Source organism: Sphaerodactylus townsendi, linkage group LG11 (genome assembly GCF_021028975.2).
Source record: "Sphaerodactylus townsendi isolate TG3544 linkage group LG11, MPM_Stown_v2.3, whole genome shotgun sequence".
NCBI lineage: Eukaryota > Metazoa > Chordata > Lepidosauria > Squamata > Sphaerodactylidae > Sphaerodactylus > Sphaerodactylus townsendi.
The window spans coordinates 56,770,251-56,914,429 of record NC_059435.1 but is presented as its reverse complement, the minus strand read 5'-3'; the positions used below and the strand labels follow the sequence as shown (position 1 = coordinate 56,914,429).

The window sequence follows — 144,179 nt, the reverse complement described above, 5'->3', positions numbered from 1 at the left end:
ATATGGTTTCAAACCAGTCACTATACTCCAGGCTGTCATTCTTTATCAATCACTTGATTTCATTATAGTAAACTGACCTTCCCCTACCTGTGTACATCCTCACGACTATGCCCCCAGCCTGCTGTTCCATGCAATAGGTTAGGGAGGTATGACAGACAGGACTAAGACTAACCCTTGTTCCTAAATTCACCAATCCCCGTTTAGATGATTGTCTATTACTGTGGCCAGAGGCAGCCAATCATGATCCTCAGAACCCTCCAAGGCCCCTTCTGCACATGTAGAATATTCCACTTTCAATGTACTTTGAAGCTGGATTTCACTGTGCAGAATAGCAAAATCCACTGGCAAACAATTGTGAAAGTAGATTGAAATTGCATTATTCTGCATGTGTGCAAGGGGTTCAAGAGAGGCGGGAGGGGGAGGGGGAGGGGGAAAATTCAGGGGTTTAGCTGCCGCTTCTGTAGAGAGAGTTTGACCAACAGGTAAGGTAACGTTTCCTTTCATAGGCTGAATTCAGGAGGAAGCAAACTAGCTTGGGTGTGACTGCCAGGAGGGGCACACAAGCTCTAGAACGGTGGTTCTCAACCTGTGGGTTGGGACCCCTTTGGGGGTCGAACGACCCTTTCAAAGGGGTTGCCTAAGACTCTCTGCATCAGTGTTCTCCACCTGTAAAATGGATAAATGTTAGGGTTGGGGGTCACCACAACATGAGGAACTGTATTAAAGGGTCACGGCACTAGGAAGGTTGAGAACCACTGCTCTAGAATTTAGTTTTCATAGGCAGATGGGACAGATTGAAGTCTGCATGGTATTGACTCCTGAAGAAAAACCTAATTCTATCCTCAAACAGCAGAACGGCAGTTTCTGGCTTTACTATATGAAGTAATATATTTTAAACTGACTCTGTTTCTCTGGTCTATATCCCATATGGTGTTACCAATGTATATCAGTTTCCTCTTTAATATCAAAAACCATTATTTCCTCTTGCAGGGAAATATATAACTTTCTTCCCTTCGTTACCTCTGGATTTCTTCTTGTTTCTCATGAACAAAGTTATTACTGAGGCTGGGGAAAGGTGAAATGTATCTTCACAGTATACCTTTGGAAGGTGGGGTTGTGCTTGTAACCACTGGATTTTGAAATTGCAATAAAACATTATATAAACAAGGAACAAAACAGCCTAAACTTTGTATTGTCGAAGACTTTCACAGCTGGAATCTGAACACATACTAACACAACTGCAATGGCAAATGAAGAAGAAGAAGAGTTGGATTTATATCCCTCTTTCTCTCTTCTAGGAGACTCTAAGGAGCTTACAAACTCCTTTCTCTACCCCCCCTCACAACAAAGACCCTGTGAGGTAGGTAGGGCTGAGAGAGCTCAGAAGAACTGTGACTAGCCCAAGGCCAACCAGCTGGTGTGTGTAAAAGTGTACAGGCTAATCTAAATTCCCCAGATAAGCCTCTACAGCTCAGGTGGCAGAGCGAGGAATCAAACCCCGTTCCTCCAGATTAAAGTACACCTGCTCTTTTTAACAAAAATTTATTGTATCATTTGAATATTCCATTTTATATTAATATTCTTCATTCGTTTTCAAACAGTACATTTCCCCTTTTCCCCTCCCCCCTGTATTTTCTTCATAATTTTATCAAACAAACAGCAGTAAGTTCATTCTTTGTAATCTCTTCTCCCATATCTCCTCATTGACTCCAGCTTCTTTCATCCAGTCTGCATATATTGACCATATCTTCAAAATTTCACTCTTGCCACAGTTTATTTTTTGTTATATTGAAAATGTCCAATGTCACTGTACATCTGCTCTTAACCACTACGCCACTGCTGCTCCTCCACTCAGACACATGCAAATAAAACTCAACTCCCTCCCACCCGTGAGGTGGACAAAACAGATACCCAACCACACAAATCACTTCCCACATCTTACCGTGACATGCCTCTGAAGATGCCAGTCAAATATGTGAGAACTAAAACCACCAGACCATGACCCCACAGCCCAGAAAACCCAGGACAACCAGTTTAAACCTTCTCAGCCATTGACTACAATTTTATGGACTGAAAAGAATGAAAGTGTTATTAAGTGCTCCCTGCTGCTGCCTTTGTTGCTTATATGTTTGCAGAACTCCATGGTTGTATTTCAGTTTCTTTCCTGCATCTTATCTGGTGTGATCCTCCAACATGTTTTGTTCTCAGTGGGAATCCAGTCTAGTCAAGGAAGAGGCCCTCGGCCTATTTTCTTTAAAAGGCTGTGCCCTAAATGGTTAAGTGTCTTACAACAGGCTGTCCTGGGGTTAAAATCAAAATTAATCTCGGTTTTCTGTAGGTTCAGTCTTATTTAGTCTGAACTGAGCCATCAGTTCCTTTTACATAATTGATCTGAGAAAGAAAAGATTAAGAGCGGTGGGCCCTTGAACCAAAACAGGCAAATGTATAAACCAGTTCTTGACTGTTTATGTATTCTTGACAATTCACTGATCAGACATTCTTCCAAGTGAGTTGTTCACCATTTTTCATAAATCTAATTACGTTGTGATAGATTCATCCGTTTCCAGTGGAATTTTTTCCCCCGAGTGAATCGGCTCCTGCTGTGCTTTGGCGTCCAGCTAACTGATCATATGCCTTTTTAATCCACTCATGGGATATTTAACAAATTGTTAGCTATTTCACTGTGCACTGAAGTGTAGCTGTAACTATTCTTCCTCCCTGTCATGCCATGGAGCCATCAAGACAGCTCTCAGTGTGATTTATTTTGTAGAATAAATCTGGAGAGGTTCAAAAACAACTCTACATCATCATCTCTACCCAAACTGTAATAAGGTCAAAGACACGCTCAGGTTTGTGGAAGCAGAACATGAAGGCCTTTGCCGTTGATTTATGGGTTGCGCCTTGTCTTCTATTTTGGGGACGTGGCTCAGCTGCAAAGACAGACATATGTCTTGAAGTAATGGCATGATCATTCATTTTAGTCATCCAGAATGAGCACTGAGAAAAACGTGGTAGGTGTTGGGGGGCACAGCGCTTGGGAGGCTCCCAAGTACGGCAGCCATTCTGCTTGGAAACGGGTCTCACAGCGCCCGGGAGGCTCTCGAGTACGGCAGCACCTTGCTTGGAAAAGGACCCCCCAACACCCAGGGGGGGTGCCCGAGTACAGCAATAAACTGCTTGGAAAAAGGCCTCTCACCTGCAACTGACCTCTCCTTCCAAAGGTGGTTTTGAAGAAACCTGCTGACATTGCAGACTCTCTGGCTCCAATGTGTGCACGTGAAAATGCCAATTCTCCTGCTCAAATCCCCCTGTGCTCTTTGCCCCATCCATTGTGTTGTGCTTCCCCCCTGTTTGTTTTTCCACCTGTAACTGTCAATAAAAGGGCTGGGGAGAAGACACTACGGCAGAGTTGCCCGCGCTTCTCTCACTCGCTGAAACAACATGCTGCCTCCGTTGCTGTAAGACAACAGGTAGGCATGCTTTCCAGATGTTTGATAAGTTCAGCTCATGTGATAAAACAGCTCAATTCTTTTGGAATCTGGCTTCTGTTCAGATTTTGGGGCTTGTCGTGCATAGTTTTGAAACAACTTTTTTTTACACATGGTAGATGATTGTGACAACTGTCTGTGCTTACATGCAAAATTTCAAAAGATATTTCCACACACTCCGAATTTCAGGACTGGGGCACCGCTGGCTCTGTCTTGACAACTGACCCACAGATCACCTAAGGAGAGACTTGACTACTGGTGGAGTGGCAGGAAGAAAACAAACAGATAGATGTAGAGCACATGTCTCCCACACAGAAAGCTCCCATTTGGTCCTTGGTTTCTTAAAGAGTCATGGGGCCTCAACAGATATATTAACCTCATGCAAATGTGGATACCTGAGGGTGGGGTGATGCAGAGCACTGGTGTTGCATGCAGCATTATGTCAGTTCGGGGGGAAACCACAGTGTTTCTAAGAATTCTTATAGTGATGACATCACTTCTGGGATTCCCCCAGAAGTGACATCACGTGGCACTGGCAATTATCTTTCTCCCCACTGCCTAAAGGAGCTGCCGTTGAAAGAAAGGCTTGCTAGCAGGCAGTCTCTTGCCACAATGAGAGATCAAGTGACTCTATGCAAACCAGCTCTTTCCTTGATTCAGGAGCGTAACGAGGCAGCCCTGGGCAAACTGTAGCCCTGGGCAAAACCTGACTTGGATGCCACCCCCCTATGGGCGGCCACTCCACCATGACCAAAAATTTTTTTGCACCAGGACATTGGTGCCTGCAGGGGGTGCAGTTGTAGACATATCAGCACAAAAATTTCAGCATATCATCAGGGGACTGTCCTTATGCTATTCCCCAAGTTTGGAGAGGTTTGGTTCAAGGAGTCCAAAGTTATGGACTCCCAAAGGGTGTGCCCCATCCCACATTGTTTCCAATGGGAGCTAATAGGAGATGGGGGCTACAGTTTTGTGGGTCCATAACTTTGGACCCCCTGAACCAAACTGCACCAAACTTGGGGGGTGCCATCATCTCCAGATGATACCCTGAAATTTTGGTGCTGATACATCCAAAAATGCACCCCCTGCAGGAACATCCTAGAAATTTGCCCAAGAATCTTTGTTCTGCATTGAGTTTTCTGCATTGCTGAAAACTCAATGCAGGCTGTGAGGGGCACATTTCTGAAGGCACAGTCTCAAAACTTTCAGGGTTTCATAAGGATACTGCCCTAATGATACCCCCCAGGTTTGGTGCAATTTGGTTCAGGGGGGCCAAAGTTATGGACCCTCAAAACTGTAGTCCCCATCTCCTATTAGCTCCCATTGGAAACAATGGGGGATGGGGCACCCCCTTTGGGAGTCCATAACTTTGGACTCCCTGAACCAAACCTCACCATACTTGGGGGGGGGGGGGAGCATAAGGACAGTCTCCTGATGATACGCTGAAATTTTGGTGCTGCAAGCCTAAAAACTGCGCCCTCTGCAGGCCAAAAACTGAAAACCACTAAAATACCCAAAAACAAACCCAGCATTTTGATGCCCCCCACAAGGTGATGCCCTGGGCAGCTGCCCACCTTGCCCAATGGGCATTACGCCAGTGCCTTGATTAGGATTACCAGTCTCCAGGTGGGGAATTCTCTCACTGCAAACTGCAAAGATTAGTTTCCCAGAAGAAAACAGTAGCTTTGGAGGGCAGACTCCGTGGCATCATATCGTTGCTGAAATCCCTCCCCTCCCCAAACCCCATCATCCCTGAGCACTGACCCCAAATCTCTAGGTAGCCCTCCCTTGATCCCTACATACCTTTGTGTGTGCAAGTAACAGACAGGCTGCTCTGGACACATTTGCAGTTATCCCCATGTTTGTATGAACATGCTCAAGAGCATGTCTTTGTGGAAGTGCCATGGGATGCCAACACACGTGATTTCTTCCAGTTCGCAACATGGCCTTTGCCTCCTTCAAGACAAGAAGAGTTTGGATTTATACCACCCCTTTCTCTCCTGTAGGAGGCTCAAAGGGGCTTATAATCTCCTTTCTCTCTCCCCATCCCCACAACAGACACCCTGTGATGTGGGTGGGGCTGAGAGAGCTCTGTAGAGCTGAGACTAGCCCAAGGTCAGCCAGCTGGCATGTGTTGGAGTGCACAGGCTAATCTAGTTCCCCTGATAAGCCTCTACAGCTCAAGTGGCAGAGTGGGGAATCAAACCCAGTTCTCCAGATTAGAGAGCACCTGCTCTTAACCACTACGCCGCTGCTGCTCCTTGTTACTTTCGACAACACCAGATGGCCACAAGATGATGTCAGTAATAATGTCCAGTGGTGTATTCGAATGAAATCTTGATTATGTTTTTAACCTGACCTGATATGTTTGAATGTACAGAAAATAATCACATGTAGGCTTGCATGTCTTTAGGTTTGCATACTGGTTGCTAGTGGTAGATCTCATGTCTTGGATGTAGATGTGGTCCATTCCTTGATAACTTTAAGGACCGGTCCTAATGTAATAAATGCTGGGAAAATTTCTTCTCTGCTTGAAACTACAGACAGCTGCTGCCAATCAGGGTAGATGACACTGAGGTAGATACACCAGTGGATTAAGTTGACATATGCCACAACATGTCAGAGTTCTCTCCCCCAACTCCACCCTTGATCCGATGAGAATCCTGATGCCATACAGGAGTGGACAGTGCCCCCCCCCCTAATACTCTGCCTATAGAGTTGCAAATAAAGCAAGTATTTTTAAAAATACCAAAAGATTTCAATGCTCATTCCTCCAAAGGGAACCAATAAATGTTGGTAATTCTCTCTGGTAAGAGATACCTTTGCATTACAAGCAGAGTGCATGGAGGCATAGCACAGGAGAGCATCCCCAGGCATGCGTATGTGTGCTGGTAACAAAGAAAACTCAGAGGCAATTCATAGTTTCTAACTAATAAGAGGAGTCTTTATTAGTGAACTCCATTCTGGATAAGAAAGTGAAGAGACAGGTTCTCTATCCTAATCTATCTATCTAGATCAGTGGCTCTCAACCTGTGGGTCGCGACCCCTTTGGGGGTCGAATGACCCTTTCACAGGGGTCGCCTAAGACTCTCTGCATCAGTGTTCTCCACCTGTAAAATGGATAAATGTTAGGGTTAGGGGTCACCACAACATGAGGAGCTGTATTAAAGGGTCGCAGCATTAGGAAGGTTGAGAACCACTGATCTAGATGGTGGGAGATGCATTCTGCATCCCTCTGCATACATAGTGCACGGTGGAAGATGCTTGTAAGAAGGATGGGGAGAGGAGGAGAAGCAGGAAGGAAGGAAGTCCCCTAAGAGTAGCAATCTACACATCAAAGGGAGAGTGTCAGTGTGATAGAGAAAAGGTGACAGTGTCTTGACCCTCTCAAGCTATCTGACTCACTGATCAGTCCTCCTCTGTCACTGAGGCAGGAAACAGTGTCTTGACCCTCTCTAGCTATCTGACTCACTGATCAGTCCTCCTCTGTCACTGAGGCAGGAAAGTCCTTCACTTCTGACAGTAAACACTGCCCCAGTCCCCCAGAACTTCTCATCACTCTGACAAGTTGAGAGGGTTATTATACTTCTTATTATTTGAATATTATACTTATTATTTGAACCCTGTAATGGTTTTTTTATGACTGGTTAATTTTTTTATAGACAAGTGGAGTAGAAGTAGTCTAAACAAAGTGATAAACATGAATAAAATAAGGAGTCAGTTCAAAGAGCTGTGTTGATTCAACCTCAGAGTCCACTTTTGTGATCTGTGGGGGTTTGGGCAATTGATCCTCATCTACCCTGGAATGCCAATTTGCCATGCTGGCAGGGGCTGATGGAAATCGTAGTCCATGAACATCTGGGGCGCCAAAGTTGGACACCCCTGCCTTAAGAAATTCATGATTTGCAAACCAAAACAGAGCAGCATACTTATAGAATTCTTCCACCATTTCTATTGAATGAGAAAGCCTGACTAAATATCTGATGAAAGCAATCAGCAGTTTGTTGAACTAATACTCTTGAGATTCGCTGCAGTGACCTGTAGTTGGCCATTTGCTTGTCAAAAAAATCATCACATAAAATTTTTATATAAGGTCACATTTATAGTCTGATTTCAATGCGCATCCCTCTTCCGAGGCGGTCAAAACAGGAGTTTTGTTTAATTAAAGAGAGGCCTCCGCATGCTAATGACCATTTGATTGAGCTCAAGACATTTTTACAATCCTGACATTTCTGTTTCGCTAGTAAAAAGTCAATCACAGAGCTGACCTCTTCTAATGCCTGAGCATTCAAAAGAAGCAAACATGTAGAGAACAGTATTCACATTGTTTAAAATGATGACAGTAATTGTTTCAGTTGGTAAAGGAATGAAAAGGAATTGGGGATAAGAAAATATCCACAGGGAGTCTAACATGGCTTTCCTGACAGTAATCTAATGGGAGCTGAATTTATGGCAGAGGACACAAAATGTGAGCTTTATTCATTCATATGGAAGCCTAACAAAAGAGGAGAAATAAAGCAAAGACCTTCATTCTCCTTGAGCCACCACAATGGGTGCAGAATTGCTTCTCTACCAAGGAACTCCTGAGCGTATTCTGCAGAACTCCTGAGAACTACAGAGGATTTTGGGGTGTAGTCCTGGACCTCCTCCCAGTTCGCTGGCCAGACCTGCTTGTCCTTCTCCATCACCTTGCAGAGGTGGGATGCAGCCTATTCGCACCTATTCAGTAGAACCGGTTACTAAAATTTTCTCAGTTCGAAGAACCGGTTATTAATGATTAACTCCACTAGGGACAAGGGGGTAATCTCTGTCCCTGGGTACAACAAATCTCGTCAAGTGGGGGGTACAAAATCGTCCCCCAGGGCCCCCTGCCCTCCATTGCACACACCCCATGTGTGTATGAACTGTATGAAATAATACAATATATAGTAATTCTATTTTTTTTTATTCATTGGTATAAAGGTTGGAAAAGTATTATAGGTAAAGCTTTTTCATTTTCTTTCTTCCCTTGAAATTTATATTGGAAAGAGAGGAGTTTAAACTACTCTTTTCAATTAAGGATTTTGGATCTCTCCCTCTGTTAGTTTTCTTTCAAGTGGAATAGATAAAGTAGTTATAGGAATCTGAAGGGGAAGTAGAAAGTAGGGAGGGAGGGAAATATGGGAAGGAGGGAGGCAATATAGGATGTTTTAGTTGGCGGGGGTTGAGAGAGAGACAATTAGAGATGTTTGTAATATGTTAACAACTGTAAACAGTTTTTGGTTTCTCTCCTTACTTATGTTATTATTTAAAATCAATCAATATAATTATGTAAAAAAGAAATAATACACTACCTTTCGGTATATTGCTTTTTAAATACTTTTAACAGTCATTATTTGAATCTAGAGGCAGGGCAAAGGGGAACTGCACCTGGGGCGCGTGTGCCCTGCGTCCTTGCCAGAGCCCCGCCCAGGAATGCCCCACCCCAGAATGCCTGGCCACGCCCCCGCCATGCCCCGCCCAGTCCCATTGGCGCTACGCCACTGTTTGAATCCCACCACCATCGGAACCTGTTTTTTGAATCCCACCACTGCCTTGCAAACTCAACGCTACTCTGAGATTGTACTTTGTGGCAGGAGACTATTAGTAGGAATAAGCAAATGGTCTTTGTTTTTTTAAGCCTTTGAAACGTTTATATACCACTTTTCCAAAATTAGCTTCCAAGTATTTTGTGTATGTAAAGTGCCATCATGTCGCAGCAAACTTATAGCAGCACATGGTGAGTTTTCAATGGCTATCTTGGGGGGGAGTGTCTCATCAACCAGGTGCCCACCTTGGTCACGTGGGGCAAGTGGTGGCATTCAAATAATTTAACAACCGGTTCCAGGGGTGGGATTAAAATAATTTAACAACTAGTTGTTTACAAGCACCCTTTTAACAACCGGTTCTGTCGAAGTGGTGTGAACCTGCTGAATCCCACCACTGTGTGGGGGGCATATTCATTGACCCCTACCCCCCATGTCCCCACCCACCAGCTTCTGCTCTTCCGCCACCTTGCCGGCCCTGTCTCGCCTGCTGCCTCTCTTCCATGATGTTTGCCATATAAGGTTGGGCCAGTCACTCTCAGTCTAACATGTATCACAGGGTTGTTTTGAGCATAAAAAGAAGAGAAGAGAGTAAACTACCCTGACCTCTTGAAAGAAAAGTGGGATAAAAATGTATTACCAGTAAATGTCAAAAAAAATGCAGGCACTAGATACAATTTTACACAGTTCTTAATTAATGCTGAAGATATAGGTGCAAAGAAGCGCAGAGAGGCAGAAAGACTCAACACACCTTTTATCTTTTGTGGTTTTCTTTGGTTTTCAATTGAGAGAAGAAGAGGAAATTAAAAGGTATTGATTTCTGCATGTTTGCATCTCTACAGACACATATGAAATATTGATGCAAGGTCACTTGTGTCTGAACAGCTCATGAACATCCAGACAAGAATGGTTATATGGGGTTGTTATTTTTCTACACCCACAGTTGAATATGCTTGGGTATTCAGAACAGTCCACTATTGGAGTAACTCCACAGTGTCACAATAAACATGTTTTTTTTCATAATGACAGAGAGCGGGAAATATTTCAAACAATTCCAAAGGTCAGCAGCACATGAACCTTAGAAAGCATATTACGTTGGACAACAATGTTTTATATTTCACAAAAAAATCATATGATGTTGAATATTTGCCAAAATAAAGATTACACAAGGCGCATTAATCATGAAATTCCAAGAAATGAAGGATTCAGCACATTAAAATAGACTTGATTTACAATCCAACCATTTATGCTACCAATACCCAGTGGCTTCCACAATAGGGGTGGTCCTATTTCACTCTAGCTATACTCTCCATTTCTGATCCTGCGAGGTCCTCTTCCTTCTACAACTAACTGCAGTCATTCACATCTGAACAAACATTTTTAGGTAGGAAAAACACCTCTCTGTGTACCATTCCTACAAAGTAATTATAAAGAAAACACACTGGATTTACTGGATTGCTTTCACAGAAAGGCATAACCATAAACTGCTGGGCTGTTTGTAAAATCTGTTCAAAGGCTAAACTCTCAAATGCAGTGCGGTACCCAGTGCGGTACTTTCTCTCTTTCTCACAATACTAGAACCAGGGGGCATTCATTGAAAATACTGGGGGGAAGAATTAGGACTAATAAAAGGAAACACTTTTTCATACAATGTGTGATTGGTGTTTGGAATATGCTGCCACAGGAGGTGGGGTTGGCCACTAACCTGGATAGCTTTAAAAAGGGCTTGGACAGATTTATGGAGGAGAAGTTGATCTATGGCTACCAATCTTGATCCTCCTTGATCTCAGATTGCAAATGCCTTAGCAGACCAGGTGCTCAGGAGCAGCAGCAGCAGAAGGCCATTGCTTTCACATCCTGCATGTGAGCTCCCAAAGGCACCTGGTGGGCCACTGCGAGTAGCAGAGTGCTGGACTAGATGGACTCTGGTCTGATCCAGCAGGCTAGTTCTTATGTTCTTATGTTCTTATGGGTGCAATGATGCCCACTGCTGGGTTTCTTGCTGCCCTTCTGCCTTTCTTACCAAAGCAGATCTGATCCTGGCTTTCTACTACTTCACTTGAGCAGCAGATGCTTCGGGAGACCCCAGCAGGCATCCCCTTTGTGTTTGTAGGGAGAATACTGGACTTAGGGTAGCCCTTCTGTGGCTGCTGTGACACTGATCCCATCGATACATGGTTCACGGTTCAATCCTAAGCAGAACGACATCCTTCTAAGTCCATTTAAGTGAACATGGAAGTTAGTACATTCCAATTATTCTGAAAATTAAAAAGCTTATATAAGCTTAGAGGGAACAGTTTTGTTTTATTAATTTGCTTATATATGGCTGAATAAAAACAGATTTACAGGGCCTAATATGTAAATTAACCAGCTCATATGGCAATAGATGAAAAACATGCCCTAAAATCATGAAGTGTTTTACAAATGCAGTACTAAACAAAGCTGATCCCATGAAGTGGGGTGCTGAGGATAGCTTCTTGTTTGAGGGTCATTTGATCTTGGAGCAGCATGGTGAGTTCAGGAGGGAGGAAAAACATGGGCACAACCAAGAATCTTACCAGAAGGGAATGTACGTTGACTGTGGGGCAGACCACAAGATCAAAAAATGTCCTAAATGTCCTTCTATGGTGGAGTGAGCTATTTCTGAATACCGGTGGTCTCTGTAGCTCCAAAGCTTCTTTCTGGTGCACCTGAAGCACCTCTTCTTCAAATGAGGCAAAGGAAACCCAGGACCAACTCTTTGCTTCAAGATAAAGATATTTTAGGGAAGAAGGAAGTAGACACCAGGAAATACAGCTGTGGTTGCCTTGCCATACACTTTTGGAAGGGTTGTTATGAGGATAAAATGGGAAATAACACATTAGTGACAGAAAGTTTGATATTAGTTAATGGGTCAGTTGATAGGGAAATACATTTCAACTAGAACGAGGTGTATTTTGCTTTTGGCAAAATTATGCTTTAGTTGTTCATAGCGGTGCAGCAGCTGATAACAATAGAAATGGCGAATTAAGCACTGAAGCCCATGTTCAGCATAACGAAGGCTTCTAATCACAGCTGTGCCTTTGAAACGTATCTCCTATCTACATACTGGTGATAATGCTATTTTAATTCTAGCTTTGAAAACTGCCACATTTCAAGAGCAGATCAGCTTTGTAGGCAAGTTTCCAATTACATAGCAAGCCTGAAACTGCACTGGGAATTAAGATGGTTAGTCCTAATGTTGCAATTTCACATCCATATCTAAATTATTAGGAACTGTCATCCCTTGTAAAGTATTCCTTTATAAGATATCCAAGGCCTGACGCTGACAGTGCAAGTGAGCACTGACGAGGTGAAGTTCATAACAAGAGGTTTCTCATGACTGGTAATCTTTATCAGTGTATTGCTTATGCTAGAGCTAAAATCAGCCGTATTTGTCGGACAGAAGATTCAATGTGCACTGGAGAATGTTTTGATGATTGAATAAATCTAGCTATTTAGAAATAACAGTTGGCTGATCAAGCAAAGAAGGAATTTCTTATCTGACTGTCTAGGAAATGCAGCAGAAATAGATTTTGCTTTTTTATTGTTATCCTAACAGGTAAGGCCTGGATCTGCCTGCATTGTTCACAGGGATTAGATCAGGGGGGTGAAGCAAGCTAGGCTGACGTAAATAATGAGAACTCGCGACATGCAGTTCTGCTCTAAATAAACATTTTGCTATCAAGCATACCATTGTGCATGAAAGATAAATTTCATATACATTCACACAACATGAGTAGCTGTGAATCGTGGGGCTAAAAGGCCAAAGAAAATGCAAGAGGTCAAGAATTGTCTGCAAAATAAGGATACATTTCATGCTTCTGAGGAACCCAGTTCCAGAAGCTAACTGTGCAATGCAAAGGTGTGGGCGGGGGCACTGAAGTGGCATTGGAGATGGCAGAAGGGTTGCCCTGGTACCACCAGTGCTGTGCAAAGTGGCATGGACATTGGTACAGAGGAACTTAACTCCATGGCCTGCCGCTGTGGCACCCAAACCCGGATGTTTGGCCGAAGGCTGGTTGTCTCCACCTTGAAAGCCTCCACGACGAGCATGAGCGGTTTTTTCCAGGGGTATTCCCAAGGACAGAGCTGACTTCATTCGGCTCCCAAAGGACTTTCAGCCCAGGAATGCCCCCTATATTGGCAGCCAACTTATGTCACCAAACAGGGTGGCATAAGTTGGAGTTTCCCATGGGATTTTTCAGGCGGCTGGGTATACATTCTGCCAGTTCTGCCTGGTTCACAACTTGGTGGTGGAGGCTTTTGTTGACTGAATCTGGCTGGAGGACTTAGTGTTATTTTACACCTTATGTAATCTTTATGCTGTCTCCAACAGGGGGGGACTTATCAGTGAGTCAGATAGCTAGAGTCAGATAGCTACACTATCCCTTTGACGTGTAGATTGCTACTCTCAGGGAACTTCCTTCCTTCCTGCTTCTCTTCCACTCCTCTCCACTTTTCCTGCTCACACTGCTTTATCTTGCACCAGGTGTGCAGAGAGATGCAGACTGCAACCCTCACCATCCAGCTTGATGGATTAGAATAGAGAACCTGCCTCTCCACATTTCTATCCAGAACTGAATTTACTAATAAAGACTCCTCTTATTAGTTAGAAACTATGAATTGGCTCCGAGTTTCCTTTGTTACCAGCACACATGCATGCCACTGTGTTTTGTCTCCATGTACTCTGCTGTTATGAAAAAAAGGCATCTCTTACCAGGGACAATTGGCAATACTCTGTCAACCCAAACTGGGACAGGGCAGGGAGGGATTGCTGCCATCTTCTGGGACCTCTGACCCTTGAGTAGATTGCCAGTGCAAAATATTGTTGCCATCACTATGTGCAACTCATGTTGGGATCCAGGAACAGACAGGGTATTGTTATGATCGTTGTTTGCCTAGCAGTCCCCTCTCCTCTGTGATCTAATGGAGGTAGATGTTAGGATGATGCCACAGATCTGGAAGTTACAGCTGCTTTCCAAACTACAGAGACTAGTTCTTCTGGAGTAAATGGTCACTTTGGAGGATGGACTATGTCATTATTCCTTCCTGAATTTCCTCCACCACTCAATCCTGCCCTCTCTTGGCTCCATGACCCAGCGACACAGCAGAATTAATAGTACAAGTGTTTCTTCAAGAAAAGCATCACTATGTATAATATTTCATTTTGAATGTGTAGTACAGAGCTAGGTACATAGGTTTTTGCAGTGCTTAGAGTTTCAAACCATTTGTCCCGCTCTTAGCAGCCAAGTTCTGGTTTATTTACTTGTTTATTTTTAAGCTAAAACAATTTTGTGCACTGCTTCAACCATGTTCTAATTAGGACCATAGAAATTATCTACAGTAGTTTTGCATAATTTGCTAATCAAAAAGATGAGCACATTTTGCTAATCAATCATTCAAATTATATTACAGCAGAACAGGATAGAAGACAAGAAATCAAATGAGACATACCTGGAATTCCCAGACTGCACAGCTGAATGCAAATTTTACTCCATGTATTTCATAAGAATAAATGATGAAGGACTAAGGTCAAAAATTAAGTTGCCAATGGCATTAGAACCCCAAGCAAATGATAACACCCCCCAAAACTTGGTGAATGGGCTCAGACTCCATTCTCGGACCCATTCCAGATTAGCATACCTTCCTTGCAGGTTAAAATTGGGAATGCTAGGATACCAAATTCGTTTTGGAAGACTAAAAATAATATAACCAAGAACACTAGGGTATATCATTAGCATATAGCTGTCAGAACATAGGAGCCCTGCCAAAACAGTGTTGCCCTCATCAAAGTACAAATTGAAATATATGGGAATTCTTAATGGGGATAAAAATGGTGACCCCTGGCCCAAAGGACATCCGGCTGACTTCCACAAGGGCCAGGACTTACTCTGTCCTGGTCCCAACCTGGTGGAATGAGCTCCTGAGTAAGATCAAGGACCTGCGGGATCTGAATCAATTCCACAGGGCCTGTCAGACGGAGCTCTTCCGCCAGGCCTTTTCAGGAGGCCAGCTGGGTTAACAGCTGTCATCACTGGCCTCCTGCGAGGGGAACTGGGGTTAAAGTCGCCATCTTTCACCTGTTATGCTTTTTAGAATTATTGCATTTTAGAATTATTATTTATTGCAGTTTTAACTTTTATTGTACTGTACATCTCCCTAAGCCCCTCGGGGATGGGCGGGGTGGAAATTTAAAAATAAAAAATAATAAACATAAATAGTCTGTGTGTATAGTGATCTCAAATCATAGCTGACTTAGCTTTTCATGGCACTGAGGCAAATAGCAGGCTTTCAAGGTGAGAGAGCAAAGATGGCTTGCCATTGGCTGCTTCTGCATAGCAGCCCTCGTCTTCTCTGGTGGTCTCCCACCCAAGAACTAGCCAAAGTCGATCCTGCATAGCTTCCAAGATTCTGACAAGATCAGGCTGATCTGGGCCATCTGGGTGAGGGCAACTGTAGCATAGCACTGCATAAAGAGAATGATCTTCCAAAGCAAAATTCATTTCACCATAAACCAAATCTTTGGTTTCTTGTTCTCTAATTCATATGGATTCATATACCAAGACATTCACAAGTATACTTTTTTATGGGTTATAGGTTAAATTATTCCGGAAAATGCATTAACTTGCACCAAAAAGTTCCGTAATTACAGAAATAACTAGGGGGGAGGAATCTTTCTTTACTATCCTGTATTTAGAATTAGAAATGCAGAGAAAGCACTTCAAACACTAAGAAAATGCGAGGCATGTGAGGTAATTGTAAAAATTACAGGTGTCTGTTTCATGCACATGCAATTAGCATTCACTTCAAAGAAAACCCTGCGCTTTTATCTCATGGCAAATTGGTCTAAATAGGTAAGTAGGAACATGTTATGTAATTAACAGATTTAAAAAGCTTTGCACATCACGCATATCAAAAAAATGATTTGTTTTGCTATAGCTTATGCTGGTAAAGCTCCACATTTTGTGATCCAGTCGTGGTTAAATATCAGCAGCCTAACATACTGTGTGCAGCATTCCATCACAACATATGTTAAGGAATATTAGCAGATGAGTATTTATGAACAAGAAAATATACTTTTTTTGACAGTCTCTACCCTTCCAATGGGGGTGTGAGCAGTTTCAGCTGATTCGTGCTAAGCTGATAGCAGCAATAATGCTTTCTCCCATCTGAAGTGATGGGACTATGGCACAGCAGAGGGAAAACCAACACACCCCTTCCTCTGGCAAGTAAATAAGCTACTTAGGTCCTGCTGCAAGAAGAGTCTCTCTGGCGTCTTATATTTTTGCCCGTCTATTAGCTTCCTGCCCTGCCCTGGCTGGCCCAGGCTAGCCTGATCTTGTCAGATCTCCGAAGTTTAGGATGGTCAGCCCTGATTAGCACTTGGATGGGAGACCACCAAAGAATACCAGGGGCCCCTTCCACACATGCAGAATAACGCATTTTTAATCCACTTCCACGATTGTTTGAAAGTGGATTTTGCTATTCCACATAGTAAAATCCAGCTGCAAAGTGCACTGAAAATGGATTGAAAGTGCATAATTCTGCATGTGCGGAAGGGGCCAGGGTTGTGTCAATCCTGCACTCGGGCAACAAAACGCTTGTGTGGTTCAAAGGATTTTATTGAAGGCAAGTCAGGAACAGCAGAAAGACAGTTCTGGAGAAAGCGTGCCAGAACAGTTGATAATATGGATAGCACGATTCCCCACCCCCACATGGGAACAACAGAGTTAGTAGTGTCCAGCCTGGAGGCTCTTCCCAGCCGCAAACCTCAAGGACAGAACCAGGAGATAATCAGACACCTGCAAAAGCAAAAGCGCTCCCAGAGAATTCCCCCCTCCCAAACATGACAACTTGACAGGTTGCTATAAAGAGGCAGGCAATGACAAACCACACCCGCTAGCTTCTTGCTTTGAAAACCCTACTGGGTTGCCAGAAGTCCACTCCAGCTTGACAGCACTTTACACACATCAGCTTCCTAACCTAGTATCCTTCCAACCATATCTAGCTGAGGGATCTTTCTGGTCCTCCCATCTGGATATATGTGAATCCCTACCAGTGTTGTCATCCTTACATATTCATCCAAATGAGGGACAGGTGTGCAAATTCACTTGACCAGTTTCCTCCTCATCTCCAAATCTCCCTACACACATATCCATATCCTACATACTATGGATATACATACATTCCCAACATTGTCAGGCCTCCTATACCACTATGACAAGCTAGATATTCCACTGAGGGAAACTTTGCACTAAAGCAAATGCTGAAAACTAAATTTATGTCCGTCTAGAGGTAAAACTCAGCTGCAACAGCTATTACAAGCAATTCCATTTCTGTTTTGCAAAACACAGTATGCTTCTATTGACGTAATCTTTATATTCTTTTAATGAACACCATATGCCCCAAAAAACTTTGTTGAAATTAAATGGGAGTTTTATGCTAAACGCTTGGAAACTTTTCATGTTTATGAACTCTAAAAGACTTCTCAAGTTCTATGTCTACACAAAATGTTGGATGTCTTGTGTATGGTTTCTTGGTTTATAGATATATATTGTCAAGTATTAAAGGTGCTACCATTTATCATTCAAAAAGCATGTTTGATTCGTGAACATTTCATAATCTTTACTCCAACACTAGCTCTCCAGACTTGGTAAGTCTTTCACATTTTCGACAGGGCTACTGATGCATCTTTCTCAGACATGGGACTAGAGTTGATGTGATGTACCTCTGGCATCATGTGCATGTTCCAACAGAGTATAGAATCATAAGATTTGGAAGAGACCCCAAGGACCATCAAGTCCAACCCCCTGAAATGCAGGAACACACAATCAAAGCACTCCTGACAGATGGCCATCCAGCCTCTCTTTTAAAACCTCCAAAGAAGGAGACTCCACCACATTCCGAGGCAGTGGTGTAGCACCAACGGGACGGGGTGTGTGTGACAGCCCAGGCGCTGCAGCGGCGGGGCCAGGCCATGTAGGGGGTGGGGTGGGGGCGTTCTGGGACAGGGCAGGGGGCGCCACCGCAGGGGCGCAGGGCACACACATGCCCCAGATGCAGGTCCCCCTTGCTCCACCCCTGCTCCAAGGTAGTGCATTCCACTGTCGAACAGCCCTTACTGTCAGGAAGTTTTTCCTGATGTTTAGCTGGAATCTCTTTTCCTTCACCTTGAACCCATTACTCCTAGTCTCTGGAGCATCAGAAAACAAACTTGCTCCCTCACCAACATGACATCAAGTAGACCTGAGCTTCAGCTTAGATCCATTTAGTGTCCTCCCAATGGACTTCAGTCTGATATGAAATGGATATGAGAGGGGGACTGGGACCCAAATCTACTCAAGAATGTGGTAATCCGAGATTCCTGCAGCATTTTTAGATTTTAATCATTACGGATCAATATATTCATCATCCACCTGGACTTGCCCTTACAAACCATAAAATCATGCCATCTATCCATGGCTGGTTTGTACAAGCACCAGGAGTTTTTTCTGTTTTTTTTCCCCAAGACTGATTCCTCCAGCACAATATCAGCTTCATTTTATGAAGCACATGACTGTTGTTTTCACTTTGCAAAAGGTCCCCAGAATCTGGGTCGTGGCCTGGTCACCTTTTGCCTTCATTCCAGTTTGCAATTTCTGTTGGCAACTCACTTCTGCTCTGATATTGATCCAGTCCACTGAATGTAGCTCTCAAAGGTTAGTTTCCTGTGCAAGTCAAATGTTTACGGGTAATAGCTTTACCATTGTGACTTTGTGGGGGTGGGGAGGAAATTAACAGCTAACATTATTGTTCACTTTGGATCTGGCCTTGGACCTCAACATTGACAGTTATTTCTCAGAGGCTCTCAGCTTTTTTGCTTTGCGTTTAACTTTGCACAGTTTTCAATACTGTGAGACAGGATAGTGGGGCAAGGGGCTGGAAGAGACAGAGAATGCATTTTGTTTCAGCCAGTTTTCTGCTCCAGCCCGAGGTATTAGGGAAAGAACTATGCTTAACAGCAACCTGGAAACAGGTAATTATTTCTTTTCATTTGTATAAAGTGAACATGATTCTAACTTTAATGGCTGAAAATTATAACTCATGCATGGCTTATTGTATGTTTTTATCGCATTGTCTTCTAATTCTGTATTCTGCTTTAATCAGAAAAGTGAACCATAGACAAAGTTAAGTAAGATAATGACACATTCTAAGTGTTGCCTAGGTGTTGCATATAGGGTGTTTTATCTCCTTTTAAGTATCTGTCGCACAAGTTTAAGCTTTCTCACCCACTTGATGAGAAAGCTGAAACTTGTACGACAGATACAATGTCCGATCTTCTCTTTAGCATCCTTCTACCGTAGTTCCATCAAAAGATATGGGATGTACTCTATCATCCCTTGTCATGGTCAAAGAGCATGAGTTTCCTGCCTTGTTCCATCCGTTAGCATCACATCATAATACAAACATTTGGCTCTAAGCATGTCCTTGCTCTCGAATACTGGCTGCAGACAATTGCACTGATCTATTCACAGGATAAAAGGAAGTAAATTATTATTGGTTCTTTTCTCAATATATGTATATTAATGTTGCTAATTTTGAGTTGGCAAATTCTTGGAGATTGGGAGGGGGGAGAAGGAAGGTTGGTTTGGGAAAGACGAAGAAGAAAAGAAGAAGAGTTTTGGATTTATACCCCACCTTTCTCTCCTGTAAAGAGACTCAAGGTAGCTTACAAGCTCCTTTCCCTTCCTCTCCCCACAACAGACACCTTGTGAGGTAGGTGGGGCTGAGAGAGTTCAGAAGAACTGTGACTAGCCCAAGGTCACCCGACAGGAATGTAGGAGTGGGGAAACACATATGGTTCACCAGATAAGCCTCTGCCCCTCAGGTGGATGAGTGGGGAATCAAACCCGGATCTCCAGATTAGAATACACTCGCTCTTAACCACTACACCGCACTGGATTTCTGGAAAGGGAGGAAGATCTGCAAGGTAAGAATGCCATAGAGTCTAGCCTTCAAAGAAGCCATTTTCTCCAGGGGTGCTGAATTCTGGCAAATCACCAGGCCTCTCTTGATCTGCAACACTGTACCTGAGAGCAACAAATATATGGGGGTTGCCGGCACTACGACCGAAAGACACAGCAATGGCTAAGAGTGAGCTGAGGGAGTTAAAGTGCATGATGAGAAGAAGAGACCTTGTGGATGAATGAAGTTACTTTCATAGAAATCAGACAGTATACAGGGGCAGGGCTGAGAATAGGGTTGCCAATTTCAAGGAGGTGACTGGAGATCTCCCAGAAATTATAGTTGATCTCCAGACTAAATAAATCAGTTCCCCTTGGAGAAAGTGTCTGATTTGGAAAGTGGACTCAGTGACATTGCACTCTGCTGAGATGACTCCCATCCTCAAACTCTGCCTTCTCTAGGTTACACTCCCAAAATCTCCATGTGTTTCCCAAATATCTGGTATTTGCACCAGCCCCTATAGTCCCAATAGCTGTTGGGGTTGCCCCCCCCCCCCAGTAAGAGTTGGAAACCCTAAACTTTTTTTAAAAAACCTGGTTCAGGGGTCTGCAACCTGTGGCTCTCCAGATGTTTATGGACTACAAATCCCATCAGCCACTGCCAGCATGGCTGATGGGATTTGTAGTCCCTGAACATCTGGAAAGCTGCAGGTTGCAGACCCCTGGCCTAGTTGCTTTAAAAAACCAAACAAAAAACCCAGAGACGGGCAATTCTGAAAACTGGATTCTATTGTGCATCTAAAGCTATAGACACTCTCAGACGTGACACAGTCCATCAGCCGCAACACAGGCAGCCAAACTGTAACCTGATCATTAAGTAGTGAAGGCTGAAAAAGGACCATAAAAGATAATTGCAGCAGCTCAGTCAAGAAGTGATTAAGACAAGAATATAAAACTCAGTCAAGCCAGAGACAAGATAAGGGTCAATCTTACCCTGGTTTTGGGTGTCAGCTATAGAGGGGAAAAATCCAGACGATTCTAGAATTTCTGCCTGGAAAATAAAGTGGAAGCTGAGAAATTCTGCTGAAACAGAACAGACTATAGTGCTTGCAAGGAAACTTCAAAGAAGCCCTGCACAACTTGGCTATTTTTGTTTTGGAGGCAGGATTGCCAACAACCTGTAGGGGGAAAACTCTCCCAATCCCTTAATAGTAGCTTGATGAGATGCTATTTCCCGTACCTCAATGCCATGAAAAGTTTCAGCTGCTCATTCTCACACATTAAGCCTCAGTTAAAGGGACAAGACATATTTCTATGGTATATCATAGATTCTAGGAGAATTGGGAGTCCTAGAGTGACACCACATCACTGATGATCTTCCTCCCCTCCCCAAACTCTACTCTCCCCCAGATTCCAACACCAAATCTCCAGGAATTTCCCAACCCACCCTTGGCAACTTTAGTTGACAACTCTATCTGAAGGCTCACCCACTTTGGTCTGTTTGGATACATGTCGAGACCAACTTTGAACGAATGCATGCCTCCATTTTTCTTTCTAGTGATGGGTTTCTTTTGTAGGAACTTTCATAGTAAGTCCCAATGCAATAAATTTTTGAAGATGGATTTGGAACACCAAGAGCCAGCATTGTACAGTGGCTGAGAACAGTGGACTCTGATCTGGAGAACTGGGTTCAATTCCCCACCACTCCATATAAGAACATAAGAAAGAGCCTGCTGGATCAGACCAGAGTCCATCAGCACTCTGCTACTTGCAGTGGCCCACCAGATGCCTTTGGGAGCTCACATGCAGGATGTGAAAGCAGTGGCCTTCTGCTGCTGCTGCTCCTGAGCACCTGGTCTGCTAAGGCATTTGCAATCTGAGATCAAGGAGGATCAAGATTGGTAGCCATAGATCAACTTCTCCTCCATAAATCTGTCCAAGCCCCCTTTAAAGCTATGTATATGAAGCCTGCTGGGTGAATTTTGGGCCAGTGATAGTCCTCTCAGCTCAGCCATGTGGAGGCAGGCAATGACAAACCATGGAACATCTCTTGTCTTAAAATCCAACAGGGTCACCATAAGCCAGCTGTGACTCGACAGCACTTTCCACCACCAGCATTTGGAACACAAGGAAATAGAGCAAGACAGTCCAGGGTGATTTTTATAATGCCTATTCTCTGGATTTTGTCTATGGAATAGAATTTAGATTACCATCAGACCTAGCCAAAAAAAGTCTTGCCCCTTTAAGAGAGACTGAAGGCCTAGAAGTGGGCAGGTAAAACTTTTAATGGGCATGGAGGTAAATAGCATTCTCCAGGAAGCTGCCAAGTCTAGCTGGGATTTAAAACGATCCAAAAGAGTTTTCATTCTGTTGGAGAAATATTAATTTTTTTCCCACCACAAGGTGGAAATGTTGAGTCGTGCTTTGCCTGATTGTGGCCATTTCAAACAATCTGTAGAACACCCCATTTACAAATATGATCCCACTTGGCTCCGTTGAGAAGTAGTCATTGAGGTCCATCCAGCCTTTATAATACTAAGCAAGATTTGCATTAACAAACCGAGGCATAGCAATATCCTGAAGCATTCAAGAATGAGTTACGCATCTCCAGAATTATGGCCTGTGTTGTTTCCTTTCAGTTTATAGGGGTATGGATTGACTGTGATCTCTCGAGGCAGTTGTGCTTGCTAATGTGTCTGATCAGGGCATATCTCTGGAAAGTAGCACCTATGGCAAGCATTCCTGCTGGCCACCTGTGCACCTTGTGGCTGGCTCAGAGTGCTGGGACCCTTTCCTCAAAGCTTGGCTTGGTTTGGGGAGGGCATGGGATCACCAGTAACTGAGCAGCACTGAGAAGCTGGACAGCGACAGGTGAGACATAGGAATGGCAGGGCTATGGCAGGAAGGCAGGGATGGCGCCCCCCTTCAAATGGCTCCCAGGGCATGTGCCATGCCTGCCATACCTTAGATACAGCACTGTGTCTGATACCAGCTCCAGAAGCAGAGTCATCTGTAAGGTCTCTCCACACTGCAGCTGAATAGGAGCTAAGAAACTGTTGTTGATGCTCCAAAGAAAAAGAAAGCGGACTGGTTACTGAACAGCTGCTGAAGCATCTGAAGCACAGCTGTTTTAATTAGATGGGCCGCCAGTGGTTCCAACGGAGGCAACACATTTGGAAGGAGCCATTTCCATTCTAAAGAGAAAGAATGCAAGCCTCGCCTACAAATTGCTAATAAACAGGCAGGCTCAGTCTCCCCAAACAGGAGGTGAATCAGACTGCCGGATCTGAGCTGAGGATGGATCCTACACCAGATTGATTAAAGCTGCCGTTCTACCACTCACTCTTACCCAGTCAATGTGCTGGAGAAGGTCACTGGGTGACCTTTGGCCAGCCTGAGCCAGGATAGTGTTGTTTTTAGACTAAATCAGGGAGACAGGTTCCAGTCCCCACTCCGCCATGGAAGCTTGCTGGGTGACCTTGAAGTAGTTACACACTCTCATCCTAACCTACCTCTCAGGATTGTTGTGAGCATAAAATGGAGGTGAGGAAAACGATGGAAGTTGCTTCAAGTCCCCTTTGGGAAGAAAGGCAGGGTATAAACAAAGTAAATACAATTTATTTCAGACCTGCCTCATAGGGCTGTTGATGTGTGGATAAAAGGGAAGAGGAGGGACTTATGTTGTAAACAGCTCTCAGTGTCCACTGGAACGAAATCAGGGTACCAAAAAAAAAGCAGCAACTGCGGAGAAACAGAGAGAGAAAACAAATGACTGTTTCTGGCCTGCGTGGTGTAGTGGTTAAGAGTAGGTGGGTTCTAATCTAATCTGGAGAACCGGGTTTGATCCCCCACACCTCCACCTGAATGGCAGAGGCTTATCTGGTGAACTAGATGTGTTTCCATACTCCTACATTTCTACTGGGTGACCTTGGGCTAGTCACAGTTCTTCTGAACTCTCTCAGCCCCCCCCCCCCCTTACAAGGTGTCTGTTGTGGGGAGAGGAAGGGAAAGGAGCTTGTAAGTCACCTTGAGTCCCCTTACAGGAGAGAAAGGTGGGATATAAATCCAAAACTACTCTTCTTCTTATAAGGTCATCAGCTCTTGCTTACCTACACACCAAGCAGCCCAGTAGATGTTCAGATAAATGTTCAGAGGTGGTTTGCCATTGCTTGTCTGTGCAAAGAGACCCTGCTATTCCTTGGTGGTCTCCCATGTAAGTACTCACCGTGGCTGACCGTGTTTAGCCTTTGAGATGAAATCAGGCTAACCTGGACCTTCCAGGTTGGGGAACAACCAGATTAGTGAATAATCCAACAGGACCACTTTACCTTTTTCTTTTGCAAGCAGGGTTTGGCACAATGCTGGGGGGGGGGGCGGGGAAGCATGCGAGCAACAGCAGAGGTGAAGTCAGTAGAAACTCTTAAGGTTCTATGGAACGACACCTCTTTTTTCATGCAAAGCTGTCTCGTGAGAGCCGTTATGTTTGATACTGTCTACTCTAGCTTCAGCTCTTCAAGTCTTGGGCTTGAATCTGAATCTGAAATTCTTCAACAAGAGATGTTGGGAACTGAACCTAGAACCTTGTGTGTACCACTGAGTCATGGCCTTTCTGGGCAGGGGTCACAACCATTACTCTTCAGCAATGGACTGGCAAATGGCAGAAAAATGGTAATGTGATAGAAAGTAACTGTGGCTTCTAATGTGGGCTTAAGAATTTGGTTACTCTGATGAAAATTGCCGGGAACCATAGACACCCCCCCCCCCCAAAAAAGATTAAAAAGGGAAAATATTTTGATTTATGACTCCCATTTTAAAGAAACCTAAAATTAGCTTCAGTCTATTTTATGTACTAAAATGTATCTTACAGATCATTGAGCCGATCGGTAATTAGCTTTCCATTTTGGATTCAAGAGGATATGTGATAGATTACAGGATTGGCTTTCCACAAAAAGTATGATGATGTCACCCCTGCCAATATCGTGCTCTTTCGAAGCACGGCTTCAAAAGGAAGCAGTTGTTGTGGGTCGCAGACATGGCTGCTCTAACTGTGACTGAGTCCAATAAGCCCATGCCATCAGGAAGTGCCTGAACAGCCCATGGTAAATATATCCCAAAATGGCTGCTCTTGCCAGAACTATAGCAGGTTAAAGCTAGCCAAAAGGGCATCAGTCCCCCCCAGGTGATCACACAGGCTTGTATCATTCCTTGGCATTCAGCTTGCCTGCATTGTGAGGTAAGTGCCAGCAAGTAAGTTGCTTCTATTTTATGGCAAACCAATGAATCGCTGAGTCTTAAAGCAGCTGACAAACTCCTTCCCTTCCTCTCTCCACAACGGACACCTTGTGAGATAGGCGGGGCTGAGAGAGTTCGGACAGAATTGTGACTGACCCAAGGTCACCCAGCAGGATTCATGTGTAGGAATGGGGAATCAAACCCAATTCACCAGCGCAAAGTCTGCCACTTATGTGGAGAAGTGGGGAATGAAACCCTGCTCTTAACCACTACACCCATTCCTTCTTCAGATTTGCTTTGAAGGCATTAAAATTGTGGGAGACCCATGTGCGAGTATTGCGTAGTGGTTAGTATGCTGATGTAGGTTTGGGGAGACCAGCAGCGGCATAGCACCGGAGGGGGGGGGCACACACCAGGCACGAACCAGTGTGGGAGTGTGGTGGGGTGGTCCAGGGCATAGCGGGGACAGCCGAGGGCATGGCAGGGGCGCAGGGTACATGAGTGCCCCGGGCACAGTTTCCCCTCACTCTGGCCCTGGAGACCAGTATACAAATCCCTATTTAGCCATGAAGCTCACTGGAGTTAGTCACAACCTGTCAGCCTAAACTACCCTAAAAGGTTGTTGTGAGGATAACATGGGAAAAAACATGGATGTCACCATATGATCCTTGAAGGAAGGGGCAGACAGATGTGACAATTCATGTCTCAGTTCGCAGAGCTCCCATTATTGTGTCTGGTTTGCCTCTTTCTCGAACAGCTGTGAAAAAATGGTTTAAGGCACTGTCCGGTTGCATTGTGAATCTGTTTTCATTCACCCTACCATTAAGTGTTTCAAAAGCAAACGCGTAGGGGGAAACATACATGCCATTTCTTGGCTTCAGACCCAAATAAAGTTTAATTTTTGGATAGGTTTGCTAACTGTGTTTTATTTATCTTTCCTACAATTTCTTTTTGTTTTAATTTACTGCCATTCCCTGTGTATTTTATTTATCTTGCATTCGCTTTGAGATAGACCTTAGTTAGACACAGAAGAGATCGTTTCAAATGCCTGACTGATTTGTATTGATTTTATGAAAGAAATATAATAATTGCTGTCCCTGAAAAATAACCACCAAACTACAAATAAAACATTGATTTGGCCTGAGCAGGATGTTCAGGGCTAAGCTATATTTCAGTTTGCTTTAGCAAACCATTTTTGTGAGCAACGTTTTTCTATAGCAGTTAACTTTATTTATGGCATTCTGTAGTTTATGGCTTCAGGTCTAACTTTCTATTACAGGTTGCTTCAGAGCAGGGACCAATATTGTACAACAAACCCATCTTTACCTGAATATTACTTATTGACAGACAACATTCTCTGACAGATGCCTGCAGTCAGAGCCATTGCTGCTGTTTTTTCATTTTGCAAGTTCCTTAAAATAGATCTGAGGTAATATTTTCTTCCATTGAAGGAGAATTTACATTTCTGGCTGATTTATAAAAAGTCATGGCTTCTTCGTGATCTCTTTGTAGAAACGCTGCAAATCAGAAGCGACTAAAGTGGCTACATAAGGATGTGGCAAAATCTGTTAAACTTAATCGAGAACATGAAGTGCTACCCTTCTGACACGCATCCACACCACAAAGTTACATCAATTAATACCAGTTTAACTTCTCAAAGGCTTCTCAAAAAGAAACCTGGGAACTACAGTTTGATCAGTGGTCTAAGACTCCTTAATGCATATATTCCCTCAGAATAACTACACTTTTTGTGGTTCTTTGGTTAGAAGGAATTAAGCAATTTAAGGTAGAAAACCTAAGCAAATTCACCAGGGAATAAGTCAGTTTAACTTAATGAGATTTACTTCTGAGTAGGTGTAACCCCTATGATCAGAATGAGTGACCCAGAAAGGGGTGGAGACTCAAAGCAGCAGAGGCTGCAAAGACTGGTGAAGTTGGAGGAAGCAAGGCTACCAGGCTGGGACCTTGATTTAATCCGTTATAAGCTCTTAACACCTTGTTTAAGGTAATTGCAAAGTTGTTGGGAACTAGTGGGAAGGGAGTTGGTTATTTTTGCTATAATTGTAAATGTTAGAATTTATTGTTTCAGGGCTTGCTATGTCTGTAATTGATGGGAGTTCGTTTGGGGACCTTCATCATCTTGGATCCCATTCACCAAGCCTCTGAAGTCTTCATAAGCCAACCACCAGCAGGAAGAATTGGACTTGGCATTTATCAGTAGATTGTCAAGATAAGGACTTGAAATGCAACCTAGAAGGACTGTAAATTGTTAATGTTAAATGTAAATGTTAAAAGTGTTATTTGTTAAGTAAACCATTTTGTTTTAAAATTTAGTTCTTTGCAACTCCTTCCAAGTTCTGCCCCACAGAACCCACAGTTAGAGGTTACATAGGCATGACTGTACATGAGCTGAAACCCTGTATGCGGCTACTCCTGAAAGCAAGGACTTGCCAATCTTATTGAACCTGCAGGTCCTTTCAGGGTTTTGAGACAAGAAGCAGGGATTGCAACCAAATGGCTGCCACAGGGGAGGTCCTAATCACCAAATGCTGGGAAGTTCCACAAAATATTAGAAGGTTCCAAGCTAAGCCTCCTCTGATGATGTAGGCAGCTGTTTCCAAATGCATGTTCCTTGCAGACATCAATGGGATGCTTCCTAGATGCTTTTGAAGAATCTTCTAGTGTAGTCCATCAAAGTAGAGGAGAAGCAGGACTCGCTCTCTACTTTGGGAAAGAAATAACTAAGCACCAGGAAGTGCACAGCAGAGCACCCTGGCACTCATGGGCACTTTGGGGGAATGGTTGCCCTGAGGGTTTTTTCTGCACAAACACTTTTTGTCATGGTAGGAAAAAGCATATTTGTTACTAATTTACCCTCTCCACATGTCTCATCTCAGCATGGCACTGCTGTACTGAAGCTGTTCAGAACAATATTGAACAGGGCGCAGGTGAAAAAAATGAATATATAAATACAAAGTAAAGGAAAAGGCTGTCTTTAAAAGAGGAAATCTCAAGGGAAAGGAAGGGTAAAGGTTTTCCAGAAGCAGAACAAGAAAAGAGAAACTGGACAGGAAAAGGAAGTCAATAGAATAATCAAACCTGATTAGGCCATTTTCTTTTGCCTTGTTTGTTTCAGAAATCTCCAGGAGAGAGATGTGTGCATTCCTCTAGTGCCACCTTCAGTTCTTTTTGGCCTTTTCGATAAGTAAAAGGCTGCAGTTTTTACACATTCTTACCATAAACTAAACTCCCCCCCCCCAACAGTGAAGCTGACTTTTAAGAAAATCGGTATAGTGCCATTCTGCGTAAACAGAATCTTCAAAAATATTCCTGTGTGCAATCTTCATTGAAGCTGTAAAACAGCACAGCGATTCTTTGTTTTCCTTTGGAAATCTTCCTCCTTTCCTATTTATTAGCTTATTGCGGTTGGCGTTCGGTGGATCTTGTTCTGACTGCTTGTGGAGCCTGTATGGCATCTTCAGAGGTATATCACAGAGGGAAGTCTGTTACACACCTCTGAAGATGCCAGCCACAGATGCAGGCAAAATGTCAGGAACAAGATCCATCAGACCACGGCCACACAGCCCGGAAAACCCACCACAACCAGTTGAATCCGGCCATGAAAACTTTCTCCTAGTTTGTTTTCTCCCAGAATCCTTGGCTGTTGTTTCCCCAATGAGCAATACACAGTGTCATTTCTTCACCCGTATTTGCTAGAGCTTCTACTGAAATGGTTGCCATGATCTACCTGGACCTCAGTTTGAGGGATGCTGACATGTACGGGTCATGTGATCACAGGATTATAAGAGCAGACCTTGCACCCAATGTCACTGCCAGGGTGAGATCAACATTATGCAGAGCAATTCTGATGTAAGTGACTATGTAACAAAGTTGTGTAACAGAGCTGATGAAACACTTTTCTACCTTCAAGTATTCAGAGAATGATCTCAGGGCGTTTCCCCACTTGCCACTACCCCTTGTATGCCACGACTTCTGAGAGCAGCATCGCCATTTCTATTGCCACCGGCTTCTTCACCTAATCTCATGACATCAAATGGCACCGTTTGAAGAGTTAACACCAGACAGCGCGCTGAGGGGCGCCGGATAGTTGCAGCCGGGCCACGGCTGTGTTGTCGCTGCCCCTGTAGTGGGGAGTGCCGGGGGACCCCGCGCTACTTGCCTACAGTAGCGCGGGGCAGAAGGTAAGTGGGAACACACCCTCAGATTCTGGGCGGATTGGATATATTGCTTTAAAACTTAGGGTATACTGATGGGGCTACAGAAGTTGTGAAGACGATGACTGGTTAGCACAAAAGCTGTATTTTGGCAGAGCGTAGAAATATTGCATGGCTATATCCATTTACGCACAAGAAGCAGGCATTACAATCGCAAAAAAGCCCAGGGATTAACACTGAGAATAATAAATCACTGGGTGGTAGCTTCCAATCAGCACCTTTAACAAGAATAGATCTGTAATTCCTACACTCTAATACCGTGGTGGCGAACCTTTGGCACTCCAGATGTTATGGACTACAATTCCCATCAGCCCCTGCCAGCATGGCCAATTGGCCATGGCAGGGGCTGATGGGAATTGTAGGGGCTGATGGGAGGGGCTGATGGGAATTGTAGTCCATAACATCTGGAGTGCCAAAGGTTCGCCATCACTGCTAATACATATGGATAAGAAATGCATTTCCCCACTGTGAGTCATTCTAAACTTTAACTCATTCATCATGATTTTTCAGCAGTACAAAACCGGAGATTAAAAATTCTTCCACAAACATTCATTTCATTTGTCATCTTTCTACTATATATTCTACTGGAACATGTGCTGCATTAATACTCATTACAGCTGTAATTAAACATTCTTCATTTTTGCTGTTAATTTTATCAGCATAGAATGTTGTCAAAATTTGTCAATTGTCAGGTATCATTGTTAGGAAGAGAAAGAGAGAAAGAGAAAGAGAAAGAAGAAGAAGAGGAGGAGGAGGAGGAGGAGTAGTAGTTTGAATTTATATCCTCTCTTTCTCTCCTGTAGGAGACTCAAAGGAGCTTACAATCTTCTTGCCCTTCCCCCCTCACAACAAACACCCTGTGAGGTGGGTGGGGCTGAGAGAGCTCCGAGAAGCTGTGACTAATCCAAGGTCACCCAGCTGGCGTGCGTGGGAGTACACAGGTTAATCTGAATTCCCCAGATAAACCTCCACAGCTCAAGCAGCAGAGCGGGGAATCAAACCTGGTTCCTCCAGATTAGAATGCACCTGCTCTTAACCACTATGCCACTGCTGCTCCCAGAGAGAGAGAGAAAGAGAGAGAGAAAGAAGGCAGGCAGGCGGGCAGGCTTGGTGTTCCCAGCCTTCCCCCCTTTAAAAATCACATGTAGGTCCCCCATTCTTGCTGGGACTACATGGGGAGAAAGGAGGTTTGAAACCTTCCCACTAATACCATTTTCCCACTCTGAAACTGCCTTGTGCATCTTCTGTTCGTTCCATGATGGACTCCTGGGTTTCTATGACAGAATTAGCGAAATGGTTAAAAGGCTGGGCTGGATCTGGGAGGCCCAGATTCAAATTGTCTTGGTGCCATGAATTTCTCTGGGTGACCTTGGCGCAGGCACACACTCTCAGCCTGGCCCACCACGCAGGGCTGCTGTGATGATCCCATGGAAGCTGCTGCATGCCACTCTGAGCTCCTTAGAGGAAAGACAGGACAAAACTGTACTAAATAAATTTGAAAATATACTGGACAAACAGACCATAACTGCTTCTGCATGGGCATTTATGGGACTGCAGAGAGAGCTTGAAGAAGAACGAAAAATGTTATAGCCATGTTTAACTTTAAAAAAAATCCTTGATAACCTTTATAAAGACATATTAGGTAGTAAATACCATTTATATAAGACTAGGGCAGGACTCCATCTCCCCTCCCCCCAAAGATCTGCAGTTAGACACAAAAGAACTGGTTTTCAAGAGGAGGCCCAGATGTGTTTTCAAAATCAAGATCATATAACAGATTCCATAATACTATTTTAACTCTTTCAGAAGAGACAGAGGAATGAATGCTATGTTCTGACTGTTCATCAGCATGTCATTAACAAGGTAGCAGGCATAAAGGATTCCTTTGATTCCCAGTTAAGAGGAGTGCTGGAAAAATATGTGATTAGGGTGCAAACAGAAGAAATGAAAAGAAAAAACACACACACAATACTTCCTGCCAGAATGTGAGAACCTGTTGTTGCATAAGAGGTATTACTCGCCCAACAAAGGTATTTTAAGTATTTGATGAAGCAAACCCTGCTGAGATTTGTAAATAAAGCATATAAGCCAAAGAATAATTGGGTGGGGGAACTAAAATAGATAGCAGGGGTTGCAGGACTATGAACACAATGATAAGTTTTCTGTTATTTGTTCTGAAAGCCTGAAGTCCTCCAACATGAGTTTGCCTTCTACATCCCATTGAGGAAAAACAGTGTTACAACCAGCACTTCTCATTAGAAAGGGATATTCCTTGCCCAACAGAGGAATGTGAAGTATTTGATAAAGACCAGAATTCTGGCATGGCCCGTACAGTTCACCACAATTTAAGATCAACTGATAGCAGAGCTGCCATACAGTCTGGTACCGTGAAACCAGCTTCACCTGCAAATGGGGTTGCATTTTGCAGAGATGCCCACTGTTGTATCAGCGCAACCATGGGACTATCAGACCTGCACTACGTAGAGCTGCTTTTGAAAACGCAGAAACTACAACTAAACCCCAGGTGCAGTCGAACTACTGTCAGGAGCTAGCTGCCAGGAAAGCATGTTGCCCATTTTGAAACAGCTACATCGACTGCCAGTCTGTTTCTGAGTTCAATTCAAGGTACTGGTACCTTTAAAGCCCTTCATAACTTGAGACCCCTACATTTGAAGGGCTGCGTTCTCCCTTATGTCCCTGTGCACCAGCTATGACAGTGGTGGCGAACCTTTGGCACTCCAGATGTTATGGACTACAATTCCCATCAGGGCTGATGGGAATTCCCATCAGGGCTGATGGGAATTCCCATCAGGGCTGATGGGAATTGTAGTCCATAACATCTGGAGTGCCAAAGGTTCGCCACCACGGAGCTATGGTCATCAGCCAGCCATCTGTTGGCTTATCCCACCATTTAGGGTGACCATATAGCATCAGCCAGAGCCCAAGACCTAACTCTGTGGAATGGACTCTCTGAAGGGAGCCCGGAGCCCCTGCTTGGAGACCTTCGGGAGGCACTCCAGGCCCTGCCTCTTTGCTAGGGCTTTTGAGAGGGGTTAAATGGCAGGGATGTATTAAGAGGAGGCGGGAAGGAGAGATTTTGGGAAGCTGCTGCCAGTTAGAACAGACAATACAGACCCTGATGAATCAGCTTCATGCAACTCTAGTTTACACCAATTGCTCTTGAGGAACAATCATATACGGTGTGAAGTGTCCCCAAAGACACCCCAAAGGGCATCCTTGATGGTGCACAGAACTACCCCCATGTCAGGAACACGGAAGCGATGGTGGGAAAGGTAGGCAACACCTCCCCTCCCCTCTCCATTCAACACCCTCCCTTTGGAAGGCCACCAGTGAGATGTGACATTTCAGTGAGATGTCCTGTGCCAACCCTGGCTGGAAGCAGGGCCAGCAAACAATTGCAGAGGGGAGGCTACAATCTGAGGACATTCAGAGGGTGAAAACACGAAAGTGAACTCACTCTGCCAAAGAAGGAGAGGTTAAGTTCAGTTCCCGCCATGAGAAAGCAAATATTGAGCATCCCTGTCAGTTTGGCCCAGGAGTAGCTCAAGGTATTTTGACAGTTCAATGTGGAAAGTTCAAATAGCCTTTTCTCCACCACCGCATAACACAGTAATAATGCAGAGGCGCCATTATTACCTCCCCAAGGGGGCGGGGTGCTTTACGCACCTTTACCAGGCGTGTCATGGTGACGGACTTAGCAGTAGGCATTCCAGGGGTGGGTCGGGGGTGTTGCGAGGCAGGAGCAGAGTACGCACCGGTCGCTTTTCCCCCTTGCTACGCCTCTGTTAATAATGTATTTACTTAAATATTTACTTAAAGCATTTCTATGCCGACTTTCCATGCAAATTGGGTTTTCCAACGAAGTTGCAATGTTATACGCTTTAATAAGGCTTTGCTGTTGGAAGCATCCCACCAAACTCTGTAATAGCAGAGGGTCAGTCCTGCTTTGGGTCTTAAGCTGCTTTATGACCATTGAAATAAACAGGGAGAGTTTGGATTCAGTTCAAAGATATTTACTCTGAAAACTTAGTTGTCCCTTTGAAAGTCTCCTTTTGATCATTCAAATAAAAGAAAATGACAGCTATTCTTTCCGTTTAGATAAGCCAGCTTTATTTTGAGTTTTAAAAATCCTGTTTCTCCATTCTCTGAGGAGTCAAGTCTCTCTCCAGAAGAGAGATGCTTGGTTTTCTTCAGCTATTTCTATGGTTTTATGTAGGATGTGTCACCTGTTTTATTTATTCCAGATCAAATAAATGAGTTCATTTACAGAGCCACATTTTTAATTCTATACAAGATGTCTTATTACGTTATTCTTGTCAAGGATTTGGCCAACACACTGGCATGGCAGGCAGAGATTACAGTTTGCAGGATTGAGCCTGAGTATGGGTCCGGATCTGGAAAACAGAATCAAACCAATCAAATTATTCACCAGTGATGTGAAAAGGATTACTACTTTTCAGTTTCCATCTAACCGTCTAATCTTGTTTCACAGAGATATGATCATGGACAGAAAATAGAAAGAAGTATTAAAATATTGGTAAGGATTCTGAATGTACAGCACAGGACTGAATATATGCATGCAGACAAGTTATTTACATTATGGTATTTTCCCTGTCTTAATGTTACCTGCATGCAAGCATTTCAGTGGTTAGCATGTTTGACTAGAACACATTTATGGGCGTAGCACCACAGAACAAAGCTGGATATTGCCTCAGATGCAAAGTTTTCCAAGAGTCAGCTCACGTCCTCAGCAGCCCCGCATCAAGTGTACAATTTTTATCTATTTGCTTAATTTATATCTTGCCTTTCCCCCCAACAACTTAACACCTTGCTCCCGTTCTCCATCTTGTATTCACAACAACCCCGGGAGGTAGGTTAGACTAAGACTGTATGGCTTGACCAAGGTGACTCAGTAAGCTTCCATGGCAGATTAGGGATTTGAACATGGGCTTCCCAACTTCTAGTCCAACACTACAGCTATACTATAAGGGCCTGCTTTAATCATCAATATACTTTATTCTTAAAATGGCCCGTCTGCAGATACTTATATCTGTAGATTGGGGCCACGAAGATGGAAAGAAGACATTTCATTCACCCCCACCCCAAACAAGTCTCACAGGTCCCCACTTATAACCACATAACAAACAAATGTACACAGAAAATGAAGCCTCCTTGAACCAGACAGCTGGTGAGCAGCGGAATGGTGGCAGCAGATGATTTAGAGTTCCTCCACTGTTGCTGTAACACGCTCTGTTCCTAGAGATAGGGATGTAAACCTACCATAAATAAAGGCACTCCATTATCTGAACTGCACCTTCTGCCAGTGATTTATGCTTGGAGATAGCCAAGCAAGGCTAGATAGGTAAAGTGACATCTGTCAAAGCCAGTTTATTTACCAGCAGAATCCTGTGTGCAGCACTTGGTTACAAGTGCTGTTTTTGCTGCTCTTGCGCTCCGTAACATTAGTCCAGGGTTCAGTGAGCAGGGACATGCTGACTTTTTCAAATGGGCGAGCCTGATGTTCCTCGTCTGCCAACGCTTTCTTGCATGCCAAAAAAACTGGATTTCATAATCCCTTTATGAAATTGGCAGCACTTTCCCCACTCACTGTTCAGGCAGCAACCGACTCACCTCTGTGGAGTGGCAACCCAGCTGCTGTACAGTAACACAACCATGTGCTTCTGGATTTGATCAGTGAACACGGACTGTTTACAACAGGATGCACAGGGAATAATAAAACTAACTTATTGAAGTCCTACACAACTTAGTTGTTTCTTGAAGCCTCAAGAGATCAGGGCTTAAAGTGAGGTGTGGGTTTTTTTTGACAGCCAGGTAGGGGGAAGTGGGAAAAGGGAATTTCTAATTGTTGCTTTGAATAGTCCTATAGGAAACACTGGCAATAACCTTCTGACCCTTCACAACCAATCACAGGGCTGTTTTCATTTAATCTTCTAGGGACTGAGTTGGCCCCCTCCAAATAGGAGGAAGAGAAGAATTTGGATTTATATCCCACCTTTCTCTCCTGTAAGGAGACTCAAGATGGCTCACAATCTCCTTTCCCTTCCTCTCCCCACAACAGGTTATCCCCTGTTGTGGCATAATGGTTAAGAGCAGGTGTACTCTAATCTGGAGGAACAGGGTTTGATTCCCAGCTCTGCCGCTTGAGTTGGGGAGGCTTATCTGGGGAATTCAGATTAGCCTGTGCACTCCCACACACACCAGCTGGGTGACCTTGGGCTAGTCACAGCTCTACAGAGCTCTCTCAGCCCCACCCACCTCACAGGGTGTTTGTTGTGAGGGGGGGAAGAGAAAGGAGATTGTTAAGCCCCTTTGAGTCTCCTATAGGAGAGAAAGGGGGGATATAAATCCAAATCTTCTTCTTCCCAACTGGAACTCTCAGCTGTGATGAATGAAATGTTCTAGTTAAGCTAGGCTGAGAACTCATCCTTGAAATAAGCAAGATGGTTGTGAGGGTGAAAGGCACCCTGCACCTGCCAAATCAGTTAGTTAAAGAAGAAGAAGAGTTTGCATTTATATCCCCTTTTCTCTCCTGTAGGAGACTCAAAAGGGGCTTACAATCTCCTTGCCCATCTCCCCTCACAACAAACACCCTGTGACATAAGTGGGGCTGAGAGAGCTCCGAAAATCTGTGACTAGCCGAAGGTCACCCAGCTGGCATGTGTGGGAGTGTACAGGCTAATCTGAATTCCCCAGATAAGCCTCCACAACTCAGGTGGCAGAGCGGGGAATTAAACCCGGTTCCTCCAGATTAGAATGCACCTGCTCTTAACCATTACAGCACTGCTGGAAAATTCCTCCAGGATGGACATTCTCTTGACAATCTTGACAACCTCCCAATTAAAAATGTGGCCACATTTTTAATACCACTTTATGGAGCTTGGTTCAAATGAACAGTCTGATATCGCACACCTTTCTTTTCTCCACGATACTTTGCGCAAAGCTACCAAGAACAATTTGTTTCTTCTATAATCCGATGACAGCACGGCTCACCCAGCTTCTAAGCAGTGTGACTTTGTCCTCTCCCACACTAGTTTCCGATTTGGAAACAATGCAAAACTGGAATGATGGAAATTGGCTGCAATTAAAGTGCGTTTCAAAAACCCAAAGCACTGGCTGATCCAGCAAGCAACAATATGCAATTCAGTACACAAAAATTAATTGCTTTGCTTTTTTAAAAAGTCCCAACAATTATCACATTTTTATTAGTAAGAATTCAGCAGTTTAGTTCAAGCAAATAGACGTATACATGATAAGATCTAGCCTACAAGGTATGTTTACATGCCCAGTTCTGCACATACATCTTCCTCCTTCCCCATCCTATACAAAAGACATTATCAATATTATACATTTTCAACTAGTACAACCCATCTGCTATTGAGGATGGGACTCTGGATGCAAAGTCAGCCTGACCTACTGCAGTGTATTGGCTGCTGGTACAATTCAAGGTGCCAAATTTGCTCGTAATTGTATTTGTTGAAGGCTTTCATGCTAGAATCAGCAGTGTGGCCGTGGTCTGTTAGTTTTTGCTCCTAATGTTTTGCCTGTATCAGAGCTGTCTTAACAGCATTATAGGTCCCCGTGCGTGAGATACGTACACATACATGCACATGTGGTTGCAGAGGGGACACTAAATCGGAGGCGAATGCCAATGTCCACTTGTTATAAAAATTAAGAAGATAAGAGTTTGGATTTATATCCCCCTTTCTCTCCTATAGGAGACCTTCCAAAGGGCTTTCACAATCTTCCTTTGCCCCCCCCCCTCACACAACAAACACCTCTGTGAGGTAGAGTGGTGGCCGAGAGGAGTCTCCGTAGAAGCCTGTGGACTAGCCCAAGGTCACCCAGAGATGGTATTTCGTGGGAGTGCACAGGCTAATCTGAATTCCACGGTGATAAACCTCCATTGAAGCTCTGCCGCAGAACTCGGGGAACTCAAACCCTGTGGTTCCTCTCCAGAGATTAGATACTAATTTTGAGCTCTTTAACCTCCTACGCCAAGTTGCTCCTCTTTAATCCATTAATATTGTTGTTGATGTAGTAATGCACCGCTGACCCAGCAGCACCGCGTGGTCGAAATGCCGCTGGAACAATTCCTACGCCTCCTATCGTCAAGTCTAGTCGCGACCGCACCCCCACCTCATCCCCCCTGGCGAGTCACCGGTCGTGAATCTGTCCGCGTCAGTCAATCGGCGCATGCTTAGGACACTGGTCTTTGCCCCCAGGTGAGGATTAGGCCTCAGACGCTTTACATTCCTCTCCTCAAGACGAAGCCAGGTGAGATCATGCATCAAGCATGATGATCTTCCGTCTCCGGCCTCCGAACTCCCTCCGCTCCTCCCTTCTGCACTACCGATAGAATCATCACAATAAAAGGCGCTGCAGGAACCAGCACGCTGGAGACTTTGCTAGGAACACGGAGCTCCAAGGGCCCCGCTGCTGGCTTATCTCCACCAGATGTTATCTCCGCTGCCTTCGCCTCGCTCTTTACTTGCCACACCACGCGGGTCGAATAGCCAGCTGGTGCTTCGAAACCCTCGAAATCCTCGAACCTCCACCCTGCTCACCGTCACTTCGAAAGGGTCAGCTGATACCCAGTCCGCTGGATCGGCGCATCCAGGGGCCTCCGTTTCGGCACCGCCTGTCCTGTGGATCGGCTCATCTACAGACCCGCGTCCTAGGACACTCTCTCCTCCGACGGAACACCGGTGAGTATGGGAGCTTGCAAAAGCAGGGCCATGACAAGCTAACGCTTTGGATCTAACTTCTGAAAGCTTAGCCGCAACGCGCAGGGTCCCCGTATAGCGCTGAGTTTCGCGCGAAATTGCTGAGGAGATTGAAGCTCACTGGCCATGGTAACCCAGAGGAAGGGATATTGAGATCTTAAGGGATTGGGGAAAGATCGGGCGACTTCTTTCGGCATTACAGAGCCGCCACAAAGCGCCGTCACTTCAGTTACTGACGGAGACACATGTTGCAAGTCGCCATCAAAGCCTGGCAGACCCATGGCACTCCTTTGCTGTAGGTCAGCCTCCTTTCGATCTTTTTCACCTTCAATTTCAACCCCGAATTTCTATCCGCTTAAATTGGACGCTTCTGTCCTCCTTTCTGCCCCTGTCTCTTTCTTCAACATATTTCAATTCTCCCCGCCGCTCAGCCAGCCCCTCCTTCTTTGCTTCCGCTTCTCCATTTTCCGAAGCTACATCAAGACTCCGCCAGCCATTACGTACGCTGGTTTCCGAAAAACCGCAGAGCTGAGATTAGCCAATGCATCGTAAAAGGAAAGCAGAAACCCTGACGGAAGACGCATGCCAATATTCTCGACATTGTGCCCCGGCCCATTTCATCGATACCCAGGGAGATGGTATTGTTCGGCGTAGGTTGTCGGTAATCGCTTCTTTAAGTTAAGTAACATTCCCTCACTGGAGTCTCCAAAGAATATGTCCGCTGACTTTCAGTAAACCACCGCGCCCCTACGCGGAGAGGCATGCTAGAGGCAATCGCGAAAGTAATCAATTTCTAATGGTTCCGACGACTGAACAGCAATGTCCGCGATGCCCCTGCAGTTTCCCGCACAATTTGTGATCTGGGAGAGCGAAGTTCCGCTAGCAATGCTTTATAGGGTAGCCGCTTCTCCGGCGGCGCTTAAGCACCGGCCGCTATTGTGCTTTTACGGGCTTCGGATGCCTTCAGTAACCCCAACAATCAGATTGTCCTGCCTGAGGCCACCTTATACGGTAATGCCTTCTGAGTGCGCTTTAAGGCGCTTTATCAAGGTCCCCAATTACCCTGGCTGGCCAGCTTCCATACAGAGTTCGCTTATACGGTAAAGCCCTAAGAGCTCCTATGCCGAAGTTTAGAACAGGCTCCAGGAAGCTTCTAAGAGGTGGTAGATAGCTTAAGAGGCCCAAAACGAGCCTTCCACATGCTACCGCTATAGAGAACGCTTCCACGGAGTGCCGCGAGAGCAATCACGGGCTCGGGCAAAGATCCCGCTAACTGGTCACGACATGCTTAAGGCTTGCCATAGTAATATCGGATCTTCCCACCGTTAGTTTTCTAGCCCTCCCTCGGGCCGCAGCACTTCTCCGACCGGGCGTGAGGCAGCCCTCAGGATGACTTGCTTCTTAATCCGCGGCAGGTATCCGACACTTCCTCCGGCAGTGTAGGTAGGCCCGGTAGGGCCTATAACCCCGGCGCGGAGGAGGGTCTCCTCCCCAAGAGGAGAAGTCGCCCAAGACCCGTGCCCACGATGCCAGAGAGGCGTTTCCAGTGAGAAGTTGACCACTGCCGGGAAACTGGGCTCGGGCGCCTCCCAGCCCAGGACCATTACACAAGGAGAGAAGAATATTAGAGCAGACCCAGACACCCGCTGCCCACGCCTTCAAACCGCCTCTACGTGGTATCTCAGCCACGGGTACTCCAGCCCATCTCCCCTTCAAGTTCTTCATCGAGGTCCTTTTGTCGCTCAACTCCAGTACGGCTTAATCTCCCATCCCTTACCGGACTATTGGGCTGAGGCTACTCTAAGGCTCTCCCGGCCAGCTGAGCAGGGGAGTGTTCATCATTCCCCGAGAGACCGAATTCCATCGCTAACCAGGGACCTATATCCATCTCCAAATCTGCTGGACGAACATCCCGCAGGAGTGTCTACATCGAACCAAAGGCGTTATCAGTTGATCCTTCCTACCTCACCGCCACTTCGCTGCCGACCTTCAATAAAGCGCTATAAGCTCCCGCAGCCAACATGGCTGGTGCAGCCAGCACCACCATCGCATGTGTGGAACACTCCATCGGAAGCTTCCCGCCCATACCTGGAGCTCGCCATAGAGGGGATGCATGTTTAATGGCCTGGTGGACACCGGGCGCTGATGCGATCAGCCATCAGGGCAGCCGAAGTGGTTTGACCAGTGGGTCAATCGAGGCTTGCCTGCGACATCTAGTGGGGGGAAATACATCACGAGACGGAAGCTCGCCTCGGCCACGTCCATGTGCCCAGGACTGGAGCCGACAACTTCACGGCATCGCCCCATCATTTTGGATGACCCATGCAATCTTTGGGAAGAGACTCATGCGCGAGCCACAGGTCAAAACGACCTTAGTCTGGATACGGATAAATCCATATCACACAGATCACTAATCCCTCGGACAGTCCTCCCAATCGCTCTTCAAACTTCTCGCGAGGGAAATTACTCCCCTTTTTTCTCTTTCCTTCCTCTTGTCTTTTCATCAGTAGAGGCGGGAGGGCACAATTGGCTGATCTGGAATCTCCCTCCTGGTGATAAAAATTCGGGTCTGGGCCCTGGATACCGTATATAATTGCCAGGACAGGCCCCAGGCTTAAAAGGAGTCTCGCCAAGCCCCTTTGCGAATGCTTCATCCATCAAAGTACTCTATGAGCGCGACTTGGGACTCCGCTGCCTAAAACCTCCTGCCGGCGCTTTCTCCCTATTACCAAGAGACTGTCGCGCACGTCACGCGATTTATCTCCGGCTCGCGAAATACGGGACGATGACGGAGGAACCGACTCCGGGCTCATATTCACCGCTCGCCGCTAACTGGAACTTCAAAAATATCGAGCGACGGAGGACATCTCTGCCAGGTACGGGAACATCCTTGCTCCCAAAGGGTTGGTTCTTCCGACTTTATGGGCGAGAACTTTCAACTACATCCCTGCTACCGGCTCTCTGCCGGGATCTCCTTTGTTGCCGCCAGTCGCTTCACCATCGCTCTGCCTCTGTGGCTTCCACCTTAGGAGCCCGGCCGCCGGGGCCGCCGCTTCCAGCTTCTGCTCCCCGACCTCTTGCCGAGCGAGCAAGGGCGTTGCTCTCCTCGCCGTGAGTTCATTCTCGAATCTTCCTAGTGGGAGAGTCCCCGACTGCCTCCTACAACGCAAGAAGACCATTGGCCGGGCTGGCTCGTGCCCCTTGCGGTCCTTTCATCGGCACTTCTACCCCATATTGCTCTGGATGCTCTGGCCTCCCGAAAGCAGCAGGAACTTCAGCCGTTTAATTCCCCAGATAATCGCAGGTCACATTGGATTACTTATATTGGCATCACGCCAAGGTTGTGGGAGAATGTAATAATAATATGTGTTGTTTTAATCTTTCTGATAACCTCCCAATTGATTCATATGAAAAGCGCGGAGTTGCAAAAAAGTTGTATCCAAATCTGGAAATACCATGGCGTATTGCTTCCCATTGCGTGGTCACCGCCTCTGGAGCTGGCTGCCGGGAGATAAGCTGAGTGCTGGCCGTACAGCCCTGCATTGGTTTTTTTTGATTGTGGCGCCTCATCGTCGGGTCTTGTTTTCTTTGTTCAATGTGTACCTAATGTCTGCCTGTAACGGTGTAAGAAGCCCTCGACTTCTGCCCCATGTCTACAAAGTTCTGCTCTTGTCCCAGCAGCCTCGTCAACTCTAATTTCAAACAGCGGAGGAGACAAGCTGCCCTAAATCGCCTCCTTTAGCATTTCGCCTCCCTTTCTAAATGTAAAAGGAGGAGATGTAGTATCGCACCGCTGACCCAGTGAAGACTGCGTGTCGAAAGGCCAAACACTCTATCTTCTACGTCTTCGGTCGCGACCGCACCCCACTCCTCATCCCCTATGAGTCACGGGTCGAACTGTCCGTCGTCATCGGGCACAGGGACAATGGTCTTGCCTCAGGTGAGGATTAGGCCTTTGTGACGCTGCCGCCCTTCCTCTCAAGACGAGCCAGGTGAGATCATCATGCATCACATGATGATCTCCCCGACTCCGCCCGAACTCCTCCGCTCCTCCCTTCTACACTTTGCCGACAGAATCACAATCAAAGGTGCGCCAGGAACTGCGCGGACGCTGGATAATGAGACTCGCTTAGAACACGGAGTCACAGTTTCTCCCGCTGCTGGCGATTCCACTTCAGATTGTTATCTCCGGGCTGCCTCGCTCCTCGCTCTTACTTCGACCACGTGGGTCGACTACAATCTTTGGTAAAATGAACACTAAATATGCATTTTCCAAAAACAGATATTTATGGTTTAGTGCAGTATGGTATTTATTTATTGACAGCAAGTCACAACATACATACATTAGCATGGGGCCCCTATGCTCATGGAGCCTCTGGACAACTGCGCAGTGTGCCCATGCATTACAACGGCCCTGGCCTGCATCTATGGCTGGCATCTTCAGAAGCATTTCACAGTATAACATGTTTCTCTCTGGAGATGCCAGTCATAGATGCAGGCAAAACATTTAGGAGCAAAAGCTACCAGACCATGGCCACACAGCCCGGAAAATCCACAACAGCCGTTTGCTCATGATTCCCTAATCATGAGGTAGATCATGCGCACCTGCAGCTTGGCTTAAAGCAGCAGTCAATAATCTTCCCAGATTCAGGGTTCACCTTGAACTTCAACGTGCCTCACTGGCACCCAAGTGAGCAACCTGGGCCTATGCCCAAAGATAGACGTTTAATCAAGCTGAAATTGAAGCTCCACTGACTTTAACTTAAGACCTCCGTAGTTGCTTTCAGAAAGTCAGGAGGTAGCCTTTGTCAGTCCACAGCCTGTTTTAGCTTTGAAGAGTGATTCACTTCAGGATAGAAGAGCACCAACATTTTAGAAACAGAAATCACAGCATGGTTTGGGCAGAGGGATATGGGTCACTCTTCATGATTCCCTTACACACTGGGTTCACTTCAAGATATTCATTATCACCTACAAAGCCTTTTTATGGTCTTGGGCCCACATACCTGGCAGGAATACATCTGCTATGCTCCATCATGACAGCTTAGATCACCTCAGCAAAGCTTTTTGACAGAGCCATCCTGGCAATTGGTTAAGATAGGCGACGGCCCATTCAAACACATTTTATATTGTGGCACCACCTCCCACCTTGAGGAATGGCCTGCTTGAGAAACTCAGAAAGGTTCTCATGTTTCCATCATTCAACAGAATGTGCAAAGCAGAAATATTTAGGAGATAATTTTATAAAGGGAATAGGGCTGTAGTAAAATGAAAGGAGTGAATTTTTATAAGGGCACAGGATTGTAGGGAACAGGATCCTATAATATGTATATATCATCTTATGAGGGAACAGGATCCTATAATATGTATATATCATCTTATGAGGGAACAGGATCCTATAATATGTATATATCATCTTATGAGGGAACAGGATCCTATAATATGTATATATCATCTTGCTTTTACTGCTTCTACCTCAACAATCCACTTTCCACCTTGTTTATGCCATATCAAGCTGTAAACAGTTTTTTACGTGCATTGTTCCCAATTCTGTAATCCCAATCCTGTTGCTTTACTGACTGGATATTTCATGTTGCTTAATTGCATTTTAAAAAAAAAATTCACAGCACCAGAATACTACAGTTTGAATACTTGGCAATTGCCATATTCCCCCAAAGGAATACATCTGAGTGATGAAATACAAATAGGTATCACTTCTGCTTTTTAAAAAAACAACTCAAAACAGATTACTTGGCAAGGCCCTCAGGAACTTGCTACTGGTATGGTTCCTCTAGCAAGTTATAACAGGTTACTTGGAACTTCCAAAGCCTCTTTCCACCAACAGAGAAAGATGAGATATTCAGTTCTCCATTAAAATTACTTCTCGCTATCATGAACTATGCCATTAGCTTGGCATGTTTGCAGTGTAATTTGCACCACACTCTGCAGTTGGGATTTTCCATTTGTTAGGAGCATAGTTCAGGGCACAAGAGACGCATTTCTGATTTTGCAGTTTTCAATGGACAACTTTTGGGATTAGATTACACGGCCTTTGCAACAATAAAAACAGCAGGGTTATATTAAAAAGCTGTTTGTTGGACCCAATAGCCCCTTCTGTCATCTGGGCTAAGGATACTGTCCCTGCATGCACTCATTCCTATTTGACTGGACCATCTGCACATTTTTGCATGTAAATACCACTTATGGCAGGTGTAGGAAGCTGCTGCAGCTTTTGCAAAAGATCACCAAGAATCTACAGTCGCTCCTGGAAGATGATTGTTCCTTCACTAGTCTGGGAGAGGGCTAGTCTTTGCTTAGAGTTCAGTCCGCCAACCTGATGGAACTACACTCTAGAAACAATAGAGCTCACCCAGGCCAAATAGAAACTAAAGTAGTGCATCAAATCTTAGTGCTAACTGGGCCACTGTATTCCCAAATACCAAAGAATCCTTATCCTTGCATGTTTTGGTGTTCTACTGCCAGCTCTCCTGGAAGGCAGATACTATCGTATTCCTTTCTTCCAATGATCTTGCCTATGCAATACAGGGGAAATGGAGGCTACAGAGCCTGTCCTTCTACACTGCCCGCTCTCTAATGCTGTTCAGTCCCAGTATATAGATCCCATCCTATCAGCCTTACCTGCACAATCCAAAGATTCTTGGTGTTCCTTTTCTGCTTGCAGACTCTTCCCAGGAGATCACGTCGCCAAAATCTGCCTTTCGGCGAGTGAGTCTTGTAAACAGCTGATTGAGACTTAACATTTCTACCATGTAGCCACCATTATTCTGTTATGCTAAAACTCACTCTTCTGATTTTGCTATTTCACCATTATTACCATCCTCACTGATCATATTTTATTTTTGCTACTTTTTAATTTTTTGAGCTGATTTTGTATTGAAATAAACACTGATTGTATTCTCTCAAGGGATGCAGTCCCAGGCCTCAAGGGATCACAAATCAGACAAGCAAAGTGGAATCATTCAGAAACCAACAGGGGGGCATTTTAGGATCCTTGGACTGGTTTTCAGCTATAAATCCGAAAGTTGCCACATTTCAGCAGAAAATGTTTCAAAGGGCTCCAGAGATCTTTGCATTTCAGAATAGACCTGGCACGCTGGAATTTTTACGAGGATTTGAAACTTTCAATCTTCGTCTAAGTTTTGGGAGTGGCTAGATAGATCACTACAGAAAGTACTTGTGTGCCTCTAGGAATTTATGTACTGAACTGCTTGTATCAGCGATTCATCAGCAGTTCAAAACAGTCTACATCCCTTCAGCAGGAGTATTTATTCTCCTGAGTATCTTATTTTTGAATGTGTTCTGTACAGTAACACAATCTATTTATCTTTTGGCCTGACTGACCTGCTGGCATAATTTTGTAATAACAGCTCCCCTTGCTCCTGTTGCTATTATTCTCTACCACTGAGGATTCTTCATGAATCCCATAAAGTGGCCATGACTCAAAAATCTTATGCCACAATACATGCTAGCTTTTAGACACTGCCATTTCGGCGGGGCTGGAAGTAGGGGAAGTGATTATGACAACTGCATGTTGATCAACAGTTGCTCCCACTTTCACAAGGCAACAGAAGTGGTCTCAGAAGTGTTTTCAGACTCATCTCAATAAATCCTCAATAAATCCTTTCTCCAAGGGAAAAAAATTAAAGCTGCAAATCTATACACACTATAACTTTTATGAAGCAGAAAAATGACAATTTGTCCACCTGGGATACTGGCCAAACTCTGCCACCCAAGTACAACCGCAACACTAGCGAATCTAATGAATGGGACAGATTTATATTTCATGGCTTTATAATTTATATATAAAGATGTATATTTTATCAACGCGTAAGATTTATATTTCACCCCACCCCTCATTTTTTAAACAATTGATCTGTCTACTGAAGATCTACTCAAGGCATAAGAGTTCACTCTGGAATAGTTTTGTGGCATTCTAAAGACTAACAAGACTTATTCTTATCTCAACAGATAACAACTACCTCTCTGGAATTATCACCTAGTTCTGGTTAGTGGAAGAGCTAGTCCCAAGCAGTCAGATGTTTGTATGTGCGAATCACTGTCCAGAAAAACCTGAAATTTAACACAAATGGGAAATGCTAGTTTTCCTGTGAATTCTCTTGACATTGTCGCTTTTGAAATCTCCATGGAGTTCTTTGATAAAATGCATTCGAAGCCACCAGTGCAAAATTACTATATGATTATAATTCGTGGGTATGAGAAGAACAGGAAGTTGTTTTTAAATGTGTGTATTTGATATCTGAATCCATCGACAGCCATGCAAGAAGGCTTACAGTCATTTTAGTCATCCTGAGCTTTAAAATGCATATGATTCCTATCTCAAAATACCAAAGAAGCTGCAATTAAAAATGGTATTTCTATAACCTGTTAAGTCATTTTTCAGCTTATGCCGAGAAAGTGAATGTGAATGACTTTCAGTGATAGCCATCATACAGTTAAAAGAAATCTTAACTGATTAGTTGTATGCATTTTCTGAATAAGTTTGCAGTGATACATTTTTAAAATAAAAAATACGTGCCCTTTAAAGAAAAATATGCGCCTGCAGCAGGGATCCTCTTTGAATACACATTTCCCACTACAACACACTGCAACACTTGATCTCAGCTAAAAGGCTGAGATGTGATTTTTCTCTCATCTTATTCAGGAGGGAATACTCTCTGAGGATGCTTTCTCTTTTAAAAAATCAATAAAAACATCACAAACCTACTCTTGAATATTTGAAATGCACCAACTGCTAACGATGATGTGGCAATTATATTTCAATTTCCTCTGAAAATGGCTTCCTCGGAAAACAGCCTGCTTAACAGCAAACAATGCAATTCCCTTTTTAAAGCATCAGGACATTTTTAGAAAGGCAAAAATAGAGAAGTGCTTGTTCACACAGGGGGTTACAGATTGCCACAAGCAGTTGCAGCTAAGTTAATTGGAAGCAATCATGAACATTTTAAATGGAATCTCCATACTGAGAGATCACAACAGAGCATAGGTTCCCAGTGATTCTGTCAACAAATACTGGAATGCCTTTGAATTCATCTATGCAGTTCTTAAAGGCTGCCCAGGATTAAAGTTCAGCAACTACTGTGCCAACCTAAGCAACACTTGCCAGCCAATTAACCCTCAAGCAATATTCTAAAATTATTATTTTTTAATCCTAGGAAAGGGAACGCCTCTTAAAGATATGCTGAAATCACTGCAAAGACCACAGCACAGAAATCAGAGGAACAAATAGAATAACAAAATGTTTTTTGTAAGATATGACTTTCAGTTGGTGTGAACACATGGCATTTAGCAATACTGTTTACTAAACAGAACAGAAATGTCGGATCCAGCTCAGACTTTCGAGTAACCTAAGATTCAGTTTCATATTCTGATTACAGTGACATTTAAGCCAGGGTTCCAAATGCACAGCTTTGGCTCTTCACTAACATTTTCAGCATAAAGAAGCTGAACTTCTGAATGAACTAAGAGAAGTAACAAGAGCCAATGATAGCCCTCAGACCCTCAAGTATCCAACCAGATTGGAGACCAAAGGCATCTCCTGATTATTCCCTCCCACCTTCTTCACAGAGCCAAGCCAGATGGCGAGGGACCAAACTTCACTAAGAGGAAAGAGCTCTCTCTCTCCCCCCACTCAGAAGCCTGGTCAACAAACACAATTTAAAAGGAGCCCAACTGCCAAGAGTTTCGAACCTGTGTTGTCACAGTGCCATCCTCGGCAGAGCTACATGTTTCTAAGCCCAATTAAATGTATGCCTTGTGTGTGTGTTAAGCGCCGGCAAGTCGCTTCCGACTATGGGCTTAAACTAGCTTTGCACTGTGTGTCTCTTCAGTTTCAGACTGCACTGTTCACCACTTGAATTGCTTTATGCTCAAATACTATCCTCTCAAATAAGAACTAAAAATTAAAATTCAAGCAAAACTATACATTTATTTCAGAATAGCTAAGAATATTCCTTTTATACAAATACAGTATAAATTCAAAAAGATCACAAAATAAAAAAGTACAAACTCCATTACTTAATAAATATATCTAGCAATTTCAATTTAACTGGAAATTAAAGAGGGTAGGTAGTATTTACCTCAGAAACTTGGAACGTTTGACCCAGCAAACCATACAAACCCTTAGTATAAATACATTTTTACATAATACCAGAGTAAGCCCATTATTAGTGATTAGAAATAGTGTGTGATAAGATAAATCACAGAATGCAGGCCTGGATCATGTATATCCATTAACAGGAGGGAAAAAAGACCACACATCAAGGCTTTTCTTAAATAGCTATTTCATTATGTCATAACATTCTCAATCAGACTCTGTTTTGTAAGCCAATACTTAAGGGGGAAATGGCACCACCCAGTTGATGAAGTGAAAAGCTAGCTTATTCTAGATAGTAACTGCACACAGAATTGCTTTCTGTACCATCTTTGAAGCAGCTATGTCGTGAGAGCATCTGAAGAAATCCTGATCTGCAGAGTGGTGAATGCATCTTCGAAGTAACCACTTCAAAGTTAACTGCCTATTTTAAATCAAAAGACAAACACAACAGCTGAAATTTACTTCTTTTACTCAGACAAATGAGGGAAACAGTGAGCTACCACACATTTTTTTAAATTTTTTTGTTTGAAAAAATTAAGATGTTAGGTTTCAAGTTGCAGCAAAAAGAAAAAAAATGTTAGGCCACAAGCCATATCAGCACAAAAACCAGTAACTCCCTTATCCACTTATTCCTGGCAGCAGTCTGGAAAAGCCAGGTGCCAAAGAAGGATGTAAGAGACGGAGGTAACAAGTTCAAAAAAGAAAAAAAAACATTGTGCAAAGAAAAGAAACCCCCCTTATAGAAAAAAAGATGCTGGAAAGAGAAGAAACAAACATACAAAAGGAACCGAATGACCAATGAACCAGGATGTGTCCCTATGTACAAGTGCTCTGTTACAAATCTCAGTCATTGTTCCCCTTGAGTTCTTGCAGGGCAGGTTGCGCGGAGAACAAGTAAGGCACCAGACCCCCCACAGCGGCGGCGGCAGCGGAGGGGTCCCACTTCAGGAGCAGCCATTCTGTTCTATGTACATCTTAGACAAAGAGACCGCCATGGACCGAGCCAGCTCCTCGTCCCTCCTGCGCTGCACCTGAGTCTGCCTGCACCACTCCTCGTACTCCGGGTTGGGGCACTGGCGGTCCAGCACGGCGTCGTAATGCCCGTTGCTGAGCCAGCTCAGCCAGATGCTGCGCCGGTTCGGGTCCTCGGGCCCCAGGTAGTGGACCATGGTGGAGACGGTGGGGCTCTCGGGCCTGCCGCCCGTGGTGAGGTGGATGTTGACGTCCAGCATCTGCCCCATGGCCAGGAGCTCCGGGTAGCCGGCCCAGGCGCCGTCCTGGGCGGCGTTGACCAGGAACTCGCCCACGTCGCCTTCGATGATGGGGCTGAAGTGGTCCAGGTGGTCGGCGATGTAGTGCACCGTCTGTTCGCGCAGCTCGCCGTGGAGGCGCTGGTCGCCGTTGACCGCCTTGCAGACGGCGCGGTACAGGCAGTTGCCGTCGGGGATGATGTGGAAGCGGAAGCGGCCCTTGTGGCGCAAGTACTTGTCCTGCTTCTCCACCTCGGCCAAGTACAGGGCCAGCTTCTCGCTGCGCTCCGCGGGGCGCCCCGAGGCCTCCTCCTCCTCCGCGGCCTCCAGTTCAGGTTCGCCCCCGCCGGCCGGCGGAGGCTCCGCGGAGACGGCCGTGGCCGCTTGCAAGGCCTGGCAATGCTCGTTGAAGCGCAGGCCGCGGTTGCTGGGCTCCTCCGGGCGCTGGGCGGCCACCAAGCCTCCTCCGTGGCTCTCCAGCAGCAGCCACGGGTGCGCTTGAGGAAGCGCCGGGCCCGGGCCCAGCTCGCCGGCCACGACCGCGGCCTCCGAGCGCTGCACTAAGCGGATGGGAACGACCCTCTCCAAGGGCCGGCGGCGGCTCATCGGAGCGCCGGAGCCGTAGCATGGCGGCGGCGGCTTCCTCTGCACGGGCCCCGACGGAGGCAGCAGCTCCAGGCAGGAGAAGGCAGGCATGGCGCCGGTCGAAGTTCCTCCTCCGCCACCCGCGTCGCCTTCGACGCCCACCGGGCTTTGACCCGCGGGGTCCGGAGCCGGGGAGACTTTGAAGACGACGCCCGGGCCGCTGGCCGAGGCGCTGCTGGCCGCCGAGGCTGTCGCTGCTGGGTAGTGGGTGACGACGGTGCTGTAGAGCTGCATCCTCGGCCCTTTATGGGCTGCCTGACGAAGGCCGCTGGGGCCGTGCCAGGGAGAGACCGCGGGGGCCGCCGCCGCCCCCCCTCCTCACGGACGGCCAGAAAGGATGAGGCGCCCGAATAAAAATAAACACGGGCATAACCTTCCCCTGCTGCCGCCGCCGCCGCCGCCCTCCTCCTCGCAACGGCCCGGATCCCGCCCTCCTCTTGGCGCCTCCCTCAGGTCGCGCCGGAGCGGGAATTCCTGCTGCGCCACAGCTCGGGTTGGTTCCCGCCTCCCTTTCTGGCCGCTTCTAGGCCAAAGCCTCTGGAAGGTGCTGGAGGCCTGGCGGAAGGAGGGGAGGGGGAGCGAGGGCCGGGCCTTGTTTACTTCCCTCCCTCAGCACGCCGGAGACGGCGCGTTGAAGGCGGAGAGGCTGTGTGACCTCATCGCGGCCCCGCCCGGCGGCCTGCAAGTGCTTTCCGTCCCGCCGCGCCATTTGTTTCCTAGCAGCAGCTGATTAGAGAATTGTGGGGCTGTAGTTTTAAAACCATGTCTCCTATGTGTTCTAGTAATAAAGGTGAACGCCTACATTCTTGTGCACTAGCGCCGAAGAGACCGACAAAGGGGGTGGGGTGGGGGGTTGGTAATGAGCTTTCTGAGTCAAAGTCCCTTCGTTAGATACTAATACAAGTAGTATTAAACAGGAGAATAATAGTAATAAAGAAGAGACGTTGAACACCTAGATTCGGCAATAGCGCCATAGAGACCAACAAGATGGCAGGGCAGGGATGACCTTTCTGAAGTCAAAGTCTTCGTCGGATACTAATACAGGTAGTAATAAACAGAATAGTACAGTGGAACCTTGGTTTTCGTTGGTAATCCGTCCGAAAAGAATTGATAAAAACCGAAACCGATGAAAAACATACCAAAAACACATTTTTGGTGAATAAACATAGTGTTTAATGCTGAAAACTAACAAACAATAACACTAGGACCAGCTTCAGAGCCAGTGGACCAATGTCCAAAGCTGTCCAAAGATGCCTCTTTAAGATTTGTCTGAAATGGGGCAAGACATTGTCATTAAACAAGTTGCAGACACAGCTCGCAACAGCTTTGTCCGGATGATTTTTCTTCACAAACCCCTGTACCTTGCTGCAAATCAATGAAAACCAAGGCAAATCGATGAAAAACGAGACAAGTTTTTCCCTGAAAAAATCGATGAAAACCGTTAAACCAATGAAAACCGAAGGCAATGAAAACAGAGGTTCCACTGTAATAAAGAGAAGTTGAACACCTAGATTCAAACACATAGATAGGGCAATAGAGCTGTAGAGACCAGTACTCTGAAGTTCTTCCAAAGTTTTTTCAAAGTATGGAGAAGTATTCTCCAAAGTTATCAGGCAAAAGACTTTCCCAGCCCCACTGATAGAAGTAATAATAAAGAAAAGAGCATAAAGACAGATAGAACATCCATTAAGGAACACTAATGGCAGTAAAAGCTTAACATAACTATCCAACAAGATACCATAAAGTCAGTAAAAGCTATCTGAACCTACAATGCAATTGGATGCCTTGACCTATTGACCACTGGGCTAGAGATTTATCTGAACTTCAACTCAACATCTGTGACAACACTAGAGTGAAAATAGCTTGAATGCTTAGGTTTCCTTTAGTAATGATTCACAGATGGCTTAGCTGTGTCTGTGTTGCCCATGAATCAAGTTACAACTCTTAACACGCTGATTTATTAATAGACACTTATCTAACGGAAACTGACGCTGTACTTACACTCTGATTATGTTGTGAGGAATTAGCTGGCCTGTAATTTCTTGCTGTCAGTAATATTCGCTGTTGATGCAAACATTTTAATCATATCAGTTCCAGAATTAAAATCACATGTTGGAATATATCAATATTTCTTGAAAGAGAGTGACAGAGTGCTTGAGTCATTCATCACAAATATAGAAGTTTAGAGAACTGAGCGGGAAGATTGAACCTAGAATTAGGAACTCGCCCTTTTCCATCTTTCATAGAACAATCCTACACACATTATTTAGAAGCAAGTCTCATTGAATACACTGATAACAACTGGGGTAGCCATGCTGGTATGTGGAAGCAAAACACAAAGAATTTAGCAGCACCTTAAAGGTTAATGCATCTATTGCAGCACAACTTTTTGTGAGCTAGAGCCCACTTAATCAGAGGCTTGAAATGTTTTATCTTTGTTGTTTAATTGCATGTCCTTATTCATTTACATAAATCATTTATATCCTGCCCTTTGAACCCGAATATGGACCACCTAGGAAGATTATATACTGGCTCATACACACATACAAACATATACATAAACATGTATACACAATATAAATTGTAAAAATTTCCACACATTTATATATTTTCTCCATATGCATCACTATATCTAATAGTAAATTGGATGGCCCCTGATTATTGCCTCAAAACTAGGCCCCTCAGAGACAAGGTAAGGGTCTCAGGATTTCCCAGATATGTAGAAAGCTTGTGTAAATTAACCAGACAAAAAAAAACCCTTCAGAATTGTATAGTGAGGTCTAATACATTGGTGGCAAATCTGTGACATGGGCCTTAAAGGTGACATGCCACAACATTTTGGGTGACACATCAATGTTCACCAACATCCAACTATTCTCTCTGTTTGAGTCATTTTTGTAATTATTTGATGTTTCTTTATATAAAAAGTAGCACCACAAATGAGTGGACTGTACTTTTAAAAATAAACGGATATGTAAAGAATTGTTTCTCTTTTGTTCGAAGGGAGGGGGTGACATGCCTTAGAATCAGTAAGCATTTTCTGAATTTAGACAAGCCGAGCCAAAAGATTTGCCATCAAGACACCCTTTTTCTTTAATTCAATGAGATTCCCAAAAAGTAATCAGACCTGTAGCCAGAAATTTGAAGGTGAGCAGGAATGAGAATATTCTGGGATGGGGTGTGTAAGGATAGAGTGGGCAAGCCTCCAGCATTCCAGACTGTAAGGCTCATGCTGATGACATCATAAAGGGGAACAGGATGATGTCACATTTAATAGCACTGTCAATGGTAATACCTCCACACACCACTAGGTGACTATCACATGAACCTGTGCATGTGTGTTGGCACAATCATGTGGCATGTGTGTAGTCATGAATCATAAAGAAAAGTGCTATTTACCACAACAATGGGCTTATGCACGTGTGTGCCATCAAGTCACATCTGACTTATGACCCCATGGGTTTTCAAGGCAAGAGATGTTCAAAGGTGGTTGCCTGCCTCTGGACTGAGAGAGTTCTGAGAGAAATATGACTAGCCCAAAGTTACCCAGCAGGCGTGTGGAGTCGAACCCAGTTCTCCAGATTAGAATGACTCACTCTTAGCCTCTCAAACAATGGTTTTAGAATAGATTAGAGTGTCTCGGGACAAGATTGCACTGCACAAGAAACTACCTATGCGTGAAATGTAAAAATGATGCTGAATTGTTAGTTCCAAATTATTGTCTCCCATCTCCAGTGTGCCTACACAGTAGTTAGCACAAAAACAGGCACACGTAGCAAAAGATCTTGAATCAGGGCTGGTTTTAGCCCTGAGATTTCAACCTGCTGCTTTAAGAAGGAGCACAGGGAGGAAGAAACTGGAAAATCCTCCCTGCCAACAGGACACCCTCAATGAAGCACTATGCACTCAGGGTAGAAGTTTATCAACATCAGTTCCACCCCTGGGAATGCCCCCGCCACTCCTCTGGTCACGCCAGCCCAGCTGTTTGCAACAGTGGACCTGGGAACAAGCTGTGGCTTGCAGATCAGGAGCTGCAGAGCTGCATGGTATCCAGCTGCTTGGGTAAGTAACCTCCTCACTGGCGCATTTGCCCCTTATGCTGGTGGGGTGGACACCCACATCAGCAAAGCTGTGCCGTCTCTCTCTCTCTCTCTCTCACTCACTCACTCACTCACTCACTCTTTTAAATTCTGGCTGTTTGTGCAGGACCAATATTATAGGGTTACCACTGACTGAATGATATTATATACACAATACTGTCCAATAGCAAAGAGATTCCATCTAAACACTAGGAGAAACTTTCTGACAGTAAGGGCTGTTCAACATTGGAATGCACTGCCTCGGAGTGTGGTGGAGTCTCCTTCTTTGGAGGTTTTTAAACCTCCATCTTTGGAGGTTTTTAAACCTCCAACTGGATAGCCATCTTTCAGGGGTGCTTTGATCGTCTGTTCCTGCATGGCAGGGGATTGGACTTGATGGCCCTTGTGGTCTCTTCCAACTCTATGATTCTATGATCTGATGAAATCATTTTTGCACTTCGTGTGCATAAAGCCACAACTGGAATAATGTTCAATCCTGTGAGACAACAGGCCTCTCAATAGTTAACTACAGTAATGTAGAAGTGGATAAAATTAATATAGTAGTTTACATAGCATGTCTACAGGAATTTTAACAGAAGATGAACTTTGGAATGTGGTTACATAGGTTACCAAATTTCTTTGAGCAAAGGTAAATAATGACTCAGAGAAAGATTGAGAAATTGGAAAATTATTACAAATTCCAATGAGGTAACCCATATTAGTCATGGGGTGGGGGCAAAGGGGGGGACATTCAAGGTACCTTAAAGATTAAGAAATTTATAGAAGCACAATTATTGTGAGTGCACCTGAGGTGAAACATCAGAGCAACATATGCATAGCAGGGGGAAAGAAAACCCTGAAAACTCTACAGGGCCATGATATGCGAGAAGTATAGTTGTGACATTTTTATGAAAAACTAGAAAAAAAACCGCACAATGACCACTCACAAATTTATGATTAGTGCTAACTTAATTTAGTAATGTGAAGCAATTTAAAAATGTACCAGCATTTACATTTTTAGTATTTGTGGTGTTTTAAAAAGTTATCCCCTTATGATGCATTAGATTAATACACTTGTTACATTTATTTATTTATTTATTTATTTATATTTAATTTTTTTTCGATTTATTATACCGCCCCATCCCCGTAGGGGATTCAAAGGGCTCTGATCTGTATGGCTCAACCTAGCCGGATGTCCTCAGATCTCCAAAGCTAAATGGTTATTGCTTAGATAAGAGACCACCAAGAAATACCAGCCTCCCTATGCAGAGGAAGTGCGTAAATCCCTAGACACATCAGAAGGCAATGGCAAATCACCTCTGTTAATCTCTTGCCTCGAAAACTCTACTGGGTTGCCTTAAGTTGGCTGGGAATTGACTTCTCTTTACACACACATGCACAAGGTATTCAAAGTAGTGCTTGGTGTCCTTCACTGAATATGAACCCTGACATTCCATTCCCCTTTGGTTAACATTTTGAATGACTCAGTGCAAAAGTAATCCTCAACCTTCCTCGGTCTCCCGGCAACGACTGTGACTGACTGGCATAGCTGGGAAAGTGATACTTTGAGAATGAGTGGCAATGACATCATAGTACATCAGGAGAAGTGCATAGTACATCAGCCTCATCTTTTAAAGGGGCAGGCTTACGATGCTTGTTTATATCCCCAAGAAGAGCTAGAACAGAAAGTGTGCAGCAGTCATTCTTGTGAGTTGTGCATAAATGCAGCAAGTCTGGGGGAAAAAAGAGAACTCACATCACCTCTGCAGGACAGCGCATGAACCCCTCCCTCCTTCCCACACTTCCCTTGAATGTTACAAAACCACAAAAACAGGAAGTTCAGCTTACCTGTGCTTTCCATTTTTGTGCCTTCTGGCATACACAGAGGCACTCTGTATTTCTCTTTACTATCAGATAATCTCTTACTATCAGCTGAATACTTTCCTTTGTAAATAAAGTGGGAGGGCTGGTGAAGTTCAGTGCAATAGCAGGCCAAAATACTTTGCCAACTGAGTGAAGCCTCCCCACCCCCACCCCCCAAAAAACAAAAAAACAAAACAAAACCCAAATGGTGCTTCTCCTTTTTGGCAAAAAAAAAAAAAAAAATGGCTGGAAACTAAACTCCAGTCAATTTGCTATCCATTAACATTACCCAAGATCTGCAGCCCAGATGCCTTCAGGCTGAAAAGGGTGTTAGAAGTATAGTCCTGGGTTTAAATCCCAGTTTAGTTTCAGAGGAAAGTCTTAGACCAGTGGTTCTCAACCTTCCTAATGCCACGACCCTTTAATACAGTTCCTCATGTTGTGGTGACCCCCGACCCTAACATTTATCCATTTTACCGATGGAGAACACTGATGCAGAGATCTCCTTGATCTGAGATTGCAAATGCCTTAACAGACCAGGTGATCGGGAGCAACAGCCTCAGAAGGCCATTGCGTTCACATCCTACATGTGAGCTCCCAAAGGCACCTGGTGGGCCACTGCGAGTAGCAGAGAGCTGGACTAGATGGACTTTGGTCTGATCCCGCTGGCTTGTTCTTATGTTCTTATGTTCTTAGAGAGTCCCCCAGGTTGAGAACCACTGTCTTAGACTAACCATTGTCTTCCCATCTGCAGCTATATGGGAACAGCAGCCAAACAGTCATTTGTCTAGAGGGCAAATAAGGAAAGATTTAAGAACATTAAAAGCACTATAGAAAAACAAAAGCTGTTCTAAATCAATGGCAGCAGCTATTCTGAATGGGCACAGTTCTTGAAAATTCTACCCACCTCCCTTTCAACATAAGAATAAGCTCACAAGTAAAACTCTTTTCTGTATCATTCATTCCAAGAATAAATTACTAGTGCAAGGTTAGAGGAAGGAGGTATTTTTATTATAACAAAACATCAATTTTAAGGGAGAAAAAGGAAAGGCAGAAATGGGCCTTATGAATTGCTGCTGCTGGTTTTTTTTTTTTAATTCTTTCTTGTCAAATCTTTTTGCCCGTTCAGGTGAGAAGAAGAAGAAGAAGAAGAAGAAGAAGAAGAAGAAGAAGAAGAAGAAGAAGAAGAAGAAGAAGAAGAAGAAGAAGAAGAAGAAGAAGAAGAAGAAGAAGAAGAAGAAGAAGAAGAAGAAGAAGAAGAAGAAGAGGTGTATATCTAATTCTCCTTGAAGTTCCTACAATGGGTGTGTGGGGGAAGGGGGGGGGAAGAGGAAGGCACTCAGTGTCTGCTGTGCCAATGATAAACTACTGCAGTGATAGCGAACCTTTTCGAGGCCGAGAGCCCAAACTGCAACCCAAAACCCACTTATTTATCACAAAGTGCCAACATGGCAATTTATCCTGAATACTGAGATTTTAGTTTAGAAAAAACGGTTGGCTCCGAGGCGTGCGTTACTCGGGAGTGAGTTTGGTGGTAATCAGTGGCTTTGCTTTGAATAGGCTGACCAGATGTCCCGCTTTTGGCGGGACAGTCCCGCCTTCAAACAATTTGTCCCGCGCCTCCGGGTTATTTAAATTGTCCCGATTTTTGGGAGGCTGCCGCACTGCCTTCTGGGGCGCAAGGCAGTGCGGCAGCCTCCCACGTGCGTGGCCGCAGGAGCACGGTCTTCTGGGGCACTGCCGTTTCCCGCCCTGGGACAGGGCGGGAAATGGCAGCGCCCCAGAAGGCAGTGCGCTACTGTGGCTGCGCGTGCACGGCCGCCTACCCCCCGTCCTGGTTCACAAAGGTGACCATCTGGTCACCTTAGCTTTGAAGCAACCGTGCAACTCTTCCAACAGGTGAATCATGACCCTAGGAGGGTTTATTCAGAAGCAAAACCCATTGCCAGCAACCGAGCTTACTCCCAGGTAAAGGATTCGCTTTAGTTCTTTGCATGAAAATCAGTGGGGTTCAACAGCGTTTAACAGGGTTATCTACAGTGCTTCCCCAAAACTAGGTCTTAGGTTTAATGCTAATAGACCCTAGTGGCCCAGGCCAGCCTAGATGTGGGGGGGGGCGACTCTGTTCGTGCGTGCCCACAGAGACGACTCTGAGTGCCACCTCTGGCACCCGTGCCATAGGTTCGCCACCACTGCACTACCGTATTCATGCCAGCAGTTCTGATTGACATTCCAAATGTATTATGATTATCTTTAGAAAAAGCAGAGTTGGTTTTTATACCCGTTTTCCTCTATCTTTAAGGAATCTCAAATCACCTTTTGTCCCCTTCCCACAAGAGACACCTTGTGAGGTAGGTGGGTCTAAGATGGTAATACCTCCACACACCACTAGGTTAAAGTATCACATGAACCTGTGTGTATGTGTAGGCACAATCATGTGGGATGTGTTAGTCATGAATCATAAAGAAATGTGCTACTTAACACAATAGTGGGCTTGTGTGCGCGTGTGCTATCAAGACTTATGACGAACCACATGTTTTTCAAGGCAAGAAACGTTCAGAGGTGGTCTGTCATTGGCTGCCTCTGTTTGGGCTGAGAGAGTTCTGAGAAAACTGTGACTGGCCCAAAGTCACCCAGCCAGCTTTGTGTGGAGGAGTGGGGAATCAACCCCTGTTTTCCAGATTAGAGTCTGCCACTCTTAACCACTATCCCATGCTGGCTCCCAGTATAACCGATGTAATGTCATCCCGTGGCCAGCACAGTGACATAAAAGATGGTATTTTACAGGGTACGAGGTTTTAATTCCTAAAGTGAAGTAAACTTAATTTTCTGTATCATTTAGGAGCATTAAAGAAAGTACAGAAGAAGACCTTAAGATTTCCCATGGATCTTTACGTCGTCTGTCCTTGTAGATCAAAACATCACAGCAAGACGGCTTTAAGCAAAGAGATGTTTATTTTAAAAAATCTGATTTTCTGAGGCATATCTCTTTCTTCCATCTTATAAACTTTAAGCAGAAAGACTGCTTCTCTTCTGTAATATGATAAAGGATGCCTGTTATACATAAGCACAGTCCGTGGCTCTCATAATGAAGAAAACTGGCTCTCACACAGAAAGTTTCCACTGGCATAGCAATCACTGATTACTGAGCACATTCCAGGGAGCGCTCAGATTATACAGGCGACAAACCACAACTGCAAAAAACTAATCTGGCAAAACAATGGTATCCAATGACGTCAGACTGGATGCTCCACTAAGACCTACTTTACTAGATATAAGCTGACAAAATACTGGAGCGGGAACACTTGCAAGAAGAGAAGAGAAGGGATATTTGGCTTTGGTTTTTTTCTGCCCTGTTTCTGATTTTTTGTCAAAATAACTATTCCCTTGCCAATTTTTCTTTAATTTTGTCTGCTCTGTATATGCTCTGATTCAGTGGTGGGATTCAAATAGTTTAACCACTGGTTGTTTACAACCACCATTTTAACAACCGGTTCTGCCAAAGTGGTGCAAACCCGCTGAATCCCACCATTGCTCTGATTGCATTCAGATTAGATCCTGTAGCATACCCTACATGGTGTAGCCCTTAAGAACTGGATGTTCCTGTCAGTTGAAAATGTAGCAAATAAAGCTTGACTATAATTCCCGGGATCAGATTTTGTCAATACCTAAAGAACTACACTGGCTACCAGTAGTTTGTAGGCAGAATTTGAAATGTTGTTTCTCATTTTTCATACCTAACAGTCTGAACCTGGGTACTTTAAGGATCACCCGCTCCTATACAAGGGTGTAGCTACAGAAAATCGCACTGAAATGCCCCCCCCTCCTGACTGTAGTGGGTCAGTCGATTTGCAGGGGGGGCATTTGTGGGGGGGCATCCCTAGGGGGAGAAGAGAGAGAGAGGGGGAAGGGAGAGAAAGGGAAAAACAGAAAGGAGGGAAGAGATAGAAAGGAAGGCATGGTGGCCACGCTGAGGTGGTGATTTGGGGTGGTAGGTTCTGGGGGGAGGGAATCCTCAGAAGCCTGAGGATTCCCCCACCCAGAATCCAGCTCCCCAATGGGGGTCTCCTCAGCCTTTCCTCATCGAGTGAGGAACAGTTGTGGAAGCTGTGGGGGGGGGACACCTTGGGGAAACTGGCAGGGGGTGCAGGAGGAGGAGGTAGCAGGCAGTGCAGTGCTCCTCCAGCTCCTTGCTCTTGGAGGCAGGGAGAGGGCAGCCAGCCAAACGCCCTCGCCATGACTCACAGGAGTGGTGCCCAGGGCTCCCGCCCCCTCTTTTCCCCATGAGCCTATGCTCCTGTACAATAAGGTGACCAGATGGTCACCTTTGTGATCCGGGACGGGGAGGCGGCAAGCCCCAGAAGCCCGTGCACGCGGCCGCAGGAGCGCACGGGCTTCTGGGGCTCGCCGTTTGCCGCCCTGTGACAGAGCGGCAAACGGCAAGCCCCAGAAGGTCATGTGCTCCTGCAGCCGGGCGCACGGGAGGCTGCCGCACTGCCTTGCGCCCCCAAGGCAGTGCAGCAGCCTCCCCAAAATTGGGACAATTTGTAGAACCCGCGGGACGCGGGACAAATTGTCCAAAGGCGTGACGGTCCCGCCAAAAGCGGGACGGCTGGTCAGCCTACTGTACAAGGACCAGGCCTTCGTTAACAATGTCCTTGTAGTTTCTGTACATGTGTGCTCTAGGTGTCCTCTTCTTCAGAAGTTAATCCTATTTCTTAAGCCTCTCCTCTAAAATATCTGAATTCTGCACCTGTCCAATATTATTGGCTTAACTGGCTGTAGAGGCTCCATTCCTGAGCAGCAGTCCACAGAATTATCAGGATTGCCAGGACACCTTGGCCAACAGTGGGCACCAGGGGTGTGGGGCTGCCAGCTCCATGTTGGGAAACTCCTAGAGATCTGCATGGGGAGGACAGGGACCTCAATGGGGTACAATGCCATAGAACACCCCTCCAAAGTGTCCATTTTCTCTAGAGTAGTACGGAGATGAGCTGTAATTCCGGGAGATCCCCAGGCCTCACCTAAGGGCCGGCATCCTTACTACAGACGCTAATTTTCTGATCTCAAGCATTTCCCCTCTGCTCTAATCAAGCTGATTACAATATGAATTGCACCTTTGCACCTTTATAAGCATTCTTTACAACACCTTTTCCACCTTCTGCCTGTGATAAAAAGGCTCAGAGATCTCCATACCTGCTTGTGTTGGGTCTCCAAGGTGCTACTGGATGCAAATCTAGTTGTTCTATTGCAGACTAACATGGCTACCCTCAGAAACAATCCATATTTAGGAGACAATAAGCTTCTTAATACCAGTGCTAGGAGGCAGTAGTGGGTTTCTGTGCCCTGTTTGCCAGCCCCCCAGGGTGACCGGTTGGCCAGCGTGTGAAACAGGATGCTGGACTAGATGAACTAACTAGTCTAATTCAGTAGGGCTCTACTTTATAGTCAGTAAGCCAGAGGTGGGATCCAGCAGATTCTCACAGGTTCCCGAGAGTAGGTTACTAATTATTTGTGTGTGCCGAGGGGGGGTTACTAATTGGTGATTTTTGCCTTAGTTACGCCCCTCCTCTCAGCAGTAGTGCACAGAACTTGAAGCAGTCTAGCAAGAGGTGCACCGGCATGTGTGGCAGCCTGCGCCTGCGTGCATTCGTTTCCCGCCCAAGGACCAGCGCAGCGGCTGCGTCCTTGCCACAGCCCCGCCCAGGAATGCCCCGTCCCCAGAATGCCTGGCCACGTCCCCGTCGTGCCCCGCCCAGCCCCATTGGTGCTATGCCACAGTTTGAATCCCACCACCATGGGAACCTGTTACTAAAATTTTTGGATCCCACCACTGCAGCAAGCCTCAACCAGTATAAAAGGATTCTGTGCCATGCGCATAATGCACAAATGCTGTAACTAGTGGTGATGTTAAGGAAGGCAGAGACTTTGTGACATCAGCAACCCTGAAGGATGATAGGTATGTAAAGAGCCCTTTAAGGACACTTACCGGTTCCTAAGTAACAAGGGCACTAGCAAGAGCCAAGGATTTCAGTAGCCGTAAGTAAATTATGACTTCATTAACAGAAAACAGTTATAAGCCATAATTAAGTATGTCATGTACAAGCTTGCTTCTTCACATCCTTTTATACTTTTAATCACCCATATTTCATCAACATTCCTGCTGACAATCTTTAATAAAGTGTATGTCGCTGCGAGCAAATATAGATATGAGCCAGCCAAAGATATGCTTAAATCACTCCCATTCAATTCAAAAAGTATTTACAAAAAGATTTAACTTTGATTAATTGTGTACATTTTAAAAAACATTTTTTTTAGCTTATGGTAAGAAGGATCTATAACTCATTGAAAGAGCATGTGTCACAGGCCAATCACCCAAGTTCTCTTCCTACTAGGCAGCAAATTGGGAAAGAGGTATAGACTGAGATGTGACATCTGTTGTCAGCCAAAATACGCAATATTGAGCCCAAGGGGTCAATGTCTTAGATCATTACAAAGCTGTTTCGGGTGGGTAGCCATGCTCTGCAGTAGAAGAGGAAAATTCAAGTCCAATTGTATGTTAAAGATGTAGGAGATGAGCATGTAATAGCACGTAGGGTTGGAGCTTTTGAAAGTCAGAGCTCCTGGTATCTGATGAAGGGACCTTTGGCTCTCAAAAGCTTGTACCTGGGAAACATGTTGGCCTTAAGGTCCTGTTGGACTCATTACAAAGCAGTTTCATATGTCCATAAATGCCATCCTAGGATTTCATTTTCATTCTGTCCTAGGATCTAATTTTCATTATTTCAGCCTTCAGGAAACCCATGATTAATCTTATAAAATTATTGTACTGATTCCAAAAATCCTAAATTGGCATACAGCAGCATGCTCCAAATGGTAGTTTACCTGTTTTCTGGTTATAACTAGACTTTAAAATCCATTTAATTGAACGAGCAAAGAGAATCATGTGCTTAAGTTAATTAATTAAGCACAAGAATGACTAGACAGAGTACCGGTAGAGAACAAAACTCCTTGTCTTTTTCCCCCCCGTCAAGTCAAAGCTGACTTATGGGGACCTCATAGGGTTTTTCAAGGCAAAAAGCATTCAGAGATGGTTTGCCATGACCTGCTTCCATGTCATGACCCTGGACTAATTTGGTGGTCTCCCATCCAAATACTTACCAGGAGCAACTCCATTTAACTTTCAAGATCTAATGAGATCAGGTTAGCTGAGCTATCCAGATCAGGGCTGACCTTTGACAGGTACACAGAAGAGGGAACATCAGCTAATACATCTTAGTATATCATGCAACTGCAAGGGAAAGAAGCTGGCCAGACCGAAATTCTGGCCCCTTCCACACACGCAAAATAATGTGTTTTCAAACCACTTTCACAACTGTTTGCAAGTGGATTTTGCTATTCCGCACAGCTTCAAAGAGAACTGAAAGCAGTTTGAAAGTGCATTATTCTGCATTTGTGGAATGAGCCTCTGTTTCAGACAAGGTTACTAAAGACTAACCTCTTAATTCACAAACTTTTCCACGCTTTTTCAATGTGTTTTGTTAAACCAAGATAAATTTACTCAGTTAATTTGGAAAGAAGAAGAATGGGAGCTCTATCTTGTATGGCCTTTCTCCCTCTGCAAACAGTTTTCTTTTCTTAAAGGCAACAACTATATAACTCACTCCTGCTAGGTAACATATTCCAACAAGCTGTGTTTCAAGTATGCCTCCATCAGTCATCAGAGAGGAAATGCACAACATGTTAGCATTTGGCTAGGCCGCTGGAAAGGGTGTGTGAATGACGTTAAGTGGAGAAATTAGCTCATCTATTGTAAAGTCTGACTCCTAAGCATAAATCAGTAAAGCAAAGCTACTTTGCCTTTGAGTTCTGTACAAAATATAAGAGCATAGTGTTGTATCAGGAGAAGCTCAGAGAGGCCAGTCAGATAAACATGGCTTGTAAGCTGCAGAATATACAATGCCTCAGCCAAGAATGGCAGCAGCCGCATCCCTTACAGCACAATCCTATGCAGAGTTATTCTAGTTTAAGCCCCTTGCTTTTAATAGCCTTACAGCCCCATCTGCACAGCTGGATGAATTTGTTACGGCAAAAGAAACTGCCTGCTGTCAGAAAGCCCTCCATGGACTTATGCCGGGAAAAGGTGGCGTAAGTCCAGGAGCCAAGTGCTGGCACTTCTGGCGGCAAAGCTGGAGTAGAAGCTCACTACTGTTGGCTCCGCCCCCAGCCACACCTCCAGAAAGCCATGCAACTCTGGCGCAGGCAACTTGGACATAGGAGCACTGGCATGATGTGCGCCATCGCACCTGGCCATTTTGGCAAGCCACAGCAGCCACCCACCAGCAGATCCATCCCTCCACTGGGGCCTGCACCGCCTCCAATGCCGGATTCCCCCCCTCTTTTTGGATGGGGCCATTAGACTGAAATATTTCTGTGTAGGACTGCATTGTTCCTGGTCAGCAAGAGTTTTCAGGGAGGCTCCCTAAATCACTCGGGCCGTTTCCTCACGGGCAGAAAATGACGGCCTGGAGACGGTAAAAACGCCGTCTCCAGGCCGCCATTCGCCCGGGGGGCGCAGCTGCGGCGCAGCTGCAGCGCAGCCGCGCCGCCCTCGCGCCGCCCGGCTGGCCCGCAGCCGGCGTATTCCCAGAACGCTGGGAAGCGTTCTTTTCGGGAATATGCCGCCGTGAAGCCGCTGCCGAGCGAACGGCAGCGGCTTCACGCCACCTCCCCCACCCGGCACTTACCTATCGAGCAGGCGCGCAGGGCCAGGGGGGCGTGTCCCCAGGCCTCAGCGACGTGCCGGAGGCCCAGGGACACGCCGGGGCGGCGGGGGTCTGCGGCGCCGGCGTCCCGCCTCCTCCCAGGACCGTCCATGCGGACGGTCCCAGCGTCTTCGGGTCGGCGCGGAATGTGCCGACCCAGCCGTTTCCGCCGCCGTGCGGAAACGGCCTCAGTGCGTGCATTGCTAGGAGGCCTGCATAACTAAAATCCTAGATGGGAGAGAATCTCTTCTTATAATGTGTATCGGCGCAACTTTCTATCCAACATGAAAACAAAACGTTTATAATTCGGATGGAAAATTTGCTCCCTGCATTTCATTCCAGTCATTAATCTTTATACCAAGCGTCATCTTTATATATGAGGAATCACTGTAAAGGAGAGGCAGAATGAGATATGTGTTGCATTAGCTAGTTTTGTTAAGGCGTCACAATTCACACAAGAATTAAATATTACGCATAGCACATAATACACAGCAAATGTTACAGCTTAGCTGAATCCTCCCACTGCCTCTGACTTTGCATTGCAGGTGGGAAAACAATGATGCAAAAACACGTGGCATCTACAGAGGTTCCTGAATGTGCCAGATGGCAGAAGAGGTGGATATACGCTCCCTCAAGGTGTAGTAACTCAGTACTTTTTTCTTATTACAAGCTGCTGGGTTTAACATTAGATCTGCCCTCTCAGCTTCCTGTGCCAGCAGCATACACTGTTGGAGCTGGTCGTACTCATCTGCAAGGATTACCCCGCAATACTATGGAAGAAAATAAGAAAAGCCAAGCTGGATCAGAGCAAGGCACATCAAGTTCAGTAGTCGGTTCACAGTGGCCAACCTGGCTGGTGCCTCTAGGAAACCCAAAATCAAGATGCCTGCAGCAGCATTATCTTGCCTGTGTTCCACAGCAACTTATATAACAGCCATGTTCTTCTGATACTGAAGAGAATAGGTATGCATCATGATTAGCATCCATTATGACAAGTGGCCATGAATAACCCTGGCTTCCATGAACATGTCCACTCCCCTCTTAAGTTGACAGCCATCAGCACATCCAGGGTCAGGGATTTCCACAATTTAAATATATGATGTAAAGAAACATCTCCTTTTTGATGTTGTGGGTTTTCCAGGTTGTATGGCCAGCTACAGATGCAGGCAAAACATCAGGTCAAAATACTATAGGAACACGGCCAAACAACCTGGAAAAGAAGAAGAAGAAAAGTTTGGATTTATATCCCCCTTTCTCTCCTGTAGGAGACTCAAAGGGGCTTAATCTCCTTGCCTTTCCCCCCTCACAACAAACACCCTGTGAGGTAGGTGGGGCTGAGAGAGCCGTGAGAAGCTGTGACTAGCCCAAGGTCACCCAGCTGGCGTGTGTGGGAGTGTACAGGCTAGTCTGAATTCTCCAGATAAGCCTTCACAGCTCAGGCGGCAGAGCTGGGACTCAAACCCGGTTCCTCCAGATTAGATACACTAGCTCTTAACCTCCTACGCCACTGCTGCTCCACAACATCCTAGTGATTCCAGCTGTGAAAGCCTTCCACAATACAATACAATATCTCCTTTTGTCTGTTATGAATCTCTCACCCTTCAGCTTCAGCAGAAAACTCCATGTTTTAATATTATGAAAGAGGGAGAAAAGCTTCTCCCTGTCTACTCTTTCCATACCATGCATAATTATATAGACCTCTGTCACGTCTCCCCTTGCCTGCTTTTTCCTCAGTTAAACAACCCAAACAGCTGCACCCAAAAAGGGGGGCCAAATCTGCTGGTGGGAGCAGTGTGGGGCTGCGCGAGCGGATTTGCCTTCCCCAGCGGAGGGGTGCTGTGCTGGATGCTGTGCCAGTGTCCCTGTGTCCCTGCCGCCAGCGTAGCAGGGGTGGACTTGGGGCGTGGTCAGGGAAGGAGTTGACGTTAGTAAGTTTCCTCCTGGCTATTGCCCCCATTGCGCCTGTGGCAGGGACTTTGGACTTGCAGTTCTGAAAGGGTGGCGCAAGTCCATTAAGTCCAATGGGAGCTTCCTGGCAGCAGGAGGCTTTTTTGCATTTTAAGTCTTCCCACATGGCCAGGAAGCCTCATTGGGGCTGTGGGCTAGCATGGCTGCGGTGCTGTAGCCCCTGGCCTGCTGGATGGACAGTATGTGTTTCCACTGCTCCTCATAGGGGAGTCACTCTAACACCCTGATAACTTTGTTGCTCTTCTTTGCACCTTCTGAAGTTCTGCAATATTTTTGGGGTGGTAACCAGAACTGTATACAGTATTCCAGATGTGGTCTCACCATGGAGAGTTGCTCCAGTCTAAGTCCAATGAAATCAGTGGGTACAAGATCCGATCAATGTTCACCCTCTGGCTCCATCACAACCTGGCATAGTGAGGTTGGCTGAAAATCTGTCAGTCTGCACTAGAAAAAGAAAAGTTCCTCTTTGGGGCATATAAAATTATGACCTTTCCAAATAAGGATCTATAAGGTTTTTAAAAGTCAGTTTCTACCATTATGTTCTCACATACACCTACACCAGGAATGATTACCTATTACAGCTGCTGCTGGCTTTGCGTTTGCCTGTGTGGCATATCTTCTTTGTGAGAAACACAAAAATAACAATGGCATTTGGGTGAATCACTTGCTCCCACAGAACAAAATTAAATGTTTTTCTGGAAATATCATATTTTACATCAGTGCAAACCAAGAGAACACATCACATCATTAATTCTATTTTTCCATCTCCAAGCTCAGACATGCATATCCTATTATGCATTCCAAATGGAGAGCCTCATACTGACTTACCTCAAACTATGAAAATATTACAGCAAGGGGCAGATCATCAAAGTCAAACTCAAATAGTTTTTTTTTCTTTTTAAAGAAGGGGTTGCTATTCAAGCATGGTGTAAGAATGCCTCATGTGGACTTCACTCTTTCCTATGCCTCACCCTTCACCCACTACAACCGGCCCTTGACATCCAAAATTGTACTTATTTAAAACATTTTTATGCCACCTTTCCACCCAATCAGGGTCCTCAAGGTGTCAAACATAAATACATTTGATCAATTTAAGAGAGCATTTAAAATGGTAAAATAATTCAGAATTCCATAGGATTATAACATAATTCAACAAAAATGTGTTCAATGCCATGAAGTTGCTTCTGATTTATGGTGTTCTTATGAATTAATGACCTTCATGCTATTCATGCTAATTACAATTGGCTTTCCCAAGCAAATTAACCTTGCATCTAAACTATCTTTTAGCTAGCAGCCGGATGAAGATTACTTTATCCTCTTTTTCTTTTAGCAAAATCTAGTTATTAGATAGGATCATAGAGTTGGAAGAGACCACAAGGCCCCTCAAGTCCAATCCCCTGCCATGCAGGAACACACAATCAACGCACTCCTGACATACTAATCCTTTGGGACTGCATTACCCCATATGTCCCTACTAGGCCTCTACGTTCAGCGGAGGCCAATTTGCTGGTAGTCCCTGGCCCCTCAATGATGCGGCTGGCCTCCACGCAGGCCAGGACTTTTACAGCCCTGGCCCCTGCCTGGTGGAACACTCTTCCTCCAGCTGTCCGGGACCCCTCTTGGGATCTTGGTGAGTTCCATAGAGGGGACACTCTGCAAGGCGGAGTTACATTCCACTGCGAGGCCTTTGGAGTGTCCAGCCGCTGATATAAGTGCCCCCCGCCTCCTCCTACATTTTGGGCCCATTAACATCTATGGGCCCACTCTTTTTCTCCCCTTCTGGGAGAGTTTAACAGGGATTGTTGCGGGCATTGCTGTTATTAGTCGTTCTTAATTGCTGCATTTTAACTTAAATTATTTACAGTCTATTATGTAACTGTTATTTTATGTTGTTCACCGCCCAGAGCCCTTCGGGGGTTGGGCGGTCTATAAGACTGAGAAATAAATAAATAAAATAATATGATCATCCAGCCTCTGTTTAAAAACCTCCAAAGGAGACTCACTCCACCACTCTCTCTAAGATTTCATTGCTATGCCATGGGTGCTGCTGGTTTTATTGCAGCTGCAGTTTTTAACCTTGCCCCCTCTTTTTTGAGGGAGGGTGTCAAACTGTTTTGGTGTCCCTGTGCTGAAAAGCAGGAAAGAATTTGCTTAAATAAGTTTAAAAAGAAAAAAATCTATACAATGATGTTTGTTGTTTATATTACTGTTGTTCGCCGCCTCACGGGGGAGGGCGGGTTATAAGTCGAATAATGAAAAGGAATGAATTAAAGCATAATGTATACGCCCGCGAGAATAAGCGGAGGCACAACTTAGCCCCGTCCCTAGGAGAATAAATGAGGAAAGCGCAGGGAAGGGGGGAGCCGAGCAGGACTTGTTATGACTGCTTCTTCCTCCAATGAGGAGCAGCATCCGTGCTTCGGGGGCGGGCCGCTTGTTGCCATGGTGCTGCACGCTCGGTTCCTCGCCAGCTATGTCCTCGAGACTCAGGAAGAGGAGCAATATGGCGGGCGTCGACTCCCTCCATGGAGAGCAAGAGAGGAGCTTCACGGAGCGAGTTCAGGCCATACTGGTCACGGGCAGACTCAGCATCTCCCCCCACATCCTAGAGCTGCTGGCGTTGCCCACTTTAGAGGACTTGGAGGCTGATTACCGGTAACGCCATAAGCTACCTGTAGAGGGAGATAGAGGGACCTATAAAGAGAGTGAAAGCGAAAGCGGGGTGGGGGTGGGAGTACGCATGCGGGCACGTTGGCTTGGCGTGAGTTTTCAGATAAATGCACACACCCCTCTTCCAATTCACACATGCAGGTGTATCATTTGATCGTTGTACCATCAAAGCCCCATTAATTGTAGCTTGTGCAGGCTTCATTCATTCAGCGTGAACATGTACCTAAGAAGAACCCTGCTGGATCAGACTAGTCTAATTCAGCATCCTGTCTCACATAATGGCCAAGCTGGAGGTCCAACAAGGCTTTCCTGTGATGTCGACCCCTGGCGCTGGTATTCACAAGTTTACTGCTGCTGAATGTGGAGGTTCTATTTAGGCACCACGGTCAGTAGCCACTGGTGATAGTCTACTAACCTATCCTGCATGAACCTGTCTTTTAAGGCTATCTATGCCTTATAGCCATCACTATATCCTTTTATCTGTCCTGTATCTACTGCCCATCAGCTTCCGTAGATGGCCTTGAGTTCTAGAATGATGGGAGAAAAACATTTTCTTTGTCAAGTCTTTCCACCCCATCCATAATTTTATAAACCTCATGTTCCCCCATAAGCCTCTTCCGCACATTCAGAATAATGCACTTTCAATCCACTTTCAATCCACTTTGCAGCTGTGTGGAATAGCAAAATCCACTTGCAAACAATTGTAAAAGTGGATTGAAAGTGCATTATTCTGCATGTGCGGAAGGGGCCTAAGTTAGTTGTCTCTTTTCAAAAACTGAGTTGTCTCGACAGTCTCACTCTTTAACTTTTCTCATAAGGAAAGTACTCCAATCCCCTAATCATCTTGTTTTCCTCCTTCTGGACTTTTTCTAGCTTTTCAATGTCCTTTTTGACATACAGAAACCAGAACTGCATGCGGTATTCCAAATATGTGCTGCCTGTGTCCTTGCTTGTGTCCTCTACTTGTGGAATGGAAGGTCTGAGCAGGGCTGAATAAGTGTGTAGGCTCTTCTTCTGCATGTTTGGGGATGCAGTTCCCACTTGCCTAGAACAGTCTGTGTACACTTGTTTGCACATAGGTCTATGTTCAGATGTACCACTGAATGGAACAAATGAAATGCCGTTCTAATAATGTGCATAACACACACCTATTTCATAAATATTTGTAGACTTCCTTTCAAAGTTTAATTCCCTCCTTGGACAGCTCTTGTGCCTACATCAGATTGCATCAATACCCACATAGGAAATATATTTATTTATATATTTCTGTCTTGGCTATCTCCACAGTGAGCACCCAAAGTGATTAGGACGTCATTCTTCCCACCTTCATTTTTTCCTCATAGCAATTGTACCCCCTCAAGTAGATTAGGCTGAGTGTGTGTGACTGTCCCAAGGTCCACCACCCAGCTTCCATGGCAGAATGAAGATTTGAACCTGGGTCTTCCAATCACAAATGGGGCCTGGGAACCTGCAATTACAACTGCCCTCTTGTACAGAGATTAGTTCCTCTGGGATAAATGGCAATTTCAGAGGGCAAATGCTGAGCTCCCTTCTCAGACTCCACCCTTAATCTCCAGGAATGTTGCACTCCGAAGTTGGCAACCCTGGATGCACTAGTATATGGGTGTCCAACTCTGGTGCCCCTGATGTTCATGGATTACAATTCCCATTAGCCCCTGCCAGCATGGCCAGTTGGCCATGCTGGCAGGGGCTGATGGGAACCATAGTCCATTAACATCTGGGGCACCAGAGTTGGACACCCCTGCACTAGAATTAAATTTCTTACAATCTTTTATTTCTGTCTTCACTTCAGTGCTTGCTTACGCTCAGGATTTGTGCAACCAAGTCACTGCATTGAGTGGAGGCTGGATTAAAATGGAAATGCATCTTTAAGCTGTTTATGGAACCAGGAAATGCCCCTAAAACTGTAGCTATGGGTGTTAAAATGTTCCACGTTGCTATTTAAAGGCCTTTCAGATGTGACAGGACGAACATCTGAGAGCATTCCTGTATGTGAAGAACAATCTGGGAAATGGTTATGGGAGATGTTAACGTAGAAGGCTATTTAAAGGCCTTCTGGCATTTGTTCCAGACTTGTCTTCTCAGAGTTCTCGCAACAAGAGTTCCCTCTGTGAAAAAGCTAAGTTTAGTTGATGGCGTAAATGTTGACTCAGTCTTATCCCACAGCTGAAGGCCTGAGCAGTTGCCATTTGCACCTGTTCGCTGGAGTAAGAAAATCAAATCAAATTTAGAATAGCATGTTACGAGCTATGAGTTCACCCACACAACATTTTGGGTGATGTATAAACAGGTCTTCTCAAATGATATAACAGCAGGAATCAAAGGGGGGAAGACTAAGAATACAATTAGCAACTGCCTGGATAACAAAAATCCTGTCCCTTTAATATAAGCTTAATGGGATATTATTTACTAGGTGATGTTGTTTACTGTCATTCTGTGAAAACCTTCAGCTATCCATTTCCAAACAATAAGTCTCTATTCAACGGGCGCAACATTTTTCTCCAGGTCTGTTGGCAACCTCACACAAATTTATGTTCCATGTTGCAGCTATGTCCATATATTGAGCTATTTGTGTTCAGGCGGGTTCCTCAGAAATGCTTTATGATGCTGTTTGTGTTACATTTCTAAATTTAAGCAGGTTCACAAGGAAGAAGGGAAAAAAGAAAAAAGAGGGAGGGAGGAGAGGGGAAAGAAGGAGAGGTAGAAATAAGGAAAAGAATGGAGAAAGGGAGGTCAGCTGATCTGTATAACTGTCAATGTCCTCAGCCATATGCCTGGCAGAATATCTCTATCTCATAGGCCCGGCAGAACTGAACTAAGTCTCACAGGACATGAGTCCCACTTCACAGAGAGTTCCACCAGGCTGGGGCCAGTGCTGAAAAGACCCTGTCCCTGGTCAAGGAGAGCTGGATGGTTCTGGGGCCAGAGAACTCTAAAAGGTTGCTCCCAGCAGGGCATAATGCCTTCAGGGGGTAAAGAGGGATTGGCGGTCCTGTAAATACAATGATCCCAAACCCTTTCAGGCTTTGAAGATAAGTACCAAAACCTTGAATCTGTTGTAGTGCTCAATCTGGAGCCAGTTCAGCACGCAGTTAAAGAGCGTCAGCTGGTAAATAACACCGTAGTAAGCCTCTAATACAGGGGTAGGGAACCTGTGGCTCGAGAGCCGCCTGCGGCTCTTCTGCCCTTGCACTGCGGCTCCACGAGCCGAGCCGCTGGCCCCATCCTTGCTTGCCCTGCAGGCAGCAGGGTGTGCGCACCAACTGCCCGCGGCTGGCTGGGCCGCACCGCGGGCTTCCCCTCTCGCCTGCCCCATTGGAGCAGGGCGGGTGCTTTCCTGGCAGCCAGCGAGGCCAAGCCGCTGGCCCCATCCTTGCCCGCCCTGCAGGCAGCAGGGCGGACGCATCCATGCGCTTCTCAGAATGAGCGGAGTAAAAGGTAAAAAACCCCAATATATACAGTGTTATCTTTATTTTAAATGTCAAAAATTATTTGCGGCTCCAAGTGTTTTCTTTTCCCATGGAAAACGGGTCCAAATGGCTCTTTGAGTGTTAAAGGTTCCCTACCCCTGCTCTAATAAAAGGGACAGGACATTTTTTGCTTTGGGTGTTTGTCAAACTTATGTCCCCCATTTTTGCTTTTGGGAACAAGGCTGTTCCAAACAGGAAGAGATTAATGTATCTCCTAAATCAAACCTAGGAACATCTGTTAGTCTAGTATTTCTGTCTTTCGGTTGATTTCCAGGCACTACATTCTAACTCTGCTCTTCAAGGCCACATCTTGGTGGTAGCCAGTAGGTGCGAACCCTGCTAACATCTCCTAAGCCCCCACTAATTCCATTTATGTGTTGTTGTTTTTTGGTAAGCCACAATGCAGCAGGAAACTTTCTGATCCACCATCTATTTAAGCAGACATCTAACGCAGGGCCCCTCAACCTCCTGCCTGAGGGAGCCGTGGCATCCTCTTTCCTGGCGCCTGCCAAGTGTTATAAGAAGTGGGAGGGGGCAGGTGGAGTACTTGACTAGCATGTCTTTGTATTAAGTACTGGAGATTTGATTGGCTCTCAAAAGTTGCCAGGTCCCCTCTGGCCACCAGCAGGGAATGGGAAGGGGTAGGGTTGCCCCAGATGCAAACTGGGAAACTCCTGGAGATTTGGGAATGGAGCCTAGGGAGAATAGTGGGATACCATGCCACAGAGTTCATCCTCCAAGGCATCCAAACTAATCTCTGTAGTCTGGGGATGAGGTGTAATTCTGTTTCTGTTTCTGTATGTGTGTGTGTGTTTGTGGGTCCTCAGGCCCCACCTAGAAGCTGGCATCCCTATTGGCTACAACAGCCCAAAGGTCTTCACTGTGTGATTGAAAGTCAGCTGTGGCCGCCATTTTGTGGCTGGCTCCATCTCCAGCGGCACTGTACCCTTCCTCTGGCTTCACCCTCTACACCACAGGCGTTAAACTCGCGGCCCTCCAGATGTTATGGACTACAGCTCCCATCATCCCCTGCCAGCATTATTCTGGCAGGGGATGATGGGAACTGTAGTCCATAACATCTGGAGGGCCGCGAGTTTGACACCTGTGCTCTACACTATGTCACAATTCCAAATGTACCTGCAAGCTCAAAAAAGGTGGGGACCCCTGCCCTAACCCAGCTGGTTCTCTTGATCCAGATCGTGCAGGGGTCTGCAACCTGCGGCTCTCCAGATGTTCATGGACTACAATTCCCATCAGCCCCTGCCAGCATTGCCAATTGGCCATGATGGCAAGGGTTGATGGGAATTGTAGTCCATGAACATCTGGAGAGCCGCACGTTGCAGACCCCTAGACACTGCAGACACATACAAATACCATTTACATTAACAAAAAACTAGGAAACAGTATCTTCTGGGCAATGCCCATATTTCTTCAAGGAAGCAAACCTCACAGTTTGAAACACATGGATCTCAAATGCTCAGGGGATATTTTCTTCAGTTTTTTAGACACATTTATAAAAATGAATATGGCAAGCATTTTGGAAGAAACATATAACATATGGAGTGGGCCTGATTGGCTGCAGCTCTATGCTGTGCGATAGCAAATAGCTAGATTTGAGTCCAGTAACACTGTAAACACCAACAATATTATCAGGATATTAGTTGAGAATGAAAGTTCCCTTTGTCAGATAGTAAACATGTGCTTGTTGCCTTGTGATCAAGGGACACTGCCGTCTTTAATGATATAAGTTTAATTTTAACTGTGGGACAGTGTTATCTTTGATTTTGAAGGAACTATGAATGTAGATTTTGTGTTGATAATCTGCATTAGATTTTGTGTTGATAATCTGCATTAGAGCAAGAGCTGGCTATTACATAAATAGCTCAGAAACAAAGGGTAATGTGCACACTTACGTAGAAGTAAATTCCGTTGCAGTTAATGGGGTTTCCAAGTAAATGTATTTCAGATTAAAGTTTATGCAGTAAAAAAAGAAATGGGTGATTGGCTGACTAGCTATTTTAACCTTAACATCTGATTAATGCATATTATGCCTACTGTTTTGAGTAGCTAATTTTCTAAGTAACTTGTTTTTTGTAGGCCTAGAATTTCAGATGACCTAAAAATAGGTTATGCTATCTCAGACCGTGCCACTCAAACTGATGGAAGTGAAATAACAGATCTGAAAGAGTTTATAGTGACAACAAAGACTTTGATAGAGGTAAGCTGTTTTCCATAGTCATTCATGCAGAGCTTTATTCCAATACTTACAAGAGAATGGGCTTTTAGGATGGTGGCCCCTCCCCTTTGGAATGCTGTTCCCCTTGAGGCTTGTGCCTACCTTAGTATCTTTTAGGTGTCAGACCAAAACATTTATCTTTCTGTAGGCTTTTAACTAAGGGGGGTTCCTTCATTTTAATAATCTGTTTCCAGTCTGTGGATTGTTTATCAACACTACTGCAGATAAGCACTTTTATACTCCAGCTTGCTTTTATTGGATGTTTTATTGGAATGTTTCAATTGGCTTTTTACTTACTGAAAATGTATACCCAGCCTTTCCACTCTTCTCAGAGCCTCCAAGGCAGCTAACAAATTAAAAACATACGTAATGAAAACACCATAAGACATTAAAACCAAACTGTGAAGCCCCCAGGGCCAGGGGACACATCCCTCTGAAGAAGTGATATGTTTTGCCCACATTGCCAAGGACGAGTCAACATAAGAGAAATATGAAGCTTGTACTTTGAAGGGTTACTTCTATGTTGCCAACTCCAGAACCCTTGTGGCCTGGCTACCTCATTACTTCTTACCTTTACCTGTTCACCCTTCACTGCTATGGCTACCCTCCCTACCTGGGTCTTTCTCCCAAGCCCTTAAGCTTCTGTCCTGGTTGCTGTACCCTTACTGTGGGGTTAAGGGGCTGAGCATCAGTCCCTCAGCAACACCTTCTGAAACCTACCCTCCAGCTGGGAGCAGAACAACCACAAAACGGTGCCTCCCAGCCCAGCGACGTGGTGTAGAGGAACACCATGATTAATGTTATCAGAACCCTCTGAGAAGTCAAGGAGCCTGAACAGAGTCATGCTCTGTGATGTTTATGGGTTCCAAAATGGAGACCAGAAGAATGAGGAGTAGTTCAAACAGTTTAATCCAGGGGTCCCTAAACTTTTTAAACAGGGGGCCAGTTCACTGTCCCTCAGACTGTTGGAGGGCCAGACTAAAAAAAGTATGAACAAATTCCTATGCACAAATGATTGTAAAATGTTTGATTTCACCTTTCAATCTTTCTGTCATGGTCTATTTTTAGAACAGTGACCAAAGTATGTCAAGTACAGGGTGGGCTCCAAATATTGTTGGGGAGGCTGTGGAATACCTTCCCCTGTAAAAAAAAAAGCAGAACTTTCCCAATGAAGCATTCCATCTAACCCAGGATTAGGTATCTTCCTGGGTTCTTCCTCCCTAGCAGCCAGCTTGTTTATTCTCCACCAGTCTGGCTGATGCCAATGGAGAAAGCAGCTCAGGAAAAGCCTGGGAGCAACACATGGAGTAGCCTAGCGAGAGGGAAGAGGCGGAGCAGGAGCTGCTAATGCAGTAAGGTTTCCAACTCTGGGTCAGAAAATTCATGGAGATTTGGGGGTGCCATCATGTAATTGCAATCAACAGCCGTTGGGACCGGTTCCCTCGAGTCCTCACTGCACATGAATGGAGCCATCGCCGCCATGCCTGGCGGGCCGGATAAATGCCTTCAGGGGGCCACATTTGGCCCCCGGGCCGTAGTTTGGGGACCCCTGGTTTAATCTAAGGAGCAACTCCAAGTTTGTACAAGTACTCTCAACTAGCTGAACTGCCTACTACAGTGATAGCGAACCTTTTCGAGACTGAGTGCCCAAATTGCAACCCAAAACCCACTTATTTATCACAAAGTGCCAACACGGCAATTTAACCTGAATACTGAGGTTTTAGTTTAGGAAAAACGGTTGGCTCGGAGGCGTGCGTTACTCGGGAGTAAGCTGGGTGGTAGTCAGTGGCTTTGCTTTGAAGCAACCGTGCAACGTTTCCAACGGGTGAATCACAACCCTAGGAGGGTTTGCTCAGAAGCAAGCCTCATTGCCAGCAATCGAGCTTACTCCCAGGTAAAGATCACGCTTTAGTTCTTCCCATGAAAATCAGAGGGGCTTAACAGCACTTAACAGGGTTACTTACACTGCTTCCCCAAAACTAGGTCTTAGGTTTAATGCTAATAATCGAGCCCAGCGGCCCAGGCCAGCCTAGATGTGTGGGGGGCACTCTGTTTGTGCGTGCCCACAGAGAAGGCTCTGAGTGCCACCTCTGGAACCTTTGCCATAGGTTCGCCACCACTGGCCTACTAGAACATGTGACCTTAGGGAAGGTCTTCAGATTAACACACTAGACTAATAAAAGGGAATATCTTGAAATAATAAATTCTGTAACAACATGCTCTATCTCTTGGCACAGGTCCTCCATTGGGAGGACTAAGCTTGTTTCAATCCCATAATCAGGCCAAAAATCAGACTGGAAAGGATCCATTGATTTTGTTGATTTTGTTTTTATTTGTTGTTATGATTTTTAAAAAATAGTTTTTACCGTTTTACTGATGTGTGGCCTCAAGGAGGTCTGGAGAGATGATGTACAATTTGTTTTAAAATGTGTGTGTTAAGTACTGTCAAGTCGCTTCTGACTCATGGCGAACTTGTGAATCAACGTCCTCCACATCATCTTGTCATTAACAGTCCTGCTCAGATCTCACAGATCTCCAGATGTTATGGACTACAGTTCCCATCATCCCCTGCCAGCATCATGCTGGCAGGGGATGGTGGGAACTGTAGTCCATAACATCTGGAGGGCTGCGAGCTTGACACCTGCGCTTTACAGAGTCAATCCATCTCTTTTTGGGCTGCTTTCAACTTTTCCTAGCATTATTGTCTTTTCAGTAATAATAAATAAATCACTGTGGTCATTTATTTATTTATTTATTAGATTTTTATACCGCCCTATCCCCGAGGGGCTCCGGGCGGTGTACAACAATAAACATAATATAACATAAAATGGCTAAATCTTTAAAAAGATCTTTAAAACTATGTGAGTGCCTAATAGTGCAATCCTATGCAGAGTTACACCTTTTAAATCCATTAAAGTTTATGTACTTCTATTCAGGAGTCCACTGTAATTCTCACGAAGGTGTTGTGTGCTAGTTACTTTCGTTTAGCATCTGAACTCTTTTCCCTTTGGAAGTCATCCATTTGCTGACTCCAGAAAACATGATTAATAGTTTCATTGGTCTTTATTGTTGAATTCCCTGTTTTCGATTTTATTATCAAGCTCCAGTTCACATACAAGTGAAAAAAATGCTGCTAAGAGAACGACTGTACACATGTTATCAGCCATGTGCATTCTTTGTGCTTTGTGGAAGGGCCTTGAGCCCGGATCTCACAGGAGCTACTCCAACTCTCCACTACACCACACTGCCTTCCTATAGTAGCCAATTGTAAAGTATCACTGACTATTTGTTACTAGTGGACTGGCTGGGACTAACACCTCCCCTGTCTGGCTTATATGAATTTCTGGATAGCAGCATCAGAGCAGTCTTCCACTAGAAATGTATCTGCCCAAGCTGTTCTGTGGAATATGAGTAACATAAGTCTTTTTGCATTTTCAGTTCACAAACTCAGTGTACGATGACTTCATGAGGTATAAAAGTTTCCTTAATGCACAATATGAAGAAAAAATAAAGGATCACGCATTCAACCTCTGGGAAGAAATGAACGACAGACTTGAATACATTGAGAAGGTTTATAAGGAGGTACAGGATCCCCTTCTGAATTCCTCTTGAGCATCCACATACTATTTTGAATGTTGATATAAAATCGTTATAGGGGTGAGTTTTCTATAAACATATGTGGATTTTATATCCTAGGACAGGGGTCTGCAACTTGCCACTCTCCAGATGTTCATGGACTACAATTCCCATCAGCCCCTTCACAGCTCAAGTGTGAGAGCAGGGAATGAAACCCGGTTCTCCAGATTAGAATCCACCTGCTCTTAACCACTACACCATGCTGGCTCTAGTCGCCATGTAATGCTAGCAGTGTATATATACAGTACTGGCTATACACCTCAGTGTTAGTGTTTGTCCTCATGTTACACTGACCCCCAATTGTTTCTTGCTGTGGTAGGCCAGAGGAAAGGACAACATCTCATGGCTCTTAAATACAAGTTTTTGGAATTTCTCTGACCAGTCATGGCATCATCACTGGTAGTTTCAAGACTGGTTGGACGGTACACCCTTCATGCGCTTGGGGTTTCTGGGGGTTGTGTGTGCTGGGAGAGGTGATGCAACTGAGCCATTGGTAAATTGTGCCCTAATCCTTTGTTTTAAACAACAAACAAAAAGCAGAAGAATAAACTATCATGATCTCAGAACCAAAATAATGATATTGTTTGGATGATTACCATTTTTTTCAGCTACTAACATATCTGTATTTTTCGCAGTTTCTAAAAAAAGTAAACTCCCCCCTCCATTGTAATTACAGAAGGAAGTCAAAATGAGATACAGCTACCAGAAGCAATTGTGTGATGCGCTTGCCATCCTCCAAATATGCTATGCAGTGAGTGTTATGTTTATGTATTGATTGGAAGATTTCTATCCCACCTTCCCTCTTGGTTCGAGGCAGCTTACAATAATAGTTAACTAAGACTAAAAATGCAAAACTATCAGATTAAGAATAAAAAAGCAAGCCCTGAGTCATTCTTCCTCCCCTTAAAACATGCTGGCCAATTCAGACTCCCTAAGAAATCCTAGCAAACAGACTTTGAAGAACTTTCTGAAAATCTCCAGGGAGGGGGCCCTCTCTCATGTCTTCAGCGAGCCCATTCCACAGAGCTATGATGGAAAAGGCCTGGGGCTCTTCTCAATGTAGATGGGTCACCCTACGTAAGTGGTGGCGAACCTATGGCACGGGTGCCAGAGGTGGCACTCAGAGCCCTTTCTGTGGGCGGAATGGCAGAGTTGCCCCCACAATAATAATAATAATATCTAGGCTGGCCCGGGCCACTGGGCTTGATTATTAGCATTAAACTTAAGACCTAGTTTTGGGGAAGCAGTGTAAGTAACCCTGTTAAGCGCTGTTAAACCCCACTGATTTTGATGGGAAGAACTAAAGCGTGATCTTTACCTGGGAGTAAGCTCGATTGCTGGCAATGGGGCTCGCTTCTGAGTAAACCCTCCTAGGGTCGTGATTCACCCATTGGAAGAGTTGCACGGTTGCTTCAAAGCAAAGCCACTGACTACCACCAAGCTTACTCCCAAGCACCACTTTGAGCCAACCGCTTTTTTCTACACTAAAACCTCAGTATTCAGGTTAAATTGCTGTGTTGGCACTTTGCGATAAATATGTGGGTTTTGGGTTGCAATTTGGGCACTTGGTCTCGAAAAGGTTCGCCATCACTGCCCTACGTGATGGGTTAGCCAACAGATGGCTGGCTAGTGACCACAGTTACAGCACAGGAAGGAGATGGCTCTTCAAATATGTAGGTCCCATGTTATGAATGGCTTTAAAGGTCATAACCAGCACCTTGAATTGAACTGGAAACAGACTACCACCAATGTGACTGTATCAAAATGGACAAGACATGTTCTGAACCCTGTTATAGTTTCTGGATTGTTTTCAGCACGTAGAGCCACGTAGAGCCAGCGTGGTGCAGTGGTTAAGAGTTATGCAGCGGGTGAAGCCACCAATGGGGACATCCGGGCGCTGTCCCGCTTCTGCCAGGTCACGCGGGGGGCTTAAAACGCAGCAATGCCCTCCCCCCTTCCCCTCACCGGGCAGCTCGCCACGGCCACAGCATCCCTCACGGGCGGGCAGCAGACAGACTGCAGCAGCCAGGACTGCCCGTGAAATGCTAAAACAAAAGGAGGGGGCCTGAGGAGGATTTCCTCTGCCCCTCCCTTCACAGAGAGACGCAGCCAGCCAGCCACAGCTAGCCAGGAGAGCCGAGCAGGACTGGGGGCGGGTCAGGAGCCTGGAGGGCACTCAATCAGATGAAGCAGAGGGGGTGGGGTAACAGGGCTGGAGCTGATAGTGGGAAAGCATGAGCAGAGAGAGGAAATAAGGCCAAGATGCGTTGAATGAGAACAAACGCAGCAGAGGAGAGACTGAGAGAAGCTGACAAGGAAAAAGACAAGGTAAGGCTTAAGGGGAGCAGCATAGGACAGAGGCACCCTAAACACTTCTTAAATAGGGGCCCCTAGTCGTACAGCACAGTCAGCTGGCTGCAGTGCTCTGCAGACTGAAACCTGGGAATGGATCACCCCTTGACTCACTCAGGATGCTGCTGTATTCCAAGGAAGAAAAAACAGGGTCTCCCCCCCTTTCTTGGCAGCATCTCTAGGATTTCAAGCTTGCTAGCTTCAAGCCTTCAGTTTCAGTGGGTCAGAGGCAGCCAGGGACCCTGCGTCCACTGAAGTTTGTTCCCTCCCCTCTGGGATGCAAACAAATCCTCCATTTCTCTCTCTGCCCTTCTGTCTGCAAACAGACTTTGGCTGTAGTGAGGGGAGGGCAGCCATGGGTGGCTTAAAACCCAGATTTAGCACCGGCCTCCATGTTCCTAGTTAATGCCTCTCTGAAGGTAACCCAGCAGGGTTCTTCGTGAGCATCGAGCCTAAGTCTCTCTGATCCTGGTCTGACACCTGAGTCTAGCCACTACTTCATGCTGGCAGGAAGTCCAGAGAATGTCCTTTCTCCTCTCTGTTGGTCCTTTCTGAGGTTAAACATGAGTAGCAGTGCCATTTGGGGAGAGAGACTATAGGTTCCTTATCCCTTCTGGCAGGGACACAGTCTGATGGATATAGTGACAAACATGCTGGACTAGGACTGGACTAAGACTGGAGTAATCCATTTGATTCATCACTTGGCGCATACAAAACTCACCTCGGCCAAAGTTGTTCAGTGAGAGAGCACCTGCCCTGGCATTTAGGACCACTCAATTCCCAAAGTGGGGCCTGGTCTTCTTGCAGAGACTCAGTTCCCTGGCAGAAATGGTATAGACCCCATGATATACCATAAAAGTATAGGATAAACAAAATCCCACAGTGACATATTATTGGCACTGAGCTTATTCTCCTCCCCACCCTCCCAAGGCACCCCACCAAATCTCCAGGAATTTTGTGTTTCTCAGAGATGGCAACCCTGTTTGCCTGAATGCAGGCTCAGTTCCTGGCACCTCCAATGAAAGCATCTCAGTTAGTAGGCATTGGGACAAGTTCTTTCTTTGCCTGAGACCCTGGAAAGATAGTACTGAGCTAGGTGGGCCAATGAGTGAAGTAAAATGTATTGTGAATAGTTCACAGCACAGTCCTGTACAGAGTTACTCCAGTCCCAGCCCATTGATTTCATTCGGCTTCCGCTGAGGTAACTCTGCATAGGATTGCAGTTTATGTCCACTCTCATTATTTATTCATTCATTTAGTGCATGTTTAGCCTGACATTCTTGGTTATATTGCAAAAAAAGCAGAATGATTTGCAAGCATCTGGGGACAAAAAAAGAAGCATATATCAGGCAGAGAAAGTTTGTTTTACAAGACAGTCAGTTCTGACTGAGGCTGCATAAGATGCTAAAATGCTTGGAGTACTAGTGGGTGTGGCCTCAAGGAGGAGATCTGGGTTCAAATCCCTTCTGCTTGGCCCCAAAGTGCAGAGTGTGACTTTTGGCTAGCCATGGATGTCTCTGCCTCGCCTGCTCTCTAGTTTAAACAACATTAAAAGTAATGCTGTTTCAGGGTGGATTCCCCCCTTCAAAAAATAGCATCACTTTCAATGTTGTTTAAACTAGGCAGCCCTGGACGTGTTCAGATTTGTGTGTTGGGGCATGTTCTATAATGTGATGGTGACTTTGAGATGACATGGTCCAAAAAATGTTGTTTGGTCGTGGGGGGGCGGGGGCGCAAAACTCAGATTTTGTCCCGGGCTCCATTTTCCCTAGCTACACCTCTGGAGCAGGTGGATTCTAATCTGAAGAACTGGGTTTGATTCCCCACTCCTTCGCCTGAGGGACAGAGGCTTATCTGGTGAATGTGTTTCCGCACTCCTACATTCCTGCTGGGTGGCCTTGGGTTAGTCACAGTTCTTCGGAACTCTCTCAGCCCCACCTACCTCACAAGGTGTCTTTTGTGGGGAGAGGAAAGGAAAGGAGCTTGTAAGCCACCTTGAGTCTCCTTGCAGGAGAGAAAGGTAGGATATAAATTCAAACTCTTCTTCTTCTAGTGTGTTGCAATGATCCAATTCAGGGAAGTGTAACAGAGGGAAGTTTTAACACAGTGTGTAACAGGCTTCCCTCTGTGATACACCTCTGAAGTTGCCAGCCACAGATGCAGGCAAAACGTTAGGAACAAGATCCACCAGACCACAGCCACACAGCCTGGAAAACCCACCACAACCAAGCAGGCATTTCTTTGCTGCATTTTGCTCCCCGAGGAACTTAGAGCAAGGAATATAGTTTTCCCCTTTTCCATATTATCATTGCAACAGCCTTATGAGGTAGATTAGGCTGACAGTGTGACCAGCCCAAGGTTACCTGGTTAGCTGCACAGTTGGGGTGAGGATTTGGTCTCCCCTCTTCTCAGTCTTAGTCCAACGCTCTATGCACTAAGCTATGCTAGGTTTCTTGGCAGGTCACAGCCAGGAACTATTTTGCTTCAGCTGCAGAACTGGTCGTTTTTAACACAGCCATGTAATCTGGGTTGGGGGAAAAGATTCAGTGATCAAGAGCTGTTTCTGCCTTAACCACTGTGAAGATCTCTCACTTGGAACAACTTTGCTTCAACAGAAGTATATCTCTGTCAGCAAAGGTCTGTCTGGAGAAGAGGAGGAATCGTTAGCTGAAAGGTTTCAGAAAATGGGACAGAGCCTTGAAGAGAAGGATGTTATAATTGCTGGTTTAGAAGAAGAAATAGTAGCTTATAAAGCAAAGGAAAGTAAGAAGGTAGGTTGTCCATACGTTCATTGTGTCAAAATACTACAATGAGAACAGGCCGAAGCCTGTGTAGGATTCATCTGACACTGAGGGCTGCTTTGTGTGCATGATTTTGTCCTTCACAAACTATTCAGATGCATTCACCTATTGACCTTGCTATCTTCATGGTGACTCACATGCTACAGACTTCATTGTTACTCACATGCCAAGCTACTTCTATTCAGATGGCCTCACCTATTGACCTCACAGTATATATACTCCACTTGCTTTCCTTTCCTACATCAGATCCTCTGAAGATGCCAGCCACAGATGCAGGCGAAATGTCAGGAGATAATGCTGCTAGAACACGGCCATACAGCCCGAAAACCACACAGCACTCCAAATCCAGTTCACCAGATAAGAGTCTGCCACTCATGTGGCGAAGTGGAGAATCAAACCCGGTTCTTCAGATTAGAGTCCCTCACTCTTAGCCATTACACCACACTGGAGGGGAGTAATGTGTAAATGCGCCCTAAGTATAATAGCTTTCATAACAATCTGGAATACAGAGAAAGTGTTCAGGCCTTTCTACAAAACATACCATTCACAGTTTGGATCATATTACTTGCATCAAAGATTATCTTTTCACCATCATTGTGACTGAGCAAAATGAAGCTTTTAAAAAACCCAATTAACTGAAATGAATATCCTTCTCTTGCAGTATTTGCTCACTTCTTTTTTAACAACAGTTTGTACAAGTGCCCCCTCTTGTGGATTTAGATCACAGAGATAAATTCAGTATTTAGAGGGCTGATTTCCAGGCAGCTGTTTTGCATCTTTAAAGTACATATGGAACCAGGGACTTATCTACCTAAAACAGCACCCAGGGCAAACCTTGGTGCCCCACCCCCACCAGGTGTAGTTGAAAGCCAGTGAGTGGGGCTCACCCCTGTTTGCAATCTCCACATGGAGACTGCAAACAGGGCAAGCCGGCTCACACCCAACTTCCACATGGAGGGCGAAACAGTAGGAGACAGGGACGGAGCGAGGGGGAAGTGCGCACACGTGCCACGCACCCCTCCAAGCCCCTGGAACGCCCCATCCAGCTCCCAGAAAGCTCTGTTCTGCCACTCCACTCCATGCCCCTGCCACGCCTTCACAGGGGTGCCCGCCCAGTGTGTCAGCCCCCCATCCTTCCCCCCCCCCTCGCCCCCTTGGCTCTATGCCTCTAGCAGGAGCCTTTTTAAGCATGGCTGGGGCCAGGCTAGGTTCCACCTTTAAGCTGCAGGCTTAGAGCTGGATCCAAGCCTGGTCCCAGCCATGCTCAGACTGAAGCTTGCTGCTCTGGAGCCTCAAGCTTTATACTGTTGTCTCTGCCGCCGCCACCCCCCCCCCCCCCGGGCCAGCTTCACCTCTGGTCAGGCTGCAAGATAGAGCTGGGTCCAAGCCTGGCCATAATCAGGCTCAAATGGGCCCCTGCTGCTCCCAGCCCCACATGTGTGACACATCCAACCACCACATGGAGATTGAGGCAGGCTAGATTGCGAATGGGGTGACCCCCCCCCCCCCCGCCTTCAACTGTGCTCCCAAATGGGGAATTTCTACAGGGCCCAGTTGGGGGGGGGAGGCCGCAGCTGCCTAATGTGCCCCCCATAAATGGCATCTGGGGCCTGAGACCCCCTTGCCCTCTTAGATATGCTACTCTATAGGACTGTAAAAGCAAGATGGGTTTTGCTGGAAAGATTAATCAGAGCAGGCAGCAGTCGGAGCCTGATGTGCATATCTTTCCAACTGGATTTTATATTGTGATATGGTTTCATACACAGATATTCCTTTAGGGAAAACGCCACTGTCATAATTAGAGGCTAGGTTCAGATGCTGTGATAAACTGCAATTTTTTTTGAACTCCTGTTTGTATAACAAATTCTGAGGGAGCAAGCTTGTTTTCTGCCACTCCGGAGACTAGGATCAGGAGTAATGAATTCAAGGTGAAGGAAAAGAGATTCAACCTAAACGTCAGGAAAAACTTCCTGACGGTAAGGGCTGTTCAACAGTGGAATACACTGCCTCAGAGTGAGGTGGAGTCTCCTTCTTTGAGGTTTTTAAAGAGTGACTGAATGGCCATCTGTCAGGAGTGCTTTGTTTATGTGTTCCTGCATTGCAGGGGGTTGGACTTGATGACCCTTGTGGTCTCTTCCAACTCTATGATTCTGCCTAGACTATAGACGCAGAAACAAATCCCAGAAAAAGTTGGGAAGAATCTGATGCCCTTCTTGTTCGCTTGCCCCTGGGCTAGTTTTCCCTTTCAAATTATTGTTATATTTGTGGGTTTTCCGGGTTGTATGGCCGTGGTTTGGTAGATCTTGTTTCTAATATTTTGTCTGCATCTGTTCCTAGCATTTCACCACACTGTGTAACAGACTTCTCTCTGTGATACACCTCTGAAGATGCCAGCCACAGATGCAGGCAAAACGTTAGGAACAAGATCTACCAGACCATGGCCACGCAGCCCGGAAAACCCACCACAACCAGTTGAATCTGGCCGTGATAGCCTTCGACAATATATTATTATAGTGTCTGGCTTCCATAAAAAGAAACAGATCTCTTAAAAAGATAGCTTAAATACATATAACATGTAACCCCACCCTAATTTAGATTTAATGGGATCAAGTAAGCGTGTATAGGATCATGCTCCAAATTGAAGCTTGTCCGCTGGGAGGTTATCTTGTGGGTTGTTGTACATTAAATAATATACTTTCCTCCTGTCAGCTCAGCCCACCAATTCTGCATTGACATATCTGCATGGGATGTCAACAGGGGTGGAGCCATTTCATTTGGACTAGTTTTCTCTCAGTTGCATTCCAAAAAGAGAAATCTGTAAAAGAAAATTGCACATATGCCTGACATTCAAAGGATACCACAATTCATATCTTCAAAATAAAACGTAAGCACTAGAAGTTGGATCTAGAATGAATTTTCCTCTGATTTGTATGTTTTTGTATTTACATTGTGAGCCACTTTGAGCCAACTTGGAAGAGCGGCATATAAATTAAATACATAAATAAACAATGGAACAGAGGAGAGGTTTCAGCTGGTTTACTCCCTTCCCACAGAAGATACATTTCATGTGGCTTCTTAGGATCTCTTGTCCTCTAGGACAGTGGTGGAATTCAGCAAGTTCGCACCACTTCAGCAGAACCGGTTGTTAAAATGGTGCTTGTAAACAACCAGTTGTTAAATTATTGGAATCCCACCATTGCTCTAGGCCCAGCATTTTTGGGAGATTGGTGGTCTGCAGTTGGGAGTCACGGAGACAGGAAAGTTAGATTCCACTGATGGAAAATTTCAGTGTAGCTCCAACCCCAAGTCACATCAAATATTTGCTAAGTGGTTAGTTGCAGACTGAAACTGGCAAGTCAGTAATTACGCTGAGTGACTGAGCATTACGCCTTCTAAAGATTATTAACTGCATTTTGATTGCCTCCCATTTTCTGCAATTGCTGTTTAAGTCACCTGGGACAGCAAGCCCAACTATTTCCTGTGGATAAAGGGTTGCAAGAACCCTGCTGCAAAACCTGCCACTGTAACAGATGACTGCTGCTGCAGAATACCATCTCTTTATTAATCTTGCTCACTGACTCTCGAGAGCAAGCAGTTCATTATTCTGTCTGCAATTCTTGGTTTATAACAGATGGTGGAGCCAAAGGTTAACCATGCAAGAAACCACATCATATGAATTGATGCAGGGGAAGCCTATTAGATATTGGTGCTGGGTTTTTTTTAAAGAGCAATCTGTATTTTAAGCCTCTAGTTTGAAAAATGTTAGCCTTCCATTCACTTGATTAGTTCCTTTTATTTTTTTTATTGTGATGGGTGCTACACCCTGTTCAGGAAAAAGATGACAAAAATTGTGAATTCATCTGTCATTTCCTGGACCATCTTTGTTCTAGAATGCTCCCCTTGGATCCTACTGCCTTGGGGACAGAACTAGGTAGGTGTTAGGACCCAAACAGAACATTCTAGAACAAAGATGGTTGAGGAAATAGCGGATGAATTCACAAATTTCCCATCATTTTTATCCTGAACAGTGTATATAACACAGTGAGCTATCGATAACAACTTCCTGAGCACAGAAACTGTCCTTAAGCCTATTAAGGTCAGAAACAGCTCTTTAAACCATCCTTTGAAAATGCGGATTTGTTCTGTAGTCATGTAGAGTTGAACAATATCACAGGAGAATATTGATTAATCACTTCTTTGTACTGTTTGATATTTTCAACCCCCTCCGGCAGGTCTTTATTGGAGACTTCCTAGAGGATTTTCAGGATTTTGATCTTTTTTTTTTTTGTGGCACGGGGCAGGGGGAGGGGGGGAAGGATTAAGTATTTATGTCTAATCCAACCAAATAACTAGTAAGAATACATAATGAGTTTTACACATGGGAAAGGTTGCTTTGAAACGTCTGTTACTGGGCACGGGAAATTTGAAGGATTGTAATTTAATTGTAATCGTTTACAGTAGTTTATTTTTTCCAGATAACTGCTGCATATAATTCACTAAAGAATGAAAGCTTTGCATCTATACTGTGCATAGCTGATCATATCATGATATCCTTGATTCCCACAGATGTGAATGAGTGTTTGGATACAAACATCAAGCTCATCATTTCCAGTGCTCTTACCCAGAAGCACTTTCTTTGACTTCGCTGGGATTTATTCAGGAGTAATGTTTTTAGGAGCTGTGTGGCCTAGTGGTTAAGTGCTTGCACTGCCACTCACTTGGTCAGGAGTTCGAGCCCCCTGTGGGTCAGATATCCTGGCAGCTGGCTCATGGTCAACTCAGCCAGCCATCCATTCCTTGGTCAGTAATTGAGTACCTAGCACATAGCTAGGGGGTAAAGAATAGCCGGGAAAAGCAATGGCAAGCTACTCCACAAAAACGGCTTGCCTATGAAATCACTGCTTGCTGTGGTACCTCAGGGTCGGACATGACTGAAGGGGAAACTTTACCTTTAATGTTTCATTTGTGTGTATGTCCCACTCTGGCCCCTTCCGCACATTCAGAATAATGCACTTTCAATCCACTTTCAATGCACTTTGCACCTGAATTTTACTGTGCGGAAGCGGAATGAAAGTGCACTATTCTGCATGTGCGGAAGGGGCCTAACAGGCTTCACTTTAAAATGTTTTACTTGGAAATAAATCTTGCCAAGTTTACTTATTCAGATCAAAGCTGGCTTACATGGCACAGGACTGCAGGCATGCTACACAAATCTATCTGAGAATCATAAAGTATTCATGGAGATGTCACACATGGAGGGGTCTATGTTCTGTTTTGACAGGGGTATCTGTTTGTGCGCATGTGGAGTTTACCTCTCCCCCTAAAATTGAACTGAATGGGATGGTCACTCATATTCCAACTCTATGTATGGAATTTTATATTGGGGTAGTAATTCATTATGATGAATTAGAGTTTAAATTGAGTGGGTGTCACCATTAACAAATTAAAGCGTGCACAAGCAACATCTGTGTAACCTGTGCATGTTCATTGAATTGCAGGATGGCAGACTTTTTTAAAAAAATCACTGAGGTGGTTTCACTGACCCAAAATATCTGAGACCATTCACGCAACTGCCTCAGCCTATGTAGACTTCCAGCCACCCTGTCGTGGTCTGCGCCATTCCCATACCCGCTGACACCATATGACACCATACCCGCTGAACGTTGTATAAACTTGTGGCATCCAGTCATGTGTCTAATTCATCATGGATTCAACCGGCTGCATCTGCTAGACCAGGGGTCTGCAACATGCGGCTCTCCAGATGGGCATGGACTACAAATCCCATCAGCCCCTGCCAGCATGGCCAATTGGGCATCCTACCCAATCCAATGGGATACCTTCTCTTGTTAGGGTCACTGCCCCGATTACCTAGCTGCAGTCTAATCGATAGGCTTCCAGCCACACCCTAGCCACCAGCTTAATCCTTTCCCAATCCTTTCCCAATTGGCCATGCTGGCTGGGGCTGATGGGAATTGTAGTCCATGATCATCTGGAGAGCCGCAGGTTGCAGACCCCTGTGCTAGACTAACTGAAAGCTATGGCTGCTCCAGGCTGAAACAGACACATGCAAAAGGCCCTAAACAGTTTTAAAGCCAAGTGTCTGTTGATGTAAAGTTATCAGCCATGGCACTGAGATGCAGCCCAAGGGTCTTCATTCAAGGAGTAGCCCACCACCTTCCACAGTGCCAGAAAATGAGCCCCCTCACAGCTCCGATACGTGTTAAGAAGCAAAATCTAAGAGCATTGCAGGAGCTTTGCCATTAATGGCCTGTGGAGGAGGAGGAGGAGAAGAGTTGGTTGCTATACTCTGCTTTTCTCTACCGTGAGGAGTCTCAAAGTGGCTGACGTTCACCTTCCCTCTCCCCTCCCTCAACAGGCATCTTGTGAGGTAGGTGGGTCAGAGAGAGTTTTGAGAGAACCGTGACTGTCCCAACATCACCCAGTTGTCTTCCTGTGGAGGAGTGGGGAATCAAACTCAGTTCTCCAGATTAGAGTAGGTTTCTTGTAACCACCACACCCATACTGACCATTGTGGATCTGTGACTTGCACAGCAGACCTTGAGAGCAAGTGTATGCATGTTTCACCAGATCCAGCATTCTAGGAGTGTAAATGGGGTACATCTGGCTAGTTTTGCCCCACTGGCCTAAGATAGGAAAGATGTCCAGGCATGAAAGTTCAAAGATAGGATAGTCCAAGCAAGAATCATAGAGTTGGAAGAGACACAAGGGCCATCAAGTCCAACCCCCTGAAATGCAGGAACACATAATCAAAGCACTCCTGACAGGTGGCCATCCTGTCTCTCTGTAAAAACCTCCAAAGAAGGAGACTTCACCGCACTCTGAGGAAACTGCATTCCACCGTTGAACAGCCCTTACTGTCAGGCAGGGACGTAGGTATAGATTTTTTATGGGGGGGATTTGGGGGTGGGGCCACACCCCCACCCACCCCTAGGGCATGGCCACGCCTCCACAAGCCCCGCCCCTGGCCTAGCGCTTATAAAAGCAGCTCTCCGAGGTTGGGGATTGCAGACTCCCCTGCCCTGCCCTGCCCTGCCCCTCCCCTCTGGGAAGAGGCATAGAGGGAAAATGGAGCCTGGTGCAAAATCTGAGCGCCCCCCCCCCCCCCGGCAGCCACTGTGATGCTGGAATCCACCCACAAACAGCATCACTTTCAATGGTGTTTAAACTAGAGAGCCCAAATTCTCCTTTTAAATCCACCTTAAAGGGAGAATCTGGGGTCCCTAGTTAAACAACATTGAAAGTGATGCTGTTTTGGGGTGGATTATCCCCCACCCTGAAACAGCATCACTTTCAATGTGGCGTAGTGGTTAAGAGCAGGTGCATTCTAATCTGGAGGAACCGGGTTTGATTCCCTGCTCTGCCACTTGAGCTGTGGAGGCTTATCTGGGGAATTCAGGTTAGCCTGTGCACTCCCACACATGCCAGCTGGGTGACCTTGGGCTAGTCACAGCTTTTTTGGAGCTCTCTCAGCCCCACCCACCTCACAGGGTGTTTGTTGTGAGGGAGCAAGGGCAAGGAGATTGTAAGCCCCTCTGAGTCTCCTACAGGAGAGAAAGGGGGGATATAAATCCAAACTCTTCTTCTTCTTCTAAACTGAGGACCTCAGATTCTCCTTTTAAATCCATGCCGAAGGGGGTGGATTTAAAAGGAGAATCTGGGGAAATGTGGGGGGTGTCTGCTGTCAGGGGTGCAATTGTTAAGCTAGAAGCACCAAACTTTCAGGGTATCTTTAGGAGTCTCTCCTAATGATATCACCCAGGTTTGGTGAAGTTTGGTTCAGGGGGTCCAAAGTTATGGACCCTCAAAGGTGTAGCCCCCATCTTCTATTAGATCCCATTGGAAACAATGGAGGATGGGGGAACCCCCTTTGGGAGTCCATAACTTTGGACCCCCTGAACCAAACCTCACCAAACCCGGGTAGTATCATCAGGAAAGTCCCCCAAACAATCCCTGAAAGTTTGGTGCTGCTAGCCCAAACAATGCGCCCCCTGCAGGCCAAAAACCAAAAAAGCACTAAAATGTTTTTAAAACCTACAAACGGAGGGACGGAGCTTCGGACATGAATTGGGTTTTTTTCAAACCCGAGAACCCTCCCCTTACCTACGTCCATGCTGTCAGGAAGTTTTTCCTGACGTTTAGGTGGAATCTCTTTTCCTTCACCTTGAGCCCATTACTCCTGGTCCTAGTCTCTGGAGCAGCAGAAAACAAGCACGCTCCCTCACCAACATGACATCCCTTCAAATATCTAAACATGGCTATCATGTCTTCTCTTCACCAAACTGAACATACCCAGCTCCCTAAGTCTCTCCTCGTAGGGCATCGATTCCAGACCTTTTACCATTTTACAAGGGTCAACTCTTATACAGCAGAAATAGCTTCCAAGGGTCAGAAGCAGAAGATCAACAAGCCAAGGCCCTGCCAATGAGACCTTGCTAGGACAGAAGAGCCAAGCCAACAGGAGAGCTTTTGTAGTCCCACCCCCTGTTCTTATTGGCTCTCTAAGTCCCATGCCACTTCTGGGCTGGCACATACTGTAGCTCCTATTATGGTCTCTTGGAAGATGGCACTATGACTCCCTTCAGGCTCAGACAGAGTGGCTTTCATGTGGCTGCAGTGGTATAGGGAATCAGGTGCTAGCTCCTGGCCCCAGCATCCTGGGTTTGAGGCCCCTGAGGCCTTACAGGTGGTAGCCATGATGGAGAGAGACTCTGCATTTGAATGTCACACCAAACCTTGGTTTGACTGCAGTTGCGCTTGAACAATCCTTCCACCTCTTCCCCTTGTCTGCAGAGATCTGCTGAATGCTTTGGGAAGCTGTGAATCAAGCTCCAGATGCAAGGTCTTGTCCAAATGATGGCGTGGAGGGCTCACTGCGGGGCTCGGCTTGAACTCCAGCCAGCCGTATAAAGCTGGGCCCAGCCAAGCCGAGGCCATCATTGAATGGTGCACCCCACCTCCAGACTTCATGTGGAGTTCAGGGATGGGGCACATTTAAATGCTGGACCCAGCCAGGCCAATCCAGTTGAACCCCTGGCTGGGATCATCATACAGGCGGCACCTAAGTGACTGGGGGGTGGGGCGGGGTTAAGACGGCAGCCCAGAACTGCTAGAAAAATCACACTTACTTGGATCCCTTTTATTGCTGCTTTTTTTTCCAAGAGAAAAACTCCTCCCAAAACACAACAGGTTGTTTTGGGTGATTTTTTTTGGTTGAATGCCCACCCCTAGTTGTGTAGATTGATCGTCTTGTTAACAATTAATTTTGTTAATTGATCATTCGAGGCAGCAGCTGTAGGGCTGGACTTAAGGGGTAAAGGGGATGTGGGCTTCAGAAAAGCACAAAGGTATTTATCCTTTGGCATGGCATTTATCACTTTTCCCCTTGCCCTTTCCAAGGCATGTAGGCAAATGGGATTGGCAATATGTAAGAAAAGTCTTACTGGATCAGGTCAAGGTCCATCCGCATCTAGAAATCACACAATTGCGAGGTTAAAGGCAACAGCCCAGAGGCATGAGGGGGGATGACGCCCAGGGCAACACCTGCTCTGGGCGCCCACCCCCCATCCGTGCCCCACTTACCTTAGCTGGTGGGAGCCTGCCACGGGTTGCCCCTCAGCCTGGTCCTGCCAGGCTGCTCCTTCAGCCAGTGGAGGCTTCACCAGGGCCAAAAGGAGAGGTGTGTGGGGTGATACTTTACCCTCCCCACGTGACCAGCTAGTGTGCGCCCGAGGACATGTGACCCCACATGTCCCTGTGAGCACTCTGCCCCTGCAACAACCTTCCCTTAAAGCATTTCTTCTGTAGTTGATGCTCAGAGGTTGATGCCTGGAAACTCTGTTTTGTTGACATGGATACTACTTCATGAGCTTGTCTAACTTCCTTTTAAAGCACTATGTATTGATGATGATTCAGTGTATTTTGTGCTGGTGAATTTCATTTGTACATGATGTGAAGAATACTACCAACACCATCTGGACTGGACTGCTGGTCAGTCTGCCCTTTATTATTATGGCCCACAGACCATTCATAAATGCAGCAAAACGTGGTATTATTGTAACAGAAATCAAAGTGACAGTCCCAAATAATCATAGTCCACTCCAGAGTATAGCCATATGTGGTAATACATATTATTGAATGCCCAGTTAGGCCTATTAGTAATGTTGATGGGATAATTCAGACTTAACAGGCTGTGCTACTTTCATTACCTTCATTTTAAGGCTCAAATATGTTTTGTGGCTCCAGTTTTTTTTTCCTGAAAGGGTGTGTGTGTGTGTGCCAAAATGGCTCTTTAGAAAGTAAAGGTTTCAGGTCCTGTTCTTGGGGGGGATTGTGTTCCTTGTTACGTATCAGTATCATTTTTTCCATTTAAAATAACTTATTACCTGCTATAACTTCAGCTATAAGCAGGTGCAAAAGCCATAGAATTATACAGCAAAACAACACAACATTCAAAGCAATTGGGATGAATTACATTTTAGTTGGATACAGGTGCCAAGACAACTCTAGGTATAAGTGTACTAAAAACCAGATTTCAATTTCAAGATTTTTATTATGTTATCTTCAGATGATCTAGAATGGAAAGCCCATTTTCAAATGCTAAATAAATCTTATAATATTGCTTTATTTTCTTGAAATAATTGTTTGAATGACTAAATGGTAATGTTATTAGATTTTTTTAATGGTATTTCAGAATCTAGTGTGATGTTATGGGGTCATTGCAAAGTTGTGTCCCAACTTTCTGCCGAGAAGGTTCTGAGATTGTTTTAAAAGAAATATGCCGCAGTAAAATCTCGACAGCCATTTGACAATCTATGCAAATTCCTTCAATAGCTTTGAAGCAGAGAAGAAAGAATAGCTCTCCAAATAAGCTTGGGTGCATACGAAAGTCTTTTCCATAATGAACGTGGCAAGATTTTAACAAAGGGCATGCATAATAAAAATGTAAATGAGTTTGCTTTACTAAAAGTATAACTTTAAAGTCTTTTGTTGCTTGCTGTCCTGGAACTTTCCTACAAGGTTATCACTGTTTTGCATGGAGATTTAAACCAGAGTCTTCAATGGTGTTTTTTTTAGAAAGGCCCTGAACAGGCTATGTGTGATGTGCATGCAAAGCTATCTTGATGCTCAGAATATGAATTGCCTCTGGGTGGCTCCGACACCAAGCAGAAAACCAACTGTGTTGATATCAGGCAGCCTGATGGACTCCATGCGGCTCCCAGCCTGAAAATTTCACTGCTTTTGACATGCGATGTGCTCCTCGTAGCAACATCAGTGCGGTAGCTGAGCAAGCGACACAAAGGTGACGAGTCCCCCTTCTCCTGAGCCGTGCTCTTTGCAACCCCCTGGAGTTGGCCTGCCCGTGGGTTTCTCCTGCCCGCCTAGTTACTGAGAACACTTCATGAACACGGAGGCCAGCGTGGGTAGATAGGCCCCAGCTGCCTTCCTGGATGTAGCTGCCACAATACATTGGCCTGAAAGATGAGGCCAAACAAACCGTGCAATATGCATTATTCCTGTCAATAACCCATCCCCATGTGTTACGGGCTTTCTGCTTAGTGTGCTGCTGCCTTTCTTCCGTCAGCTTCCATTTAGCTTCCCAGTTTCCCCTCCATTCATATTGTAACTAATATGACAGGATTCAGAAAAAGTATATGATTGCTGGTATTGTATTATTATTGTGCGCCTGGGCAGCCATATCTACTCCTTATGCATTAGAAACAGGCTTCTTCTTGACTGGTTTTTTTTCCAGTTTTTGTATGTGGAAGACGATGAATTTGAAAAAGAATTGCTCCAGCAAGAAAACAAGGAGATGCGGGCAGAACTTGTTTCCCTGAACGGAAAACTTGCGCGCCTTCAAGAAGCGATGAAACAAAAAGAGAAAGATTATGCTGAAATGGGTAAACTTTTTCATGGGACAAAAAACTGAATGACTATATAGCCATAATATTAGAAAAGTCTAAAATCCACAACCAAATTGTGTGGCATAGAATCTTGTAAAAAATTTTACTCAGAAGGAAATCCCAGTGTGTTAATGGCAGCTTTTCCCAAAGAAAGTGTGGACAGACTTACATCATTTTCCTTGAATTTTGTCATTTGCTTCCATACTTTGAGATGGTCCTGAGCTTTTCACATTTTGTAGGGTATAACCTTATTTTACACTCTATTTTCATTGCATTTGCTGCTGAGTAAATAAAGTTTGTTATCCTCTGGATTTCTAAGACTTTAAATGTATTTTAGAGAGTTAAAAGTGAGGGTGCGCAGCCCTCCCAAATTCTTCCCAAGCCCATGTGGTATTACAATTTAATACTAATGACAAAGTGGCAACTCATCAGCTTTTAGATATTGGTCAGTTGATGAAGAAATATAGCAAAGAAAGAATGTAAATTAAGTACAAGACTATATAATCTGCTTTGCGACCCAGTGAGAGGGGAGTACTATAAATAGCATAAATAAATAAGATGTGTCTGCTGAAGGAAGACATGCAGTATTTTGAAGATGTGTAAGGTATCTAGAGGGTCAAATGCATTCAAGAAGCTTAATTCTGAATATATGTTATTGATTTTTCATTTTAAAATGCTGCTGTTTATGGTATCTGCAAACAGGTGTGCAGTGATGTCAAATCCTAACATTTTCAGACAAATATGTCTAAGGCTGAAATCCTATTCTCACTTAGCTGGGAGTAGATCCCATTAAATTTAGTGGGACTTGCTTCTGTATGCATTGGATTGTGCTGTTGGATCAATTATTGTGTAAAATATTCATAGCTTTCCACAATGGCCAAGGTAATGTAAGTTATCCCAAAATTTTGTAATAACAAAAAGCCAGAAATGTGCCGTTACAGCAAATTTCTACCTCCATAAATCTTTTAGTGTTTTTTTTTGTTGCTATTTTAATCCTACTTTCTGGTCCTTTAGATGCACCCTTGAGGCAGCTTATACAAGTTTTACCTCAAGAAAACCCCCATCGAACTATTTAATTGCTGAAAGCTTTGAAACAAAGTTGTAATAGCTACTTTCCTGAGCATTACAAACCAGCTATGAAGTCGTCCTAGCTCTGTAGGAACAAGATTGATGGGGGAGGGGGGTTATGCCAAAACAATAATTTTGCAAAAGAATATGAATTTAACATGAAGCCAGAATTATATGGAGGCTGTTTTATCACCTCGTGCAGTGGTGTCCGCCCCACCCCCACCCCCAGAGGAACATCAGAAACTTGGTGTGATGGCCATAAAGAACCACCTGCTAAAAGACTTTGTATTAACTGTGACTAAAGAGCAAAGATGTCCAAGGCCAGCATTAATGAAAAGCTCAGGATGCTCGGACACACTTGGCTCTTGAACTTATTTCTTAATCTCCCTCTCTCTGACCAGCCAGCTGAACAGCGGGAAGAAGGCTGTGAATGTCAAGGGCAGTTGTGAAGGTCACCAGTCTGCCACAGCCTCCATCCCCTGTGCATACCAGTGGGTTTACAGACGGGCCTGTAGCGCACAATATGAATCTATTTAAATAGCCGTGTAATTTCATGGTCTGCTTCTTCCTCCTCCCCTTCTTCCCCTTCTTTTAGATGCTGAAATTAGACAATTGCAGGACAAAAGAGAAAGAGATCTGAAGACAATTGAAAAGGTACTGTATTTTTCCCCCTGACAGTGATGAATTACTAAACCAAAAGGCACAAAGCCTTGATGTTAGCGCCCTGTAATCAAAAGCTGACCAGCCTTCTAGGTGTTCAAGCCTTTAAGTTTGATATAACCCAGTATCCTTGGAAACATAGAGCTGGAAGGGACCTCAGGGGTCATCTAGTTCAACCCACTGCACAATGCAGGAAAGTCACAACTGCTTCTTCTCCCACTCCCCCGAAGACCCCTGCTCTATGCTCAGAGGAAGGCAAAAAGCCTCCAGGTTCACTGGCCAATCTGGCCTGGACGAAAATTTCTTCCTCACCCCAAAATGGAAGTTAGTATTACTCTGAGCATGCAAGAGGGGACCACAAGAGCCGAGCACTGACTCATCCCTTCCTCCCTTTCCTCTCATGATCGGTCTGAATTCACAAGAACAGCCTTGCTGTCAGATGGCCTTCTAGCCTCTGTTTAAAAACTTCCAAAGAAGGACAGCCCACCACCACCTAAGGAGGCCTGTTCCACTGAGGAACACCCCATAACTTTCAGGATGTCCTTCCTAATGTTAAGGCGAAAACTCTTCTGATTTAATTTCAACCTGTTGGTTCTGGTCCTGACCTTCTGGAGCAAACAAAAACCAACTCTGCTCCATCCTGTATATGACAGTCTTTCAAATACTTGAAGATGGATATCATATCACTTCTCAGTAGTTCCCTCTCTAGCTCCTTCAACCTTTCTTCATAGTCCCAACTGTTGGAATTTGGTTGAATATGGATCAGCCCAGGCCTGTGTGTGAGTGCAGTAAAGAAGCTCTTCCAAACAAATATATGCAAAAAGGAAAACTTGCATTTGATTCAAGTAACTTCGGATCACAAGCATTGTTCCAGGTGAAAAGTAGATAGATAAAAAAACCTTCGTCTAAAGCAGTGTTTTCCAACCTTTTCAACATCATGGTACCCTTGAACTCACTCTTCATATCTCATGGTACCCCTGCCATCCTCCCCCCCACCTTCCCCTCCCAGTTCCCCTGCTTGCCACCCCCTACCTTCCCCTACCAGGGTGAAGGTAAGCATGGAGGTGGGGGGTAGGAAGTGGCTGCTGACCTTGTGGAAGGCCCTGCCCCCTGGGCCAGCTCCATATCCTTGCCGGTGCCGGTGGGGGACACCACCAAAGCAAGGGGGGCCGGTAGGATTGCCGCGGTACCCCTGGGACATGCTCACGGCACCCCAGGGTACCATGGAATCCTGGTTGGGAATTGTTGGTCTAAAGAGATACCTATCACAAGCGGGCATTTTAACACGCCATCACGTATGTGCAAGTGTGAACTGCTTTTGTGGGAAAGCCCATCAGGAGCAGGTAGCCTTTACATGTGCTCGGTGCAAAGGAGAAGAAGAAAGAAAATGGCTGCAGGGTGAAGAAGGAGGAGTTGGTGGGTGGAGCCTAGACATGTAGAGCAAACATTAGAACAGCTTAGAGTTACATAGCACCCCCCATTGTCCAGGCATGCAGAAGTCACTTATTCCAACACAAACAAGCTAGCATTCTTAACAACAAATAGTCAGGCTACTGATTAAGGGGAGGGGCATTAATGGGGAATGTTGAGGGAAACTCAGCAATAGAGCAAACGCTTTGCAGGTAGCTGATCTCAGGCTCAGTGTCTGGGGTCACCAGTTTAAAAGATCAAGTAGTAAGTAATGTGGAAGACCTTAACATGGGTCACTAGAGACCTATCACCGATCACAGTAAACAGAGCTGAACTTGCCAGGTAACACAGTATCAAGCAGCTTCATGTGTCCATGTATATGAGGCCATGGCTTACTCAAAAAGTATAAAACATCCATCTCAGCAGTTGACAGGCAGTTTGAAGCTTCTGAGTTCTGTAGGCCTGCTATAACAATAATAAGATTCTGCTATTTTCTTGACCTACAGAACATGTTTCTAGATATGGTAGATGGTAGTGCTTTGTCAGTGGCACTGGCTCCCAGTTGAGCACCAGATCAGGATCAAGATTTTGGTATTGTCCTTTAAAGTCCTAAGTGGCCTGGGACTGTTATATCTATGAAGACATCTCTCTCAATATGCCCCCCAAAGGAAAGTTCCTTATAGGCTATTGCCTTGGAGGACCACTGGTGGCCAGGAGCAAGCAGAGCCAAATGACCCTGTGATGCTGGTAACACAACAAAGTCTGCTTAGCTTGAATGTGGCCCACAGTGACAATGACATGGGTTGGAATTGTCACCAGCTGACCTGGTTACCACTGACAAAGCACTACCATCTACCATATCTAGAAACATGTTCTGTAGGTCAAGAAACTGCCTTCTCCAGAACCAGCATGGTGTAGTAGTTATAGACCTGGGTCTTGGAGATTACAGCTTCAATATTGTCCTTGGGATTTTAAATGTTGATGCCTTGGCACAATAGCATCTATCCAGATAACTTCAGACACATTTTGATTAAAAAACAAACAGAACTACTGAAAAAACCTCTGCCACAACTTTCCTTTCTGATAATATTCTTTCACATTTTAGCTAATGAACACGCAGGAGATACTAAAGCTGGAAGTTGAAAGAGAGCAGCAGAGAGTTCTGTCGAAAGCTCGGGTGAGTTACAGTCATATTAACTTTAAAGTGTTGAGTCTGTGCTAAAGAGTTAACAGCATCTCAGATGTGACCTTGCAGTATATTTTACATCTTCTCTTTCCCCTCTTCACATAAAATAGGTGCGGGGTTTCAGCTGATGTAAAAATCGAAGTGGGGAAAAACATGGCAGTGTTTGTATTGCTTAAAGAAGTTGTGGAGGGCCCTGAATTGAATTGGGCCCATGGCGCTGTGTGCAAAGGGGTTAACTTTTTCAAAACAGTGTATCTCTGCTGGGGGTGGGGGTGGGGGGTGGGGAAGCACGGTGCTGCCTCATTTTGGAGGTGGCAGCCATGCAAACTGCGCCCAAGGATCAGTGTTTTTACTGTGCCAAGGATGCTGTGTTTGGCCCGTGCGGAGTGGGCCTCAATCAGTCAGTCAATCACTCACTCTTTGTCTGTCTCTGTCTGTCTGTCTGTGTGTCTCTCATATATATATAGAACTCTCAAGCATATATATATATGTATAACCCTTGTGGTGGTGGCATTGAGCTGGCATTTAAACATGTGTTGTGAATGTGCATACCAAATTTCACTCAAAGGAGGTACTGCATAACAACTGATTTTGCCGCTTTCTCCAGTCCCTTGAAAACAGATGCAAGAATCAGGTTTGAGTTCAAACTTGAAGAAAAGAATGACATGAACATGCATTTTGGAAAAGCTGTCCCTTACTATGGAAGTCATTTCTATATATAGCTCTGTTGTATAAACTGAACAGCCAGTTTGATCAACATTTCAGGCAACCACACTGATAACAATATGGCACGCACTTCTATTAGTGGGACCAATTGAAATGTCACAGTACTTGAAACTCTTGCTCACTACTGGGTGATGTTTTAGGTTAGTCATAATGCAAGGATTACCCTACTGTTACTTTTCGCTTTGGCCAAACCAGTCCAGACTTAATTCTGGACATTCCATAGTGTAGAACTCTCAAGCATAAGGGGCATGTGTGGGACCCCACTTTAGACTGGAACCATAGCTTGGGAGAAGATAGATTTAAACCTTTCCTCTCTGTGCTGTTTACCTTACTGAAATGACCCCACATAAATGCTGTTGGCTCCCAGTGAAGCAAACATGTCGGATATAGGACAAGGCCTACATGTGAGATGAATGGCCGCTCTGTGTGACTGTTTCAAATTGGGAAAATGGCGTAGAAGGCAAGCCTTAAAACTCTGGAGAACCAGGTTTGATTCCCCCCACCTCCACTCAAGTTGTGGACACTTATCTGATGATCTGGATTTGTTTCCGTGCTCCTCCACATGAAGCCTGTTGAGTGACCTTGGCCCAGTTACAGTTCTCTCAGAACTCTCTCAGCTCCACCTAACCTCACAAGCAGAGGTGGGATCCAACCAGTTCTCACCACTTCTCTAGAAGTGGTTACTAATTTTTTCTGAGTGCCGAGAAGGGCTTACTAAAGCAACCTCCCTGCCCAACAGGGACTGGAGGTGCATGTGTGCAGCAGCGCCACTGTTTGAATCCCACCACCATCAGAACCTGTTATTAAAATTTTTGGATCCCACCACTGCTCACAAGGTGTCTGTTGTGGGAAGAGGGAGGGAAGACAATCGAAAGCCACTTTGAGACTCCTTACCGGAATAATACCCTCTTGCTTATCAGGAGGGAGGAGCTCAAATGAACTTTGAGACTCCTTACAGAAGAGAAAGACGGGGTATAAATCAAAACTCCTCTTCGTCCTTGTGCCATGGCCCAACCAAAACTGGGGATGTGTCTCTGCTATTAAAAAAAAGCCTTTGGAGTTCTGTATGCAAAACTCCCAGTCTCTCCTCTGATTTGGCTCAGCCACTGGGAGTTTTGATTTATGGAGATTTTGCTGCTGCCACTGACAACAGGTTCATAAAGGACCCCTGTATTGGATGTTTGAGCATTCTATATGGATCTCATAAAAGCGATGGGCACAATCCACCATCATTTCATAAAGGCATCTATAAGAAACGTTCCCAGTGGCCTTTTGAAAGGATGCAAGGACTTTCCAGATGGCTGCTCTTTTATTTTATCATTTGATTCTTGGGGAGGGAAGGGGAGGGGCGGCTTGGTTTCACACTGGCCACCACCAGTAGGTTTTTGTTACAGTAAACTGAGTGGGTTTATTATATAAAAAAAAATAAAACACAGCTTGACTGGCTTTTTCTAAATGCGCCGGAGAAGAATGATGCAGTTCAGAAGAGAAAGGGTTGTGAATAGCAAATCAATACCACTCGAGCTGTTTAAATATTCACTTTTTTTTTGCAGCATGTCACAGTTTGTGCCAAGTTATAGCTGCTCTGCTTATTTTGTTTTGTTAGTCTCAGCACCACGCATCACGCGTCCTCGCACAGAGGGTCATATCCTGGGGGCTCTTCAACCAGCTTCGTAGCAAGTAATGAAAACAGGACTGGGTCAACAGAAGCAGCAAACTCAGCAGGGTGGCTGAAAACTTCAGCCTAAATAAAATTTGGTTATATTTTTTTAAAACTGGGGCCAGAACTTTTCAGCTGCTGCCCTGTAACGCTGTAGTCTTTACCAAATAGGCTAACTTTGAAACCAGAAGCACAGAATAACAGGACATCCATGGTTACTCATAAGATAATTCCTCGGCTGTGGTCCTGTACAGAGCACAACTTACTGAAATATTTTGGACATACCTTTGAGTATATCAGAGGTGTCCAACTCTGGCGCTTCAGATGTTCATGGACTACAATTCCCATCAGCCCCTGCCAGTTGGACACCCCCAGAGTATATTGTACGTTTCAATCCTTCTCTTTCCATAAGGAGCTTAGCAAGATTCTCCATTCTACCATGTTATCCTCAGCGCTTGTACCCTGAGTTTGTAATTAGGAGACAGCCTTTTGTCACTGCTTGTCTCCACATCACGACCCTGACACTCCCATCCAAAATCCTAACCAGAGCCAACCCTGCTTAGCTTCAGAGATCTGACAAGACCAGATTAACCTGGGGCTATCCAGGTTAGGATATGAATAAACTATAAACTAGCTAGTAAAAAGTAAGGGAAGGCAGTCTCCATACTACATGAGTAGCTGAGGCAACAGAAAGAGACTTTTAAGAGGAAGGAGGATTTTGCCCTGACAATATCAGCCTGGAGGCAGACAAGAGATGACAAATGAAAAGGAAGGAAGGTCCTGTCTTCACTATGTTGTCTAACTGCCCACTTGGCTGCCTGCTGTAGGGTCCTCTTCTCATATTTGTCTTTTCCAGCACCGCTTAAAGCTGTTTTTAATGCCCAGTTACACACCTAAGTTTCAGTCCCACAACTGTATGTGTAGTGAAGGGTTCCATTTTTTGAAGCTGTTCCATTCTTTCAAGCTAATTTATCAATTTTTTGCAGCCTGCTCAATGTTTGTTGTATATCTGTATTGGCTGGTTTTGTTTTGTTTTATTGTTGGGAATGTGAGCCATGTTGAGCAGGTCTCTAGAGAGGAAACGTACAAATTTTCTAAACAAATAAGTATAATTTCTCCCCACAGGCAGGGCCACATGACTCATGTCCAAAATTTATATCTGCCAAAATTCATATGCTGTCTGTCAGATTTGAGATATCTTACCTCCTTTTCCTTTTTTTAAAAATCTGGTTCATTTCATGTTATGAGTGAAGTAGAACAGAAATCAAGTGGCATTTTTAAGACAAGCCAGGTAAATTCCAGCATAAGGTTCCGTTTATCAGAGCTGCCTTCATCAGATGTGCATAATAGTCGCAGGAAAAGTATCTTGCCTTTTAGAAGAGGCTTAATCTGTGGGAATGAGCAGTCATAGTTTGTTATGGCATGGAGATGAATAAAATCCAGGGGGGGTTGGGGCTGAAGCTGCATTCGAAGTTGTGGAAAGCTTGTGCCAGCGTCTGTGCCGCCACCACCACCACCACGAAGAATGGCATGGATGCCGGTGCCAAGGGACTTACCCTGGCAGCCAGCTGCTGCAGTACCCAAACCTAGAAGGTGGGTTCTGCGGCAGCATTCCAGGGGCATGCCAAGGACGTTTCTGGAGGCAGAACCAACTTTTGTCAGCTCCCAATGCAATTTTGACCCAGAACACCCCTTTCCAGTGGTGCATGCAAAAAGCATGGCATAAGTCATTCAGCATGAGCTGAATAAGTCATGAGCTACCTGGGAAGAAGTGAGTCTTTTCTCCTCTCCTCTGGTGCACCAAGGCACTATCCGTGGTCTCTGCTGTACTTCCTCTCCCCACCTTTGTATTGGGCTGCCTATATCATTCCCATAAGCTTTTATTCAATGCATAAATGCAGCGCTAAGAAGGCTTTCCTGGGAGTAAGCCGCATTGAACAGACCTGAGTAAGATTCTAAGTAGGCCCACTTAGGATTTCTCTGTTAATTAATGGAGGTGACTTCCAATCCAAGGCTTTGTATCCATATTTTTTTTCCTCATACTTATGGTGAATTTTCATTGTATTGGTTTTAAGGAAGTCAAAGAAGCACAGGACGCTTTGGCAAGATTAACTGAAAGTATCGCAAAATCAGAAGTGGAAGCTGCAGTTGCAGCAAAGGTGAGTTAGTCTCTGCTCTTTGGTTGGTTGGGTGGCCTGACCGTAGGGATGCCTGCAGCTGTTCGGAAGTGAAGTGGCAAAGCTTTTCATGGTACAGAGGCAAATAATATCACCGAGTAAATAACATCTACTAAAGGCACTGGCTGTTGGCAATCTTCCTGATCTTATGGCCAGTGCGTGATACTCCTTATATTGTATTTAGCAATTTATTTTAGGTTCCACTTGCAGAGTATTTTGCACAACTTAATCGGAACACAATAGCCCAGCCAGTGACATTGTATATCTGAAGACATCCTCATATGATGCTTGCAACCAGTGATAAGTTGAAAATACTCTCCAATTTCTGAAACGCTGCTTTATTTTATTGCTAATTATATATATTACAATATTTATTGGGGGATCCCTTCCCCCTCTTAGCTTATTTTACCCCCTTAAATGACTGCCAGACCTCCCACAACTCCTGCCTCCCCCCTTCATTGCCACCATCAGTGAGCCCAGTGCAGCCCAGTGTGGCACCCCCCCCCCCGCCCACCTCACATGGCTGTCTGACCTCCCCAATTGCTGCTGCTGAGCCTGGCACAGCTCCAAACCTCCACTACGTGGCTGCTGCGGTTCCCTGCTCCCTCCTTCCTGCCACTGTCACCAAGGGGGATAGGTTTCTTGTCTGCACATGTGCAAGCTGGGCTAATGTGTTTGGAGAAAATGTATTTTTAAACATTTTCAAAAGAATGAGTTATATGTCAGCATGGGCCCAGTCTGTAGATTTAAGTATCCGCAGATGGATCCACAATTGACTACTAGTTATATGATATTGCCTTCATTGAATTGTTGGAATTGCTTAATCTTTCTTCAGTGAGAAAGGCAGACTAAAATGGAAATAAGTAAATAAGTAAGAAGAGCCTCACTGAATCTGACCAGATATTTGCCTAACCCAATATACTATTTCCCACAGTGGTGAGCAAGATGCTTCCTCAATACCCACAAGCAGAAACAATCTTCCTCTATTAGTACCAAGGATTTGACATTCAGGTATAAACGGCCTGAGAATGTGGAGGTTCCAATCAACTATCATAGTGAATAGTTAAATTTGAGGGGGGGGGAAAGCATTTGGAAATAATAAATATTCATTAGGACCCTGAACAAGGAATAAAAAAGAGCAAGCTGTTGTTCCTAGACTTACAGCATAGAAAACAAACGGCTATGAGAACCAACATGTTATAATGGATAAGGCAGCAGACTCCAGTCTGGAGATCGGGGTTCGATTTTCCACATGAAGCTTGCTAGGTGACCTTGGGCCAGTCCTCTCAGAACTGTCTCAGCCCACATGAAGGCAAGCAGTGGCAAGCTGCCTCCAAATGTCTCTTGCTTTGAAAACCCTACTGAGTCACCATAGTGGCTTGACAGCACTTTCCGCCACCACCATTATCAGTATTGATTAAAAACCTGTAAGTCCTGTTTAACTAGAGTAGAAAACATCTGTATATATTATGGGTAGTGAAATATTTCTCAGGCCACTCTCAGTAGTCTTAATAATTGTCTGCTTCCAACCTCATTTTCAGCTGATTAATAGCCTGGATTGTTCAGCTTCCCAAAATTGACTTTAGCGAGACCTCCAAAATTTGACACATTTCTTTCTCAAACATTTCCAGGAAGCAGGGCTGGAGCGAGAGGGAACTGCGCCCGGGGCATGCATGGGCCCTACGCCCCTGCCACACATCCGCCCCGGAATGCCCCAACCACACCCCCGTACCAGCGCACACCTGGTGCATTGCGCGCCCCCATTCCCTTTGGCACTACACCACTGCCAGGAAGTCATGAAACTCAGCATTCTTACACATTGCAGCTCATTCCCTTTTTATTTCTGGCCCTCCCCTCCCCCACCACCAGAAACACACTATTTTGACAAAACTGAGTGCCAAAATAATACATAAGAACATAAGAACAAGCCAGCTGGATCAGACCAGAGTCCATCTAGTCCAGCTCTCTGCTACTCGCAGTGGCCCACCAGGTGCCTTTGGGAGCTCACATGCAAGATGTGAAAGCAATGGCCTTCTGCGGCTGTTGCTCCCGAGCACCTGGTCTGTTAAGGCATTTGCAATCTCAGATCAAAGAGGATCAAGATTGGTAGCCATAAATCGACTTCTCCTCCATAAATCTATCCGAGCCCCTTTTAAAGCTATCCAGGTTAGTGGCCATCACCACCTCCTGTGGCAGCATATTCCAAACACCAATCACATGTTGCGTGAAGAAGTGTTTCCTTTTATTAGTTCTAATTCTTCCCCCCATCATTTTCAATGTATGCCCCCTGGTTCAGTATTGTGAGAAAGAGAGAAAAATTCTCTCTTGCATAATTTTATAGACTTCAATCATATCCCCCCTCAGACGTCTCCTCTCCAAACTAAAGAGTCCCAAACGCTGCAGCCTCTCCTCATAAGGAAGGTGCTCCAGTCCCTCAATCATCCTCGTTGCTTTTGTATGCCTTTCCAAAGATAGAGTGATTAACATGGCTAAAGGTCACTCTTTTCCTACATCTTCCTGCAACTTCAAATAATGGCATACGACAAGCCAGTACTCCAAAGTTAAAAAGACTAAATTCATGCCCAACTCTCCTTGACTCTTTGAAGTTGAATTGCTTACAACAGGTATTTGACGTTATTAATCAAGCATATTTGGAAAACAGTGGCATTCGGTGAGAATGCAACATATGCTGAGATTAGTACTATTCCAGAAGAAGGGCATAAATGGGACCAGTTAATTATAATGGGTAAATAGTTTCCAAATATTTGTAGTTTGTACCGAGATACTAAATGCAATCTGTTATCGAGATGCTGGTGTTTACTACACTTTAAAGAGGCGATCTAATAACCAATATATCACTGTCAATGAGGTGCAGTGGCTATATAATCTTGCAGTAGAACCTGGGAGAACCAGGTTCGAATCCCTACTCTGCTGTGGAAACCTGTTGGATGACCTTGGGCCCATCACATTCTCACGGCCTTAACTACCTCATGAGGTTGTTGTAAGGATCAAATGGAGGAGAAGAGAACAATATCTATATATATAAAAATCTATCAGTGCGTTTTCTGCTGACAGGTAATCTCCCAAACTACTGGACCGGTTGCTTTGAAATTTTCACACAACGTCGCATTCGCGTGCGGCCAGGTTTCCATACTGTTTCCACACCTCCTGTTGTGTACATGTCACAACTGTGCCAGTTATTGTGTACATGCCACACGTGTTGGAACCGCAGTTCTGTTCCGCAACAGCGCCATCTGCTGGCCGTCAAAGCAACACCCTCTGATACAAGGGAAACAACCATGTCTTCCTTGAAAACCGCTACCATTTGGAGTGAAAAAGATGGGGCCCGCCATCTGGACATGGCCCACCCACCCTAGCGGAGGAAGGGGAAAGTGAGGGAGGGTCCGGGGGGTTGCTGGACCAAACGCTCTGAAATTTGAACACAACGTAGCTCATGCCTCCCAGGGTGTTTTACGCTAGGTAATTCACCTGCAAGGGAAGGGAGTGAAAGGGACAGGACCAGCCACCCTAGCAGAGGAAGGGGAACGCTAGGGAGGAACAGGGTGGGGTGCCATGCAAGGGAACGGCAGAGAGGGAGGGGAGTGAGGGCCCCCTTGCCCTTCCCCTCCCTTGAAAGCATTGTGCAATGACACATGTTCAAACCGTTCGCTTCCCCTTTTCTTTCTTTTCTACTTTACCAGATTGAGCCACAGCAACGTGTGGCCGGGCCCGCTAGTATATATATATAAACCTTTATTAGGCATAGAATCCATTTAACAGCCAACATTGTCCAAACACATATCCCATACATGAGAACCATCGCAGGTAATCATTTCAAAGTTTCTATAAGGAACCTAGCTACAAAAGTTAAAATCTCGGAGGCGGAATTGTTTAGTAGAAACGTAATCTTCCCCACAGTAGAGTATTCATTAAAGATTACAGGACAAAGAGCAAAAAGTCTGGTCCTAGATCCCTCGTATTTGGGGCAGTCGAGCAATATATATTCCATGGTTTGAATCGCTGTGGTACAATGGGGACATTTCCGCTCTTGCAGGTCAATTTTTCAGAACCTTCCTTGTAGCATAGAGCAAGGGAAGGAGTTACATCGAGCCCTAGTGATTATCCATCTATGCTTGGGCTCCTGAAGTAAATTCAAATAATCTGCCATGTGATTGATTTTAAATTTGATATTAAAAAAGAGGGGGGAGCAATTGCTTCTCGCCTTGTCCTGCAAAACTTGAAACGAAGAGAACAATATAAGCCACTTTGGGTCTCTAATGGGAAGAAAAGTGGCGTATGAATTACAACAATAATTGCTTAAAACTGATCCTTACATAGATGAAAGTCTCAAAATGGTTATAACTGTGGATCCTGATTGAGAGAAGGTCATGAATGGGAAGCATCACCAAATTAAAATGGAGTGAAGTCAAAGTTGCTTAGGAGTGAAGTCAAAGTGTTTTTGCAGAATTTTCCAAATTTCAAATTGCCGTAGTATTGTCAGAATTACATATGAATGTAAATGATATTAGAGTTATATCTGAACGAATTGGGCTTCATAGATCCGCTGCTTTCTCACCCTTGTACCCACTTACCTGCCAAGTGTGTCCAAAGCAACTTTCCACTTTATGTAAATCAGTCGGTAAACAGAAATATCTGAGTATTTGGAGCTGGTATTCAGAGGCTTATGAGAGGGTATACAGTGGGGTTCATAAAGCAGACAGAAAAGAAAATAGAATGTGATTGCTGTTAGATACATATGCACCCTGTACTTTGTTGAACTGTTATCTTTTAACACTGCTTGGGTGAAGTAGCTTGTAGATACAGTGGTGGACACCTGCAGCCATTTCAAAAGATTTCCAGAGCCTTATATTTGTATATATCTGAGCTGTGTTTGCATAAGATTTCTTTCCCCATCATGAAGATATAAAACAAAACAGGATTCCTGTGTTTCAGTGAAACCCCAGCCAGGTCTCATGAATATCATGTTTTTCACTTGCTAATGAAATTAGATATAAATTTAGTTAATATATACATGAAAAAGATTGTTTAAAATTAATAATGGTTGTGAAATGTCATTCTTTTGTAACCTTATTATTGCCCTTCCTTATAATTATAAACCACACCATTCTGCCTAACCCACCGTACAGAAGAAATTAACAATCAGATCTGACTAAATCATACATTTATTACAACATATAAAGAGATCATCCTGTACATGCCATTAATATTTAGTAGCCTGGAAAAAACATGGAATTGCATTCGGAAGATGAGTTATTGATATATCGTAATGCATCCATCAATTACTAAAAATTGATATGTATCTTTTACAATTTGGGCAACGTCAAACATGTTCTGACTTTCCTCATTTAAAGAAGAAGAGGAGGAGTTTGGATTTATACCCCACCTTTCTCTCCTGAAGGAGACTCAGGGGCTTACAAACTCCTTCCCCTTCCCCGCTCACAACAAACACCCTGTGAGGTAGGTGCTGGGGCTGAGAGAGCTCAGAAGAACTGTGACTAGCCCAAGGTCACCCAGCAGGAATGTATTTGGTTCTGTACTGGGCCATATTTGCCTCTGGAATCATAAGCTGCAGAACACTGAGATATAGGATAGTTTTCATGGCCCTCCTGACAATTCTCTGATTTTCCCTCTGGACCTACAAGTATTTGTGCGAGAACTCAATGCTGGTCAGTACTACATCTCAGGGTCCCTGAAATGCCCTGAGCCTGGCTTGTCCGGGGGGAGGGTAGGTATAAATAAAATTTATAATTGTCGTCATCATCATCATCATCATCATCATCATCATCATCATCATCATCATCATCATCATCATCATGAGGTAAGCAGTTGAGAGTTCAAAATCCAGCAAGCAGAAGATACCAGAAACTAGGTCAATACAGAGCCTTCATGTTACTCGTCAGTGGTAAAAAGTGATGCTGTGTGCCTCAGCACCTCTTGTGCCTCAGCCTAACCCATGAGGCTGACTTTCTCCTGGTGTCAGACCCTGTTCAGTCTCCAGGATCCCTGATTGTTTGGCTCATTGCGTCTGACTCCATTTCCAGTTTATTTTTTGCCTTCCCTGTCACTTTACCTTCAGGCCTTCGGCTTACAATAAGCCTGCTTTTGTGTTTCCTAAAGAGCACTGGTTGTGTTTCCCCACCCCCCGCCCCTAGGTGCAAGCATTCCAACAACAGAAAGAAAAGAAGATGGCCAAAGATCGGAGAGAAGCAGAGGCGAGAGAAGCAGAGGCGAGAGAAGCAGCAAGAGAAGCAAAAAAGGAAACAGCAGCAGCAGCAGCGAGCAAACCGTCAGAAGAAAGAGAAGCTGCAGGAATAGAAATTTCGTTTGACTCTCCGCAGGAAATGCTCTCCGCTCTCTATGGCAGCAACAAGGTATGAGGTCTTTCTTCCATGCCCACAGGGTCTTTGTGGATAAAAGTGTCATACTGGTTGTGGTGGGTTTTCCGGGCTGTGTGGCCGTGGTCTGGTAGGTCTTGTTTCACAGATAAACGAAGACCCACCCTTTCTGTCCAGCATTTGGCGCCAAATATATCTGTTGCAAAGTTATGCATTTAGCAGAGAGCGATGAATAATGGATGGTTCTGTTTTGTAACACCTGCTTCACTTGTAAAGGAGGCTGCGAGCAAAGCATTGCTAAGTGAAGTGGCACGGCTGAAGAAATCTGAACGGGAAGCACGGGAGCGAGCAAAGAGGTACGTGCGCAAGAATTTGCCAGATATGCAAGGATTGCTTCACGACTGCTGAATCATGGCACTGATGCTGTTTTCCCTTTTAGTCTCGAACTGGAAATACATCACCTGAGTGAAGCCTGGGAGCTGAAGTTTCAGATTCTGAAGAGGAGGTATGACATTACTTTCAAAAGGGGTGCCCCCATCCCCCATTTGTTTCCAATGGGAGCTAATAGAAGATGGGGGCTACACGTTTGAGGGTCCATAACTTTGGACCCCCTGAACCAAACTTCACCAAACCTGGGTGGTATCATTAGGAGAGTCTCCTAAAGATACCCTGAAAGTTTGGTGCTGCTAACTTAACAATTGCACCCCTGACTTCAGGCACCTCCCCAAATTTCCCCAGAGTCCCCAGATTCTCCTTTTAAATCCACCCTTCCGCATGGATTTAAAGGGAGAATCTGAGGTCCCCAGTTTAAACATTAAAAGTGATGCTGTTTCAGGGTGGAGGATAATCCACCCCAAAACAGCATCACTTTCAATGTTGTTTTAACTGGGGAACCCAGATTCTCTCTTTAGGGTGGATTTAAAAGGAGAATTTGGGCTCTCTAGTTTAAACACCATTGAAAGTGATGCTGTTTGGGGGGTGGATTCCAGCATCACAGTGGCCGCCCATGTGGGTGGGTGGGGCAAAACTCAGATTTTGCACCAGGCCCCATTTCCCCTAGCTACGCCTCTGCCCAGAGGAGAGGGCAGAAGGAGCTGCTGGCTGGGAGCCTAGTTGGGGGGGGCAAGGTAGTTTGCTGGCCTCGGCCTTGAAGAACTGTTTTTATAAACACTGAGGCTTGGGGAGGCATGGCCACGCCCCCAGGGGCGGGTGGGGACGGGGCCCCACCCCCGAACCCCCCCATAATAAATCTATACCCACGTCCCTGGCAGGTGCACTCTAATCTGGAGAACCGGGTTTGATTCCCTGCTCTGCCACTTGAGCTGTGGAGGCTTATCTGGTGAACCAGATTAGCTTGTGCACTCCAACACAAGCCAGCTGGGTGACCTTGGACTAGTTATAGTTTTTCGGAGTTCTCTTAGCCCCACCCACCTCACAGGGTGTTTGTTGTGGGCGGGGGGAAGGAAAGGAGACTGTAATGCACATGATTACCGGAGAGAAAGGGAAGATATAAATCCAAATTCCTCCTCCTCCTCCTCTTCTTCTTAAGTACATATCTTCTGAAGGTCAAGCAAAAAGTGACTCCAGTTTGAATCCAAAAGGAGAAAGAGAGAGAGATGTACTCTAGATATTAACAGTTTAGAGAAATCTGGTGTGCCCCAGTGAACATAATATGGATGGATAATAATTTAGCATCACTGGAATTCTTTAGATGTAGCCAACAGGTATAATTTGAGCCATTTCATATTTATTAAGAAAGTTCTTTGAACACTGAAGATAGCATGGCAATAAAGGCTTCTCTCCTACCATTTCCCCTTAAATCAGCTATTACCAGTATTCTGCATTTATTCACAATCCTAAGTAGAGTTACACACTTCTAAGTCCATATGCTCAGAAAGGTTCAGCTGTCTTTAGGATTACATGGTAAAAATACCACTGAATTTGTTTTGCTCTGAATGTAGGGACACGTGATAGAAAATAGGAGCATTGGCAACATGCAGTACAAATGAACAGCCCGTAAATATTCCTAAACTGATTATTCTTCCAGCTTCTGCTTGTCAGCCCGAATTTCTTTTGGAAATGCAAACATTTGATCTTTAGAAATCAATAAAGCTAATAAAAACTAAGGAATAAAAAAGCAATATAGAATTAATGGTCTGTAATTTTCTGCCAACGAACTGGATCTTTCAGCTTTATTGGTTAATACATCCCTTTCAGCAACAGCCAAAACTTTCATTAGCTGCTGCTTGGTGGCTGGAATCACAGGATCCAATAGGACCCCTATTTTGTAGCAGCCAAATGAAAGGCTACTTACGAGATGCCAGGCTACACTGAGAACTCTTCCATCCAGGAGGTTCAGCCACTGATTCTACTCCATGCATATTTTTGTTTAGCTTTCCTTACTGATAAAAAATGTTGAATCGTTTTGTGTAATAGGCGGTTTGTTATATTTTCAGGGCAAGGGTATTATCGAGCAGTTGCCTTTCACGTGAATTCTGCTGTTCTTTATCCCTCGTGCACAATGTTTGTGTTTAAGGGAAATTGGGAAGAGCCCTCTTGTGGCCAGCATCTGATACATTTTCAAAAACAGGAACTTCAAAACGGTGGATTGAACCCTGCCAGCTGCAGTCTTCTCTTCCCCTTTGCCTTCCTGCACCAGCTTCCTTTGACCCCTGGAAAAGGCTGCAATGAGTATCTAGGGACCTGCATGGATTTAAAAAGGCCATGCAGGATGGGGGGGGGGGGGCTGTAGAGAGTGGGGAAATCAGGTTGGATTGCCCCTGTTTCTCTTATGCCAGTGTAACCTCTATTTGTGGGTTCTGTGGGGCAGAACTTGGAATGAGTTTGCAACAAATTTTAAAAACAAAATGGTTTATTTTCTTAACATATAACATATAACATCAACATTTAACATCACACTTCAAGGTCCTGTTCAGGTTGCATTTTCAAGTCCTTATATTTACAGTCTACTGATACTGCCAAGTCCAATTCTTCTTTGCCAAGTGGAGGTTTGGGCTCCTGCAAGGGACTCCAAGGGCTTGATGAACAGGATTCAACATGATGAAGGTTTCCAGGAGAACTCTCACCCATTACAAACATTTAAAACCCTGAAACAATAAACTCCAACATTTACAACATAGCAAAAACAAACAACTACCTTCCCAGTAGTTCCCAACAACATTGCAGTTACCTTAACAAGGTGTTAAGGGCTTATACAAACCAAGGTCCGAGTCTGGTAGCCTTGTTTCCTCCAAACTACATGAGCTCTGCAGCCTTCTGTTGCTTTGAGTCTCCACCCCTTTCTGGGTCAACCCATTCTGAGCATGGGGGTTACACCAGCAGGAAGCTTGAAGGAGCCAGCCCTTTTTTCTAAGTGTGTAATGCCTTCCAGAAAGTTGGAACAATATAATATTTCTAGACATCCCCACTGCTGTCCCAGCCAGTGACCACCATGGAATCTGACTTTATTTATTTAGGAAAATCAAATGCCTTTAGTTCAAATTTTTAATAAGTTTGCACATTAGACCAGGGGTTGTCAAACAGCAGTTCCATCACGCTTTGCTCTCCTGCATGTCTCATACCACACTGCTTTTGGAAACTGTGAGGAGTCACAAAATTAGCAAAGGGGGTGGGGGTGGTGTCAGCCATTTAACAACATAATCCCAACTCCCACCAGGCACATGATCTCAGCCGCATGCTTTTAAAATACAGGCTAAAGAAATCGGCCAATTACACAGGACTGAGAATCGAATTTAACTGTGTCCATTTTTTTCCCCAGTTTACATGCCATTAAGGATGAGATGTTTCTTAGGCAATCGTTGCACAAGGCAGCTAAATTTAAACGTTCGTCGCTCAGCGATAGGGTACGTACAGATAAGAAACTCTTTGCTGAATACATTAACCAGGGGAGCAAACTTTTTTTTTTTGCACAAACCTGCAGATTAATGAGATTTTTAATAGGCAAACGGAGAGGACAGAACTGGTCTTATTTGACATGGCTGCAAGCAGATCACAGGGAAACCCTGCTTCTAGGCCTCTGTACCAACTCAGATGGCATTCACTGGGCCTGGGATTTTAGGTGCCAATAGTTACACAGCATCGGGATTGTGTGTGTGTGTGTTTGCCACTGGTACTGGTTCTTTACTTTTGCAGAAATTAGTTAAAACAACTTGAGTCCAAAGGCAAACAAATCAGGGGAGGACCAAATTCTGTAATCTGCCTTTTATCTTACTCTGTCTTGCCTCCCTGAATGAAGACTCCCAATGAGATGTTCTCCACTATAAATTCTAGACTTTTTGAATTAGAACATCAGGAATTGATGGCTCATGTAAAAAAAGTTCTGCTCTCCCCTCTCCCTTGGCATCCCGTACGGCCGCCTAGGCGTGGCCAGATATTTGTTCGCTCTCTTCAGTCCGGAGCACTGATGTGCCATCTCTTTGGCCAGATGCAATGTGCTTCCTTCTGCTTGGAGGGAAGGAAGAGGCTCCGAAACACCTCACAGCAAGTGTTTTTGCATCTGCACGTTGAAAACTGCAGAACCTGTACATCATGTTCTACTATACTATTGCCCCCTTCATAATGAGGCCAGAACAAAGTTTCTCTCACCCTTATTGATGTACAGGGGAGGGGAAACTCTGCTCGGGGCTGTGCGCACGCACTGCGTCCCTGCCACGGGGTCGCAGTGATGAAGAATACCAGAGAGAACACAAATGGTGGCAAAAGAGAAGCAAGTTAGCTGTAAGGGAGGCAAAAAAGGATTATGAGGAACGCATGGCTGCGAACATCAAGACTAGCAACAAACAGTTCTTCAAGTACATCAAAAGCAGGAAGCCAGCTAGGGAAGCGGTAGGCCCGTTAGATGAGATGAAGAAGGAACAAAAGGTGTGCTAAAAGATGACAGGGAGATTGCGGAGAAGCTGAATGAATTCTTTGCATCTGTCTTCACCCAAGAGGAGGTGAGGAAAATTCCTGCACCTGAACCAAGCTTCTTAGGAGGTGAATCCGAGGAACTAGCGAAGATAGTGGTAGACAAGGAAGAAGTTCTGGCAGCCATTGATAAACTAAATGCTACCAAATCCCCTGGCCCAGATTGCATTCATCCAAGAGTTCTTAAAGAGCTCAAGCATGAAATTGCTGATGTTCTCACATTAATTTGCAACTTATCCCCGAAATCAGGCTCCATCCCTGAAGACTGGGAGATGGCCAATGTCACACCAGTTTTTAAGAAAGGGTCTAGGGGAGACCCAGGAAATTACAGGCCAGTCAGTTTGACATCTGTTCCTGGTAAATTAGTAGAATCTATCATTAAAGATGAAATTATAAAACATGTAGAAAAGCAAGACCTGCTGAGGAAGAGTCAGCATGGCTTTTGTAGAGGTAAGTCCTGTCTTACAAACTTACTAGAGTTCTTTGAGGGTGTAAACAGACATGTGGATAAGGGGGAACCAGTGGACATTGGTTCTACTTGGATTTCCAAAAGGCTTTTTTGACAAAAGTTCCTCACCAGAGACTGTTGAGAAAACTCAGCAATGAAGGAAAGGAAGAGGGGAAGTCCTCCTATGGATTAAAAAACTGGTTGAGGAACAGAGAGGAAACAAAAGGGTGGAGTATAAAATGGGAAGTTCTCACAATGTGGAGAGAGATGTCAGGAGTGGTGGTGTCCCAAGAGATCCGTTTTGGGACCACAGTGCTCTTTAACTTATTCATAAAATGACCTGGAAGTAGGGGTGGGTAGTGTAGTGGCCAAGTTTGCAGATGATACCAAATTATGTAGAGGGTGGTGAGAACCACAAAGGATTGCGAAGAGCTCCAAAGGACCTTGATAGCGGACCTTGATAAATTAGGTGAGTGGGCTAAGCAATGGCAAATGCAGTTCAATGTAGCAAAATGTAAAGTGATGCCCATAGGGCAAAAAAAAAAAAAATCCAAACTTCACATTAACACGCTACAGGGGTCAGTGCTATCAGTCACAGACCAGGAAAGGGATTTTAAGGCGTCTTAGTTGATAGTTCCTAATGAGAGATGTCAACTCAATGCATGGCAGCTGTGAAAAAAGGCAAACTCTATGCTGCCAGGGATCTCATTAGGAAAGGAGTTGATAATAAAACTGCAAAAAGGATTGTCATGCTTACTTATATAGCTAAGCTAAAAGCAGTGGTGCGACCGCACTTGGAGTACTGTGTCCAGTTCTGGTCGCCCCCCCCCCCACCCCCCCCCCCCCCCCCCCCCCCCCCCCCCCCCCCCCCCCCCCCCCCACCCCCCCCCCCCCCCCCCCCCCCCCCCCCCCCCCCCCCCCCCCCCCGCCCCCCCCCCCCCCCCACCCCACCCCCCCGCCCCGACCCCCCCCCCCCCCCCCCCCCCCCCCCCGACCCCACCCGCCCCCCCCCCCCGCCCCACCCCCCGCTCTCCCCCCGCCGCCCTACCCCCCCCCCCCCCCATCCCCCCCCCCCCCCACCCCCCCCCCCCCCCACCCCCCCCCCCCCCCACCCCCCCCCCCCCCCACCCCCCCCCCCCCCCCCCCCCCCCCCCCCCCACCCCCCCCCCCCCCCACCCCCCCCCCCCCCCACCCCCCCCCCCCCCCACCCCCCCCCCCCCCCACCCCCCCCCCCCCCCACCCCCCCCCCCCCCCACCCCCCCCCCCCCCCACCCCCCCCCCCCCCCACCCCCCCCCCCCCCCACCCCCCCCCCCCCCCACCCCCCCCCCCCCCCACCCCCCCCCCCCCCCACCCCCCCCCCCCCCCACCCCCCCCCCCCCCCACCCCCCCCCCCCCCCACCCCCCCCCCCCCCCACCCCCCCCCCCCCCCACCCCCCCCCCCCCCCACCCCCCCCCCCCCCCACCCCCCCCCCCCCCCACCCCCCCCCCCCCCCACCCCCCCCCCCCCCCACCCCCCCCCCCCCCCACCCCCCCCCCCCCCCACCCCCCCCCCCCCCCACCCCCCCCCCCCCCCACCCCCCCCCCCCCCCACCCCCCCCCCCCCCCACCCCCCCCCCCCCCCACCCCCCCCCCCCCCCACCCCCCCCCCCCCCCACCCCCCCCCCCCCCCACCCCCCCCCCCCCCCACCCCCCCCCCCCCCCACCCCCCCCCCCCCCCACCCCCCCCCCCCCCCACCCCCCCCCCCCCCCACCCCCCCCCCCCCCCACCCCCCCCCCCCCCCACCCCCCCCCCCCCCCACCCCCCCCCCCCCCCACCCCCCCCCCCCCCCACCCCCCCCCCCCCCCACCCCCCCCCCCCCCCACCCCCCCCCCCCCCCACCCCCCCCCCCCCCCACCCCCCCCCCCCCCCACCCCCCCCCCCCCCCACCCCCCCCCCCCCCCACCCCCCCCCCCCCCCACCCCCCCCCCCCCCCACCCCCCCCCCCCCCCACCCCCCCCCCCCCCCACCCCCCCCCCCCCCCACCCCCCCCCCCCCCCACCCCCCCCCCCCCCCACCCCCCCCCCCCCCCACCCCCCCCCCCCCCCACCCCCCCCCCCCCCCACCCCCCCCCCCCCCCACCCCCCCCCCCCCCCACCCCCCCCCCCCCCCACCCCCCCCCCCCCCCACCCCCCCCCCCCCCCACCCCCCCCCCCCCCCACCCCCCCCCCCCCCCACCCCCCCCCCCCCCCACCCCCCCCCCCCCCCACCCCCCCCCCCCCCCACCCCCCCCCCCCCCCACCCCCCCCCCCCCCCACCCCCCCCCCCCCCCACCCCCCCCCCCCCCCACCCCCCCCCCCCCCCACCCCCCCCCCCCCCCACCCCCCCCCCCCCCCACCCCCCCCCCCCCCCACCCCCCCCCCCCCCCACCCCCCCCCCCCCCCACCCCCCCCCCCCCCCACCCCCCCCCCCCCCCACCCCCCCCCCCCCCCACCCCCCCCCCCCCCCACCCCCCCCCCCCCCCACCCCCCCCCCCCCCCACCCCCCCCCCCCCCCACCCCCCCCCCCCCCCACCCCCCCCCCCCCCCACCCCCCCCCCCCCCCACCCCCCCCCCCCCCCACCCCCCCCCCCCCCCACCCCCCCCCCCCCCCACCCCCCCCCCCCCCCACCCCCCCCCCCCCCCACCCCCCCCCCCCCCCACCCCCCCCCCCCCCCACCCCCCCCCCCCCCCACCCCCCCCCCCCCCCACCCCCCCCCCCCCCCACCCCCCCCCCCCCCCACCCCCCCCCCCCCCCACCCCCCCCCCCCCCCACCCCCCCCCCCCCCCACCCCCCCCCCCCCCCACCCCCCCCCCCCCCCACCCCCCCCCCCCCCCACCCCCCCCCCCCCCCACCCCCCCCCCCCCCCACCCCCCCCCCCCCCCACCCCCCCCCCCCCCCACCCCCCCCCCCCCCCACCCCCCCCCCCCCCCACCCCCCCCCCCCCCCACCCCCCCCCCCCCCCACCCCCCCCCCCCCCCACCCCCCCCCCCCCCCACCCCCCCCCCCCCCCACCCCCCCCCCCCCCCACCCCCCCCCCCCCCCACCCCCCCCCCCCCCCACCCCCCCCCCCCCCCACCCCCCCCCCCCCCCACCCCCCCCCCCCCCCACCCCCCCCCCCCCCCACCCCCCCCCCCCCCCACCCCCCCCCCCCCCCACCCCCCCCCCCCCCCACCCCCCCCCCCCCCCACCCCCCCCCCCCCCCACCCCCCCCCCCCCCCACCCCCCCCCCCCCCCACCCCCCCCCCCCCCCACCCCCCCCCCCCCCCACCCCCCCCCCCCCCCACCCCCCCCCCCCCCCACCCCCCCCCCCCCCCACCCCCCCCCCCCCCCACCCCCCCCCCCCCCCACCCCCCCCCCCCCCCACCCCCCCCCCCCCCCACCCCCCCCCCCCCCCACCCCCCCCCCCCCCCACCCCCCCCCCCCCCCACCCCCCCCCCCCCCCACCCCCCCCCCCCCCCACCCCCCCCCCCCCCCACCCCCCCCCCCCCCCACCCCCCCCCCCCCCCACCCCCCCCCCCCCCCACCCCCCCCCCCCCCCACCCCCCCCCCCCCCCACCCCCCCCCCCCCCCACCCCCCCCCCCCCCCACCCCCCCCCCCCCCCACCCCCCCCCCCCCCCACCCCCCCCCCCCCCCACCCCCCCCCCCCCCCACCCCCCCCCCCCCCCACCCCCCCCCCCCCCCACCCCCCCCCCCCCCCACCCCCCCCCCCCCCCACCCCCCCCCCCCCCCACCCCCCCCCCCCCCCACCCCCCCCCCCCCCCACCCCCCCCCCCCCCCACCCCCCCCCCCCCCCACCCCCCCCCCCCCCCACCCCCCCCCCCCCCCACCCCCCCCCCCCCCCACCCCCCCCCCCCCCCACCCCCCCCCCCCCCCACCCCCCCCCCCCCCCACCCCCCCCCCCCCCCACCCCCCCCCCCCCCCACCCCCCCCCCCCCCCACCCCCCCCCCCCCCCACCCCCCCCCCCCCCCACCCCCCCCCCCCCCCACCCCCCCCCCCCCCCACCCCCCCCCCCCCCCACCCCCCCCCCCCCCCACCCCCCCCCCCCCCCACCCCCCCCCCCCCCCACCCCCCCCCCCCCCCACCCCCCCCCCCCCCCACCCCCCCCCCCCCCCACCCCCCCCCCCCCCCACCCCCCCCCCCCCCCACCCCCCCCCCCCCCCACCCCCCCCCCCCCCCACCCCCCCCCCCCCCCACCCCCCCCCCCCCCCACCCCCCCCCCCCCCCACCCCCCCCCCCCCCCACCCCCCCCCCCCCCCACCCCCCCCCCCCCCCACCCCCCCCCCCCCCCACCCCCCCCCCCCCCCACCCCCCCCCCCCCCCACCCCCCCCCCCCCCCACCCCCCCCCCCCCCCACCCCCCCCCCCCCCCACCCCCCCCCCCCCCCACCCCCCCCCCCCCCCACCCCCCCCCCCCCCCACCCCCCCCCCCCCCCACCCCCCCCCCCCCCCACCCCCCCCCCCCCCCACCCCCCCCCCCCCCCACCCCCCCCCCCCCCCACCCCCCCCCCCCCCCACCCCCCCCCCCCCCCACCCCCCCCCCCCCCCACCCCCCCCCCCCCCCACCCCCCCCCCCCCCCACCCCCCCCCCCCCCCACCCCCCCCCCCCCCCACCCCCCCCCCCCCCCACCCCCCCCCCCCCCCACCCCCCCCCCCCCCCACCCCCCCCCCCCCCCACCCCCCCCCCCCCCCACCCCCCCCCCCCCCCACCCCCCCCCCCCCCCACCCCCCCCCCCCCCCACCCCCCCCCCCCCCCACCCCCCCCCCCCCCCACCCCCCCCCCCCCCCACCCCCCCCCCCCCCCACCCCCCCCCCCCCCCACCCCCCCCCCCCCCCACCCCCCCCCCCCCCCACCCCCCCCCCCCCCCACCCCCCCCCCCCCCCACCCCCCCCCCCCCCCACCCCCCCCCCCCCCCACCCCCCCCCCCCCCCACCCCCCCCCCCCCCCACCCCCCCCCCCCCCCACCCCCCCCCCCCCCCACCCCCCCCCCCCCCCACCCCCCCCCCCCCCCACCCCCCCCCCCCCCCACCCCCCCCCCCCCCCACCCCCCCCCCCCCCCACCCCCCCCCCCCCCCACCCCCCCCCCCCCCCACCCCCCCCCCCCCCCACCCCCCCCCCCCCCCACCCCCCCCCCCCCCCACCCCCCCCCCCCCCCACCCCCCCCCCCCCCCACCCCCCCCCCCCCCCACCCCCCCCCCCCCCCACCCCCCCCCCCCCCCACCCCCCCCCCCCCCCACCCCCCCCCCCCCCCACCCCCCCCCCCCCCCACCCCCCCCCCCCCCCACCCCCCCCCCCCCCCACCCCCCCCCCCCCCCACCCCCCCCCCCCCCCACCCCCCCCCCCCCCCACCCCCCCCCCCCCCCACCCCCCCCCCCCCCCACCCCCCCCCCCCCCCACCCCCCCCCCCCCCCACCCCCCCCCCCCCCCACCCCCCCCCCCCCCCACCCCCCCCCCCCCCCACCCCCCCCCCCCCCCACCCCCCCCCCCCCCCACCCCCCCCCCCCCCCACCCCCCCCCCCCCCCACCCCCCCCCGCCCCCCACCCCCACCCCCCCCCACCCCACCACCCCCCCCCCCCCCCCCACCCCCACCACCCCCCCCCCCCCACCCCCCCACCACCCCCACCCCCCCCCCCCCCCACCCCCACCCCCCCCCCACCCCCCCCCACCCCCCCACCACCCCCCACCCACCCACCCACCCCCCCCCCCCACCCACCCCCCCCCCCAACCCCTCCCCCCCCCCCCACCCCCCCCCCCCCCACCCCCCCCCCCCCCCCCCCCCCCCCCCACCCACCATCCCCCCTCCCTCCACCCCCCCCCCCCCAACATCTGGAGGGCCACGAGTTTGACACCTGTGATTATTGTTTTCCATCAATGTGAGGAGCCTTTTCCCATCACAAGGTGCTTTTCCAACCCATATAAGTTCTATTTTTTAAAATCTACATTATGTATAGGCGCCTTTCTTGCTGGAACTCAAAGAGGATTGCACAGTGTAAGACAATGCAGTCCACAGAATGGGACAGCCAATCCTTATCCATAATTTCCTAAGGGATGGAATGTTTGATAACAAACCCCCAGCCAATGGGTGTGCAGGACTCAAGGCATTCCATCCCGTCTCCGCCCTTATGGGCTGCTCTCCTGGAGGGAAGAGGGGGGGTCATCTGCCCTCCCCCCCTTCTTGAACCCATTTCATTTTAATTTAAAATGGACTTTAGTTCCAGTAAGTAACATAAAAGGATTAGGATTACACAAATCTGAAATCAAGCAGAAATCTGAAACAAAGCTGAAACAAGGCATAAGTGTTAACACAACATATTAAGTGATGCAGAAACTGCACAGTAGAATAATATATACAACTGATAGTATGTACTATTTTTTTCAAGCAAGCTTTTATTGGCATAGGCAACAGTACAACGATAGTAAAAAACTGATTAAAAACATATACAGTACAGGAAATAAATGTTAAGTGGAGGGAAATCTACTGGCATTTAGTAATTTCCAAACTGATGAGCTCAGTTATAGTATGTACTATAACTATGCCGTCCCTTTCCCTACTTTAAAGCATCTTTCTAGAACTTTTCCATTATAGTAAGAGCCCTAATACCTGTATAAAACGGCCCTCTCGGATTATTACATTTGACATAGTTTGTGAAAAGCCAGGAGATGGGAGCCTTTGAAACCTCATCAGACAGGTGGGAACCACAGCAGAGAATGCTTGTATAAGAGCAGCTGTTATTTTTGCACTTTTGCTTGGTGGAACCTGCAGAAAACCCTGCACAGATGAGCACCTCTCGTGACAGAGTGTATGAGGAGAGGCACTCATGAAGATACAAGGGTCCAAGGCTATGAAGGCCTTTGTATGCAGTAGCCAGTATTTGAATTGAACCTGGTAGCTAATTGAAGCCAGGTGAGTGACTGTAGAATGGGAATGGTATGCATGCTCTGCTTAGCATTCTATAATATGCGAGCTATGCCATTCTGTACCAACTGGAGTTTCCAAGTTGACTTCAAGGGAGTATTTTACAGTAGCCAAGTTTTGATGTAATCATGGCATGGATCCAGGTGTCCAGATCAGCCAAAACATCTTCCAAACTAAACATCATCTTCCAAACTAAACTAAGATGGGAAAGGAATGACTTTCGTATCTTCATTGATTTGCTTTTCTGATAATAATGCTGGGTCCAGCATAACACCAAGCTCTTAACTGAGTCAGCAAGGGATATCTGAACCCCACTGAAGGTGGGGACTGTAGTGTCCTTCAAGACTTCTGCCTTCCCCCCCCCCATTAATTCCTCTTCACTTATTTAAAATATGTCTAACCTGCCTTTTCATGAGTAGTACAGAAGCATGCACAGAAACATTTTAGCAATTCACAAACAGGTCAAAAACGCTGAGGGGAAAACGCTATATTAAGGCTGCAAGCCCCACTGAATTCAGTGGGATTTTCTCCTAATTAAGCATGCATAAAATCAGGCCGCAGCAGATTTGAAAACTCATCAGAATATTAGTTAATAGGTTACGAATAAGATAAAATTAAAATCATGCAATAAGCAGGAGAGGAACAGTGAAAGCAGTTCTCCGAGTTTGCCAAGCTGGGTAGAGACCAATCTGTAAAGCAAACCCCAATTCCTGATGACCTCTAAAGGCCTCTGAAGTGAAGAAGACAGTTCTAACTCAGACTGACCCTACTTGTAACCAACAAGCTAGCTTAACAGTCGCGTATGGCAGCTGGCCTGGGATTCCACAGACAGGCTGTTTTGCTGTGTGTATAGGAATACAGAAAAAAACACCTGGCAACAAACTGAATAGCCCAGCTTAGCCTGAGCTCATCAGACCTGGGAAGCTAAGCAGGGTTGGGCACAGTAGATGGGAGACTGCCAAGGATGAATGGCGTTGCCATGCAGAGGAAGGCAAACCACCACTCGCAATCTCTTCTGGAGTTACCGTGAGTTGGCTGAGACTTGATGGCCCGGACTCATTCAGACACCCAGCAAATCAGAGTGCACAGCTAACAGGGTCATCTGCTAACAGCTTTGTCCTATGCATGTCAATCTCACTTATCTTTGATGGGCTTGTGCCCAAGTAAGTGTGTCTGGAATTACAGTAGCAGCTATAGAGACAGGATCAATGGACGTAATCATGGTTTGCTCCCTTCCTAGCTGGGCCTTCTTTAGCATTATCGCTGAACGAGCAGTGATAAAACAGGATGGTTGAGAGAGCATCTAAGCCTTTCATTGTGTGACGGAAGCCACAGTTTCATTCTATGTACTCAAGAGGACTTTTCTCACAGTCCGCCCAGCAAGGCGTTATTTGCACTGTAATCTTTAGAGACAGTCTTAATGAGCAAGAAAGACATGGATCCCTTAGATAAAAGTACTGAACAACAGTGACTCTTTACGGCAGCTGGTCAATAAGAGAAAGCACAAACAGAAGTATCTGATGCACAGAAACAACACTAATTATTCTGCCAGATTACTCTGTTTCTATTGCAAATAACTTTGTCAGCCCAAGAAGAAGGGGTTAAGAGGAAGGTCAGATCTGATAGACAGTTCCAAGTCACGACAAGGAAGTTTTAATAAATTTGAAATCCATATCCCTCTCATTACTGTTAGCCTCTTTGAAGCATGAAGCTTAGAAGCATCATGCATCTGATTTAGCCATTGATCTTCTCCTTGGATCCATAGAAGGTTTTGTTGGAAAAGAAAACAAAATTGCATTTATCAGATTGGGGGAAAGAACACCCTAGATGCACGTTCATGCCAACGTTAACAGGTTTTAAATCTCAGTGACGTCTGCTTGGGGGTCTTAACGCTTTCCTATTGGAATCAATGAGACTTCAAAGTGGCTGGATCGTGATCTGGACAGGAGGAGGGGTTTTGCTACGTTTTGCAAGGCTGCTAGGCCGTTGTGAACCAGCTGTGCCCCTTGAACTCCTGTCGAAGCAGATATTGTACGGTGACGGGGGCTCATCAGTGGTGACCTCTTTCCTCAGGGCTGTCCCCAGCAGCCAAGTTCTTTCAGATTCAAATTTTTTATAATTTTTTAAAATAGGAATGGGTGTGAATCAGGGTGGACCGGTAGATAAGAAAGGGAAAGGACTGGTGACTTGTATGAACAAAAGAGAAACTTACTTTCCACTGGCTTAAGCGTGGAACAATACAAAATTAAGTGCTGCTTTTCCTTTCCTCACCCCTGCATTATTTTTTTCTCTCTGCTGGACACGGCTGCAGGTCATGGGGGTTTGGAAGCATTTGGGGTCTGTTCTGTGCAGCTCATCTAGTTTTGTGTCATCTGTCCTGAAACCTGGAGGTGCTTCCAGTCCACAAACTTTTGCATCTCTTTGATGGGGGTTTCTGAGTTTCTTAAAGTAGGAAAGTTCATGGATTCCAGTAGTTGGTGGACATCTGACTATGGTCTCTTTCTGTCCCTCATTTTTATTCTCTTCTTTCACTTCATTCTCACTTGCAGTTTCTTTATTCCTTTCCTTCCTTCCTGCTCTTTGCTGTAACTTTCTTCTTAACTTTGGGGAGAACGTTGTAGGGCAAGGTGGTTGAGATTTTGCTTCTGTTTATATTGTGAACTTGTGTTCAGATGAAAAGCAGTAACAAAACTGTGACGATAAAAGAGCATTTGTTTGGAGAAGTAACTTCCCAATGGCGTTTTCCCCACGGTCCAAATATCCCGGGGTAGTCCCTTTGATTGTACAAACTGGATCTATTTTATCCCAGTTTCTCCCTCCGCACGGCTTCCCGCTTCTTCCCAGGAGCCGAGGTAGTATCGGGACATAATACTCTAGTTAGTTCCACATGGCTGAGTGGGAACAGCTTTCCCTCCCCCCCTCCGCCCCCCAGTTTTCCCCTTCCTACCTGATCATGATCCATGCCTCAGGGTAGTCCCAACATGCTTCTGTGAACTTTTTATTTATTTATTTGTCTGCATTATGTATAGTCTGCCTTCCTCACAGGGATTCGGGGCAGATTATACAGAGTCAGTACAATCAACAGAATGGGACATTCAATAAACGATGCACTGGGACTGTAGAAGCTTGAAACCAACCTGAAAGGACTGAAGCAAAGCATGAGTATTGACATGGCACATTTAGCAGTGCAAAAATTACATAATAGGATCCTACTTGCAGTAAGTTATACACAGCAGTACAGACCACCGTCTCTAATAACTGATCCAAGCAAGTCTGTAAACCGTAGGGTACAGTGCAACCCTATTACTGCACAAATAGGCCCCTGGAGAAAATGGATGCTTTGAAGGGTAGACTCTGTGGCATGTTACCTCACTGAGGACCTTGTCTTCCCTAACCCCTCTCCCCAGATCTGCAGAAATTCCCCAACCTGAATCTGGCCACCTTTTCTTTTTGCATAGTTTACAAAAAAAAAACAACCTATCAGTTTTCAGAGTCAACTCATGAAAATGTACCAGCAAACCGAAAGATGACTGTATTTGTGTTTAGTCTGTCAGAATAAGCCCTTAAACATCTCCCAGAGTCCATAAAGGTTGGTTATTTCCATTCAACACTGTAACCATTGTTTAGGGTTTTTTTTTAATGAAACGAGAAGTTCACTTCACATCTAATTAGTAAAGTCTCAGATAGCTGCAATTAAATTTCAGCAGAGTCGGCCACTCCTGACATGACAGCACCATCAAGACAGCAGGATTTATGGACCTTTGGCTTCCAATTATTCTTCCCCAGAGCTCATTTATTAAGTAAACCAGTCTCCAGTTCTGCTTCCAGCAGAAGGCACAGGAATGCCCCATCTGAGACCTGCCGTGACAGTATCTTATTGAAACATTACAGTGATAGCTTTATCAGCGGCATGAGACACGAGGTGCCACGAAGTTGCTTCACGGGTCTTGATCTGAGGTGTCCACAGCCGTTTCAGATAAATCGTTTGTTTGTTTTGAGAGGAATGCCAGCGTTCCATTGGGGCTTCTATCTTCTTCGTTCTTGGATTTCACTTTTAAATATAACCTGTTTCCCAGTGTTTTGAATTTGCTGGGAGCTAAATGGCCAAACTTCCACATTAACATGAGTAGTGACACTTTAAATAGAATTTTTCATTCAGACTTTGACATTAAACTAGAAAGGCCCTTTGGCTGTGACCATACAAGCATAAAAAATTGTGTATGTTTGCGATGCTGAATGAATCTGGCCCATATGCTGCGCGGCAAGGCTACATGAATGAAGCATTTACCAAATCAGGCCCACCACATTAAACAGAAAAAACAATCTTTATTCATGGTAACTTATCAGTTTCAATTAATCAACCTCAACAATGGAAATTCTGATGTGTTCAAGCAACTTGAAAGCAATAGGTCATCTCCAGGGCAGCCATGTTGCGTCTTTGTGCTGACGCCTTCAAACAAAGCAACATCTCCAATAAATGTCCACACACAATTCCATATTACTGGCCTGGCCACTTTTAAACATCTGAGCGCACCTCATCTCTAATGTGTCCCGGTCTACAGATCTGTCTGGCGTCTACTTGCGGTTTTGCTATCCCAGATAGAATTGTTTGCTAGTATTTTTGGAGCTCTGTTAAGTTCAAACAAAGGAAAAGACATTTCCATTGGATGGCCATCCTTTCAGTTTCTCTGCTGCTATGTGAATAAGCATTGTGCAGACCATTCCAATGGCTTTGAAAGGGGGTAACCATTGGCTTGATTTGGTTACACGGTTTCCTAAAGCGCTCCCTCCCACTGCCTTAGGGTCTGTGAAAGGTCCGTGACCTGTTTAGAACTGCCAAGTGAAATGTCATGTCGCCCCTCCCAAATGGGAGTATCTGCATTCATTTGATCAGTATAAAAAATGATTGGGGACGGCGAGATCAGTGCTTTTGAATTGCAATTTATAGCAGTTTACAAAAATGCACATTGTTGGAAAAGAAAACATGGAAGTGTTGCTTTCTAAATTGCATTACCTGTGAAATGTCATTAGTCTTTTTAGGATATTTGCATCCAATTTTTGCTATGAAACTGAAGAAAGGCTTGACTGGAAGCAACTGCCTTTTTTCATTGTGTTAAATCTTACTGTCATCGTCGTTATTCTGTATTTTGGCATCAGAGTATCCAGGGAGTTAAAGTTTCGCCTTCTTTTACAGATTTCAGCTCAATTAGGACATTTTCTTTTTAAAAAAAGACAATTGCATGGCAGTAACCTCTCCGGAATGATATGATGATTTCATTTTCCTGCTTTAAGATTTCGTGTGAAGTTATTTTAAATACATTTCCCCTTTGGATCTCTTGCATATATTTCTGTAGGGGTGAATTTGTTGTATATGCCTAAGATTCATCTTTTGCACAGCTCAGCCCTCTCCATCCTCCCCTCCCCCCCTTTTAAAACTTTTTTAAAAAAGCAATATTTTGCATTGGGATCTCTGAGCAATGTCTCATTTATAAATGGAGATATAGTGACTGAGATCACATGTGGGGCAGTTTAGGGACATTCCTTCAATTCATCCTTGATCTGAAACTATGCATTACATAATGAGTTGTGTACATTCACTTCATCTGTGACTTTTCCTAAACCGGGGGTGGGGGGGTGGGGTAGGCTGACCTTGCAGATGTGGAGGCAACCAGCAAGTTTCAAATGGGCTAGCTGAGGCCGTTCAGCAGGGGGGGGGAGGTCTGTTGCTTGTCGCTAGCCTTTTCCTGCTGAAGAATGAGCAGGGTGCTTGTCCCACCTCCCAGCTGAGGTTATTTATAGGGATTCCCTCGGGGACACTGTGGGCACCTGCCTCCCAAACCCTGGAAGCTTCAAAGTAGGACCGCAGTATTTCATGAACTGCTGCATTGGCATCTTCACCTGATTAACTGCTGAGCCTGAAGACCTCACTTGCCGCACAGACAGCGATGTGCAGAGAACAATGGGAAGTTTGCACAGCAGCTGGAATAGGAACCAGCATGTAAATGAACGCCGTATGTGAAAGGAGAACATCAGGCCCCTTTCTACGGTGGTCCCCTCTGCCTGAGAATTTTAAGCTGGATCCACAATAGACTTGCTGGTTGTTGTTTTTTTCCGGACCAAAGTTTCTGTGCCTTTTCATAGCTGCATCTGGCAGAAATGTAACTTTTCCCAGCATGGAGTGCAGAGGTGGGGGGGGGGCTGCACCTGCTGAATTTCTGCCCATCATATAGATTTTTTAAAAGCAGGCTGTCACTGCATCTGTTAAAACTGTCTTCCAGCTGTCCTGCTTTAAAGACTTTTTCACTTACTGCAAAATTCTGACACAGAAATGTTTCATTTGGCGAAGAGAGGGTTAAGGGGTGACATGATAGCCATGTTTAGATATTTGAAGGGATGTCATGTTGGTGAGGGAGCAAGCTTGTTTTCTGCTGTTCCAGAGACTAGGACCAGGAGTTATGGGTTCAAGGTGAAGGAAAAGAGATTCCACCTAAACACCAGGAAAACCTTCCTGACAGTAAGGACTGCTTGACAGTGGAATGCACTACCTTAGAGTGTGGTGGAGTCTCCTTCTTTGGAGGTTTTTACAGAGACGCTGGATGGCCATCTGTCAGGAGTGTTTTGATTATGTGTTCCTGCATTGCAAGGGGTTGGACTTGATGCCCCTTGGGGTCTCTTCCAACTCTATGATTCTATGAAATCCCTTCCCTGAGCTGGGCTCCCTTGTTGCAAGATACCCTTTCTTGCATCAAAAGAATGCACCTTTTGGAGGTGGAATGCATTTGCAGGAGTAGAATGATTCTGTCACTCCAACCCTACGTAAGGATATTCTACTAAGTGAACTTCCTTCCAGTCTACTGATATTCATTCCGGGGCACGCACGCGTGTGTGTATGACTGTTTTAGTCTGTTCCTGCAAAGGTAAACATGGGTCTTTTGGCACCCTGAAGACTAGCAAAATGTTATTCAAGAATAAACCTGTTCAGAAGCTGTGAATGGATGTTCACTGAGATGCTCCCTATACTGGGGACATGGGATACTCCATGTCCCCATTAGCGGTACACCACTAGCTAAGGGCTAGCTCACATGGGGCAGACTCCTGGACTGTCAGCTCAATGTGTACTGGAAGTGCCCCACTCAGAACTTAATTGGCAGATATACATCAGCACAATTCAGATTGGGACCACAGCCAATGGGGAGAGAGGACTTAAGCCCCATGCCATATTTACAACCCAAAACTGCTCTGCAAAGCCACTATTTGCCCTATTTTGAAAACATACATGTATTGAGTGCTACATGTATGCTTCCTCAAAGAGGTAAATACTGGGTTGCTGACTAGTCTGGAGAAAAATGTCCTGCCCCTGAAGAAGAAGAAGAAGAAGAAGAAGAAGAAGAAGAAGAAGAAGAAGAAGAAGAAGAAGAAGAAGAAGAAGAAGAAGAAGAAGAAGAAGAAGAAGAAGAAGAAGAAGAAGAAGAAGAAGAAGAAGAAGATGATGATGATGATGATGATGATGATGATGATGAAGATGATGAAGATGATGAAGATGATGAAGATGATGATGAAGAAGAAGAAGAAGAAGAAGATGAAGAAGATGATGATGATGAAGATGAAGAAGAAGAAGAAGAAGATGATGATGATCCCCCTTTCTCTCCTGTAAGGAGACTCAAAGGAGCTTACAATCTCCTTTCCCTCACCCCCCCCCAAAAAAACCAAAACTCTGTGAGGTGGGTGGGGCTGAGAGAGCTCTGAAGAATTGTGACTAGTCCAAGGTTGCCCAGCTAACATGTGTTGGAGTGCACAAGCTTATCTGGTTCACCAGATAAGCCTCCACAGCTCAAGTGACAGAGTGGGGAATCAAAACTGGTCTCCAGATTACAGTGCACCTGCTCTTAACCACTACGCCACAGCTGACTCTCTAGACGTTGAATGTGTGGAAATGGGCAGCTGAGCCACTTGATGGCATTAACATAAATAACATAATCTGGTAAATAATATTCTGTGAAGTCTCTGTTAAAGGGACAGGACACTTTTTTCTCCAGGCCTGTTGGCAACCCTAGTTTGGCAGCAGACGCAAGAGCGGATGTGCTTGATGAGAGCCTGTCAAACCAGTAGGCAGAAAAAAATGCCACTGGGGAACCTGAAGATGCATTGGGGAACCATCAATTATCAGCGCTGAACAGGAAACACCTAAATACAAAAGACTTGGCCCCCTTCCCACATGCAGAATAATGCACTTTCAATCCACTTTGAAGAGGAATTTTATTGTGCGAAATAGCAAAACCCACTTTCAAACAATTGTGAAAGTGGATTGAATGTGCATTATTCTGCATGTGTGGAAGGGGCCGAAGACATTTACACCCTGACCTGGATTGGCCCAGGCTTGCCTGATCACATCAGATCTCAGAAGCTAAGCAGGGTCAACCCTGGCTAGTATTTGGACGGGAGACCTCCAAGGATCACCAGAGGTGGAAGGAGGAGGAGGCAGGCAATGGCAAATCACTTCTGAACGTCTCTTGTCTTGAAAACCCCACCAGGGTGCGCCATGAATCAGCTGTGACTTGATAGCATTTAATACGCGCACAATATGTTTCAACTAAATATGTTTTCCCATTGTTTTCAATAGAACACAACTGCCAAATAGGAAGCAATAAAATAATGCAGTTATAACCACTGGAATAGAACTACAACTATCATTGGCAAGGGATATAAATCCTGCCTCCCCTCCCTTCATAAACATACGGTAGATCTCTCTGCCAGTAAAAGGGCTAGTTATGGGCAAGCTGATCTCATGTGTGTTTTCTTGAAAGCAAGTTTCCCTGCGCTTAGTAGGCATTATTCCTAAGTAAGCACAACTATGGTGTAGATTGTGCAAAGATATTCTTTTTTCTCAAGGAAAGGGAGGCACAAATAAAACAAAACACCCAGGAAAAAAATACAAAAGAAATAAATGCAAGGAATGGGGTCAAAACAGACATACCTGTAGCTGCTGTGAAAAGGACAACGGAGAGCAGAGTGAAGTATTGTGTCCAGAGACAATTCTTCTGTTCAAATTATCTTTCTGTTAGGATTATCTTTGTCCTTCTGCCATGGCACAGCACACGAGGTACAGCTCTTTGCCATGTTACTTTCACAACAGCCATGTCACATAGCTTAGGCTGAGAGACAGGTTGAGCCAAAGTCAGTGAACTTTGCGAACTTCGTGGCTGCGTGAGGGTTTCCGCCCTGGTCTTCTGCACTCCACTATAACCACTCAACCACACGAGCTCTCAAACCACTGGAATGACCTTGCTGGTCCTGCTCAGTAGCGCTGGATTTGTGCCTCAGTCAGTCTGCGGGTGTTGCTAACTTTCCTAGGCAGTGATGTACCGCTAATGGGGGCATGGGGTATCCCATGTCCCTGAGTGTACTCCATTTAATCACATCGGGGGGTGCCAGGTAATGAAATGGTGTGCACGGGGGCCACCGAGTCCCGCCCCCTCTCTGCCTCCCTACAGGTCAGCTCTTGCCCTCCCCAGGCCCTGGGAGGGTAGAAGCAGGCCTGCAGAGAAGGCAGGGCGCCATGGGGCCCCCAAGCCTAGCCCTCCCTTGGCTTCCCTGCTGGCTCCTGTAAGTGGGGCACAGGGAGCCAGGGGGCGTAGGGAGGCAGTCATGCCCCTGGGCACCATTTAGACCTGGCACACCACTGTTCCTGTGTAATGAACTCCCTTTGTCCCAGGTTCAATGAAAGGGGAGCGTGCAGTGCTTTTTGTCATGTCATTGAACTACCAGATCCTCTACTCCAGGAATACTCGATATTAAACCCAAGGCTTGCTTTCTTTTGTTTTCCTCAGCTTCAGAGTCAGAGGAGGAAATGGAGGAACCGCCTTCCCTGCCGCCATTTTCTTCACCCCAATAGTAGGGCAGAGCCACGAAAGAGAGAAGATGTTGGGTGGACTTATAGGATCTACCTTGACATTGGGTCTCCCACAGAGGGTCTTCTTCCTGGCTAGGAAGCCTGGATACTTTTGTTCTCTGGCTGATCTCTAGAGCCATCGGCTGCGTAGGAAACTGGCCCTCCTATGTATGCCCTTTCCCGATGAAGCTTTCAAATGATGGGGGGATAGATGGTCAAGATCCCCTTTTTTTGCTAGCAGTTTGTCTGTTTGCATCAGAGAAATAGCTTCCAGACACATTTGTAATGTCATGTGATGGTCCTGAATAAAGAGGTTGACCAATCATCCATCCACCTTGTATCTCCGGGTTATTGTGAAACATCTGGGATTTGGAGCCTGGCCTGCCAGAATTCAGGAAAATGTTCCCTCTGGTCCCTCTCCACACTACCCAAGCCCAAGAAATTTCAACTTGCTGTTCATACAGGGTTGGTTCTTTCTGCAAATGCCCTTTGTTTACCCCACGCTTCATGTTTATATTGTACCTCTTCCTTCAAGGAGCTCAAGGCAGTGCACGGCCTATCTGGGTTTTCTGGACTGTGTGCCTGAGGTCTGGTAATTTTAGCTTCTAACGTTTCACCCACATCTACAGCTGGTATCTTCAGAGACACATCAAGGTGAGATGTGTTTCTCTGCATGGCACATTTAACCATGGCATGCCTCTGAAAATGCCAGCCATAGGTGCGGGTGAAACGTTAGAAGCTAAAACTGCCAGACCACAGCCACACAGCCCAGAAAATCCACAACATCCAGTTAATCCTAGCTGTGAAAACCTTCAACAATACAATTCATGTTGGATGACTTCATTATTTATGGTGGATGGGATTTGGCAATATTAAAAAGTATATTTGGCTGATTCCGGACAGGAGAGCTTATCTCCTCTCTGCCCCGCTGTGGCATCAGGTGCGTGCCTGAAGTACTCTTGCTTTTCCGTGGGGACAAGAAAGAGCAGCAGGTATACAACAGCTTCCTTGTACACTGGTACAAGGAAGTTTGCCATGCACCACTTCTGCTCCCTGTGCGTGGCAACTTCCTTGTCACTGATGTACAAGGAAGTTTGCCACAACAGGGTTCAATTGCCAGTGGGCTACAGGGGCCTCCTGTGTAATTGGCTCTTGTGTACTATCTTAGCAATCACTTAAAAATGGCTGATTTCAATGTATTTTCAACTTCAAGTGTTATTTCCAGCAAGGGCTTCCATTACTCCAGAGTTTAACTTCAAAACGTCTGCCCAATGTAAATTTTTGTTCATAGGTCATACAAAGTGATCATGAAGAGTTTAGCTGAACCTGTGCACCGTGACTTTCCTTGACTACTGACGAAGATTGCAGGTAGCCTGATTGTTTCAAATAACGTTCCCAAACTAGCAATGATATAAATGGCTTTTCATGAGGTTTAGGCTACGTGACACAAAATTACAAGCTTCTAAGTTCCATGGAACTTTTCAGCAAGCTGGATGTTCAGTATAAAAACTGAATAGCCGTCAAGCGGGAGATGTTCCCAGGATGATAAAGAAATCAATGTAGAATACAAGGATCGTTGTTGATTTACAGTGCAAACCCAGGTATACTTTCCTCAGAGTCAGCCTCATTGAATAGACTTGAGCGGAGTCTAAGCAGACTGCATAGATTTGCTCCCTTATAGACCAATCACCAGTAGGGTAGTGCTCAATTGCCTGGAGAAAAATGTCCTGTCTCTTTAGTAGAGTTTCAATGTGTGCAAATGGACAGGCAGAGCTTCTCCTGCCATGGAGGTAAATGGAGTGACCTAGTAAATAACATCCAGGTCAGTATTTGTTAAAGCAGCTGTTCTCAACCTGTGGGTTGCGACCCCTTTCGGGGTCAAATGACCCTTTCACAGGGGTCGCCTAAAACTCTCTGCAACGGTGTTCTCCATCTGTGAAAAGGATAAATGTTAGGGTTGGGGGCCACCAAAACATGAGGAACTGTATTAAAGGGTCGCGGCATCAGGAAGGTTGAGAACCACTGTGTTAAAGGCACAGGATATCTCCCTCACAACTGTCAAGCATCTCTACGGTTGCCAGCAGAACTGGGGAAAGCTTCCTGTCACTAACTGAATATTTACGGCATACTATTTAAAAGAAGAAGAGGAGTTTGGATTTATATCCTCCTTTCTCTACTGTAAGGAGACTCAAAGGGGCTTACAATCGCCTTTCCCTTCCACCCCCCTCAGCAAACACCCTGTGAGGTGGGTGGGGCTGGGAGAGCTCCAAAGAACTGTGACAAGCCCAAGATCACCCAGCTGGCATGTGTTGGAGTGCGCAAGCTAATCTGGTTCACCAGATAAGCCTCCACAGCTCAAGTGGCAAAGCGGGGAATCAAACCCAGTTCTCCAGATTAGAGCGCATCTGCTGTTAACCACTACACCACCTGCTGTTACTTAACCTGCATGCCATTAAAAGTGTCAGCTGCCTGTTTCCACACACTGAGCCTTCATTAAAGTGACAAGACATTTCCCCACACACATATATAATGTTGGCAACCCAAAGGAATATTCTATAATGTGTTCCTCCACCTGCAGTGCCTTCTATCACCTCAGATCTCTGTCGCTTCTCTGTTCCCTCATCGCCTTGCCTATGTAAACTTGGCCTCAGTGGAATAAAAGGTTGTTTGGCGCACAACAGGTTTCAAATGCACTGAGGATCTCTGAGACAATCCAACAAAAAAGTAGCCTTTGAGAACAGAAAAGCTGATCAGTATTTAGTGAACCACAACTTTCTCCCCAACACCTGTGGGAAGTGGAATATGGACTTGCAGGCAAAACTCAGGTACCTCCAATTTTAGAACTGAGGTATTCAGTCCCTTTTTAAAATCAGATCTCCACTTCGATTCGATTGTGTCTGATCATGGGAGCTTTGCCTCTGGAAAGCTTACGCCCTGAAATTCTTGTTGGCCTGTAAGGTGCTGCTGAACTCAAATCTAACATTTAAAAATCTATTTTGCACAACGTTAAAAATGTCCCCTTCCCTCTGCCGTCCAGTAATTATGATTAACCCAAGGGAGAAGTGATGGGCTTAAAGCATGAGAGTTGCCAATAACCTGAGGGGAGGGTGGATCCCATGTCCTTGATAGAAGTTTGGTGGGATCCTATTTACTTCCTTGTCATGTAAGACTTTAGATGACCCTTTCTAAATATGAATCCTATTAAAGGGACAGGATACTTTCCCCCCTCCAGGCTGTTGGCAACCCGACAAGGCACTAAGTCCTGAGCTGTAAAGCCAGGAAATGCTCAGAGGGCTGCGTTTGGGAGACGCAGCGCCCCCCCCCCCCCCCCCACGCCTATCCACACAATGGTCTGCTGTAACACTGCCATTCTTCAACCAACAACTCCCGCTCTGTGTGCCACCGGCCCTTCCAAAGGATTGTTGCCCTAGAAACTTGGTTTCAATCTCCTGCTATATATCAACAACCTTGTTTTAGTCGTCCCCGGACTGAATCACAGTTACACAGTTTGGCGCTTCTTTCAAATTTCCTCCCAGCACTTGGGCCAAAGAAAGGAATTTTTCTCCTTTAGAAATGAATTGGCTTAATTAGTAAGTAGATTAATGGCCGTGGCTGGTGAGTTGGTTTCCAGCAGAGTTTCACCAGAGAGGGTTAATCGGAGTCAGGGCTGGAATCTTTCCCAGAACTGGCGGCCAGCCATTTTCCACCAACCAATCAAGCCCAGAAACAAACGCCCTTCGCAAGACCTACCAGAGAAATAGAGCTGATGGGTTTTCTTGGAGAAACACCAGCAAAAGCTGCCCAAACAAGTGGCTGATGCTCTGCAGGGCTATTGAAGTGATGCCTAGAATCTTTTAACACGTGGTGTCAAACCAGGGCCCAACACAGGACATAAATGTGACTTGGTCAGGCTGGGGCCTGGGAGGAGGGTGACTGCCAGGATTGGGGAGTCCACACATGCAGAGTCGCTAGTCCAAGCAGTCATGCCTCTTCCACAGGGGCTGGCTCGACCAAGTCACATATATGTCCTATCCAGCCCTTGTAATAAAGGAGTTTGCATCCCTGGTCTAACATGGAGCCAATCCCTAGAAAACTGGGCATGGAACTGGGTTCAAAATTCTGTTCATCAGGGTGCCTTGAGCAGGTAATTTTTTCTTCTCTTGTTGTGCACTTCTTATCCTTTTGTAAAAAGAGGTAGGAATGATCTATCCCCCGCAGGGCATTGTGAAGGCTGGTGATGGCCCTGACTTAAATAGAATTTAGGCTACATGCATCCAAAGATTGCAACACTTCTGTTCAAAGGGCATTCCTTCAGCATCTTCTCATATGCTGGAGTCAAAGTCCCAGTTACACAGAAGAAACATACAGACTGGTTCACGCATGCATGTCAATCAGAGGTTGTCCTGCTCCGAGTTGCTTTAATCAGTGCTCTCTATGTGAATTCTCCCAATCAACAAATGTTGCATTCAAAGTGGCATTCAGCTGATATAAAAGTTCCTTTGCCTGGTTTGAGCTTTGTGATCCTGCATGATTTGTTCCACAGGTGTAAACCATCCATCATGCATATCCATGCGTGTATGCTCAGCCTTATTTTCATGCAATCATGTTCGCATATTTACTCCGCTATAGAGGCTTGAAAACTGCAGCCCAAGTGTAAGGAATTGTGGCTAAGCAGTAGAGAAAAAAAACTAGGTACTGGCTTTAGTCAAGTCAAACTTTTCATATGGCCCTGGCTTGCTAAATCAGTGTGTTTTTACATCAGAGAAAGGCAAAACCACACCAATATTCAGAAGCTCCAAGTTCTGACAAATAAATAGTGGGATGTAGGGTATTTTTTTTAATCAGATTTTTAAACTAGACTGCAAACAAGACTCCAATTTCCCTTGGAATAAGAACTTTTGAACAAGAGCATCCACAACAGCAACATTGCTTGTTGTTGTTTTTTCCCCATAGTGATAAAAAACGCATTCATAGTTTCACTAGCAGCTGCAAAAAAAGAAAAAAGAAAAGTCTTGCAAAATAATCCCTGCTGAGAAATGCATATAATAGGAAAAACAGATCGCCTGGACAAGCGGCGTAATTAATGCCAGAAAAGGCCAAACCGGTTTCATAGTTTGCCTTTTGAGGATATCAAAACGAGACCTCGTGAAAAATGACGCATGCTTTTTGCACTGCTGAAAGCTGGCAACTGGCAGAGGCTCTCCCCCCTCCCCAACCGCACCCCCCCCCCCGCACCCCGCCCGGTCTTCTCTCTTTAACTTTTCTGCCTCTGAACAAAGGGGTCGGCAGAACTAGCTAGGTTGTAATGAGTTCTGTGTCCCCAGCCCATTAAGGGCATCATGGAAACATATTGTATCGAAATCGTTTGGAGGAGAATACTGGGGATGAAAGAGAATGGGTGCTTTGATCAGCTCTCGGGGGTCCTGAGCGCGCACAGACTGGCTTGCAAGGCCGCATTCAGCTCCAGCGAGACACACTTACGAGACCATGCAATGCAATTTGCATATCTGTAATTTATCACATTTGGGTCCCCAAACATTCCCCCCACCCCACCCCGCAAGGTAAATAAAAGTTGTCCTGAATAACAAGTATCCATCATCTCGGAGCCAGAGGAAAAACAGTCTCTGGAGAAGTCTGCAGAGTGCAAAAGAAAATGCAATGCAGGCCAGTGAAGGAAAGTTCAAAGAGTTCCTTTAGACAGCAGGTTCAAGGCTAGTAAAAAAAACACCAAGCCGGGCTTTGGCAGCAGCAGTCGCCATCCGTCGCTGTCCCGCCGCAAACAAGCGTTTGGGAATCCAACTCGTAAAAAGAAATCGCCCCGAGGCACGTGGGGAGAGCAAAGAAACTGTGAGAGGGAGCATCTTGTGTGTGTGCCAAGCGAAAGATACACTTTGGCACCTCGCACGAGGGAAAGCCCCGGCCTTTTGGCACAGTCTTTTTATTTTATGTATTGTTGAAGACTTTCACCCCCCCCCCCAATTTAATTGGATGTTGTGGGTTTCCCCAGGCTGTGTGGCCGTGGTCTGGTAGATCTTGTTCCGAACGTTTCGCCTGCATCTGTGGCTGGCATCTTCAGAGGTGTATCATCTTCGGAGTGTAACACACTTCTCTCTGTGATACACCTCTGAAGATGCCAGCCACAGATGCAGGCGAAACGTTAGGAACAAGATCCACCAGACCACGGCCACACAGCCCGGGGAAATCCACAACAACCATTTTTTATATTTTATCTTAGGCTCCTCGGATCTTCCTTAATTTCAGCCATTCTTGGGGTACTGCACTGTCCCTTCTTTCTGAAGAGCGGGGGAGGAGATAAAAATCGCCTCCCCTCCTCTCCATCCCCAGAGAGGAAAAAGCTTTTTGGGGAGTCCAGCCCAGAACAAGAGGCCCCTTAACACGCCGCCATTGTTCGAGCCTGGAACAAACTTCACTTAAACAGCAAACAAGACTCTTCAACTTGACCTTGGAAAAGGGCTCCGACCCTGCAGCTCATCTATCAAGCCACCCCCCGTGACAATGATGCATTTCCAACTATTGTCAGATCATGAAAAGATTGATAAATTCGCCTCCGCACACTCGGAGGGAGCGCTCCTTTTGGAGAGAAGCTCGCTGGATAAAGTGCGCCGTCTCATCCCCAGGTCTTGGGGGGGCGGGGAGGAGAAGGGGGGGAGGCGGCGGCGAAGAGAAACGAGCCGTCTTAAATCAGAGCGGTCATATTTCTTGGAGGGGCACGAGAAAGCTGGGGACAATCCCTCTCGTATTAAACGCAATATTTCTGGGCTTTGGCGCGGAACAAAAGTCATAGCAAGACGTCTTTGTGACTAATTCAGTCAAAGGGCCGGCTCTGGTTCCCCCTGCAGAAAGGTCACTGTCGTTGTGTATGGTCCACCAAGGGGGGGTTTTCACAAGGCAAACGGAGCCAGCTGTCCCTGTCACACTCTCCGCTCTGGGGGAGCCCACACTGGGCATGGTTGTTAACTTCATTCTACACCTGCAAAATCTACCCATTTCCAAGACTTTTCAAGGGCTGTTTTTTTCCCCTGAACCCCCTCTTTTTTGCCCCTTCTCCTCCTCCACTTTGACAACGACTATTCAAGTCTGCCTTGAAAGCGGCGGCAAGAAAGGGGGCCGCTTTCCACGCTTCGGGTGGGGGCCCATTGAGCGCTTCGCCAAAGGCGCTGCCTGCCACAAAACGCCGTTTGACAAAGTCCCAAATACTTTGCGCCAACGTGGAAACGGCCTGTTGCTAACGGAAGTGCCCTTTCGCCGAAGCCCGGTCGCCAGGCGAAGGGACGCTGGCCAGGCAGGCAGGCACGCAGGCAGGCCGCCTCCTTCCCTTGGCCAGGGCCTTTCCTCCTGCTTGGTCTGCTTGGAGCTCTTCCCCTCCTGGCCGGAGGCACACAAGGCGGCTCCCTCTCTCTCTCTGTCTCCACCACCCCTTCCTGCCTCCTCTCCGTCCTTGGAAGGCGTCGGCCCAGTCCCAGCGCCAGCAGCCTCAGGCACGGGCGACGGAGCGATTCAGAGGCTAAAGCCTGAACTGGAAGGGACTCGAATGCCCTGCCCACGGGCCACTTGGACTCTGGCCCTGGGCGCCTGGCCCAAGCCCACGGGGGACCTTGGCGAGGGACGGGCGCCCAACGTTGGCGCGGGGAGGCTCCCCAAGAACGAAGGGTGGCCTTGGCGCCTGCCCCCTCGCCAGGGTCCGGCTCCCCCTCCCAGGGGGCTTAGAAATACCCTCCGCAATCCCCAGGGCCCAGCCAGCCAGCCAGCCAGCCAGCCGCTTGGAGCAGAGGCCTGGCGCAGCAGCCGAGGCCCGCTGGCTCGCCTGTGCCCCAAGGCGAGCCAGGGCCCTTCAGAACGGAGGGAGAGGGGTCGCCCCACCACTCTGGCCCGGCCCAGGCGGCCTGCTTGGGGTTCTCGGCCGCGCCTCGCCAACATGGCCCGCCTCAGCCGCGCTCGGCCAGGGGAAGCCAGTGTCGGCCCGGAGGCGCGCCAGGCGCCCGGCGCAACAAGTTGCCGCAAAGCAGGTGCGCCGGAAGGCGAGGGGAAGGCCCTGGTGGCGCGGTCGGCTAAGGAAGCCGGGGGCTCGGGGGGCTCCTGGGTCTGGGCTAAGGTCAAGGAGGAGCGGCCGTCCGTGGGGGCGCATCGCCGGCGAGCCCATTGACCTCGGGGCAGACCTGGGCGCAGAGGCGGCGCAGAGCGCCCGCGGCACCGTTCCAGGCAGGGACAGCCGGCTCTCCTCCCTCCAGGAGCCGGCCGGGGGGCGAATCCTGGGGGCAGGCGAGGTTCTCCCCTCTTGCCGTGCCTTCCAGGTGCCCGCAGCCGCCGGCCCGCCTTTCTCCCCGCGCGCCCAGGCCTCGGGCCGGGCCGCCTTGGCGGGACCCCTCTTGGAGACGTCGATGCGTAACGAGGCCTGGCCAGGCGGAGAGCCTTTCTCGGCGGCCCCCTTCGCAGCCTCTCACACCCGCGAGGCCGGCCCGAGGGGGACCGAGGGTCCACCAGGGGCCCCTCCCTGCTCCGGGGTCCTTTGGCCGGGCTCCTCGCTGGCTGCCTCGAGCCCGGGGAGGGGAGGGGAGAGGCGAGGGCCGTGCGCGCCTCCACCCGGGGTCCCTGGCCAGGCGCTCGCGCCAGAGTTTGGGGACACTTTGGCCAAGCTGGCCGGAGAGCCGCTTCCCTCTCGAGCGCCGGCTCGCAAGCGCTCGGCAGCCTGGCTGAGGCCTCCGGGGGGCTCCCTGGACCAGGCTGAGGGCGGCCTGAAGCCGGGGGGCGGCCGAGGGGGGGCGGCGACCGCGGCCGAGAGGCGCCCGGGGAGGCCCCTGTGCGCCAGGCTGGCGGCGCGCTGGGCCGAGGCAGGCCGCTCTCTCTCCGGCAGCCGCGCGCGCCAGGCCCGCCGCTCCAGCCGCTCAGCCTCCCCCGCCGCCGCCCCTTTGTTCGCCTTAAAAGTGATGCTGCGAATTAAAAGCCCGGACAGCGTTCCCCCCCCCTGCTCGCAAGGCCCCGAGAAGGGCCCTTGAGCTTGGCAAAAATCAGGCGAATCATTCAGCGTGCCACCCCGCACCTGTGATCTTGGCATTGAAAAACCCCGCGGACCCCGTCCCTATTAAACTTAATTATTCCCCCCGGCCACACAATGCTTGAAATGGAGCAGGTTGGAGTCTGTTTATTGGTCGTAAATGTTTTTCTGAAGATCTTCTGAATCTCATTGTTAGCTCGTTGTTTGAGGCTGCCCTCTTTCTTTCAGCCGAGAGTAGCCTTGGACTTTTCAATTTTCAATCGTAACATCTGCTTAATCGTACGGATCAAAATATGGAGACACAAAACATATGTAATGGTGGATTTGTTAAATCCTGGTAATGAGTTATTAACAAGGGAAAACAATAGGCCAGGATGGTGAGAGCCGTATGGTAACAGAGTCACTTCATGCAACGCTTGACGTTCCCCTTCTTGATAAATGGAACTTAGGTCTGAACGGCAGGTGATAGCAGGAAAATCAATGTCTTTAGAGGCCGGCACGGAGACTTTTTTTTTTCTGTGTGAAAAATTAGGAGACATAAAATTTAATTGGCTGATCAGGCAAGGGGGGAGGGAGGCCGCGGTCTTAAGTTTAATTGCCGGTTGAAGGCTGAGACAAAAAAAAAATAGAACAAAACTTGGGCCTGTTTGTTTGCTTGCATCCCCAGCTCCCCTTTTGCAAAGTGCATCGTTGAAAATGTGTTTTATTATAACACACGTCATGCTTTACAGTTCCCATATTGTGTCAAGACAATGCTTAATGGTACATTAAAGACAAGCAAACCATGCCAACACGTCTTGGAGACATTGTGGGGGCCTCTCTGCCTCTTTGCTTGCTTTAGGCAGCTGCGCCCAGAAACACAAAAAGAACAAGTTTGAAATACCAGGTGCATCCGAGAGAAACCCGACAGGGATTGATATGTTATAGCCCAGGACATGAACCTAGCAATAAAGATATCATTTCGATTGTCTGCGGCTTCCACGCCGTGTAAGAGGCAAAGAGGCGCCCGGGCTGCCTCCTTTTGCTGGCAGCGACGCGGCCCTCGCTGGGTTTCCCTATCTGCCTCGGCCAAATCCGAACACCTGTTGGCCGGGCCGCCCATCCCGTCGTGGGAATCGTTGCCTCCCCATGCTTCCAGATCTGGGAAAGGCAATTTGTTGTGGAATGAGCGCGGGAACGTTTCCACAGGCTTGGCGGAGGGGGAGAGAGGGGGGGAAAGGAGGGAGATTTACCAGGGGCACTCAACTGGTGTTTGTTCGTCCTGGCAGCTGGTCCCCGATGCCCCTGCAAAAGAGACCTTAATGAAAATAGGATGAGTTCATGCCTAGCCCGGGTTTCACACCCCATATATTATAGGGGCCGCTTTAATCCGGATATTGGCAGGTTAGACCGCCTGGGAATTTCGACGGAGCAGGTTCTCAGTGCCTTCTCTGCGCCCTCCTGCCTCGGCTGGCTGGCGGGAGCACCCTTCCCTGTTCCCATACCTTCCCTGCACTTTGGGGTCGGGGAGATTGATGCGTTGGGGTTTTAATAGTCGCCTTTTCTCTCCGCCAGCTTTTTGTATGGCTCCCTCTCGCCTTTTCAATGGGATGTAAGGGGCATCACAATTACCCTGGGTCTCAAGGGCCAGGACAGTCTGATGAAACCAAGACGGGGGGCTGGGG

The 144,179-nt window shown here is 47.1% G+C and overlaps 2 protein-coding genes across 2 annotated transcripts; one reads left to right on the top strand and one right to left on the bottom strand.

Moving 5' to 3' along the window:
* Positions 1-48,189: 48,189 nt before the first annotated feature.
* On the bottom strand, positions 48,190-50,800 carry OTUD1 (OTU deubiquitinase 1). The gene has a single exon (XM_048511427.1). It carries the CDS (start codon positions 50,510-50,512, stop codon positions 49,328-49,330), a length of 1,185 nt encoding a protein of 394 aa, XP_048367384.1. The 5' UTR covers positions 50,513-50,800; the 3' UTR covers positions 48,190-49,327.
* Positions 50,801-69,408: 18,608 nt separating this feature from the next.
* Positions 69,409-133,829, top strand: LG11H10orf67 (linkage group 11 C10orf67 homolog). The gene is made up of 13 exons (XM_048511428.1): positions 69,409-69,608; positions 75,212-75,332; positions 78,789-78,932; positions 79,663-79,737; positions 83,954-84,109; positions 95,910-96,057; positions 97,724-97,782; positions 100,304-100,375; positions 104,846-104,929; positions 111,121-111,339; positions 111,580-111,659; positions 111,743-111,808; positions 133,441-133,829. The coding sequence occupies exons 1-13, from the start codon at positions 69,427-69,429 to the stop codon at positions 133,634-133,636; spliced, it is 1,602 nt and encodes a 533-aa protein (XP_048367385.1). The 5' UTR covers positions 69,409-69,426; the 3' UTR covers positions 133,637-133,829.
* Positions 133,830-144,179: the final 10,350 nt, after the last annotated feature.

Coding starts and splice junctions, on each gene's coding strand:
- LG11H10orf67 (XM_048511428.1), top strand. CDS start 69,427: ATGTCCTCGAGACTCAGGAAGAGGAGCAATATGGCGGGCGTCGACTCC. Junction 104,930..111,120: donor AAGCTGCAGTTGCAGCAAAG/GTGAGTTAGTCT, acceptor CCCCGCCCCTAG/GTGCAAGCATTCCAACAACA. Junction 111,340..111,579: donor CTCTCTATGGCAGCAACAAG/GTATGAGGTCTT, acceptor TCACTTGTAAAG/GAGGCTGCGAGCAAAGCATT.
- OTUD1 (XM_048511427.1), bottom strand. CDS start 50,512: ATGCAGCTCTACAGCACCGTCGTCACCCACTACCCAGCAGCGACAGCC.